The 143,202-nt window shown below is 37.8% G+C and overlaps 5 protein-coding genes and 30 non-coding genes across 35 annotated transcripts; 25 read left to right on the top strand and 10 right to left on the bottom strand.

Moving 5' to 3' along the window:
- Positions 1-1,102: 1,102 nt before the first annotated feature.
- LOC149673132 (uncharacterized) lies at positions 1,103-3,640 on the bottom strand. The gene is made up of 7 exons (XM_089840208.1): positions 3,541-3,640; positions 2,881-2,987; positions 2,683-2,788; positions 1,769-1,850; positions 1,564-1,696; positions 1,204-1,477; positions 1,103-1,138 (listed from the first exon to the last, which is right to left on the bottom strand). Exons 1-7 carry the CDS (start codon positions 3,586-3,588, stop codon positions 1,103-1,105), a joined length of 786 nt encoding a protein of 261 aa, XP_089696334.1. The 5' UTR covers positions 3,589-3,640.
- Positions 3,641-8,778: 5,138 nt separating this feature from the next.
- On the bottom strand, positions 8,779-9,795 carry LOC149673131 (uncharacterized). The gene is made up of 2 exons (XM_089840284.1): positions 9,412-9,795; positions 8,779-9,307 (listed from the first exon to the last, which is right to left on the bottom strand). The coding sequence occupies exons 1-2, from the start codon at positions 9,566-9,568 to the stop codon at positions 9,150-9,152; spliced, it is 315 nt and encodes a 104-aa protein (XP_089696410.1). The 5' UTR covers positions 9,569-9,795; the 3' UTR covers positions 8,779-9,149.
- Positions 9,796-41,837: 32,042 nt separating this feature from the next.
- Positions 41,838-41,909, bottom strand: TRNAE-CUC (transfer RNA glutamic acid (anticodon CUC)). The gene has a single exon. It is a non-coding gene; the product is annotated as a tRNA-Glu (tRNA).
- Positions 41,910-42,887: 978 nt separating this feature from the next.
- Positions 42,888-42,959, bottom strand: TRNAE-CUC (transfer RNA glutamic acid (anticodon CUC)). The gene has a single exon. It is a non-coding gene; the product is annotated as a tRNA-Glu (tRNA).
- Positions 42,960-44,238: 1,279 nt separating this feature from the next.
- On the bottom strand, positions 44,239-44,310 carry TRNAE-UUC (transfer RNA glutamic acid (anticodon UUC)). Its single transcript has one exon. It is a non-coding gene; the product is annotated as a tRNA-Glu (tRNA).
- Positions 44,311-44,539: 229 nt separating this feature from the next.
- Positions 44,540-44,611, bottom strand: TRNAE-CUC (transfer RNA glutamic acid (anticodon CUC)). Its single transcript has one exon. It is a non-coding gene; the product is annotated as a tRNA-Glu (tRNA).
- Positions 44,612-44,836: 225 nt separating this feature from the next.
- Positions 44,837-44,908, bottom strand: TRNAE-CUC (transfer RNA glutamic acid (anticodon CUC)). Its single transcript has one exon. It is a non-coding gene; the product is annotated as a tRNA-Glu (tRNA).
- A 946-nt stretch (positions 44,909-45,854) lies between these two features.
- TRNAE-UUC (transfer RNA glutamic acid (anticodon UUC)) lies at positions 45,855-45,926 on the top strand. Its single transcript has one exon. It is a non-coding gene; the product is annotated as a tRNA-Glu (tRNA).
- A 79-nt stretch (positions 45,927-46,005) lies between these two features.
- Positions 46,006-46,077, top strand: TRNAE-UUC (transfer RNA glutamic acid (anticodon UUC)). Its single transcript has one exon. It is a non-coding gene; the product is annotated as a tRNA-Glu (tRNA).
- A 530-nt stretch (positions 46,078-46,607) lies between these two features.
- On the top strand, positions 46,608-46,679 carry TRNAE-UUC (transfer RNA glutamic acid (anticodon UUC)). Its single transcript has one exon. It is a non-coding gene; the product is annotated as a tRNA-Glu (tRNA).
- Positions 46,680-47,210: 531 nt separating this feature from the next.
- Positions 47,211-47,282, top strand: TRNAE-UUC (transfer RNA glutamic acid (anticodon UUC)). The gene has a single exon. It is a non-coding gene; the product is annotated as a tRNA-Glu (tRNA).
- A 5,046-nt stretch (positions 47,283-52,328) lies between these two features.
- TRNAE-CUC (transfer RNA glutamic acid (anticodon CUC)) lies at positions 52,329-52,400 on the top strand. The gene has a single exon. It is a non-coding gene; the product is annotated as a tRNA-Glu (tRNA).
- Positions 52,401-52,931: 531 nt separating this feature from the next.
- Positions 52,932-53,003, top strand: TRNAE-UUC (transfer RNA glutamic acid (anticodon UUC)). The gene has a single exon. It is a non-coding gene; the product is annotated as a tRNA-Glu (tRNA).
- A 531-nt stretch (positions 53,004-53,534) lies between these two features.
- Positions 53,535-53,606, top strand: TRNAE-UUC (transfer RNA glutamic acid (anticodon UUC)). Its single transcript has one exon. It is a non-coding gene; the product is annotated as a tRNA-Glu (tRNA).
- A 531-nt stretch (positions 53,607-54,137) lies between these two features.
- Positions 54,138-54,209, top strand: TRNAE-UUC (transfer RNA glutamic acid (anticodon UUC)). Its single transcript has one exon. It is a non-coding gene; the product is annotated as a tRNA-Glu (tRNA).
- A 375-nt stretch (positions 54,210-54,584) lies between these two features.
- On the top strand, positions 54,585-54,656 carry TRNAE-CUC (transfer RNA glutamic acid (anticodon CUC)). Its single transcript has one exon. It is a non-coding gene; the product is annotated as a tRNA-Glu (tRNA).
- A 530-nt stretch (positions 54,657-55,186) lies between these two features.
- Positions 55,187-55,258, top strand: TRNAE-UUC (transfer RNA glutamic acid (anticodon UUC)). Its single transcript has one exon. It is a non-coding gene; the product is annotated as a tRNA-Glu (tRNA).
- A 76-nt stretch (positions 55,259-55,334) lies between these two features.
- Positions 55,335-55,406, top strand: TRNAE-CUC (transfer RNA glutamic acid (anticodon CUC)). Its single transcript has one exon. It is a non-coding gene; the product is annotated as a tRNA-Glu (tRNA).
- A 381-nt stretch (positions 55,407-55,787) lies between these two features.
- TRNAE-CUC (transfer RNA glutamic acid (anticodon CUC)) lies at positions 55,788-55,859 on the top strand. Its single transcript has one exon. It is a non-coding gene; the product is annotated as a tRNA-Glu (tRNA).
- A 375-nt stretch (positions 55,860-56,234) lies between these two features.
- On the top strand, positions 56,235-56,306 carry TRNAE-CUC (transfer RNA glutamic acid (anticodon CUC)). The gene has a single exon. It is a non-coding gene; the product is annotated as a tRNA-Glu (tRNA).
- Positions 56,307-56,836: 530 nt separating this feature from the next.
- TRNAE-UUC (transfer RNA glutamic acid (anticodon UUC)) lies at positions 56,837-56,908 on the top strand. The gene has a single exon. It is a non-coding gene; the product is annotated as a tRNA-Glu (tRNA).
- A 76-nt stretch (positions 56,909-56,984) lies between these two features.
- TRNAE-CUC (transfer RNA glutamic acid (anticodon CUC)) lies at positions 56,985-57,056 on the top strand. The gene has a single exon. It is a non-coding gene; the product is annotated as a tRNA-Glu (tRNA).
- A 381-nt stretch (positions 57,057-57,437) lies between these two features.
- Positions 57,438-57,509, top strand: TRNAE-UUC (transfer RNA glutamic acid (anticodon UUC)). The gene has a single exon. It is a non-coding gene; the product is annotated as a tRNA-Glu (tRNA).
- Positions 57,510-58,485: 976 nt separating this feature from the next.
- On the top strand, positions 58,486-58,557 carry TRNAE-CUC (transfer RNA glutamic acid (anticodon CUC)). Its single transcript has one exon. It is a non-coding gene; the product is annotated as a tRNA-Glu (tRNA).
- Positions 58,558-58,938: 381 nt separating this feature from the next.
- TRNAE-UUC (transfer RNA glutamic acid (anticodon UUC)) lies at positions 58,939-59,010 on the top strand. Its single transcript has one exon. It is a non-coding gene; the product is annotated as a tRNA-Glu (tRNA).
- A 78-nt stretch (positions 59,011-59,088) lies between these two features.
- On the top strand, positions 59,089-59,160 carry TRNAE-CUC (transfer RNA glutamic acid (anticodon CUC)). The gene has a single exon. It is a non-coding gene; the product is annotated as a tRNA-Glu (tRNA).
- A 680-nt stretch (positions 59,161-59,840) lies between these two features.
- Positions 59,841-59,912, top strand: TRNAE-UUC (transfer RNA glutamic acid (anticodon UUC)). Its single transcript has one exon. It is a non-coding gene; the product is annotated as a tRNA-Glu (tRNA).
- A 229-nt stretch (positions 59,913-60,141) lies between these two features.
- Positions 60,142-60,213, top strand: TRNAE-CUC (transfer RNA glutamic acid (anticodon CUC)). Its single transcript has one exon. It is a non-coding gene; the product is annotated as a tRNA-Glu (tRNA).
- A 380-nt stretch (positions 60,214-60,593) lies between these two features.
- On the top strand, positions 60,594-60,665 carry TRNAE-UUC (transfer RNA glutamic acid (anticodon UUC)). The gene has a single exon. It is a non-coding gene; the product is annotated as a tRNA-Glu (tRNA).
- A 380-nt stretch (positions 60,666-61,045) lies between these two features.
- TRNAE-CUC (transfer RNA glutamic acid (anticodon CUC)) lies at positions 61,046-61,117 on the top strand. The gene has a single exon. It is a non-coding gene; the product is annotated as a tRNA-Glu (tRNA).
- A 529-nt stretch (positions 61,118-61,646) lies between these two features.
- TRNAE-UUC (transfer RNA glutamic acid (anticodon UUC)) lies at positions 61,647-61,718 on the top strand. Its single transcript has one exon. It is a non-coding gene; the product is annotated as a tRNA-Glu (tRNA).
- A 216-nt stretch (positions 61,719-61,934) lies between these two features.
- Positions 61,935-62,006, top strand: TRNAE-UUC (transfer RNA glutamic acid (anticodon UUC)). Its single transcript has one exon. It is a non-coding gene; the product is annotated as a tRNA-Glu (tRNA).
- A 26,690-nt stretch (positions 62,007-88,696) lies between these two features.
- On the bottom strand, positions 88,697-94,478 carry LOC149673100 (uncharacterized). Its single transcript, XM_089840207.1, has 3 exons — positions 93,962-94,478; positions 89,296-93,413; positions 88,697-89,233 (listed from the first exon to the last, which is right to left on the bottom strand). Exons 1-3 carry the CDS (start codon positions 94,476-94,478, stop codon positions 89,231-89,233), a joined length of 4,638 nt encoding a protein of 1,545 aa, XP_089696333.1. The 3' UTR covers positions 88,697-89,230.
- Positions 94,479-97,493: 3,015 nt separating this feature from the next.
- LOC149673099 (uncharacterized) lies at positions 97,494-100,024 on the bottom strand. Its single transcript, XM_089840283.1, has 3 exons — positions 99,407-100,024; positions 98,965-99,338; positions 97,494-98,903 (listed from the first exon to the last, which is right to left on the bottom strand). Exons 2-3 carry the CDS (start codon positions 99,324-99,326, stop codon positions 98,309-98,311), a joined length of 957 nt encoding a protein of 318 aa, XP_089696409.1. The 5' UTR covers positions 99,327-99,338; positions 99,407-100,024; the 3' UTR covers positions 97,494-98,308.
- Positions 100,025-107,852: 7,828 nt separating this feature from the next.
- On the bottom strand, positions 107,853-113,213 carry LOC149673098 (uncharacterized). The gene has a single exon (XM_089840206.1). The coding sequence runs from the start codon at positions 113,211-113,213 to the stop codon at positions 107,853-107,855; it is 5,361 nt and encodes a 1,786-aa protein (XP_089696332.1).
- Between the last annotated feature and the right edge of the window lie 29,989 nt (positions 113,214-143,202).

Here is a 143,202-nt window from a genome sequence, read left to right as displayed (position 1 = left end):
ATATCCTAAAGTGCATTTTCCCACTCTCATCTTTGGTTTTTTAATTTTGAAATTCTGGGCTCTTTATTGATTGTGTAATATTATGTGAAACGACAATACGTTTGCACGTAAGGAAGAAAACGCTTATATGTTATATTTTGACAACATCATGTACATTATATTTACAAATAGTTGATATTTTCAAGTATGTCTCGAGGGACGCGTTTGTTTATGAAATAATGATAATATCTTTGTTCGTAAGATTCTTTTCCAATGTAAATTTTGCTTCTTGATTTCACCAAGTTGGTTTGAACTTGATATATTAACTCTGTCAGAAAATATTTCTTATCTTGAAAAAGCGCAGATGTGCCACGGAGAAAAATGTCTTTAAGTATATAAGGCGAAATTGTAAAATTGTAAATAAAACCATTTTGATCAATCTTTTTCTGAAGTTTGGCGCTAAAAGACGAGTTTCTCTGAAATGTTGAAAAATAATATTATAGTTTTTAGTTTAGATGGTTGAAGGATGAAAGTCGTTTCGTACTACTCGCTAGTATGAGGGGAAAAGGGGCGGGTGACTTACTAACTCGTCACAGCGCTTGCAATCATGTACATATACAGTGTGGAAAAGATCAGAACACCTTCCTTTGTGGACAACCCCCAATACTGCCAACGGATGACGTCATTTTATAAAATTATACAGGGTGTAACTAAATCATTGGAATTCATGTTTTATTTTATGCAAATGGCAAGGTACAACCGGAATATTAGAGAATACGCCTGAATGCAAAAAATTGATATAAAGCTCAGTCCTACGGTTAGTCCTAGAACTTAGGTCTCAAATTACAATCTCTAATCTGTTTCGTAAACACATCAACGTAAATGTAATGTGTCTACCATTGCGGTACAAGCATAAACTCAAGACGTAGGAAGTACGAGTAAATGTCTTCATTCATTTTCTCATCGAGAAGAACGGTCCGATAACTCTGTTTCTAAGAATGTCCACCCAAAATTTCACCTTCCATTGCAATTGATGGTATTGATGTCGTAACCAGACATACTAATACTTTCCACTAATACTTCACCACCGCTTATTTTTGAGTTATTGACTTATAGACTCTCCTCAAATAACCACTTTCCCAAGTGTGGTCCTGTGAGGCTGAAAACGCACACCCATAGCTCCACCGAAAGTATTACGATGAATATGAAAATGGAGGGCGTTACCTTCATCGACAAGTGAACAGGCAAATTTTCCAGTATCATTAAAGTAATGTCTTTCTGCTCGGAAATATCGTCAATGGTATTTATGTATTTTGTGTTTGTTAAGAGCAGTTCTGATTTCAAAGCACCCGAAAAGCATCTGATCAACACCGTACACCCGAGCAACCATCCGCACAGCAAGAGCCTAGGTGATTTCGAATTGAAGTACTCGAAACTGTTTTCTAGGAAATCCGATAAATATTGCCAAACATACTGATTGAAATTAGTCGTATCCATCCTAGAAAAAGTGCATTCAATGTGAAATAACTTTATTTGAGAAACCTAAAAATAGCTGACTCTTTAATTAAAAAGTCAACTGTTCACGTTTCGTCTTTTAAGCACGCGTATATACCTCTTTCAGTTCTGTAACCTTTTGCTAATGATAAGGATGTAGCCAATGATGATACCATAGACATGAAGAGCAATGCCGTTACGATCAGGCACCACGTGGGCGTATCTAAACCATTCACGGATAAACGTGTGTCGTGTTGATTCACTGTTTTGAGGCACGTTGCAATGCGATTATCACCCATTAAGATGCTTGGAGAAACGTGATAAAGAAAAACGGCTTCCGGTGCTCCTGAATAACTTAAGACACCCATATCAATAACCTGTAAACATTAATACAAACGTAAAAAAATGGAAGAGCTAGAAAACCGGGCTGTGCAATTCGCCGTTTTTGAAAGGGTGTTAAAATGGGTTCACGGGTAGTTGAGCGGTTTTCAAAAGAGCGTTTTGGAATAAAGCGGTTCCCAAAACAGCGGTTTGCAAAACCGCGTACAAGCAAAACCGCGGTTTCTGTTTCCGCGTTTCTCAATACAGCGCTATTTCCCAAAACAGCGGTTGCTGTTTCCGCCCAAACTGTGATTGATAGGGAGGGAAATCTCTATTATATTATGTATATAGGACAAAGAACAATATTATGCAAAAAGGAGTAATGTTATATCGGAAGTAAATATAAAATATAATTTTTTGGAAAAGGCATATTATTTTGGGAAGTTAATGAAGATAAACAACAATATTTTGGAAAAGGCGTAATTTCGTACGCTCAAGATATAAACGCTGTAATCAAAATGCGCTAAAACGAGAAATGGCTATAATGGCAAACGCGTTTATGAAAAAGCCGTTTTGGACAATGCTGCTTTGATAACACGCCCAATCGATAACATACCGTTAAAATGTGCTATATTATGTGTGACGTAGTTTATGGACGGTCCGTTACGTAAAAAAAATATGCGTGTCTCAAATTCGCCTTTATTGAAAATTATTTATAGGTAAGGGATGGTTGAATCAATGTATGGTGATGGTATGATTATATTTTGTAACCTTAAACGGAATGAACACATTGCCTTTAATCGTCATGCATGAGTTCACTCGAGGCGTTATATTACGATGTGAATGAATAAATGATCAAAAATGTTATAAATATTTTGATGAACTAGCCTTTTCCTTTATTGCGGTGGCAAACATGTGAGCAAACACATTACTGTGATAACCGTGGAACTTCAAAAGAGTTTCCGAGATGTTAAATCCTGGTATGTATTTTAATCTAATAAAAAAAGCAGAAATGTTCAATTCGTAAATTGTTTTTGATTATATCAGCTACACCAAACCATATAATTTCACTATTAAAATACTTACGATACGTTTTGAATGTTGTTAAGAATATAAGCCGGCAGAAAATTCGCAAACGGGTGCCTGTGATTAATAACTCCTTTTATTATATCTCGTCCAAAATCATCGGATTCCTGTACGTATTTAAGTCATGAACATTGTAGGGATTATTCACATTAGTGAAGATATCTCGAGGGGTCGGACGTTTTCGAAAAATTCTAGTCCAATTTGATTTCTTCGGATTTTGTTTCATTTCGTTGAATTTCATCGGATTTTTTTTTTTTGATTTCGTCGGATTTTGTTTGATTTCTGATTTCGATAAAATCCAAAGGATTTCGTCGAATTTTGTTTGATTTCAGAACTCTATAAAATCCAATAGATTTCCTCGGATTTTGAGATTTTCCCGTGATTTCGTCGGATTTTGTGATTTCTTTGGATTTTGGATTTCGTGAATTTTGTAATTTATTTCACGATTTCTTTACTGATTTTGTGATTTCTATGTTGATTTCGTGATTTCTTTCTTGATTTTTTGACTTCGTTGCTGATTTCGGATTTTTTATTTGATTTCGAAATAAGCATTGATTTTGGATTTCTTAAGTTGGATTTCACGGGTAACGTACGGGATTTCATGAACGACCGACCCCTCGAGATATCTTTAATCAAGAACGGGGTATTTTTCATACTTACGTATGATGTTCCAAACTTAAATTCTCGTGTGTGATTTCCTTCAGACATCTTGCCTTTATGCAACAATGCTCTAAGCACCAACTGAATTTCAGAGTGATATAAGTTAAACTACTAAATTTCTAAAAATTTAAGATATGGTCTTAATATTGTAACGAAATTTTTGTCCGGACTCCATCAAAATCTTTTTTCGAATGTAAAGACCTGTGTTAATTTTGAGATATATTACAGTTTTCGTACAAATATCATTCGGAATAATTTACCGCAATACATACATCCATTTAAATGAGTATTTTTGAAAAGGACAAATTGCGGCCGCGTTCACACTCGACACTTAAAAACAGTTTTAGAAAGGTGTAAATTGTAACCTTAAAGTGTTAACCATGTAGATCTTTCAAGAGAAAATGTTCATTCTTATTTGTAGTTGTTTTTTTAAATAAATGGAATGAACATTTTCAAGCGTAGGTTCTATATGGCTAACAGTTAAAGGTTACATTTCGACCTTCCTAAAGTTGCTCAAAACGGTTTCAAAATTTCTAGTGTAAACGTGACTGAAGTGTGTTATTTGAAAAGTTTATTATCATAAACTCATCAGTATTCTGTTTGCTTTGGCCTCAGAAATAAAAGAGTTTTGTCGCACGTTTTCCCCGATATTGGTGTATACCATCACCTTATTTGCCTAAAATAATTGATATTGTAGAACATCCAGTTTTCTATTATCCTATGTTCTGAGACTTTAGCTCTATGAACCTTTTTCTGAAATATCCATATAATAATGAGCGCTGGAAATGCTCTCTTGTCATGCTCTCTTCGTGCTTAGTCTATGACAACACCGTGAATCGATACAACACGCACTTAAGCATTATCAACTCGAAGAGACTTTAAACTCATTGCGACGTTAAAAATCTCCGTATCGTTCTATTAAAGGACTTTGATACAGTTTGTGCAAAATATGTCTAGCATTTTTGAAGCATATATTGCGTTTGCAAGGCAGACAGAGCGCTACTAAAAGGCTTATATATGTGTAAGTTTACTGGAAATATGATTTTCATATTAAAAATATTTAAAAAATTCTAGAGGGCCGGTAGGCCCTTCTAGATAAGAACCCATACCCTCCCGTAATGTTAAAGAAATAATTCACAGATTTTAGGCTTAGCGTCCCATAGAAAAAGCATGGGATTTTTGGTGGTCCACTCCATCGAATAACTCAGAAAGTACTGCGAAGTTAAGGTTCGTAACACTTTTGAATTATCAAGCAACTATTGATTGTTGAACTTCTGAAGTTTTATTAAGAACAATTAAGTCTAAGTATTCTATTTTAATTACTTCATAAATCATGGTAAAACCGTTACATATATTACACTGTTTGCATAGCATTATGTTCAGCCTCCATCGGGTTTGTGGCGCATAGGATAACGCGTCTGCCTATGGAGCAGAAGATTGCAGGTTCGAGTCCTGGCAAGCTCGGTGTTTATTTTTACAGATACTTTATTCAACATAAATGAAATAATCCTATAAATACAATGTTTGGATAATTTTTTGTTACGAAGTACGGGCTTGTGGCGTAATGGATAACGCGTTTACATTCGAGGCAAAACTTTGCAGGTTCGAGTCTTGGAAAGCTCGTTGACTATTTTTGATGAAGAATCTTAGTATATATTCTTAAATAACAAACTTTCAATGAAATGTGCGCGTGCTGGCGCGTGGTTTAGAAATAACTTTTTTTTTAAATCTATACAAAAAGGTCAACTAAACTTAATTGAGTCACCAACCGCCTTTTCACATGAAATGAGTTACCACCCCCCTATCTATGGTGAATTAATTTACCAGCCGCCTACCAATTGTGAATTAATTTACCACGCCCCTACCAAATTATTTAAACTTTCCCATAAAATAATGAGAGACACTTGGAGTGAGCCAATATGCTCACGAACATCTTACTTGAACATCGAGTTGATGACGTTTGACAAGCATATTATTATTTTTATATTAGATTAATACTAATTAGGGCTGAAGGAACAGATATTATATAAAAAAGACTTGGTTTGCCCAAGCCTTAAAAACAAAACGATAAGAGTTTTTCCAGTTGTCTGAAGCGCGGATATTATTTTTTTCTATTGAATTTTAAAGACAATCCGTATTTTACTACTCTTTAGAATTTAATTCAATCACCTGATTTTACTGCTAATGGATTAGTTTCCTATAACTTAATTGAAATAAAAAATTACTTATCTCAGATTTTTCAAAAACAATTCCATTTTCCTGAAACATTTTATCATGCATTTATTATTTTGAGAGATATCGTGTAAATTTAATCAAATTTACTCTTTCTTTTTTTAATTTCCGAGAATTTTCCTTTCAAAAGGTTTTAAACACATCAAGTTTTCTTAATGTTGTCAACTAAATAGCAATTCAACCAACACTTCTAAAATCTTCCCCACAAGTACTGATATACACAGTTCAATAATTGTGACTGTTCTTAAAGAAGAAACAAACCCCTTTATCAAATATAAGAAAGGTGATAACAGCCCCCTTTTGTATTCGAAAAGACCGCATATAATACATTATTAATGAGAGTATTATTTGAAAATTAATGTACGTTCTTCATTGAAAAGAAAAAATTTTATGATAAAATGTTTCAGGAAAATGGAATTGTTCTTGAAAAATCTGAGATAAGTAATTTTTTATTTCAATTAATTTAAAGGAAACTAATCCATTAGCAGTAAAATCAGGTGATTGAATTAAATTCTAAAGAGTAGTAAAATACGGATTGTCTTTAAAATTCAATAGAAAAAAATAATATCCGCGCTTCAGACAACTGGAAAAACTCTTATCGTTTTGTTTTTAAGGCTTGGGCAAACCAAGTCTTTTTTATATAATATATTAAAGATATTAAATTAATATTGATTAATAAATTGATTTTACCTGACTAAATCGAGTCTAAAATGCTAAATATTCCTCACGAAATTTTTCCATCGAAACCTGAGAAAATGGTCCAATATCAGGTGTAGAAATCTTCGCTGTCATTTAGACAGTGATATGCATGACTAATTTTAAAGAAAAGATGTCCTTTTGTATGTGTTAGTCCTTGGTTAGAGTTAAAATTGGGAATATTGTGTTTTCTCTGTTAATAAACATGAAAGTGATGTTAACAGAGAGAAGTGGAGGATCCTATTGCCTTGGTTGTCACGCTTCGTCTAATCAACATTTTAATGAGTTTCCAACGGATTGGGCTGTCGTATTTTCCCTGGGACTCCGCTCATTCGAGAACATCGGCACCACAAGACAACTTGGGTGTACTATTCTGAGAGATCTTGGCAGTGCTGGGGGTAACGTTGCCTATTTGCACTCATGTTGTTTTTCTCATTTTATTATATCAAAATAATAAACCTATAACCCTACTTCAAGGTTAAATGTTATGGGAGACCATATCTCTGTATAACTAGATATTGTAGGCTTTTCGTCGAGGGGTCGGAAGTTTTTGAAAAGTGTACGGGACTTTGAAATCCAATTTGATTTCTTCGGATTTCGTTTGATTTCAAAGTTCGATAAAATCTGATGAATTTCGTCTGATTTTGAGATTTTTCTCGTGAAATCGTCGAATATTTTTATTTTTTATTTTTGTATTCGTGAAATTTGGTATGGATTTCGTGATTTTTTTTCACTGATTTTTGTGATTTCTTAACTGATTTTGTGATTTCCTTACTGATTTTGGATTTTTATGGGATATCGAAATCAGCAAAAATACGTTTGGTATCTGTTCAGATTTCGGATTTCTTTTCGGATAGCGTACGGGATTTCGTGAATGACCGACCCCTCGTCATAAACACATATAAAAAAACTATTTAAAGACCGTGGCCCTTCCTTTTTTTATTTCTATTTTTTTACTAAGCAAACAATCTACCTTTTATAGATCCAGCGTTCATGGGCTGAAGAAGTCACGACCCGCTCACGTCAAGAAAGACTTCCTAGAGAGGAGCTCGAGATTTCTAACAGTGTTAGGAAAGGGGGAAAAATTTAACCCCTTATTCATGAAGTTAGGAGTTCTTACCCAGCAGAGACGTACGCTATACCAGCTATTGTAGTTGTTTACTTCCTAAGCTAATTTAATGGACTTCTGATTAGATTCAAGAAACTATCACATCGAAAAAGATACTTCAAAATTCAAAGCATCATTAAGGATAGCTTTATATAATTAACTTTTTAAAACTTTACATCTAAAATGTTACAAAATAATATAAATATTTAATCCTGAATTTAAGCGCCCTTGCTTTCAGACAGAAGTGTCCCGCTTACGACGACACCATTAGTCGATATAACGCACACATAAACACTATTAAGGTGAAATATTCAAAAACTCACTATGCCGTTGAAATTGTGCAAAAGCTTCTATAAAAGAAGATCAATAGGCGTGCTTTTTTGTCCTGGCGTTCTTTGACCAGTCTCCAAAAACATAAGTGTTCTCAATAAAACATTGAAAGAACAATATTTGACTTAATAAATGTGAAGCATGCAGACATCTGAAATAACTTATTATTATTGAGTTTCTTTCTCAGTTAAGTAGTATAAAGACACGAATCGAAATACATCCATTTTAATGTTGTTTTAAAGTGATCGTAACTTCCGAAATAATCATTTTCGAGCGTTCAATAATTGTTTCTATAAAAACAAATCTTTATTGTGTCAATAGGCCTATCTCGTTCCTCAAAAGAGCAAAACTCTTAAGATTTAAATAACTGTCTGGACTCGGCTCAGCAATCAGAATGGTTCTCAAATAAGAAGTGGCTTTCCTTAAAGGTTGTCAAATTGTGTAAATAATGCCCCTGTTTAACTATTTTGCTTTGATCTCGTAATTAAATTAACAAAAAAAATCAATCTTTCTTTTCCAATAATTGAAAGGACTAATACTATAAGACTTTCCTTTAGTCATTGAAACCCACACAAAACATCTCAGAACTTGTAAGACATCTATTCATATAAGAACAATAAAATTTGCGGTACTTACAAGTAGTTGATGTTTTCAAGTATGTCACGAGGCACTTGTTTGTTTATGAGAAAATAATAGTAATTTCGTTCGTACGATTCTTTTCCTATGTAAATCTTTCTATTTGATTTGATCAATTCATATTGAACAATTACGGGTAAGCTGACATAATGTATTCCTTGTCTACAAAAAGTGCAGAGATAAAGCGAAGAAAAACGATTTTAACTACGTGAGACATAGTAGCACTCAAAACCATTCCATTTTGCTTCATCCTTTTTTCAAGTTTGGCGCTAAATGACAAGTTTTTCTGTATAAAGACCATAAAATTTACATACATATAGTAACACGTTTGATAATGTTCAATAAAGGAAGATCAATGTTAATGCCCAGATGCCACATTAGGGCTGTTTATACTGAGTGTAACTCTGATGATATTAATCTTCATGCAGCTACAATTTTAAAATTGATTTCAAAAGGAGAATTTTTACCTGCATAGACAAATGCATAACAGCATTTCCCGCAATCATTAAGGTAATGTTTTTCTGCTGACAAATATCGTCAATTGTGTTTACATATTTTTCATTTGATATGAGAAAATCTGATTTCAAAGCACCCGAAAAGCATCTGCTCAACACAGTACACCAAAAAGTCTGCACCAGAGGCGACTCCAGGCGAGCTTACGCAAGAGCTTCGGCGATTTCAAATTCTCGAAACTATTTGCTAAGAAATCCGATAAATATTGCAAAATATATTGATTGAAGTTGGTCGTTAAAGCCGCAATCCATCCTGAAAATTATTGTATTTAACATAAACTGAGTTCATTTGTAACAATCTCTAACGTTTCAATGAAATTGAAGTTCAATTGTGTCGATTTAGCAAATTTTTTGTACTTTTTTCATTTCTGTAACTTCCCGCTAATGAATTCGATCGGAAAAAAGTATTCAACGATGACACCATAGACAGAAGAACCATAGCCGATGCGATGAGACACCACGTGTACGCATCCAAACCATTGATAGATAAACGGGTGTCGACTGTCGAGTTCATTTTTTGGGTTGACGCATGTTGCAATGCGGTTATCACCCATCATCATAGTTGGAGAAACGTGATAACGAAAAACATCTTCAGGTTGTAATGAAAAACTTTCTAAGGACATGTCAATAACCTGTAAAAAGCGAGGTAGATTAAGATTCAACTGCAGAAAATGTTCTTAGGGGTTCGAAAATGACCATCTCTGAAATAGATAATTTGTTTGGTTGTTTAATCAAGATAAAGTTATTCTAAATTTAATTTTTTGTTAAGTAAACCATGGTTGACTTTAATGTTTAAAGTCTTTTTACTATGTTAGTGAATAAATGTTTCAGCACAATGAGTTCAACTGGAATCATCTTAAAATTTCGTATACTGAACCTTCAGCTCCGTTGCGATTGCAAGGGTGTGATACACAATTTTAAATTGAAAACCGTAGTCCTTCAAAAGTGTTTCCGTGATTTTTACAAACGGTATAAATTTTAATCTAGTGTAAATGGTAACACAATTATTGAGTTAGTAAATAGTAACATATGCAATGTGTTTTAACTGATATTGCATTACTCACGTTACATTTCGAATATTACACTTACACAGGATATAAGCTGTGTGAAAAATCCTAAAATAATCGTTATATGTAATAAGGTCATTTACAATGAGTGGTCCCAAATGCTGGAGATCCTGTAAAGTGTTTGGTGTTGTATTTTTTAAACTTACATGCATTTGTAATATAAAGGTTTTGTTTCATCTGTATCTAAGGAAGAATAAGACAAAACATTCTTACTTACATTTATTGTTCCAAACTTAAATTCTAGTGAATTATTTCCTTCAAGCATCTTGCGTTTATGTAAGAACTGAACTTCAGAGTGAGACACGCGAATAAAAGGAAATTGCTAAAAGGTACTTCAGACGTTTTTGATAATTGATTAAATATTGTAATTTATTATGAATTTTTTTTCGGGTATATAAAAGGTGCGGCTTTACACTTGTAAAATCTTTACCGAATGTAGAGAGCACCTTCAGATAATTTACAGTTTTTATTCTAACATCTTACCGTTTTTTTACTTCGGCCCCTACCTTTGTGTACTCTTGTGTAAAATGGCTCTGTAATGATTGTAACTATTTGACTTTTTAAAATGAGAAAATTAAGATTAGAGTTCTACAGTGGCCCGCACAGAGGGAGGGTGAAAATCGGCTCCGTTTATTGGCAGGCCCAACTGTGACGTTTCCCCCTTCAACTGATATAGCTCTATGTAGGCACATTTTAATTCACACTCATTCAATGAAACCTTCTAACGTTAAATTATTATTTAATGCAAATAAAGATACAAAAATGATACATTTTAAACGTCATCTGGTTCTTCATCCAAATCAGTCTGATAATCAATATATCCCAGGTAGCAAATTCACGTTGACACAACGTTTAAACGTAGCATTGAATAAACGTGTGCATTAACGTTTTTAAAACGGTGATCATGTCACCTTGAAACACGGTGTTTACACACGTGTTTATTTTGTCGCAAATACATGAGAAATCTCGTTTATTTCTCGTTTTAAAAACGTGTATTATAAAGTAGGCTAACGTGGATAAATCGTGCGTTAAACGGTTTTAATTTGGTTTATTTTTAGGGATATTTGAACGTCTGTAATAAGTTTATCTAACGTGTCTCAAAAGTTAATTGAACGAGTGTAACAACTTGATCGAACGTGCACAAAAATTAGTTTAATGTGTTTTATAAGTTAGTTGAACCTGTGTATAACGTTGGTATAACGTGTTTAATAAGTAAATTACACGTGTTTCATAAGTAAATTACACGTGTTTCATAAGTAAATTACACGTGTTTAATAAGAAAATTACACGTGTTTAATAAGAAAATTACACGTGTTTAATAAGTAAATTACACGTGTTTAATAAGAAAATTACACGTGTTTAATAAGTAAATTACACGTGTTTAATATGTAAATTACACGTGTTTAATAAGTTAATTGAACCTGTGTTTTAAATAAATTGAATGCGTTTAATATGCCATTTCAAGTGTGAAATTCGTTAACTGAAGGCGTCTAATAAGATATTTTAGCGTGCGAAATAGTTTAATTCAAAATGTTAAAGACCATAATTGAACATGTGAAATAAGTTAATTGAACGTGTAAATTTGTTTAATTAAACGTTTATAATAAGTTAATTGAACGTGTTAATTTATTTAATTGGACGTTTTGTAATAAGTAAATTGAACGTGTGCAATAAGTTAGTTGAACGTGGGTAATTAGTTAATAGCACGTGTGTAATTATTTAACTCGTGTTCTCAAAGTGGAACCAAAACATTGCCAGTATTAGCTTCGGCATTTTCATTTATAGATGAAATCCGAACCAATATCACAGCAATGACAGGACTAATACAAATCCTAGTTTTCAGTTGTTATGTATAAATGTAGTATAGCTAAATCAAAAGATAACAAGGCTTTTGTAATATTAAAATTAAACGATTTTCTTGGAGTTTTGAAACGAAACATAGCTTTATAGCTCTTCAACTACTAAAAGAATCGTAATGCCGAAACATATTTACCATATTTTCATTTTATATTTAGCAAAAACGAAAAAATACAATTTTTTAAGAGTTCCATTCACGCCAATACAAGGGAAAAAGCAATAAGGGAGTATTAACCGAGGAGTAGAAACTGAAAACTTCTTATAATTATAAAATTTTATAGCTCAGGCCTATGCATTACATGTCAACAGTTTTTTAAATAAGCTCTAATTCCTACTAGGGCTTTCGTTGTTGATTATGAAAAAACCAACCGTCTCTATCCTAAATCGACTTCTCAACAATGTCATAAGTCCCTTACTAACTTTGAATAGAGTTCCCATGATTAGTATTTCAATGGGAAAACGTCTTAATTACTCGCTTCATATTAACTATGAAATGCGTAGAGTTCCAACTTCATTACTCGTTCTATATATATTTGACGGATGTCTTTCCGATGAAAGAGGTTTTCCTTAAATAATTAGGGTTATATGAATGATATAAATTATTTTAATCGTCACTATTTTACCTTAATTATACTTAAGTCGATTTAAGCAACTTTATTCCTTAAATCATTTTAAACATAGCTATTTTTAATGTTTGACTTCTAGTGAACACCTTTTCAAGATTTTTTGTAAATTTAGGGTATATAAGGAGATTGATTCCTAGATAGGCGGATAAGAAAATATGCAATTGCGTGAACCTTTGGTGAAAGCCCTGCCATCGGGGGCTAGACGTTTCGCGTAACCATAGACGCTCGCCTCGTACATTTTAACCCTAACGACAAGCTAATGTTGCAGATTGGTGTCTATGCGGTATAGACGAAAGACCAGCTCAAGGTGGTGTTTGAAGCCAATAAGAACTGATTGGTGTGTATGTGGTATTTTTAACCTGCGAACGCGAGGACAGAGACACGTCCAGTAAAATACCTCCGTGACGTCATCGAAACTCGGAGAGGTGATAACGATTGATTATTGCTTTTTATGACGCAAGACATGTACGAAATATCAACGTTTCCGAAACGTACAGTAATAATGCAAAATTAAGGGTCATTTAAAACCATTTTCACGCGTGTTGTGAACGAACTACTTATAAAGAAAATAAAGCTTTTGTATAAATGTATTTACAACTTTCTCGAAACTTAAATCAAAAACGCAAAACTAACATTCCACTTAACACCATTTCGAAACGTGATTTTAACCTAAAATAAACGTATTAGTTATCACTTTGTATAATCGTTTTAACAACGTTGCCCAAATATACAGTAATAACGCTAAACTAACGGTCAATTGAACACTATTCTCAAACGTGTTACGAACGTAACATATAGTCCTGAAATAAACGCTCTTGTATAAACGTTTTAACACCGTTGCCAAAACATACAGTAACAACGCTAAACTAACGGCCAATAGAACACCATTCCAAAACGTGTTGCAAACGAAACGTGTAGACTTGAAATAAACGCTTTAGTTATCACTTTCTATAAACGTGATAACAACGTTGCCGAAGCATACAGTAATAACGCTAAAGTAACGGCCAATTGAACACCATTCCCAAACGTGTTGCAAACGTAACATGTGGACCTGAAATAAACGCTTTAGTCATCACTTTCTATAAACGTGATAACAACGTTGCCGAAACAATTATCACTTTGTAAAAACGTGTTATTGACGTTAAGAAAATCCTAAACATCTTGAGGTAACTTATGTACCAAAATTAAACGTTATTCTTACGTGTGAAGTACACGTGAAACGTTTTCAAAACATTGGCACCAAAAATCTACTTTAAATCAACGTTAATTTGCTACCTGGGATACGGTTTCATCGTCATAGTCACCCTCCCTCCGTGTGGGCCACTGTAAACCTCTATGCTAAATTTCGCGCACAATAAGGCACCTAGGCGGGGTCTGACGAAACCCCGACTCAAAAACTCTCCTTACCCCCGAATTGAAATAGCTCTATTATTAAATGATGCCAATTTAAGTTCATCTCATTTATCACAGTCAAAAATATTTCACCACCTTACCTAAATAGAAACAGAGGCAACTCGCTCAAACAAGTTAAGTTTAATGTACTTGACATCAGTGGGGCTGGTTTTACAATATATCACCTGCTACATTTAAGCTAGACTCGCACTCGACGGAAATCACGACGGAGACCCGGCAGAAAGGGGTTCGACCGAAAAACCTTTTGTACTCGCCTTCAATCGAGTACTCGCACAGGCCTAATATGTACTAAATTGTTCTTTTATTACAGTTGTGAAGGAGGTCTTCATTAAATTGTCGTTGATATTTTAGGGGTCAATTATAAAAAAATTTATGGAAGAGAAAGTTTTCACTCTTAAATTAACGTAATTATTTTAGGGGCTATTTATTTTTTATTGAATCTTTTGGTAGACAACAAAATTCATTATGAGATTTTAACATCGTTGTTTTTTTAGTAAAACAAAACTTTATGAAGTCGCTAAGGTGTCCCCCCATATCACCCAATCTCATTTGTCCCAATCAGAAGAATTTAACCCAAATCATATATTCCCGATTCACCCAAATGTATTTCTCACAATTCCCGTTTGCCACAAAAGGCGATAAAACAGGAATTTGGCACAAATAACATACCCGTTTTATTAATTCGTATTTTCCATTAAAAAAGCAATATTTTAAAATTATTATATAAGAGACTGTTGATCAGTGTGATTTATTAAATATGGAAGTCGAATGGCTGAAAACTTCGAAAGGAAAATATGCCCCCGTAATTCTGAGTTAGGGTTATGTAGGTTAGGTTTGGTAAGGTTAGATTAGTAATATTTTATAAATCATTTAACTATGGTACGCCTTTTCCAAAATATTGATGTTTAGCTTCATTGACTTCTCAAATAATATGCCTTTTCCAAAACATCACTGTTATGTTAGGTTAGGGTTGGTTAAGTTAGGTTAGAAATATTTTATAAATCATTTAACTAGGGTACGCCTTTTCAAAAATATTGATGTTTAGCTTCATTGACTTCTCAAATAATATGCCTTTTCCAAAACATTACCGTTATGTTATGTTAGGTTAGGTTTGGTTTGGTTTCGACGACGTCTCTTCCTCTTTGGAGCGGTTATACACTTCAAGTAAGTGTATCCCTTATGGAATGAAACAATAAATAAATAAAACCATCAAATTCTACTCTATTTGAGTCTTTTTGGGTATGCAATATTGGGTTAATTGGAATAGGAGAACTGGGAATTGGGTTAAATGAGGTTTGGGTAAATGGGAATGGGTGTTTTAAATTAGGTGAAATGGGGGGTAACCGTTCCTAATTCACAGTTTTATTATACCATAAGAGGATTTTTTTACTCCTTCGTAACCTTTCATTTTTTAACCTAAGCTTTTTATCCTTTACTTCTTTGGCATGATTGTTTAATAAAGGTCGTCGGAAATTTTCTAAAACGTTTTTTTACTATCCGCGACCTATTCGTTGCCCTAATATTGTAGCAGTCAACGGGGTCATGAGGCTGAACTTATTTTTATTTTACGATGCTTAAAGCGCCCCCAAGTGATAAAACTAGGCGAACTAAATTAGTTAAAAAATTATTCTCGCTTCGCGATAGACACGGGCCTTGATATCTCGGAGGCTCCGCACCAACGCATTGGGAGGGTAAATATCTGTGTGTGCAGTGGTGCGTCTGCCAAATAAAGCACTCCGTACACTCGCCAAAAGCCCTCCAAACACTCTCTTTTCGTAGCAACCTATGCTTTTTTAAAGCGCCGGTATCTTCATTTTGGTTAGAGGTAAAAGTCTGAAATTTCATAAACTGATTGTACTTACTGTTCCTACCTCTATATACTTTAAAAATACCTTAAGTCAAATTTTCATTATATCTTTCAATGATCGATCATGAAAAGTCTGAGGCAATTCGAGGAGAGGTAGAAACCTAAAATTTGGGATTATTTTAGTATTTAATATAAGAATTAAGGAAAAATTTAAAAATACTGCAATTTCGTCAAATGGTTTTTATTTCTCACTTTAAAATCTACCCATAATAAGAAGTGCGATCCTAACAAAACACCGACGTGCAAAAAAATGCAAAGGCTCGTTTTGAAACTGCTTCACCGTGTAAGTTCTGACATCCTATGGACAGCCAAGTTTCATTTAAATATTTTTAATTTATACACTTAATATAAAACATATTGTTACACAGCCAAATTGTACATAAAACTTGGCTGTAAATGGGATCTTAGAACATCTTACAAAGCGAAGCTGGTCATATTTTTACATGTTATTGTTTTAGTACGGATAATTAGTTCAGTAGAACTTATTTTTATGATACTCTTTAGGCTTCCCTAATTTTACTCACAAAATATCAAGTTACAACTAAGCAACCCATTTACGAGGAACTGCAAGACGCTGTCTGTAATACTTGTTGTGTTGTTAAATTATTAGACTACTTTGCTTAAACCCATAACCATCAACTTTGAAATTAGAAAGCTTTGGTATATGTCTTGCTGGCTTATGATCTATTTAAGAAAATTTATGCCTACCCGATTATCCACAGCAAGGAAAGAGTTGTAAAAAAGTTGAAGCTTTTCCGTAGCCTATATAGGGTGATTCCAGTGAGAAATAAAACTTTTACCTTAGTTTATAATTTACTTTCAGTGATTCATACTTAGTAAGAAAAGGGGAGAATTAAGGACTGAGAGCATTTTAAGAGAAAGCTCAAGTTATGAATCTACCACTCTTCTCTCTCTTTTTTTGTCATTTGCTATTTAGGCTCTAGTTGAAGATAACATTTAAGTATTATATTTAAATTTTCACAACCATTATCCACTAGAATTAGCAAAGATCGAGGACCGGCCGGGCCCCCCGAAAGGGACGGGCCCCGGGAAAATGGACCGAATTGCCCCCCTCTCTCGACGGCCCTGAGTCAGTGATATATGAAACAATGCGTGGAGGGGGCGAAAAATCGTCGAAGAGCAGTACTTTAGCAGGCGGTTAGGTATAGCATCCGGGCCAGAAGAGGATTTAATGTCCAATTTTTGTAGGATAGTTCGTATATCTTTGAAGGAAGGGGTGTAATCATCCATAGGTATCTGGTTCAGATCAGGTAGGGTAGACCCGCCAGTAACACAACGGTTGAAATTACTGACGAATACTTCAATGATCTAATTCGCCATACGGAGATCAGAATCTGTTAGATTATTAAAATCAACCACTATATTGAGGCGCGATTTCGGTACTCTGATTTCTTTCCGTACAAAACGGTAAAAAGCTCGTGGACAGATCTTGATGACCGAAAACTTCTTGCGAGTTAGGAGAGAACGAGCTTGGAAAATAAGCTTTTTCACATTATTCACTTGATCTTTGTACGCCTTAAGCGCTGAGACATGAGCATCATATTGTTTTGTTGCATCCAATTTACATAATTTCCGCCAGAGCTTGATATTTAAGTTAACTTCACGCCTGATGGGGCGGGGAAGTTTTATGCGTTTAGATGCGGATCGGCCAACAAACAAGGGAATACAGCGTTCTATGAAGGCGAAAACTCGTCCCTTAAAGTATAACCAAGCCTCCTCCATAGGGAGGGTAGGTAATATTGAGCAGTCTTCTTTGGCGATCAGAGAGTTCAGTGCGGTGTAATCGCCCTTGGAATAATCATAATCATGAGGAAATGCTTGGTCAGAGATCCCAGCGGATGAGTAAAGATTGATGGTCACTTCCGCCTACGGTCAAGAATAAAGTGACGTCAGGTACGTGGAGGGTGGAGTTATGACCAGGTCCAAAACGCTAGGGGCGGATCTACGAGTACGAGCTTGACTGTGACGGGTTGGACGATTCACGTGTTGGCGTAGTAAATTTTTGAGCAAACAATCCAAGAGAAGGACGTGCTCTCTGGGGGCTAGCTTCTTAAGTTTCATACTTGTCCATTAGATATTAGGTAGATTGAAGTCGCAAACTAGTAGAAGCTCTGGCGACCGACCACACACGGAGGAGATGTTTTAGAAGAGACGTGTAGTGGCATCTAGGGAAGTGGTAGGCGCACGATAGACACATCCTAGGTTAACCCATGTAGTATAATCTGGGGGTTTTATCGTCAACCAAATCGATTCCTCAAATTGTAGGTGTAAATTTAGTTCATAAACTATGAAGTGTGAACGAACGTAGACCATGACTCCCCCACCGGCTTTGCCAAGCCTGTCCTTACGGGAAAGGGTATAGCCTTCGATACAGTTGTCACCCTGCGTTTTTGTGAGATAGCAGCTGCACAAATAGAGGTAGATAAGTCCTTGCGAAGCCTATGTACTTCCTTTGGAGTAACAGGTAGACTAGAATGGAAGTTTGGGAGTGTTGGGCTATGTTGTTCCGGAAAGCTGGTGTCCGAAAGGGCAAGGGAGTTCTCAAGCAGAGAAGACATGCCCTACACAGGGACGATAAAAATAACAGGATGGACGATGAAAAGGAATTTTGACAAAAAAAAACCGAAAAGAACGAAGTAAGTCTTGGCCTTTAAAGCTTAAATTTGAAATCGGTAAAAACGTTTTGAAAAGAGCGCTAGAAAATACCAATAAAACCGGTGCTGCTAATTTGTGCCATCCGCAACATCATCGTCGACAAACAAGGCACCCTCTAATGTTGCGGCGAAAAATCTTCGGCCCCCTGTGCCATCCGCAACGTCATCATCGACAAACAAGGCACCCTCTAATGTTGCGGCGAAAAAATTTCGTCCGCCTGTGCCATCCGCAACATCATCGTCGACAAACAAAGCACAATCTAATGTTGCGGCGAAAAAAGTTCGGCCCCCTGTGCCATCCGCAACATCATCATCGACAAACAAAGCACCTTCTAATGTTGCGGCGAAAAAACTTCGATTGGAACATTTACCCAAAGAGCAGCTGCTAACCCTAAGCCATCCACAACATCATCGACAAACAAAGCACCCTCTAATGTTGCGGCGAAAAAACTTCGATTGGAACATTTACCCAAAGAGCCGGAGAGGCAAAATTCAAGAATAGCCCCTGTTCTTCCAAACTTAATAAATCATATACCAAAAGAAAGCTTCCGCCTTCCTCTATTCATTGCACACCATTATAATGAGCGCAAACAATAATTAATAATTAACATTGAAAAACTATATATATATATATGATGATTCACGCAGCGGCGCATGCGCACGCGTCCGTTACAAAAATATATAAATACAAATATAGCTTCAAACATTCGAAGTTTCAGTGATCAAAGAATCGCATTTTTAAAAATACAAACCGCAGTACCACACCTAACCAAACCAAAACCTAACCTAAAATAACATGTAAAAATAAAATAATTTACACGGAATGAATTTTGTTAAAATTACCTTAAATCATACATTTTGGGTTAGGTTAGGTACGGTTTGTGTTTTCAAAAAGAGAGTGTCTATTCTCATCCCTGGGTGGAAATAGCCTACGCGCTATTCTCACCCCCCCCCGGTTGAAAATAGCTTATACGGCATTATCACACCCCCACCCGGGTGAAAATAGCTCGTACGCTATTCTCATCTCCCTCCCGGATGAAAATAGTCTGACTACTATTCCTACCCTGACACGTGACCGCACTCCCGCGTGACGCCATGCGGCCGAGAATATTTTGGTCATTTCTTTGGTTAAGTCGTCATGAGTTGTGCTCTGTTTTATTAAAAATTTATAGATTTATAAATCATTTCTCTTTATTTAACTACTGTGGGCATAGATTATTTCTTTATTATTGTTATAATTATTCGCCAGGAATAAATAAAATAAGACAAAAGTAATCTTCAATATTAAATGGTAATAATCTGTACTCGTAAACGTGAATTCTTTTATGAACGGCTAAATGTTCGCCTGTTTTTGTTAATATCAGGGATAGATAGACCTTTTTAAGACGGAATGGGTAACAGGGTTATTCGGGTGCGCGTCCTAGTCCACGACTCCCTTACCCGTGACGGAGGGGTATGAAAGAAGAGGCGGGTCTTATTTTCGTAATGGCGTTGTATGTATATCCGGGTCAAATAAACGTCGTCTGTCCGTCGTCTGCCCATTCGTCTGCCAAGTTGGAATGGCTCGGATTGAAATTTTTGAAATAACATTGTTTAAAAATGGAAGTTACACAAGACATAGGGCTTGCAACTGAAAAAAGACGGGGAAGACCCAAGAAAATTAAAAGTGAGTTAGAATTGAGTAAAAGTCTTCATAGATATTACAGCAAGAACAGGTTTTAACCAAACACTAAGCTCACAAAACTCCTGACCATTCACTAAGCCTTGGTTAACTTTATCAAATTCGTTTACAAAATCATGAGGATAGTATAAATGATTGGCTTAAGAAAGAATTAGCGAACACTTTTCACCTTTACAGATGTACTCCAAATCCAAAACACCGGCACCAAATTCACTAACAACCTTCTTAATTGCTATTAAAAACAATTCCCGAATAATTACCTGGACCCTCGCATTTAGACGGCTCCATTTTGAACCCCTGTGAAGACGCTTATCTGTACAACCATAGCCCACTCGATCCGCGCTCTATAGCTATAGCGCGAGCAGCTTGCGTCGTGTCGCGCGTGATCGAGTGGGCTATGGTACAACGCAAGAGGGGTCGTAGTCATAGCGACAGAGTTAAACAGGAATTACGTATTTTTGGCCCTCCCCGTCAGCAACGTCACCAATACGTAGTTTTTGTGAGCCAATAAGATAATTTAATTTTTTGGTTACGTGTTGAAGGAAGGGACTATATACTCGTCTATGAGTCGGACTGAAGTAAAGGCCAAACATTGTTTATTCCGTCTTAAGAAAGTCTATCTATCCCTGTTAATATCAACTGAGTAAATTTCCCCCTTTTCCAAAATATTACTAAATTGGGTATGCTTTAACAGCTAAATACAGCTGCTTTTCCAAATTATTGCTAATTTGTTCATTTATTGTAACCCAATATTGTTATATTATTTTTTTTATTATTTTCTACCCTAAGGAAGAGGTATCCTATTTTTTTCGGGTAATCTTATTAAAATACGGTAAAATGTTTGTTTGTTTATGTTAGGTTAGGTTTTAATGGAAGGATTACTACTACTTTCAAAACGTAAAACGAAATACAGGAAAATGTAATACATTTATTTGTTCATCAATGTTTAAATTTTTATTACATCTATGTAATAATGCAATGTCAGTCTTTATAAAGGAGAGTGTATTGATAGATGTAAGCATTATAAAAGGGGTTTCATTGTTAAAAAAAATTAAATTAAAGTTGCATTTTTTAATTCCGTTTGTAAAAACTGCAGGATATTTATCGTTAAATTACATGAAGATTTCATGATTATAAAATCGCACATTTTGGCTATATTCTGTCAAAGGGGAATCGGTCAAATGTGACATTCGGTCCAATGGGCCACCAGCAACGTTTGCACCGACAGATTTTCAAAGCTTTTTGGAGCCACACCTTAGAATATTTTGCATGGTAAAAATGGATGCCATTGTTTCCAACAGATTGTTCCCCAGGGAAGATTGCCGTATGATTGCAAAAAACATTTCAATACAATCGCTAGTTAGTTTGCATGTAAGGATGAAATGAAAACTCATATCTAATAGGTACTTTATACATGCAGAAGTGGACTTTGTTAAAACTAGGCATTCCATCCATCCAAAGTCTCGTGGGCCAAGATATTTGACTGGTTGCCATATTGTGTAAAAATGTTTATTTATTTATATATTTATTTCGAACTGAGATATCGGGTCCCTAAGCCAAGTCGGCTTGTGCGCAACCACCCAAAAGCATAAGGTACATTAAATAAAACAAACAACAATTAGAATAAAAATAAGAATTTAGGAACTCTTACGAATCCAATCCGTAATACTTCGACGGAAATGCACTGAACATTCTAAAGATAATATTTATTCTGGCAGCGAGTTCCAATCGTTGATTACCCTTGAGGTAAAATGACTAGCCTTAGAAAATGACTTAGCCACAGGTTTAACCAGTTTAGCATGATGTCCTCTTGTGCGTAAATTCGTTGAATGGACGATTAGGTCAGACATGTCAATTTGAACATTGCCTCTGTAAATGTCGAAAACGTAAACCAGGTCGTTGACACGTTGTGTAAGAGACGGGGAAAGCAGGCGGAGGTGTTCATCCCGCGTAGCAGAAGACTGATGGCTCAATTCCATCGTGACATTTGTGAACCTGTTGTGAGCCTTTAAAAGCTGTGATTGCTGCGAAATTCGTGCATTGATGATACACGCACAACCGCCGACTCCCTATATGGTAGTGGTCTACACACTTGGATAAACTTGAAAAAAAGAATATATATATAGATATAAATATATCAATATCACGTTTCATTCCTTTCACAAATTACTTACAAGTTATGGTGGAAGGATGTAACGACCCTTCTCCCTCAGGGCTTCTATTCTCGCTGTCAGTTTTTAAAACGTGTTTGTCACTGACAATTCTAATCATCTCCGCGGTGGTCAGCTCGCGGTTGAACAAATACTCGCGGTAATGCGCGTGCCGGACGCGTTTCTTTACAACGCGCTTGCAAACCCCCTTGCGTGTCTTCTTTCCACCTTTGGCCGATAAAATACTGTACATCTTTGAGTCCGCAGAACTACTGGATCGGGGTACCGTCTATCTCGTCTTTAAATTACCCAAGACGTTTTTGTTGACGTCACTGTGAAGAGCGTGATCCCGAGGGTAACCCGTGAAGTCGTACATATCCGCTTTAGCGGCAAAGTCAACGTAAAGATCCTTCGTCTCAATTTGGTAGGTGAGGCTGTCTGTAATTATACATAAGGTTATTATTGGTAAATGTTACATAATCTCTTCAAACATATCGGTATCCGTCAAAAGGAGTTTTGCCTTGTCACCATACTCCTTTCTAATTACATCGTAGTGGAATTGATACATAAGGAGTTTTGATAGATCTAGGATGGCAAACCAGGTGTTTATCGGTCGGTTTAACACCAATTTTTTCTTGGTGGAGTGGATATCAACCAGTTCATTATGAAAATTTGTAGATTTTTCAAACGCGGGTGAAGTGGCTTTTTTAACCGCCTTTGCTGGGGTGGTCACCAATTTGAAATCTTGACGATTTCGAAGCTTTTCCACGGTTTTCCCTGAAAGAGTGGGGAAGAAGATATATTGAGCCTACTATAAAATAAATAATTTTACTACGCACCGAATACAGAGTTACTCATTAGTTTAGAAAATTCCTTTTCAAAATCATCGGTCGCCTTCGTTCTCTTCTCCGTGTTGAAGTTAATGTATGCCTTTAACCAAGCCCCTTGTTCAAATTTCAATATGCGGTGAATATGGGTGATTTTCAACCCCTTTTATGTGAAATATTTAAGGTAACGATAGTGTACCTCTCCTTTTTAAAGAAGTTGGGGACCAGTTTGGGTAATGATTCCTTGATTGGAATGTTAAGTTCAGTCATCTGCCCTTTAGAGTATTCGGAGAGGAATTCCGGTTTTATCCTCATCGAATCCGGAGCTAGTGGATAGCAGTTGTGACTAGCATGAAAGGCTCTCTGGGTACTCTAAATCAGCTTCGACTATAGAACCCTCCTGTGCGGTGTCAGGGCAGTCTAAAATGTCGCGCTCGGAGTTCTTGGTAGGTTCAACCCATCGAAACTGTTTCATTGGCAGGGGGTCACGCATAAAAGTTCCGTAGAGGTTGTTGCAATCTATTTTTAATATTCGTTAGTTTAACATTGTACGAAATTATGTTTTCCTGAAATTCATACCTAGAAAACATATATAGCTATCCGATTTCGAGTTGTCGTATGCTTTTTAATATTTGTTGTTAGCTTCTGCAAAGCGGTGACTGATCATTGACACTCCACCTCGAATTCCTTTTTCTATAAAAAGGTGCATTTCCTCATCCAGGAATAGGTCGAAGCACAGCTTGGTCATACACAAGTCTGCATTCAGGGCAAAACCAGGAAGTGTATAGGCATGGACCGGGTCCAGACGATAATACGTCATACAAATTCGACGAAAATTTTGAAACACATCGGCTAGGAGGAGTGTGTCTGACAACACGTACAGGTCGTGATACCCACCTATAAGAGCAAATAAGTAATTTGGATTTGTATATTCAAATATTACTTTCGATTTGTACATTCAAATATTACTTTCGATTTGTTTATTCAAATATTACTTTCGATTTGTATATTTAAATATTTCTTTCGATTTGTATATTCAAATATTACTTTCATTGTATTATTAATATTTACCAAAATTTTTAACGTTAAATGAACCCCACACGTTCTCGGCGTGCTTATAATCGCTACAGCTCAGCGGCTCATCTGTTAAGTCGTTATGGAAGCAGTTGATTGGTGGTAACTGTGCCTCCCTAAAATGATCCTCGGAATCCATGTACGAATATGGATATACACCCTTCTGTAGAAGTAATTTTACTTCTTCTGGTTAAAAACCGAGCTCAATAAATGGAATTTTAGAGGTCCCCCTTTAGCTAAATTTGAAACTAGGGTTTCTAGCGATGCAGGTAGAAAACGGATGCTATCTATGAAGCGAGAATGAAATATACGTTTCGCTATTAGACGCTACTCAGTCTATCTTTGTGTTTTTATGGTGGCAATGTGTTGAATGATGAGATGAGCATCATATCTGTAAAATATAAATGTTAGTTAAGCTTCTCTCTAAAAACTGATTATTAGTAATTATCTACATAACCTGCTTAAATTGTGCATCACGACTGGGATGAATTTTGGCGCTTTTAACTTCAAGTTACAACTCTGACACGCCCTCCCCTTTACGCTCCGGTATAGTGATCATGGTCACGTGTTTTCACCGATGTTTCCAAGAACGATTCTTCAATGAGGCCTCTTCTGCCGTTAGCTCCATTGGAATATTTTCCTTCAATTTTTCAGTTATAATTTTTGATTCATCCAGGAGCATTTTTAAAAATTTTATGCCTCCGTCACACCCCCTATACGTCTTGTGTTTAAAAAGTTTCCCTGGAAATAGTATATTGTTAGGTGAGTAAATTACTGATACACTGGATTGAAACTACCAATAATTGTGTGTGAGAACCCACAAGCTATATGTAGCGCCAAAGTGGTGGTTGAAGATAGCGATGTTTCTGGCAGGCAAGTTGCCACCTTTGTCAAAACGATTCGAAATCCGCGACTATGATGTATTTAACCTATAAACAAACGCGATACTATTATAGAACTCTACTAAACTGTCATATTGTTAATAAATTACCATTTGATTCCACCCAAAATTTTTACCTTTCATGATCTGTTCTTTGTGCGGCATTAACACTCGCAGCAGGAGGATCCCGGGTTCGATCCCTGATTGTGACACCGGGTGAAAATCTTGGAACAAATCCTTCTGCGTCGAGTTTGCAAGTTCTCTTCCCACTTGTTAAAAGGAGTTTTCCTCCGCGGTCTAACCCGGTTTCCCCTTTCCATCTAGCAGAGGTTAACGGTAATAGTTAGTATAGGGCGCTGTGGGTTAGCTGTGGCAAAGGGGCTAGCCACCACTCTCCTACGCATTGTAAAAGGACCCACCTGTAAATAAGCCACAGGCTTAGTGTGGAAATCCCTTCATAGACAAAAGCTTAGATTATTATTATATAAATGTAGTAAAGCTGAATTAAAAAGTAAACACCAAATTTGTAACATTAATATCAAAAGATGGTCCAGGAATATTGAGATGAGACTCCACACGACAGAAAGAAACCGAGTCACTCCATTGCACTTCAAACCTTGAAACAAGGTTAAAATTTAAAACTGACGAAGAGTTTGATTTTAAAGGTTTTACACGTTCCCAGTAACGCCGTTCTAGTCAGGTCAGAAAGGTCCCTCACAGGCTGGATCTCTAGTTCAACATCGAAATAACTTTTGATTTTTGTTCTGTTTAGGTTTTATTATCATTATAGTTTTTTATTAATCAGTAGCTTTAACCACCTTCAGTGTGTCCATGACTTGTTCAAAAAACAAAAACAAAGGAAAAATGTAACATTATTATATAGTATTTCGCGGTCACTCCTAAAGGACCATAAGTTAAAAATACGGCGCTGACATCTCTATGAATGTAAACAAGAGATTGTACAAGAGGATGCAACGGAGTAGCGATGCGTAGTTACCACGTCTTGGTTCTCTCAATAAACTAGTTAGTTACTTATGTTGAAACTAATTATTTAGTATGACTAATTAAGCATACTATAATCGTAATAAGATAACGATACACAGTAGACATTGCAACAAAAACACGGGAGGAAGTTCCGATTTCACTTTTCCGTATTTAGAGCTCAGTTTCCCTGCCATGTAAACTAGCAGAGTCAGACCACAGAGAACCACAACTATCTACATTAATCAAAGATCAAGTACGATATTCGACACCACCAATTTCACGGTAAAAGAAACTTCAATCTTCGGCAGTTCGTGCCGTTATCAGCGTTTACAACTTCAATTTTATTTAGAAATTAGTAATGCAAATTTACCCATTTGTCAGTAACAGAATAAATATCATTTCCGTTTGACTGATTTGTTCCGAGTAATATTTGCGTCCTCACAATCAAAAACGGGTGTAAAGTAGGAAATGAATTGAAACGATTCTTGGACAATGGGTTTAAAGTAAAATCTCCTTCCTGTGTTTAATTTTAGGAAAGCGATCATTGCATCACTTTAGGAAAAAGCTGATGGAGTATTTCTTATTACACAACGACTGACATTTCTTTGGAGCATACCAAGAACTTTATTCCACACATTACCAACTTTTGCTCCCCATGCATTTTCCGTACTCGGATTAATAGTAACGCTGTTAAAATATGTTGAGGAATGTGCGTATTGGATTGCAAAAACAACATGAAAACTGACTCCAAATTTTATTACCTGATATTGTTAAAACCCTTTAGAATATGGAGGAATTCAATCAAATAGCCACATATCTCTCCTTGGCACTTCACTATAACATGAGGCGAACACTGGTAACAAAGACAGCGTATCAAGTTCATGTTCAATCGATGAGCATTCGCTGTTTAGTTAAGATGGCGTCTAACCAAAATCAACTAAATTATTGTTATGATCATAGCATACTGTAATTGGGTTTGGCATAAGCGAAAATTGGTATTATTTAGGGAGTGGCTAGAATTTTAATATTAATTGCTTGAAACTCACGTCAAGAGAGTTTGCTGTGTAGTTATTTGCGATGTCCATTAAATAATACTCCTGCCGAACTGCATTCAATCAATCAATGCTATCTTATTAGCATATTTAGGAGTGAAATCTAGTGTTACATAATCGCAGCTAATTGGGTTCGTTCTCAAGTTGAGGCGTACTAACGATTTGGTAACGGCGCAATGTTTATTTCACATTAGTTGAATTCGTTTTGAACGGATCTACCCTCGCAACCGAATAAGGAACGCAAACAGATCTATCAGAGATAAAGCTATACACATAGTTTAGTTTAATTTTCGAGCTTTCCCAATAGGAGCGATCGTTTTTTATTTTGTGGCATGAATGATTATTGTGGCGTGTCACAAACTGTTTTTCCAAAAATGGGAGCAATTTTTTTCTAACATTTTTCCTGATTAAAAAATAAAAAAGAGTAATACTCTAAATCCGAGCGCGTTTCAAAATAAACCAATAGTTACGTCAACCGTGAATCCACCCTAGTATGTGCAGAATTTTAAATTGTGGTTATGATTTGAAATGATAAAAGTTGCAGAGCAAAACTCCTCTTAACAAGCTAGGAGATCTTGCAAACTCTACGCAGAAGGATTTGTTCCCAGATTTTTCACCCGGTGTCACAGTCCGGGATCCTCTTGCTGCAAGGCGAAAGCGCTAACCGCTACGCCACCCCACATTACTGTTTAAGAAGTCATAATTGAGGTGACTAGTAAGGTTCCTCCTATGTTATCTACTAAAAACCCTTAACTCTTTTCTTTTGCTTACATTAAATATTTCTATTTATTGATCTGATACCTTACCGCCATCTATTTCGAAAAAATTTAATTTTAAGAAATTATGATTTAATATTAATTATATAACAGATATTGTAGACCCACTTTTTTTAGGAACACCAATAATGTTCATAGAGAAGCTGCTTAATTTATACTAGTCTCTGTCGTTATAGTTTAACAACCGTGTTTCTTTGTCAGTCATTATACCAAAAAACAGTTGTCATTAAATATTAGAAAATTTTCGCCAACACGAAGCCCGGTTTGCGCTTAAACGTTAATGAGAGAATTAATCAAACCTCAAATAGTCAACGTGAGATAGGCCAAATATATTGTATGTGTGAACGTTTCACCTGAGTTTTCTGTCTATGATGAATACAATGAGAATCCTGTATTTTACAAAACTGTCTAGTGGATTTTAGATGTAATGGTATTTGCCCCTAAGTTTGAAATTAATTTTAAGTCTGTAATTAAACTTGTTGAATATTACTAAAAAAATTAGGTATTATGGCTCCGAAGATTTTTGATTAAGAAGTTACTCAAATCAATTGTGTATACAGAAATAATAATTTATTGAATCAGCATATCTTTATATTTTATTTTCAATATTTTCATTCAAAAAAACTATTTTACTTCTGCAAAATGCCAAAAACAGGTTTGCAAACTTTGTGAATTCACTGCAGTACACTTAAACCATTCTCGACTTCTTCCTCGTTCGTATTTAAATGTGATATTGGAGCCAATTCACTGTATTTTTCAAGTTATCGCATACAATAACTCGTATTTATCGTAAGTTCGACAAGTTATCAACAAATCGGTATTCTACAACTTTTGCATTCAAAATTATCGTAGAACTATTTTGATAAGCGTGTGATAAATAAACAACAGGGTAAATCTTGTTGTTAAAATTTTATCGAAGGGACTTTCTGCCATATAAAAGGTCGACATGAAAGGGGACTTTTTTTAGTTTGTTTTCTGTTGTTTAATTTTGTACGAAAAAAACTTATTAGCTTTGCAATATTTTACGACTTTGAAATTTCGCTTAAAAACATTTTTTGGCCGAAAGGTGGAAACACTATCGTTTTTTAAAGAGCTAGTTTCATGGTCAACGTGGCTGCGAATGTTTTTATGTACCTCGAAATTTTGCGTCGCAAAAACTAGAAAATCAAAGAGCATTGAGAAGAGACAGAGTTTTAAGAGATCCTGAGAAAGCTTTTGAACTACCAACTTTTCAATTTATTATACTTTTTCGATTATATCGGTGCTTGGTTAATAAAATTTGCGAACGATTGGAACCAAGGCTTAGTAGAGATGCGATGAAAAAATTAAAATGAAGCTTCAAATCAATCAAGCAGTGTCTGGCTTATTCATCTCAATCCCTTAAAATTTTTGTTTAACCTTGTTCACAAAAAAGTGTAAATCAGTCTTTTAGATCTTGATTGCATTAGGCTTTTACGCGACTGGATCATATCAAACTGGCATTGATCAAGAGCTTTTCCTGGCAGTTAGCCAAGAAACTTTCAGTAGAGTTGTTCGAGATCAGAGGTGGGCAAATTCGCAAAATATACATTTAACAATATTTGCTTTTCGAAAAAAACATAATTTCAAATATGAGCAAAACAAACATTTCAGAGTGTCTTACTTTTATAAAGGCAAAACTATTATTATCTTCAGAAGGATAAATAAATATGTACCCCCTTTTGGGAAAGTAGTTTCTTAGTTGAAGATAGAAAATTTGGAAAGATAATAACATTTATCTAAAGAACTTTTTTAGTTTTTATGAAATTTGCTGTTGAACTTCAACGAAACATAGAAAACGTTATGTACTTCATGTTTAGAGTGTGAATGGGATAAAGTTTTTCGGTACATATGTTTACATTACTGAATCTCATCTGCACTCGCGGCGCGTTTGCTTCGAAGCAAGCGCGAAGCATTGTTCCTTTCCTCTAAAATGCTTCGTGTATTTTATGAGAATGTTCAATAACGCAGATATCATATTCTTTTAGAAAAGGAAAAGGAAAACATTTCCACGGATTTTGCGGTTAAGAGATAACAATTTTAATATTATTGACATTTTACAGAGATATTCAATATTTCACCGTAATATTACCTTAAGTTCGTCAAATAAAAACAGAACTAAGGCAATTCGACTTAATAGTATTTTACTTTAGTACGATATTAATTTAGTTAGACAAAATGTGTAAAATGACCGATTAATTTTAATACGTTAGGATGCTTCTATACTAAACCAACAATTGTCATTGAAATTATTGAAATGTTCATATTTGCAAGTCTGTCATGCATTTTATTTGGTCCGTTAAATAAAAATATGATCCAGTCGGGGGAAGCCCAGACGGGAGAGGTCCCACGTGGTCCCTCTCCCGGTGCCCAATAAATTCTCCTAATAAGAAGCGTGTCGCGTTTCCCTTGAGGATTGAATCAGTTCGAAAGGGTTCAGTTTACAAAAGGGTTACCATTCCCGTTACTTTTGAACACGCGACAGTTCACGCTAAATTAGATAGTGGGGCCGATGCCTCTTTTGTTAGTCTTGACCAGTGGCAAAAAATCTGTAAACATAGAAATTCTTCAGAATTACCTGAAGATGAAGAATTAGATTGTGTAGTTTGGGGCGACGGCCGTTATACGTTCACAAAAGGTTCTCACGAGTTAGAATTTACTCTTAAGTCAATTGAAAGTGAGAAACAGTTTAAATTTAAATTTTACATAGTTCCTTCCCTAAATAGTGACTTTATATTGGGTCAAGATTTTCTTGAGGAAAATAGGGTCAAGTTAGATTTTGAGTCAGCTCAATGTTTAGTGGGTAACTTAAGGATCCCTTTTTCATTACCATCAGAAAAGGATCCCATAGATAAGGAGATTGTAAATAGTATTAGGGACGCAGTTTCTGCAGCCCTATCACTGATGAGCAACGCCATCAACTAGAAGCCCTTTTATTGAAATTTCCTGAGTTGTTTTCTGATAAGGTAGGAAGAACAGGGTTAGTCTTCCATGAGATTCATACGGGAAATAACCCGCCCATAAAATCTCAGCCTTATCGTGTGAATGACCAGAAAAGGAAAATTATTGAACAACATGTAAGGGAAATGTTAGATGACGGGATAATCAGACCTTCAGTTTCTCCTTGGGCTTCGCCCGTAGTTTTAGTTGATCAAACAAAACGGGGTAAACCCTATCGGTTTTGCATTGATTACAGAAAACTTAATCAGGTTACCATTAAGGACCCTTATCCTTTACCTAATATAGAGGACATGTTAGCTAGGGTTGGAAGACCTAAATATATAACAACACTTGACCTTAAATCAGGGTACTGGCAAGTGGAAATGCACCCTAAGAGCAGAGAAAAAACTGCCTTCGTGACTCACATGGGAAAGTACGAGTTCAATGTACTCCCTTTTGGGCTATGTAACGCCCCTAGCTCCTTTCAGCGTCTAATTGACGAAATTTTTAGGGATGCAGATTACTTCCAATTAATAGACTATTTAGATGATTTAATATCGCTTAGCGAAGACTGGGATCAACACTTAACGTGTTTAGAGTATATCTTAAATAGGCTAAAGGAAGCGGGTCTCACCCTACAGTTAAAGAAATGTCGTTTCGCTCAGAAAGAAGCTACCATATTTGGTCACATTGTAAATGAAAAAGGGGTGCATATAGATCCTTCTAAGATAGAAGCCATTCAAAAATTTCCTCCTTCTAAAAATATTAAGGAAGTTCAAAGATTTTTAGGGATGGCAGGTTGGCATAATAGGTTTATTAGCCACTACTACCAAATAGTAGCTCCTATTAATAAGCTTAAAAGGAAGGATCAGAAATTTGTTTGGGGATTCGAACAGCAACAGGCGTTCGAAAAAATTAAGGAAGCCATTTGTAAGGCTCACCCCTTAGCTTCCTTTAGAAGGGATTCCCCGTGCATCTTAACTACCGATGCTAGTGATGCAGGGTTAGGTGCCCTTCTTTCCCAATTACAGGATAATATAGAAGTCCCTATAGCTTATGCTAGTACAGGGCTAAAAGATGCTGAAACAAGGTACTCCACTAGCGAGAAGGAGTGTTTAGCCATATGTTGGGCTGTCAAAAAGTTTAGGCCCTTTCTAGAAGGTCGTAAATTCACTGTCCTCACTGACCATCAGGCTTTACAGTGGTTGTTTAACATTAGGGAACCCAATTCTCGTCTAGTCAAATGGGCAATGTACCTTCAGACTTTTGATTTTACCATAAACCATAAAAAAGGAGTAGAAAACGTAGTAGCTGACGCCTTGTCGAGGGCCCCGATTAACGTTTTGAGCATAAACTTCAGTTCTTCTACTTCTAATTCTACTTCTAATTTAGATCAAACTAGTAGTAGTACTAGTCAAAATTCTACCGGTAGTAGTAGTAAATCAACTTCCTCTAGTGAGTCTGTTGAAGGTCGAATACGTTCTCCAGGTCCTAGATCCTTATACTCAGTTTTTACGATAGAAGATGTGAGAACATCTCAAAGGGAAGACCCATTTGCGTCCCCTATTATTAATTCCTTGCAAGGACCTAACCCAGTTAGGAATAAAATGTTTGAAATAAAGAATGATCTTCTTTATAGAAGACCGTACAGGAATCATCCTGAAAAGATTTATTTACCTCCTCGGTTAAGGCTAGAAGCTATGAGGTTGTTACACGACCACCCTTTATCAGCTCACAGGGGCAAAGATAAGACCCTTAGTAAAGTAACTTATAGATATTGGTGGCCCACTGTAATTAGTGATGTTCAGGATTATGTTAGAGGGTGTTCACTATGCCAACAATTCAAGGCTAGAAATAGGAAAAAGCCAGGGCTAATGCAACCCTCAGAAATAACCAGTCCTTGGGACCAAATTAGTGTCGACATAATGGGACCTTTCCCTTCAAGTAGACACCATTATAAATATTAAATAGTTTTCGTTGATTATATGACCAAATTCGTGGAAATGATACCACTAAAAGCTATTACTGCTAAGACCTGTGTTCAGGCATTTAAATCTATTATCACTAGGTGGGGAGCTCCTAAAGCTATCCTTAGTGATAGAGGGGTACAATTTACCTCGAAACTTTGGCTGCAGACGTGCAGAGCTTTTAAAATAAACCCAAAGTTTACCACCCCCTATACTCCTAAGGGAAATCCCACTGAGAGAGTAAATAGAGTAATAGGCGAATTAATATCATTCTATGTAGGGAATCACCATGATAGATGGGATGAATCCCTTGACCATCTTCAATTCGCAATAAATTCCGCACCCCATGAAACTACGGGAAGATCTTCCTTTTTTCTGAATTTAGGGCGGGAGCCACGTCTCCCTTGGGATTTAGATATTGAAGAACCCATTCAGGACCCAGATGACCCTAGTCGTAGTAAGGCTTTGAAGGTTCTTAAGGAACAATTAGCATTCAGTAATGAATTGTCTAAGTTAGCTAAAGCTCACCAAAAGAAGTATTATGACCTTCGTCATGACCCTTTAGAGTTTGAGGTAGGAACTTTAGTATGGATGGAAACACATCCTTTATCAAGTACGACAGGGCAACTTATGAAAAAGCTTAGTCCTAAATGGGCAGGTCCCTTTAAGATAGTAGCAAAACATTCTCCCGTAGTCTACGAGTTAGAAGACGCTAACTCAGGGCAGAACATAGGGAAAGTTAACTTAGAGCATCTCAAACTCTACTGGACGAATGTCGCCGTCTTCGAAAACGCCGGAATTGCCCCAGTTTCTCAATCAGAAATAGCCGATGACCTTCAACCTGGTCCTTCTACGGATGGTGATAGAGCGCTCCACCACCCTGAAGAGACTTCCTCAACCACGTCATCTGAAACATCATCATCTTCTACGTCACCGTCACCCCAGGACGGTCAGGAAACCAATCAACCGATTATTCCTGTTATTCCAGATGTCCATCGAACCTCGACATCACGTACCGTAGAAGATCAAACGGAGGATCAATTGATCCCTCCTGCAGTTCACGATGATTCACATCAACCTACAGACACTGATAGTGAACCGGGCATGGCCCTTTTGAAGACCCTCCTCTCCTCCTTCGTACTAACCACGATATGAGGGCTTTTCAGCTCGATCATCCTACTAACGATAGTCCGCCTTCTGCGGCAGGGGAGGCTTCCCCTTCTGATCAAGAATCAGTCGAGGAACCAGGGCTACATAAGTCAACGTCCAGTTTTTCGGAAGAAATTCTAACGCCGGAGGATAAATCAACGTCTTCTGATCATACAGTACCGGAACCAGCGTTAGACCATTCTCCTTCTTCTGGTTTTTCGGAAGAACTAGCACCACATGAACAGATATCTCCTCTCTCAGAAGAAGTATCAACCCCTGAACCTATTCCTCAATCCCTATCCCAATCACTGAGTGCGTCTGACAGTTCATCGACCACGTTGTCAGAAGCAATGAGAATTCCCCGTCTAAATAGGGCTACACTACCCGACATTTATTTAGAACCTTTTAAATTGGGGTGGCGCCGAGAGGTATGTAAGAGGGCGACGGTTCAGCCCGGAGGTAATGAAGTAGATATCTACTATCGACCTCCTGATGATTAAAGGTTAAGGTCACCTTATGAAGTTCAGGTTTACCTTGATAATAATAAGATAAAGAACCTACAAAGGGAATATTTTTGTTTCTCCCGAGAGCCAATCTCCTTTTTTCCCATGGGAATTCATTTCCCAAGCCTCTAAGAGACGCTATTAACATTATATAATTACAGATGGCTTCTAACTGGGAATTCGCCCTTCCAAAGGAATTCAAAATGAAAAAAAGAAACCAACCTAAACCAATGAGCAAAACAGAGCAATCCCTAGAAATTTTGGAAAACTATTGCCCAAGCGATACAAAAAACCTCATCCAATGCCGCAATTGCGAGGAATTCGGCCATGAGGCCACCGACTGCTATATGCCGAATAAATACATCAACTCAACCGATTCGTGCTCATCTTGTTATACAAAGGGCCATGTAGCAGATTCCTGCCCGTTTAAGGAAGAGGATGAGGATGTCCTTATATTAGCAGAATCCAGAGAAGAAATGGAGCAGATTTCTGACCCTATTTCCATCCCGGATCAGTCCCCTGGGTTTTACCCTTCCGCCTCTCCTCCTCAGGGAGAAGAAGACCCTTGGTCTTTAACACGATTCCTTCGCCATCCTCCTCAGCATATCCAACCGGAACCGAAAGTAGCATCTTCACCATGCCAAGGGATTCCCGCTCATTCTGCTGATGACGAAGACAGCGAGGACGACCGAAATTGGGAACGATTCGGGACGATGGGGTGGACCCCTAAAGTTCCTCCAAGGATACTACTCCCTTCGAGGGTACCGGGTGCCAAACACCCTTTCATATGGTCTACATCGATTTGTTATCGATGCCGAAAAATGGGACAACACGCCGTCTCAGACTGCCCGGGTAGACGAAGTAAAGCGTCTTTAGAACGGAGGGAAGCGCGCAGACAATCCCGTCTAGAAACCAAAATGAAAGAGGCTGAGCAGAAATCCAAGAACATAACACCTGAATAAACGAAAACAATATCAACCCCAGGGAGAATGCCCTTTTTCTTTTTTTTTGATACCTTGATTCTAAGGATTATTATTATTGCGATAACTTGTGATAAACCCCTGCCAAAATGTTCCGGGTTCCTCGGGGTAACCCTTTTTCTTTTTCTAATGACTTAAATTTTTGATAGTATAAAAGAGTTCCCAAAGAGGGGGGATGTAGCATGGCTGCCAGATTCCTGGAGTTCTACTCCTTGGATCTGGCAGGGTGTTATACCTCCATGCTACATGCTCCTCCTCCTAGCAAAATCACTGTGATTTTTCTCAGTATTAAATTCATTCCGAAGTCAGCTCTCGAACGGAGCACTAGTTTTGTAATTAACTATCAAGAGTATAGTTCCGTCGGGTTTATCCTTTTTTTGTATATTCAATATTACCATTAAAGTATTAGAAGATTATTCTTCTAATTTGGATATATAAAGTAAGTTGTCTTTATTCTTTTTTTGGCTCTCGGGAGCTTTCTCCCTTAGTTAAATTATCATACAGAGGGTTACAATATGAAATGTGCAATGTGTTCAGCGAAATTAAAAAGATATGAAATCTGCATTTTTTAGGATAGCTACCATCAAATGGTGCTAGCTTTTGCCTTGGATCTAGCAACGTGCTTGTCACAAAGTCCACGTCCAAAACAGTATTTCGTCAAAGTGAATTGCTCGGCATTCGTAGACCTTGTCGAAGGCCTGAAGTAGTTCCCCGATTATTTCAGGTGCTAATATACCGTTAGATTGCAGTCGATCTGTTGTGTCCTTTAAAGGTTTAAGTAAATGCAGTATTTTTTTAACCTCTTCAAACATGCCAGTGTGAAGAGTGGAAAAATCAATCGAAAGGTCCTTTTCTTCCTTTGCCTTGATGATAACGGCTTTGACAGCAGCAATCATGTTTGGCTAATTAATTAAACGAGACTTTCATGTTGCAACATCATACGTTCAATATATTATCATTAAGCAGCTTGGAAAAACACAATGTGCCATAGTTGCTGAGTTTGTGAGGCTATTCTGTTTTACGAAGCTACTCAAAACAAAAGAAGATAACGTCCTTTTAAGAATATAACGATCCTATTAAGATATACCTCAGATATACGCTAAATGGCGTAAAAGAGAACATTCCATCTAGTTCCAACAAGGGGAATTAAGTCCCTACCGTCAGTTCGTTTCTTTAATTCTTCTGTCCAAATAAGTGATTTACGAAAAAAGCCAATAATATCATTAATGATTTTAATAAAAGCAGTGGCATCAGCGTCCTTTTTAATAATGGCGTTGATTACTAGTTGTAGCGAATGAGCCATACAGCCTTTACGCTTCCAAAAAGGATCAGGTACAACATTTAACTCCTCTAACGTGTCGTCATCTGAAAATTCGGAATCCACTATATGCCCAACAGGCTCTAAAATTAATATGGTATTCATAGAGCTCCAAAACTCTGTAAAAGAGGCACAATTATGAACAATGTTATGAATAAGGCATATACAGGGTGTTTCTAAAAGGTCTGGAAGAAATCAAGGAGGTTGTTCGTTGGGTCAAACTGAGTGAAAAATGTCTTTGGACCATTAGTCTAACGTGCTTCGTTGCTACGTTATGGGCCCTTGAAAATAGGCCTTAGAACAACGTAAATCGTCCGCATAGTGGAGGTAGAATTGTACAAATGACCAAATTGTTGTCCAATTTATTCATAAGCTAATGACCGAGATATAAGATAAATAATAAGGTTGTTAACTACTAGCAATGGTGCATAAACGTGTGCAACGGTCTTAAACTATGACCAGCTAAATGCAGAGCTTTTCATTGAGAAGTGGTACGTAAACATTTCAAGTAAGACACTAAACTTTGGCCAGAACTTCTTGACCTCAAAGTATGGCTTTACTACGTTTTCGTTTTAGATGTTCACAGAGAAGATTAAATGTGACAAGAAACCATCAAGTACCATAATGTTAATTTCATTATTAAACGGAATCAGGAAGTAATTCCTAAAAGTGTTTGAATTGCTTTCCGTCGGCGTTGATACAGACTTGGGCACGTCGAATTAACGACTGTCTAACCCGTTCAAAAATCCCTGGAGTGTAGCGTATGGCTTCGCACTTCACGTTCATAAACTAAGTCCTTAAGGTAGCCCCAAAGAAAGAAATCGCAAGGGTTTAGGTCTGGAGATATGGCAGGCCACGCAACCGTTCCACCACGGCCTATCCACCTCAAAGGGAAAGTTTATTTAAGATGGGCCCTAACTAGGAGCGAAAAATGCGGTGGTGCACCGTTGTGCCTAAACCACATGTCTCGTCGCTTAGCCAATGGTACGTCGTCTAGAAGCTGGAACAAATTGCCTTGCAGAAATCGCAATTATGCCTCTCCGTTAAGCCTTGGTTGCAAGAAGAACGGTCCAATTAGATGATCACCCACAATTCCGCACCAGACGTTCAAGCTGAATTGAACTTGGTGAGCCCTAACACTAGTAGCGTGCGGATTTTGTTCCGCCCATTGATGCTTGCTGTGCATGTTCAATATTCCGTCAAGGGAGAAGCTTGCCTCATCAGTAACTAAAAGGTTAGATAGTAAGGTAATATCATGACATGGAGCCCTAAACCATTGACAAAAGTCTAGTCATCTCGGATAATCCGTTTCGTTAAGTGCTTGGACCTTTTGTAGATGGTAAGGATGAAATTTATCTCCTCGGAGAATTCGCTAGACAAGTACGTGAGTTACCCCCAATTGGCGCCCAACTTTCCTGGTGCTTGTTGCGGGACCATCCTCGAATATGGTGAGTACTTGTTCCACCACAACTTCAGGAACGTCTTGAGCTCTAGCCCCACGTTCCCGCAGGTTGGATCTTTCCTTCCTCTCTCAATCGTCTGTCGACAGCTTGGATAGTTTGTTGATTGGACAACTGTCTTTGAAGGAAGCGGTCCTGGTACAAACGTTGAGCTTCCAATACAAATGCAGAGTATGCGGATATGCATCTGATGTATGGTCTCGCAGAGGGTAACAAACACCAGGAAAGTTGGGCGGCAATCGGGGGTAACTCACGCACTTGTCTGGCGAATTCTACGAGAAAATTAATTTCATCCTTACCATCTACAAAAGGTCCAAGCACTTAACGAAACGGATTATCCGAGACGACTAGACTTTTGTCAATGGTTTATGGCTCGACGTCAAGATATTAACTTACCACCTAACCTTTAAGTTACTGGTGAGGCAAGTTTCTCCCGTGACGGCATATTGAACATGTACTACAAGCATCAGTGGGCGCAACAAAAACCGCACGCTACTAGTGTTAGGGCTCACCAAGTTCAATTCAGCTTGAATGTCTGGTGCGGAATTGTGGGTGATCATCTAATTGGACCGTTCTTTTTGGAACCAAGGCTTAACAGAGAGGCATAATTGCGATTTCTGCAAGAACATTTTTCCAGTTACTAGACGACGTACCATTGGTTTTGCGACGAGACATGTAGTTTGGGCACGACGGTGCTCCGCCGCATTTTAACGTTATACTTCTAGGGAACACCTATATCAGAACTTTTGTAAATTAAAAGGTGATTGATTCACACTAAGAGGTAAGAAAATGCGCAATTGCGTGAATCTTTGGGGGAAGCTCTGCCATTGGGAGGCTAGACGTTTCTCGTAACCCTAGCCGCTCGCTGCGTGTGGCGTATGTGGTGTACACGAAAGACTATTGCATTGTGTTGTTGTTAGAAGCTATTAAATACCGGTTGGCATTGTTTGAAACATTTGGTGGTTAGACAGTAGATGAAACAATTGGTGGTTAGACAGTAGATGAAGGTGTAACGGATAGTTAATGATAGACCTTAAATAAGTTGGATATAGCAACGAAGTAACATTTTTCAAATTTCTGTATACTGCGAATGCGGTCCGGAAATTGCGAACACGTTTGCATCGACTTGCCAACTGCGAACACGGTAACAGACAGACACACAGATACGTTCAGTGCAATACCTCTCCGTGACGTCATCGTCACTCGGAGAGGTAAAATTCTACTTCATTACGCAATCTCCAATCTTGTTTTTCTAACGGTATATACGACATACACGTTTAGCTGTACTTATTGACTTCTGACAACACCATCATATAGTCTTCTGTGTATACCACATACACGCCAATCTGAAACATTGGCTTCTACTCCATTATCATCGTTGAGATTAAGATGTACGCGCGATCGGCTAAGTTACGAGAAACGACTATAGCCTCCCAATGGCTGGGCTTCGACCAAAGGGTCACGCAATAGCGCTTATTCCTACCATTAGTCAATCAATCGCCTTATATACCCTAAATTTCCAAAATTTGTGAAAACGGTTTACGCTAGAAGTCAAACGTCAACAATAGCTATATTTAAAATCATTTTAAGAATAACGTTTCTTTAAACCACTTAACTAGAATTAAGGTAAAATACTGACGATTAAAAAAATTAATATCATTTATATTTATTTAATTATTAAAGATAATCTTCTTTCTTCGAAACGATTATCTTTCTTCGAAACGACTCAAGTGAAAGTTTATATAGAACGAGTAATGAAGCTTGCATCTGAATCGAAACACTATGCGCATATCAAAGTTAATATAAAGCGAGTAAAATAAAATTATCTCTTACAAAACCATAACATTTTCTTATTGTAGAATATTAAATGAAAATATTTTAAATATATTTCGGCATTACGATTCTTTTTGTAGTTTTGTAGCTGAAAAGCTCTGTTTCATTTCAATATTCCAAGAACATCTTTTATATTAATATTTCAAATTTGGTGTTTACTTTTCAATTCAGCTTTACTACATTTATATACAGTGTAAACGTGAAATAAAACTTCCCTAGTTACACTGAATGCTACTTTTAAAGAATTTGGTTAGCGTTGTTCGGTTTGGTTCCATGAATTCGTGTGTCTTTGAGGAGGTCTTGACGGTTCACAGTGAGCCGAAAATTAAATACACCTTTGAATGATATAAATCAGGTCCTTAAATATAACTATTGAGGATATACAGTAAAGGTTAAACGTAACCTTCGCACGCGTATCAATTCTTGCACGGTTGAATAAGGCTTACAGCAGAAGAAACGTTTACCCTTAATCAAATGGATTTGAGCAGCTATTTTGAAAGACTAACTCATTTGTTTTGAAAAACAATCATTTCAAAAAACACCTTTTACAGAGTCTATAGACACCTTTCTGGTATAATTTTAAACCTCGATTAAGGGTGATGTTTTAAATCTAACAGGAATTAAAAAGCACCAACGTCAATGGAATTTAAAAACACCAAATTAGTCTCAAAAAGACCTTTTTTTAAAGGGTTTATAAACACTTTTTCTGGTATTAATATACACCTCTATTCAAAGTGATTAAAACACCTAACAGGATATAAAAAGCACCTTCAGAGAAGGTATTATTTCGCACCGTTTTCAAAGGTGCGTATTGACATCCTCTCGAATGTTGCTTTTAACACCAATAGGGGTGCTGCTGGGTATGTATTAGGAAGCCCCTCTAAAGGTGTCAAACAGTTCCATTTTTTAACAGTGTACTAATTAATTAGAATTACTTCTCAACTAGCACTAAGGTAATTAAAATTCAACTACCATTTTCAATTAGTAAATGTTGGTAATTAATTAGAATTACTTCTCAATTAGCACTAAGGTAATTAAAATTCAATTACCGTTTTCAATTAGTAAATGTTGCTAATTAATTAGAAATTCAATTAGCTAACTAATTAATTAGCACAGCTCTGAATTAAACCACACCGATAGTTGACTGCCTTCATTCTCTGATTTCCGTATAGTGCTTGTATCGACAACTTTCAAACAAGAACTGTTCTGGAATTTCACCCTTTGTAAGAGATTATTTAATTGACTTTCAAATACAATATATTCTTGCTCTTTATAAAGATATCCTAGCCACTAGACCATATCGGACTGGTTTGAGCAACCCTAGATATTATTCCTATAAATGTGTCTTTAAATTTATTCTTTAAAAGCGGTACAAAAAATCTGTCTCCGATACCGGGAATCGAACCCGGGCCTTCTGGGTGAAAGCCAGATATTCTAGCCACTAGACCATATAGGACTTGCATGATCAAGTCTTAATTCTATTCATAAACCTATATCCTTAAGTCTATTCTTGAAATGCAGTACAAAAGCACTCGCTTCGATACCGGGAATCGAACCCGGGCCTTCTGGGTGAAAGTCAGGTATCCTAGCCACTAGACCATATCGAACTGTTTTGAACAACCCTAGATATTATTCCTATAAATGTGTCTTTAAGTTTATTCTTTAAAAGCGGTACAAAAGAACTCGCTCCGATACCGGGAATCGAACCCGGGCCTTCTGGGTGAGAGCCAGATATCCTAGCCACTAGACCATATCGGACTGGTTGGAACAACCCTAAATATTATTCCTATAAATGTGTCTTTAAATTTATTCTTTATAAGCGGTACAAAAGAACTCGCTCCGATATCGGGAATCGAACCCGGGCCTTCTGGGTGAAAGCCAGATATCCTAGCCACTAGACCATATCGTACTTGCTTAGCCAAGTCTTAATTCTTTTCATAAACCTATATCCTAAAGTCTATTCTTGAAATGCGGTTCAAAAGCACTCGCTCTGATACCGGGAAACGAACCCGGGCCTTCTGGGTAAAAGGCAGGTATCCTAGCCACTAGACCATATCGGACTTCTTCAACCAAGTCTTAATTCTATTCATAAACCTATATCCTTAAGTCTATTCTTGAAAAGCGGTACAAAAGCACTCGCTCCGATACCGCGAAACGAACCCGGGCCTTCTGGGTGAGAGCCAGATATCCTAGCAACAAGACCATATCGGACTGGTTGGAACAATCCTAAATATTATTCCACTAAATCTGTCTTTAAGTTTATTCTTCAAAAGCGGTACAAAAGCACTCGCTCCGATACCGAGAATCGAACCCGGGCCTTCTGGGTGAGACCCAAATATCCTAGCCACTAGACCATATCGCACTGCTTTGAGCAATTCTAGATATTATTCCTATAATTTTGTCTTTAAATTTATTCTTTAAAAGCGGTACAAAGCACAGTCTCCGATACCGGGAATCGAACCCGGGCCTTCTGGGTGAAAGCCAGGTACCACTAGACCATATCGGACTGGTTGGCACAAACCAAAATATTATTCCTATAAATGTGTCTTTAAGTTTATTCTTCAAAAGCTGTACAAAAGAACTCGCTCCGATACCGGGAATCAAACCCGGGCCTTCCGGGTGAAAGCCAGATATCCTAGCCTATAGACCATATCGGACTTGCTCAACCAAGTCTTAATTCTATTCATAAACCTCTATCCTTAAGTCTGTTCTTGAAAAGCGGTACAAAAGCACTAGCTCCGATACCGGGAATCGAACCCGGGCCTTCTGGGTGAGAGCCAGATATCCTAGCCACTAGACCATATCGGACTGGTTGGAACAACCCTAAATATTATTCCTATAAATGTGTCTTTAAATTTATTCTTTATAAGCGGTACAAAAGAACTCGCTCCGATATCGGGAATCGAACCCGGGCCTTCTGGGTTAAAGCCAGATATCCTAGCCACTAGACCATATCGGACTTGCTTAGCCAAGTCTTAATTCTTTTCATAAACCTATATCCTAAAGTCTATTCTTGAAATGCGGTTCAAAAGCACTCGCTCTGATACCGGGAAACGAACCCGGGCCTTCTGGGTAAAAGGCAGGTATCCTAGCCACTAGACCATATCGGACTTCTTCAACCAAGTCTTAATTCTATTCATAAACCTATATCCTTAAGTCTATTCTTGAAAAGCGGTACAAAAGCACTCGCTCCGATACCGCGAAACGAACCCGGGCCTTCTGGGTGAGAGCCAGATATCCTAGCAACAAGACCATATCGGACTGGTTGGAACAATCCTTAATATTATTCCACTAAATCTGTCTTTAAGTTTATTCTTCAAAAGCGGTACAAAAGCACTCGCTCCGATACCGAGAATCGAACCCGGGCCTTCTGGGTGAGACCCAAATATCCTAGCCACTAGACCATATCGCACTGCTTTGAGTAATCCTAGATATTATTCCTATAATTGTGTCTTTAAATTTATTCTTTAAAAGCGGTACAAAGCACAGTCTCCGATACCGGGAATCGAACCCGGGCCTTCTGGGTGAAAGCCAGGTACCACTAGACCATATCGGACTGGTTGGCACAAACCAAAATATTATTCCTATAAATGTGTCTTTAAGTTTATTCTTCAAAAGCTGTACAAAAGAACTCGCTCCGATACCGGGAATCAAACCCGGGCCTTCCGGGTGAAAGCCAGATATCCTAGCCTATAGACCATATCGGACTTGCTCAACCAAGTCTTAATTCTATTCATAAACCTCTATCCTTAAGTCTGTTCTTGAAAAGCGGTACAAAAGCACTAGCTCCGATACCGGGAATCGAACCCGGGCCTTCTGGGTGAGAGAAAGATATCCTAGACACTAGACCATATCGGACTGGTTTGAGCAACCCTAGACATTATTCCTATAAATGTGTCTTTAAATTTATTCTTTAAAAGCGGTACAAAGCACAGTCTCCGATACCGGGAATCGGACCCGGGCCTTCTGGGTGAAAGCCAGATATCATAGCCACTAGACCTTATCGGAAAAGCTCAACCAAGTCTTAATTCTTTTCATAAACCTATATCCTAAATTATATTCTTGAAATGCGGTACAAAAGAACTCGCTCCGATACCGGGAATCGAACCCGGGCCTTCTGGGTGAAAGCCAGGTATCCTACCCACTAGACCATATCAGAGTGGTTGGAACAACCTTAAATATTATTCCTATAAATGTGTCTTTAAATTTATTCTCTAAAAGCTGTACAAATCACAGTCTCCGATACCGGGATTAGAACCCGGGCCTTCTGGGTGAAAGCCAGGTATCCTAACCAATAAACCATATCGGACTTGCTCAACAAAGTCTTAATTCTATTCATAAACCTATATACTTAGGTCTATTCTTGAAAAGCGGTACAAAAGCACTAGCTCCGATACCGGGAATCGAACCCGGGCCTTCTGGGTGAGAGCCAGGTATCCTAGCCACTGAACCATATCGGACTAGTTTGAGCAACTCTAGTTATCATTCCAATAAATGTGTCTTTAAATTTATTCTTTAAAAGCGGTACAAAGCACAGTCTCCGATACCGGGAATCGAACCCGGGCCTTTTGGGTGAAAGCCAGGTACCACTAGACCATATCGGACTGGTTGGCACAACCCTAAATATTATTCCTATAAATGTGTCTTTAAGTTTTTTTTCTTCAAAAGCGGTACAAAAGCACTCGCTCCGATACCGGGAATCGAACCCGGGCCTTCTGGGTGAGAGCCAGAAATCCTAGCCTCTAGACCATATCGGACTTACTCAATCAAGTCTTAATTCTATTCATAAACATATATCCTTAAGTCTGTTCTTCAAAAGCGGTACAAAAGCACTCGCTCCGATACCGGGAATCGAGCCCGGGCCTTCTGGGCAAAAGCCAGATATCATAGCCACTAGAACATATCGGCGTTGCTTAACCAAGTCTTAATTCTATTCATAAACCTATATCCTTAATATGGGCTAGTGGCTAGGATATCTGGCTTTCACCCAGAAGGCCCGGGTTCGATTCCCGGTGTCGGAGCGAGTGCTATTGTACCGCTTTTGAAGAATAAACTTAAAGACACATTTATAGAAATAATATTTAGAATTGTTCCAACCAGTCCGATATGGTCTACTTGCTAGGATATCTGGCTCTCAACCAGAAGGCTCAAGTTCGATTTCCGGTATCGGAAGAAGTGCTTTTGTACCGCTTTTCAAGAATGGACTTAAGGATATAGGTTTATGAACAGAATTAAGACTTGGGTGAGCAAATACGATATGGTCTAGTGGATAGGATACCTGACTTTCACCCAGAAAGCCCGGGTTCGATTCCCGGTATCGGAGTTGGTGCTTTTGTACCGCGTTTTAAGAATAGACTTAAGGATATAGGTTTATGAATAGAATTAAGACTTGGTTGAGCAAGTCAGATATGGTCTAGTTGCTAGGATATCTGGCCTTCATCCAGAAGGGTCAAGTTCGATTTCCATTATCGGAGCGAGTGCTTCCGTATCGCTTTTCAAGAATAGACTTAAGGATATAGGTTTATGAATAGAATTAAGACTTGGCTGAGCAAATACGATATGGTCTAGGGGCTAGGATACCTGACTTTCACCCAGAACACCCGGGTTCGATTCCCGGTATCGGAGACTGTTCTTTGTACAGCTTTTAAAGAATAAATTTAAAGACACATTTATAGGAATAATATCTAGGGTTGCTGAAACCAGTCCGATATGGTCTAGTGGCTAGGATATCTGGCTTTCACCCAGAAGGCCCGGGTTCGATTCCCGGTATCGGAGCGACTGCTTATGTACCGCATTTGAAGAATAAACTTAAAGACACATTTATAGGAATAATATCTAGGGTTGCTGAAACCAGTCCGATATGGTCTAGTGGCTAGGATATCTGGCTTTCACCCAGAAGGCCCGGGTTTGATTCCCGGTATCGGAGCGACTGCTTATGTACCGCATTTGAAGAATAAACTTAAAGACACATTTATAGGAATAATATTTAGGGTTGTGCCAACCAGTCCGATATCGTTTAGTGGGTAGGATACATGGCTTTCACCCAGAAGGCCCGGGTTCGATTCCCGGCATCGGAGACTGTTCTTTGTACGGCTTTTCAAGAATAAATTTAAAGACACATTTATAGGAATAATATCTAGGGTTGCTCAAACCAGTCCGATATGGTCTACTTGCTAGGATATCTGGCTCTCAACCAGAAGGCTCAAGTTCGATTTCCGGTATCGGAAGAAGTGCTTTTGTATCGCTTTTCAAGAATAGACTTAAGGATATAGGTTTACGAACAGAATTAAGACTTGGGTGAGCAAATACGATATGGTCTAGTGGCTAGGATACCTGACTTTCACCCAGAAGGCCCGGGTTCGATTTCCGGTATCGGAGCGAGTGCTTTGTACCGCATTTCAAGAATATTCTTAAGGATATAGGTTTATGAATAGAATTAAGACTTGGTTAAGCAAGTCCGATATGGTCTAGTGGCTAGGATATCTGACTTTCACCCAGAAGGCCCGGGTTCGATTCCCGGTATCGGAGCGAGTTCTTTTGTACCGCTTTTGAAAAATAGACTTAAGGATATAGGTTTATGAACAGAATTAAGACTTGGGTGAGAAAATACGATATGGTCTAGTGGCTAGGATACCTGACTTTCACCCAGAAGGCCCGGGTTCGATTCCCGGTATCGGAGTTGGTGCTTTTGTACCGCCTTTTAAGTATAGACTTAAGGATATAGGTTTATGAATAGAATTAAGACTTGGTTGAGCAAGTCAGATATGGTCTAGTTGCTAGGACATCTGGCCGTCATCCAGAAGGCTCAAGTTCGATTTCCATTATCGGAGCGAGTGCTTTTGTATCGCTTTTCAAGAATAGACTTAAGGATATTGGTTTATGAATAGAATTAAGACTTGGATGAGCAAGTCAGATATGGTCTAGTGGGTAGGATACCTGGCTTTCATCCAGAAGGCCCGGGTTCGATTCCCGGTATCGGAGACTGTGCTTTGTACAGCTTTTAAAGAATAAATTGAAAGACACATTTATAGGAATAATATCTAGGGTTGCTGAAACCAGTCCGATATGGTCTAGTGGCTAGGATATCTGGCTTTCACCCAGAAGGCCCGGGTTCGATTCCCGGCATCGGAGCGACTGTGCTTTGTACCGCTTTTAAAGAATAAATTTAAAGACACATTTACAGGAATGATATTTAGGGTTGTGCCAACCAGTCCGATATGGTCTAGTGGGTAGGATACCTTGCTTTCACCCAGAAGGCCCGGTTTCGATTTCCGGTATCGGAGACTGTTCTTTGTACAGCTTTTAAAGAATAAATTTAAAGACACATTTATAGGAATAATATCTAGGGTTGCTTAAACCAGTCCGATATGGTCTAGTGGCTAGGATATCTGGCTTTCACCCAGAAGGCACGGATTCGGTTCCCGGTATCGGAGTTATAATAATAATAATAATAATAATAAAAAGCTTTATTGGGATATGCTCATCAGTAATAAATTACTGGTTTGCGTGAGCGTCCTAAATTAATTTAAAATACAGATTGAAATCAAGGTACAAATAAAATATGTGATTGATTTAAAATTCATCAAAATTAGGATTGAGTTAAAAGATTTGAGAATGAATTAATTTAAAACTCAATTGAAATTGGAATTAAGTTGAAAACATAAGAATATGTATTGATTACAATGCGTTATAAAGTATAGACGTTAAAATAGTTATTCATTTATCATTTCCTTTTTTATGTGCTCTGAAATTCTATCTTTAAAAATACTTAATGAAGTTAAAGTTTTTAAGTCCGTTGGAATTGCGTTCCAGAGTTTAGTTCCAATGGATTTGATGGATTTACTGGTCCATTTATTTTCCGGTTCTCTTACGAAGTTGACAAAGCTACCTCTTGTTGGGTACTTATGGTTATGATTTCGGGCTGATTGAAATAGGTCTAGAATGTATTCAGGTGCTTTACCATTATATATTTTAAATATTAGGGTTAGTAAATGTATTTTTGCCATTTGTTCTAGGTTGAGCCATCCTAGTTGGTTTCTAGATTCAGTAGCCGATGACCTCCTAGGTTTATGATTTATAGCCCTAGCGGCGTTATTTTGTAGTATTTGTAATTTTTTCAGCTGACTCTTACGTGCGTTGTTATAGAAAATGTCTGCGAAATTAAAAATGGACTGAATGAGTGCATTGTATAATATCCGCAGAGTGTGCTGGTCGAGATACGAGTAGAATGGTCTTATAAGCCAACTACGTTTGTTTACTTTCTTGTATGTGTAATCAATATGGGCTTTAAATGTGAATTGTTCATCAAAGTATAACCCTAGGTGTTTGAAGGATTTGACTCTTTCAATTTTGAGTAGACCTAGAGAGTGTAAGTGACTTATGTTCTGTCTTTTTTTGTCTGTAGGTGAGAAGATCATAAAAACCGTTTTTTTCACATTGAATATCAGACCCTTCGATTCTAGTTTTAATATTAAGGCATTAACGTCACGTTCTAGCTTAGTGATTAGGTTCATAATATCATAATCAGAGTCCACTAGGGCATTATCGTCGGCGTATTCAATGGATGTGGCGGAGGTAAGACAATCATGGTTATCTCTGATATAGAGGTTGAATAGCAGGGGTCCTAGGATACTACCCTGCGGTACTCCTAATGTTATGTATCCTATTTTTGAGTAGACATTATTTACAAAGACCCTTTGGTTACGATTTTCTAAATATGATCGAAACCATTCCACTGCCTCAGGACCAATACCTGCTTCCAACAGGATTTGTAATAATAGTTTGTGATTCACGCAGTCAAACGCCTTTGAGAGATCGATAAAGACAACTCCCACATATTTCTTATTTCCTAGTCCATCAAGTATTCGTTCATGCAGGTTAAGGGTGCAGTATTCTGTGGAGTGGCCCCGAATGAAGCCAGACTGCATTTTGTATAAAATATTATTATTTATGGAATACGTAATCAATTGGTCGTGCACACAGCGTTCAAGTATCTTGGATAATGTTTGCAGAATTGAAATACCGCGATAATTACTTGGATCTTGAGCGTTTCCAGTTTTGTATAAGGGAATCACTTTTGCTTCCTTCCATGCCATGGGGACTACCTGACTGGTTATTGATAAGTTGATTATCTTTGTTAGTATTGGTGCTATAATTATTGCGATGCCTTTGATGAATGCCACGGACAGTCCATCTGTGCCACAGGATTTGCTACTACGTAGATTTTTTAAGTAATTAAAAACAGTTTCCACACTAACGTTCTGAATAGTGAATGTCTTTCGTAGTTTGGGTTGGTCATTATATGGAATTTTAAGAGAAGTCTGTGCATGGGCGTTTATAAAATAGTCATTCATGGAATTAGCAATACTAGATTTGTCATGTACAATATCATTTCCAATTTTGAGAGATTGGATTCCACTATTTTTGCTAGTTTTGAGGTGTGGTTTTAGGGCACGCCAAATATCCGCCGACTTCGCTGCGTTATTTATCCTTTGGCGGAAATAATTTGCTTTGGCTGATTTAACCATGTTTGTAACCTGATTTCTGAGAATACGATAGTTTTCAACCCATAGGGGTGACACTTTGCATTTATTTTTTGCGCTATCACGTAAGTGCATTATATGTTTGATAGTATTGTTAAGCCAGGGTGGGGGATTTGTGAATTTACGTTTACTAATCAAGGGTGCGAACTTGTTTAGGTGGTTAGTTATTGTTGTGTTTAATATGTTGACACCTTCATTGACTTCGTTAAATGTTCGATTCTGAAGACTAGTTGAGAGGCTTAATATGAAGTTGTCAACATCCATGTTTTTAATGTCTCTAACTATCGATATAGTTCTGTTGACACGAGGGCAAGTCTTTTTCCTTATGCAGAATACAATATCGTGGTCCGATGCCCCACACTGAATTATACCACTCTGTGTGATTCTCGTGGGATGAGACACATAAATATGATCAATAAGCGTGGCTGTGGTTAATGTGATTCGTGTGGGATGTTTAATTAATTGCTCGTATTCAGTAAATATTTGTTTAAGTGACCTCGTTTTCACAGACAGAGGGCTTTGTAATAAATCACAATTGAAATCGCCAAGCATTATGCATTCGTGTGATATATCCCCATGTACATGTGACACTAATGTTTTCAGGTTGGTCCCTATGTTGGTTTCCGGTGGGACATAAATTACGCAGATATGAAGGGGTTTAGAGTTTGGTTGTTGTAAGGTGCACCATGTCACTTCAGGCGGAGAGTCACTGAGTGAATTGTCAAAAAGATTTTTGTCTATTTCATTTAAGTATAGTGTTAAATAATCCTTGAAATATATACAGGTTCCCCCACCACGCCTATTTCTACGGTCATTTCTATAACAATTATATCCATTAATATTAATTAGTGAGTCGGGTACATTGTCCGTAAGCCATGTCTCTGTTATCCCCAAGATGTCGATGTCGTTAGATCGTAGGATGTTATCAATGTCGTGGATGTGTGATTTAAGGCTACGTATATTTATGTGTGCTACGTGTAGTCCATTTGGTCGTGCTGATGAGGTGTTATTGTTATTAATGGGTCACACCTCATCAATTTTATCAACTGTGTTGTTTTTTGGAGCACGATATCTTCTAATTTTTATTGGATTTGGCCAATTGGTTGCGTCTAGGATTGACTTTTCATACTGCTTGTCACATTCTATTAAGAAAGATTTCGTCCATCCCAGTGCTTGCTCATTCTGAGAGACTCGGTTAGTTTTAATACCTAAGTCGTGCATGTGGTCAAGTATAATTTCAATTGTCGTGGTCTTAGGGCAATTTAACACGCAGTATTTATTTGAGGGGCAATAAACTAACAGTTCAGTCGCTTCATCTTTATTAGTTCCTGTTATTTTAGTGGATTCCTGTCGGTTTCCTGTTAGTATTCTGCAGGTTATGCCCTCAGGCCATGTGTCTGCAGATAGGAAACTGGACTTGTCGGAAGAGGATTGGACAACAAAGCATCTGTATTGTGGGGTTGATTTAGCTGTTACTCTTAGTGCTTTAACAGTAAGCCCTTTGCGCGTTAAGAATGATTCCATTTGAATTACAGATACAGAGGGAGCGCAGTTTCCAATAAAAAAGTCGTTAGTATTGGTATTATCAGTTAAAGTCAATTTACATTTCACGGCCTTATCAGTAGGCATTTGTCCATATACTGTGTTGTTTTTAATTACACGACTATTTTGTGGCGGTTTGGGGTTTTTTAGTCCGTTTCCGAGGACATCATTTTCGACTTTGTCCACGTTATTAATGTTAAGGGTTTCAAATACTCCACTTGGGTAGTGCGCAACGCATCCGGATTTTGGATTTGTTAACATCGCGGACATTTGTGCGTTGAGAGGGGCAGTAATTGGTAGGGGATTAAAGGATCTAGGGCCTTTGTTTTTTAAAGCATTTGTATTAGCTAATATTTTCGTTTCCATTATTGATAAGCTTTCATGAGTCACTTGCTTTAAATCACTTATCTGTTTTTCCATGGTTTTCGTCTTCAGTTTGTATTCAGCTATTTCCTTTTGTTGATTAATCAGTCTAGATGAGAAGTGCATCTTCATATTTTCGACTTCGTCTTGTATATTTTTTAATTCATTGAGGAAACCGTTTCTAATTTCTTCAATTTCAGATGACCAAGGGTTAACACCGTTTTTTAGGGTGTTGCGATCCATTGCATGTAATAGATTCTAGGAGCTTAAAAAACTTTCAACGTTTATTCTAGTAATCGCGGAGCAAAATATTCATGCGACTGTCTCGCGCGAGAATCTAATCAAATCCAGTTAAGTTGGTGCTTTTGTACCGCTTTTTAAGAATAGACTTAAGGATATAGGTTTATGAATAGAATTAAGACTTGGTTGAGCAAGTCAGATATGGTCTAGTGGGTAGGATACCTGGCTTTCATCCAGAAGGCCCGGGTTCGATTCCCGGCATCGGAGCGACTGCTTATGTACCGCATACGAAGAATAAACTTAAAGACACATTTATAGGAATAATATTTAGGGTTGTGCCAGCCAGTCCGATATGGTCTAGTGGTACCTGGCTTTCACCCAGAAGGCCCGGGTTCGATTCCCGGTATCGGAGACTGTGCTTTGTACCGCTTTTAAAGAATAAATTTAAAGACACATTTATTGGAATGATAACTAGGGTTGCTCAAACTAGTCCGATATGGTTCAGTGGCTAGGATACCTGGCTCTCACCCAGAAGGCCCGGGTTCGATTCCCGGTATCGGAGCTAGTGCTTTTGTACCGCTTTTCAAGAATAGACCTAAGTATATAGGTTTATGAATAGAATTAAGACTTGGCTGAGCAAGTCAGATATGGTCTAGTTGCTAGGATATCTGGCCTTCATCCAGAAGGCTCAAGTTCGATTTCCATTATCGGAGCGAGTGCTTTTGTATCGCTTTTCAAGAATAGACTTAAGGATATAGGTTTATGAATAGAATTAAGACTTGGTTGAGCAAGTCAGATATGGTCTAGTGGGTAGGATACCTGGCTTTCATCCAGAAGGCCCGGGTTCGATTCCCGGCATCGGAGCGAGTGCTTTTGTACCGCTTTTGAAGAATAAACTTAAAGACATATTTATAGGAATAATATTTAGGGTTGTGCCAACCATTCCGATATGGTCTAGTGGGTAAGATACCTTGCTTTCACCCAGAAGGCCCAGGTTCGATTCCCGGTATCGGAGACTGTGCTTCGTACCGCTTTTAAAGAATAAATTTAAAAACACATTTATAGGAATAATATCTAGGGTTGCTTAAACCAGTCCGATATGGTCTAGTGGCTAAGGTATCTGGCTTTCACCCAGAAGGCCCGGGTTCGATTCCCGGTATCGGAGCGAGTTCTTTTGTACCGCTTTTGAAAAATAGACTTAAGGATATAGGTTTATGAACAGAATTAAGACTTGGGTGAGCAAATACGATATGGTCTAGTGGCTAGGATACCTGACTTTCACCCAGAAGGCCCGGGTTCGATTCCCGGTATCGGAGTTGGTGCTTTTGTACCGCCTTTTAAGTATAGACTTAAGAATATAGGTTTATGAATAGAATTAAGACTTGGTTGAGCAAGTCAGATATGGTCTAGTTGCTAGGACATCTGGCCTTCATCCAGAAGGCTCAAGTTCGATTTCCATTATCGGAGCGAGTGCTTTTGTATCGCTTTTCAAGAATAGACTTAAGGATATTGGTTTATGAATAGAATTAAGACTTGGTTGAGCAAGTCAGATATGGTCTAGTGGGTAGGATACCTGGCTTTCATCCAGAAGGCCCGGGTTCGATTCCCGGTATCGGAGACTGTGCTTTGTACAGCTTTTAAAGAAATTATTGAAAGACACATTTATAGGAATAATATCTAGGGTTGCTGAAACCAGTCCGATATGGTCTAGTGGCTAGGATATCTGGCTTTCACCCAGAAGGCCCGGGTTCGATTCCCGGCATCGGAGCGACTGTGCTTTGTACCGCTTTTAAAGAATAAATTTAAAGACACATTTACAGGAATGATATTTAGGGTTGTGCCAACCAGTCCGATATGGTCTAGTGGGTAGGATACCTTGCTTTCACCCAGAAGGCCCGGTTTCGATTTCCGGTATCGGAGACTGTTCTTTGTACAGCTTTTAAAGAATAAATTTAAAGACACATTTATAGGAATAATATCTAGGGTTGCTTAAACCAGTCCGATATGGTCTAGTGGCTAGGATATCTGGCTTTCACCCAGAAGGCACGGATTCGGTTCCCGGTATCGGAGTTGGTGCTTTTGTACCGCTTTTTAAGAATAGACTTAAGGATATAGGTTTATGAATAGAATTAAGACTTGGCTGAGCAAATACGATATGGTCTAGGGGCTAGGATACCTGACTTTCACCTAGAACGCCCGGGTTCGATTCCCGGTATCGGAGACTGTTCTTTGTACAGCTTTTAAAGAATAAATTTAAAGACACATTTATAGGAATAATATCTAGGGTTGCTTAAACCAGTCCGATATGGTCTAGTGGCTAAGATATCTGGCTTTCACCCAGAAGGCCCGGGTTCGATTCCCGGTACCGGAGCGAGTGCTTTTGTACCGCTTTTGAAAAATAGACTTGAGGATATAGGTTTATGAATATAATTAAGACTTGGTTGAGCAAGTCAGATATGGTCTAGTGGGTAGGATACCTGGCTTTCATCCAGAAGGCCCGGGTTCGATTCCCGGCATCGGAGCGACTGCTTATGTACCGCATACGAAGAATAAACTTAAAGACACATTTATAGGAATCATATTTAGGGTTGTGCCAGCCAGTCCGATATGGTCTAGTGGTACCTGGCTTTCACCCAGAAGGTCCGGTTTCGATTCCCGGTATCGGAGCGACTGCTTTTGTACCGCATTTGAAGAATAAACTTAAAGACACATTTATAGGAATAATATTTAGCGTTGTTCCAACCAGTCCGGTATGGTCTAGTGGCTAGGATATCTGGCTCTCACCCAGAAGGCCCGGGTTCGATTCCCGGTATCGGAGCGAGTTCTTTTGTACCGCATTTCAAGAATAGACTTTAGGATATAGGTGTATGAAAAGATTTGGACTTGGTTAAGCAAGGCCGATATGTTCTAGTGGCTAGGGTATCTGGCTTACACCCAGAAGGCCCGGTTTCGTTTCGCGGTATCGGAGCGAGTGCTTTTGTACCGAATTTCAAGAATAGACTTAAGGATATATGTTTATGAATAAAATTAAGACTTGATTGAGTAAGTCCGATATGGTCTAGAGGCTAGGATATCTGGCTTTCACCCAGAAGGCCCGGGTTCGATTCTCGCTATCTGAGCTAGTGCTTTTGTACCGCTTTTCAAGAATAGACCTAAGGATATATGTTTATGAATAGAATTAAGACTTTGTTGAGCAAGTCCGATATGGTCTATTGGTTAGGATACCTGGCTTTCACCCAGAAGGCCCGGGTTCTAATCCCGGTATCGGAGACTGTGCTCTGTACAGCTTTCAAAGAATAAATTTAAAGACACATTTATAGGAATAATATTTAAGGTTGTTCCAACCACTCTGATATGGTCTAGTGGGTAGGATACCTGGCTTTCACCCAGGAGGCCCGGGTTTGATTCCCGGTATCGGAGACTGCTTTGTACCGCTTTTAAAGAATACATTTAAAGACACATTTATAGGAATAATGTCTAGGGTTGCTCAAACCAGTCCGATATGGTCTAGTGGCTAGGATATCTGGCTCTCACCCAGAAGGCCCGGGTTCGATTCCCGGTATCGGAGCGAGTTCTTTTGTACCGCATTTCAAGAATATAATTTAGGATATAGGTTTATGAAAAGAATTAAGACTTGGTTAAGCAACGCCGATATGTTCTAGTGGCTATGATATCTGGCTTTCGCCCAGAAGGCCCAGGTTCGATTCCCGGTATCGGAGCGAGTGCTTTTGTACCGCATTTCAAGAATAGACTTAAGGATATAGGTTTATGAATAGAATTAAGACTTGGTTAAGCAACGCCGATATGTTCTAGTGGCTATGATATCTGGCTTTTGCCCAGAAGGCCCGGGCTCGATTCCAGGTATCGGAGCGAGTGCTTTTGTACCGCTTTTGAAGAATAGACTTAAGGATATATGTTTATGAATAGAATTAAGACTTGATTGAGTAAGTCCGATATGGTCTAGAGGCTAGGATTTCTGGCTCTCACCCAGAAGGCCCGGGTTCGATTCCCGGTATCGGAGCGAGTGCTTTTGTACCGCTTTTGAAAAATAGACTTAAGGATATAGGTTTATGAATATAATTAAGACTTGGTTGAGCAAGTCAGATATGGTCTAGTGGGTAGGATACCTGGCTTTCATCCAGAAGGCCCGGGTTCGATTCCCGGCATCGGAGCGACTGCTTATGTACCGCATACGAAGAATAAACTTAAAGACACATTTATAGGAATAATATTTAGGGTTGTGCCAGCCAGTCCGATATGGTCTAGTGGTACCTGGCTTTCACCCAGAAGGTCCGGTTTCGATTCCCGGTATCGGAGCGACTGCTTTTGTACCGCATTTGAAGAATAAACTTAAAGACACATTTATAGGAATAATATTTAGCGTTGTTCCAACCAGTCCGGTATGGTCTAGTGGCTAGGATATCTGGCTCTCACCCAGAAGGCCCGGGTTCGATTCCCGGTATCGGAGCGAGTTCTTTTGTACCGCATTTCAAGAATAGACTTTAGGATATAGGTGTATGAAAAGATTTGGACTTGGTTAAGCAAGGCCGATATGTTCTAGTGGCTAGGGTATCTGGCTTACACCCAGAAGGCCCGGGTTCGTTTCGCGGTATCGGAGCGAGTGCTTTTGTACCGAATTTCAAGAATAGACTTAAGGATATATGTTTATGAATAGAATTAAGACTTGATTGAGTAAGTCCGATATGGTCTAGAGGCTAGGATATCTGGCTTTCACCCAGAAGGCCCGGGTTCGATTCTCGCTATCTGAGCTAGTGCTTTTGTACCGCTTTTCAAGAATAGACCTAAGGATATATGTTTATGAATAGAATTAAGACTTTGTTGAGCAAGTCCGATATGGTCTATTGGTTAGGATACCTGGCTTTCACCCAGAAGGCCCGGGTTCTAATCCCGGTATCGGAGACTGTGCTCTGTACAGCTTTCAAAGAATAAATTTAAAGACACATTTATAGGAATAATATTTAAGGTTGTTCCAACCACTCTGATATGGTCTAGTGGGTAGGATACCTGGCTTTCACCCAGGAGGCCCGGGTTTGATTCCCGGTATCGGAGACTGCTTTGTACCGCTTTTAAAGAATACATTTAAAGACACATTTATAGGAATAATGTCTAGGGTTGCTCAAACCAGTCCGATATGGTCTAGTGGCTAGGATATCTGGCTCTCACCCAGAAGGCCCGGGTTCGATTCCCGGTATCGGAGTTAGTACCTTTGTACCGCTTTTGAAGAATAAACTTAAGGATATAGGTTTATTAATAGAATTAAGACTTAGTTAAGCAAGTCCGATATGGTGTAGTGGCTAGGACATCTGGCTTCCACCCAGGCGGCCCGGGTTCCATTCCGGGTATCGGAGCGAGTTCTTTTGTACCGCATTTCAAGAATATAATTTAGGATATAGGTTTATGAAAAGAATTAAGACTTGGTTAAGCAACGCCGATATGTTCTAGTGGCTATGATACCTGGCTTTCACCCAGAAGGCCCGGGTTCGATTCCCGGTATCGGAGCGAGTTCTTTTGTACCGCATTTCAAGAATATAATTTAGGATATAGGTTTATGAAAAGAATTAAGACTTGGTTGAGCTTTTCCGATAAGGTCTAGTGGCTATGATATCTGGCTTTCACCCAGAAGGCCCGGGTTCGATTCCCGGTATCGGAGACTGTGCTTTGTACCGCTTTTAAAGAATAAATTTAAAGACACATTTATAGGAATAATGTCTAGGGTTGCTCAAACCAGTCCGATATGGTCTAGTGTCTAGGATATCTTTCTCTCACCCAGAAGGCCCGGGTTCGATTCCCGGTATCGGAGCTAGTGCTTTTGTACCGCTTTTCAAGAACAGACTTAAGGATAGAGGTTTATGAATAGAATTAAGACTTGGTTGAGCAAGTCCGATATGGTCTATAGGCTAGGATATCTGGCTTTCACCCGGAAGGCCCGGGTTTGATTCCCGGTATCGGAGCGAGTTCTTTTGTACAGCTTTTGAAGAATAAACTTAAAGACACATTTATAGGAATAATATTTTGGTTTGTGCCAACCAGTCCGATATGGTCTAGTGGTACCTGGCTTTCACCCAGAAGGCCCGGGTTCGATTCCCGGTATCGGAGACTGTGCTTTGTACCGCTTTTAAAGAATAAATTTAAAGACACAACTATAGGAATAATATCTAGGATTGCTCAAAGCAGTGCGATATGGTCTAGTGGCTAGGATATTTGGGTCTCACCCAGAAGGCCCGGGTTCGATTCTCGGTATCGGAGCGAGTGCTTTTGTACCGCTTTTGAAGAAAAACTTAAAGACAGATTTAGTGGAATAATATTTAGGATTGTTCCAACCAGTCCGATATGGTCTTGTTGCTAGGATATCTGGCTCTCACCCAGAAGGCCCGGGTTCGTTTCGCGGTATCGGAGCGAGTGCTTTTGTACCGCTTTTCAAGAATAGACTTAAGGATATAGGTTTATGAATAGAATTAAGACTTGGTTGAAGAAGTCCGATATGGTCTAGTGGCTAGGATACCTGCCTTTTACCCAGAAGGCCCGGGTTCGTTTCCCGGTATCAGAGCGAGTGCTTTTGAACCGCATTTCAAGAATAGACTTTAGGATATAGGTTTATGAAAAGAATTAAGACTTGGCTAAGCAAGTCCGATATGGTCTAGTGGCTAGGATATCTGGCTCTCACCCAGAAGGCCCGGGTTCGATTCCCGGTATCGGAGCGAGTTCTTTTGTACCGCTTTTAAAGAATAAACTTAAAGACACATTTATAGGAATAATATCTAGGGTTGTTCAAGACAGTTCGATATGGTCTAGTGGCTAGGATACCTGACTTTCACCCAGAAGGCCCGGGTTCGATTCCCGGTATCGAAGCGAGTGCTTTTGTACTGCATTTCAAGAATAGACTTAAGGATATAGGTTTATGAATAGAATTAAGACTTGATCATGCAAGTCCTATATGGTCTAGTGGCTAGAATATCTGGCTTTCACCCAGAAGGCCCGGGTTCGATTCCCGGTATCGGAGACAGATTTTTTGTACCGCTTTTAAAGAATAAATTTAAAGACACATTTATAGGAATAATATCTAGGGTTGCTCAAACCAGTCCGATATGGTCTAGTGGCTAAGATATCTGGCTTTCACCCAGAAGGCCCGGGTTCGATTCCCGGTATCGGAGCGAGTGCTTTGTACCGCATTTCAAGAATATTCTTAAGGATATAGGTTTATGAATAGAATTAAGACTTGGTTAAGCAAGTCCGATATGGTCTAGTGGCTAGGATATCTGGCTCTCACCCAGAAGGCCCGGGTTCGATTTCCGGTATCGGAGTTGGTGCTTTTGTACCGCTTTTTAAGAATAGACTTAAGGATATCGGTTTATGAATAGAATTAAGACTTGGTTGAGCAAGTCAGATATGGTCTAGTGGGTAGGATACCTGGCTTTCATCCAGAAGGCCCGGGTTCGATTCCCGGTATCGGAGACTGTGCTTTGTACCGCTTTTAAAGAATAAATTTAAAGACACATTTATAGGAATAATATCTAGGGTTTCTCAAACCAGTTCGATATGGTCTACTGGCTAGGATATCAGGCTTTCACCCAGAAGGCCCGGGTTCGATTCCCGGTATCGGAGCGAGCGCTTTTGTACCGCTTTTCAAGAATAGACTTAAGAATATAGGTTTAGGAATAGAATTCAGACTTGGTTGAGCAAGTCCGATATGGTCTAGTGGCTAGGATATCTGGCTTTCACCCGGAAGGCTCGGGTTCGATTCCCGGTATCTTAGCGAGTGCTTTTGTACAGCTTTTGAAGAATACACTTAAGGATATAGGTTTATGAATAGAACTAAGACTTGGTTGAGCAAGTCAGATATGATTAGTGGGTAGGATACCTGGCTTTCACCCAGAAGGCCATGGTTCGATTCCCGGTATCGGAGACTGTACTTTGTACAGCTTTTCAAGAATAAATTTAAAGACACATTTATAGGAATAATATCTAGGGTTGCTTAAACCAGTCCGATATGGTCTAGTGGCTAAGATATCTGGCTTTCACCCAGAAGGCCCGGGTTCGATTCCCGGTATCGGAGCGAGTGCTTTTGTACCGCTTTTGAGGAATAGAATTAAGGATATAGGTTTATGAATAGAATTAAGACTTGGCTGAGCAAATACGATATGGTCTAGGGGCTAGGATACCTGACTTTCACCCAGAAGGCCCGGGTTCGATTCCCTGTATCGGAGCGAGTGCTTTGTACCGCATTTCAAGAATATTCTTAAGGATATAGGTTTATGAATAGAGATAAGACTTGGTAAAGCAAGTCCGATATGGTCTAGTGGCTAGGATATCTGGCTCTCACCCAGAAGGCCCGGGTTCGATTTCCGGTATCGGAGTTGGTGCTTTTGTACCGCTTTTTAAGAATAGACTTAAGGATATCGGTTTGTGAATAGAATTAAGACTTGGTTGAGCAAGTCAGATATGGTCTAGTTGCTAGGATATCTGGCCTTCATCCAGAAGGCTCAAGTTCGATTTCCATTATCGGGGCGAGTGCTTTTGTATCGCTTTTCAAGAATAGACTTAAGGATATAGGTTTATGAATAGAATTAAGACTAGGTTGAGCAAGTGAGATATGGTCTAGTGTGTAGGATACCTGGCTTTCATCCAGAAGGCCCGGGTTCGATTCCCGGTATCGGAGACTGTGCTTTGTACAGCTTTTAAAGAATAAATTGAAAGACATATTTATAGGAATAATATCTAGGGTTGCTGAAACCAGTCCGATATGGTCTATTGGCTAGGATATCTGGCTTTCACCCAGAAGGCCCGGGTTCGATTCCCGGTATCGGAGCGACTGCTTATGTACCGCATTTGAAGAATAAACTTAAAGACACATTTATAGGAATAATATTTAGGGTTGTGCCAACCAGTCCGATATGGTCTAGTGGGTAGGATACCTTGCTTTCACCCAGAAGGCCCGGGTTCGATTCCCGGTATCGGAGACTGTGCTTTGTACCGCTTTTAAAGAATAAAGTTAAAGACACATTTATAGGAATAATATCTAGGGTTGCTCAAACCAGTTCGATATGGTCTACTGGCTAGGATATCAGGCTTTCACCCAGAAGGCCCGGGTTCGATTCCCGGTATCGGAGCGAGCGCTTTTGTACCGCTTTTCAAGAATAGACTTAAGAATATAGGTTTATGAATAGAATTCAGACTTGGTTGAGCAAGTCCGATATGGTCTAGTGGCTAGGATATCTGGCTCTCACCCAGAAGGCCCGGGTTCGATTCCCGGCATCGGAGCGACTGCTTATGTACCGCATTTGAAGAATAAACTTAAAGACACATTTATAGGAATAATATTTAGCGTTGTGCCAACCAGTCCGATATGGTCTAGTGGGTAGGATACCTTGCTTTCACCCAGAAGGCCCGGGTTCAATTCCCGGTATCGGAGACTGTGCTTTGTACCGCTTTTAAAGAATAAATTTAAAGACACATTTATAGGAATAATATCTAGGGTTGCTCAAACCAGTTCGATATGGTCTACTGGCTAGGATATCAGGCTTTCACCCAGAAGGCCCGGGTTCGATTCCCGGTATCGGAGCGAGCGCTTTTGTACCGCTTTTCAAGAATAGACTTAAGGATATAGGTTTATTAATAGAATTAAGACTTGGTTGAGCAAGTCAGATATGGTCTAGTGGGTAGGATACCTGGCTTTCATCCAGAAGGCCCGGGTTCGATTCCCGGTATCGGAGACTGTGCTTTGTAAGCTTTTGAAGAATAAATTGAAAGACACATTTATAGGAATAATATCTAGGGTTTCTGAAACCAGTCCGATATGGTCTAGTGGCTAGGATATCTGGCTTTCACCCAGAAGGCCCGGGTTCGATTCCCGGTATCGGAGCGAGTGCGTTTGTACCGCTTTTGAAGAATAAACTTAAAGACATATTTATAGGAATAATATTTAGGGTTGTGCCAACCATTCCGTTATGGTCTAGTGGGTAAGATACCTTGCTTTCACCCAGAAGGCCCGGTATCGGAGACTGTGCTTTGTACCGCTTTTAAAGAATAAATTTAAAGACACATTTATAGGAATAATATCTAGGGTTACTCAAACCAGTCCGATATGGTCTAGTGGCTAGGATATCAGGCTTTCACCCAGAAGGCCCGGGTTCGATTCCCGGTATCGGAGCGAGCGCTTTTGTACCGCTTTTCAAGAATAGACTTAAGGATATAGGTTTATGAATAGAACTAAGACTTGGTTGAGCAAGTCAGATATGATCTAGTGGGTAGGATACCTGGCTTTCACCCAGAAGGCCCTGGTTCGATTCCCGGTATCGGAGACTGTACTTTGTACAGCTTTTCAAGAATAAAGTTAAAGACACATTTATAGGAATTCTGAGAGAGCGGTAGCTCTCTTAGATAAGACTTCATACTGCCCTTAATGTATTAGGGTGGTTTTTTGATTGGATGTAACTTTTTTTGTATTAAGTTTACTGTTTTGAAAAAAATCCACAGAACTACAGTTCGGGCCCTAAATATGTGGTTAAAATTTCAAAACGATCCATTTATTAGTTTTTCTTATAAAAAATAAAGTTGCTAAGGGTGGTTTTCATTTCCATAAAATTCATCACACCTTTTTATGAAAAACAGGAATTTTTCCCATAGAAATAACATGGGAAATTTTTGAAAAAGAACCGTCCGGTTAATCCGATGTTAGAAAATCTATTCGTTTGTTAGTTTTGGGAACGGTCTTAAATGAAAGGTACAACATTTCTCATTCCGCTAAGCGATTTTCATGGAAAATAATTAAGTTTAAGTATTAATTTTGATAACATTTAGAACATAACTCGATTTGCGATTTTATATCATGGATACGCTAATTTACTAGAAAATATCAGCGCGACCAAAATTGGCGTATTTTAACGTTTAGTTGCCTCATAATAGTTTGAGAGTTTCTTCATAATGCTTTTTGGATGAAATGGCCTATAGAGAGCGGGATAACACGGCTTTAATAATGCCGCGCAGCCGCCGTGACGTTGAAACGGCGATAGCTTAAGTCGGCGACGCCATCAAAGACTCGAGTCTAAATCGTCGCCTTAAATAGCGTTTATAATCTTTGTGAAGCTTTAGGAAAGTAATTTGGTCTAATTTTAGTATTTTTGGTTGCTAAAACTTAATATTATTTAAATATTAAACGCTTAAGGTAAGAATTATCATTAAATTTGAAAATTATTGTAAATTAATCTATTTCATTTCACTAAGCCTTGGTCAAAACAATTTCCGTAGCACCGTGCTAGGAGCCTAGGATATCCTCTGTTCCTAACTTCGAAGTCGTAATTTATGCTATGATTTTATGCTTTGTTTATTTCGTCAACATAGGTAACAGTAGCGCTAGTTAATTCAGGATACCGTTATCTAATTTGCTCAAATCAGGGTAGAAAAAACCATGTAGTCGTGTTCTTTAGTACACATCTGCTTTTATCCGTTACGGCTATTTTCATATCTCCATTGTATTAATTAAAAAATGGCATTTCTACCCAAATAATTGAAATATTTAATTAGATTTTGCTTTTTGAAAGACCACGCTTACTACAGAACAACCAACGTAACATCTTTGTTTACATGGTAAACTATTAAACACAAGAAATAGCACTGCCGTTAACGGTGATTTTCCAATGAAATAAGTAATGACTGCACACCTAACTTTGTTAACTAATATTCCTCATTTATTATAATTTTAGCTCAAAGTGCTTTAATTGACACAATTTTAACAAGATTTATTAATTTTGATTGTATGAATGTAACGCTTGATTGATGAAGTTCAGTTTGGTACGACGCCACTTAACGCGAGCCAACCAACGAACAATGGTTTCTAACCAAATAGACTATTGTGAGTAAATAAAAAATAGTAAATAATTTCCTAGAATGCTGCTAGTATTTTTCTTTTATTTCAACAAAATACTTACATCAGTTTGGTGGAGAAAATTCTGCGTTAGCGTTAACATATTTTTCTGAACAACGAATAATGGAATGTTGAAATCAGTATTTAATGCCCAACATTTGTTATTAGGTAAAAATTTAATTATAAATAAATTGTTTGCGTGTCCAGTCACTGCCCATAACTCAGTTTAAAAAAACCAATGTTTCTTATGTTGTAAAATTATTGATTTGCAGAAAAACAGTTTATTTTGCTACGGTTAGCGGAGCATCTAGTGCCGTCGGGTTAAATTAACCCTAACAGAAATTTTTTTTATTTGAGATGTGTGGAAATTTGTTATATGGACAAAATTGTTAATGATAATTTATAAATAAATTGACAATTTTTAATAGATATTATTAATATTAGACAACAGTAGCTAAATGACTCCATTCATTCATTCATTCATTCATGACATGATTCATTTATGTCAGTATACATGTTTGTTCATTATTTTCAGTATAAATGATTCATTTATGTCAGTGTAAATAATCGTTTATGTCAGTGTCAATAATTTATTTATTGAATGTGTTGTTCACAAAGTCAACAATATGACGTATGTGTGATCATCGGAATTCAATACATTAGGCAATTTGCGGAAAGACAATAAAGGAGTAGAGTAATACGAGAACAAAAATGGATAATGTAATATAAAAAAAATAATAACAATAAAAACAATGTCAGTTAATTAGGAATTCCCTGCACATTAATGTAATCATTTAGGTTGAAGGGTGAAAGAAGTATAATGCTTACAATTTAATAATATACCCGCGAGTTTTTTACCTCGAGTGCACGGACCTCTAGGCCTTAGTCTCAAATGCGTGTTAATTTACCTACAGCCTACTACACGTATTCGAAACTAAAAGGCCTAGAGGTCCGTGCACTCGAGACAAAAAACCAGACTTAGAAATAAGGAAATTTTTTAAACTAGTCCTTGGGACCAGTGACCCCCCTAGTGTCCTAAATAATAAACTGGTCTCCGGAGTGGTCCCAGCCTTTGTTCTCCTATAGATTTGCAATTAATAAACTGGTCCCGAGGACCAGTTAACCCCCACTTTTTGAATTAAAAAACTAGTCCAAGCAATTAATAAACTGGTTTTGGACCAGTGGACGTGTGCTATTTCTAAGTCTGCAAAAAACTCCCGGATATTTTAAATCCTGAAGATCAGACGTTTTTCGCCTCTTGACAGCACGTACAAATCTAAGTCTCTATGTAATCTAGCTTTGCGAGTGCTGACAACCGATGCTGTAACAGAGTATATACAGATTAAGCTCTCGTTCGAGACAGGGCCGGAAATAAGCACAGGACACTGGACATTGTCCAATAAAATTTTAAAATGACCCATAATTTTTTGGAAAAATAAGGGGGTCACTGGACAGTTTGACCAATAAATTTTCAGAAGTTTTGATAGCTTGACTATGGAGATTCGACGCTATTTTTCACACTCCAGTGGGCATTGTCCGATAAATTTTCAAGTCAAACAGGGGGGTCACTGGACGCATGTCCTATAACAATTTTTTCTTATTTCCAGCCCTGGTTCGAGATAGGGAGTTGCCGATCCTATAGGCGAAAACCAACCGCGAAATACCAGCCAGCGTGGGAAATGAGGCGTTGGCACAGGGCAAATGACCAGGGCCAGAAATAAGAAAAAATTCTTATAGGACATGTGTCCAGTGATCCCCCCTTTTGACTGGAAAATTTATAGGACATTGTCCACTGGAGTGTGCAAAAACAGTGTCCCATCATCATAGTCAAGCTATCAAAACTTCGGAAAATTTATTGGTCAAAACGTCCAGTGCCCCCGTAGTTTTTGAAAAAATTATAGGACATTTTAAAATTTTATTGGACAATGTCCAGTGTCCTGTGCTTATTTCAGGCCCTGCAAATGACCAGTTTAAAAATTGCGTGGATCAGTTTAAAAATTAAATCGCAGGGGGTCAGTGGTCCACAGGACCACTAAGAAAATTCAAAGGTTTCCAGAGTCCAGACATTAGCTAATATATTGTAATTATCCACTTCTTCAATTTAGCAGACGACGCGCCCTGGTCAGTGGTCATGCAAATAGAGCTTTGCGATTTTAAGGACCTTGGGCTAGAGCGATCGCTGGCCCAATGTCCAGTTTAAAAAAATCCTTATTTCCCACCCTGATACCAGCAATCTTGTTTTCCCAGTTACGACGTCATAAAGGGGACTTAAATTCCTTTTTTGATTGGTTGTTTGGTAATAGGAGAATAGGGAGCTAACAGTTCTGACCCTGAAACGTCACAACCTTCTATCTCTTAGTGTAGTTTCATCCCCCCTAACGGTTGGAAACAGTATTCTACGCGCAAAAATGCCAACCAGAAGGGGGCTGCGTGACGTCAGACTATCTCTTCCCCCTTGCCAGCTGTTAGCTCCAGACTTAGAAATAAGGATAATTTTTAAACTAGTCCTTGGGACCAGTGACCCCCTAGTGTCCTAAATAATAAACTGGTCTCCGGAGTGGTCCCAGTCTTTGTTCTCCTATAGATTTGCAATTAATAAACTGGTCACGAGGACCAGTAACCCCCACTTTTTGAATTAAAAAACTAGTCCAAGCAATTAATAAACTGGTTTTGGACCAGTGGACGTGTGCTATTTCTAAGTCCCTATTTAGGGAACTCTCGACCAGTCTGGGAAGTAAGGATAATTTTTAAACTAGTCCTTGGGACCAGTGTCTCCCCTAGTGTCCTAAATAATAAACTGGTCCCCCCACTTTTTGAATTAAAAAACTAGTCAAAGCAATTAATAAACTGGTTTTGGACCAGAGAAAGTGTGCTATTTCCCAGATTGCTCTCGACGACTGTCTGTATAGTAGTTTTTCACTCGTACTGGGAAGCAGAGCATATGTGAGAACACTTTTGTAAACAAAATTATGATTTTTCGTGTTTATTATTCATTGTTCTCTTAACTCTTGGTTTCGTTGTAGAATAAGGATGATAGAGATTTGTCCAATTTGTTACCTTACACTTATGGGTCTTGATTCTGGTTTTTAAGAGAATCCCATTCTCAGGCTTTTTATTTTATAACGCTGTTTAAGGAATTTCGCTAAGCCTCGGTCAAAATAGCGTTATGATAATGATAATCATGTTGATGTTGTTGTTATACGATAGGCAACATCAACTTCACTTATTTGGGATAAAAGCCAGTCATTAAGATTACTGTAGGTAGGTTAAAATAAATTATAATCAAATTAATTATTAATCTTACTGGTAGATGAATCAATTACTACATTGTTTTCTGTGACAGCTACGACACATTAATATAAGCTGTAGAGGTTACACCTCCGCTGCCGAAACTTTGGCGATAACTTTTCAAGGGAAATTATGACAACAGAACTGTATAGATTATTTCATTTAATAACATTTTACATTTGCATTATTTACATTAAAATTCTTCATTCAAGGTAAAAATTATTGCGGTTTATTGAGTTCCCAGTTAGTTTTATACTCAGTGCCACCACACGGAATAAAATCAAGTAAATAAATTTTTATTTTAAATGCAATTTTAAGTTTTTAACGGTAGTAAAAAGCACATTATAGCTTGGAAATTACGCATGACGTTCATGATGGATTTCCTATAAGCTTAACGATAAAAACAAATATAACATTTCTACTCAAATTTTGGTGTTGAATATCAAAGATATTGTAGTTTTCTAATTAATCATTAGAAACACATTATATTTAAGAACATGTTTTATTAAATATTACAATGATTAACAAATGTTGAATTAATATATAAAAATGGATTAAATCATTATAAAACTGCACACCATTCCCCCCCCCCGCGTATGAATTAAGAAATTGGAATAATAGACCAAATTTAAATGATTAATAGAAAACGGATTTAGTAATTTTTCTAATTTTAATACAATGTAATTTTTTTACAACAATGTAATTTTAATAATTTAAAAAAAAAAATGTAATTTTTATAATTTTAAAACAATGTAATTTTAATAATTTTAAAAAAATGTAATTTTAATAATTTTAAAACAATGTAATTTTAATAATTTTAAAACAATGTAATTTTAATAATTTTTACAAAATAAAATTAAAAAAAAACCGGTGAATAATGATCCTATATAAAACAAGAAGAAAAATTATAGTCTAAGAAGAATTTTATTGGAACACAGGAAATTAAATTAACCATATAATACTGGTAGAAAAGCCGGTAACAACTAATTATAAGGCTAGTTTGAAGTTTAAATTTTCGCGCGTATTAGCAACAGGTCCCTTCATTGTCACCCACAACGTCCTGGCTAATCCATAACTATGAGACTTTACTCATAATAGCAAAAGCGCATAGATAACCAGAAAGTGAAGAACGAGAAGCCTAAACCGCAACGTGAAAAAATGAGTTCCCCCATAGTCGATTCAAGATTTCCGTCCCCCTTACAGAGCGACGGGAAGAGTTGGTCTTATGCCGCGGCGGAGAGTTACTTTCGCGTAGTTTTACACAAGGTACATCCGTAAGTTGGCTCGAAAATATAGTTCACTTATTTCTTTATTTTCACGTCGTCTGCTATAGTTTAATTCCAAGGCTTAATATAATCTCGTCATTTAGTGAGTCGGGAATCGGCATGCACATTTGTCAAAATGTCAGATTTGAATTTAGCAAACATTTTACAAAGCTACGAAAAGGATGACTTTTTCCTGATTGATAAAGACGGAAAACTTAAAGGTGCAATAGAATGCATGAAAAGCAATATCAAAATTCAACTTAACGAAACTTGAAAATTCCACGACGATTGAACCGAAAGAGCGCTAAAGAACAACCGTTAAGCCTAGTTTAGCAGCCGATTTCTCAATAGTATTCCCCACTATCCCCAGGAGCCGCTACCATCGCGAACTACTTTCCACTTGTCACGTGACATTAACGATGACCTAATATATCTCTGATTCGATTGGTAGTTGAAAACGAGGCTCACCAACCACCCATTTGTGTCCCCCCTTGCTTCTCAGTTTACACGAATACCGTTGCTAAATTCTGGAAAGGTTTAATGTTCTTCACTTTCTGTCTATGCGCTTTTGATAATAGTACATTTTAGCCCTAACCAAAGTTTTGCCTATTCTGGAGAAATATGCTCAGAGTTTTAGGGCTTAAGAAGCTATATTTCGTCATTCATTATATTTGTACCTAAATGTTTTAATATGTTATATGATATTCATGTCTAACACATTAAAAACTGTTAACATTTTTTCCAGTGCCCCAGTTTAATATAATTCTTTACATTATTTCTAAGAACTTTAATTATTTATTTTACTTACAAAAAAAAAATTAAACTGTCTGTTTGGCGACAGCCTCCTCCTCCATTTGGATGACGACATCCTGGGGGGCGTTCTTTGACGCCCCCTCTCCTTTCTCCTTGCCCTCCTCCTTTTTTTCTTTTCCAATAATATAAATAGGCTATTAACTATCTTTATTGAATTGAGACTATCTGTTTGTTTACTAAGTCATTCATTTGGTCTAACAATTATTAAACACAAGGAGGATTCATACCATTTACACCTGAAGGCCAGGAGGCGCCTGGAGGAAAAAATGTAAAAGGGGTTTTTGTCTTCCAGGTAGCCTGCCCTCCTGGCGTAAATGGTATGAATCCCCCATATGTGAAAACTAAATATAGTTTAGGAACTAGAATTTGGATAAAAAAGGCCCAGTGTTTACAATTAACTAGTCATGAGAGATAGTGTTGTGCTGCCAGTCTTGCAACCACGGAGTTGTATCATTTCTTAAAATACATGCTGGTAGTATCAAGAGCAGGGTGGGAAATAAGGACTTTTTTGAAACTGGACATGGAGCCAGCGACCCCCCTGGCCTGGAATAAATAAACTGGTCCATGACCATTGACCAGGACGCGTCGTCTGCTAAAATAACTAAGTGGATAATTCAAGCAGTTGAGATAATATCTGGACTCTGGTTACCCTTGAATTTTATTAGTGCTCAAGTGGACCACTGACCCCCTCCGATTTAATTTCTAAACTGGTCCAGGTAATTTTTAAACTGGTCATTTGCCCTGTGCCACCGCCTTATTTCCCACGCTGATCAAGAGTGAATTGATCTTATTGATTAATTGGCTCTAACTTGTTATAATATTTAAATGACACATATAGGGCAAATAATTAACTATACGTCTCGGACGACAGCTTATTCTGTATTATACTCTGTTACAGCAACGGTTATCAGCACGCTCAAAACTAGGTCTCTATGTAACGTAGCTTTGTACGTAATGTTAAGAGACGAAAAATTTCAGTAACTTCACGTTTAAAATATGCGCGAGACGCGAGTTCCTTACTTCCAGTGCACGCCGTCGCCTGCACGGACCTTTAGGCCTTGGTTTCAAATACGTGTGAAATTGCCTAAGGCCTAGAGGTCCATGCACTCGAGCTAAAAAAATTCGCGGATATTTTAAATCCTGAAGATTCTTATTTTCCTCGTCTTTTGTCAACGCGTAAAAAGCTACGTTACATATTGAGACTTAGCTTTTCGCGTTCTGACAACCGTTGTTGTAACAGAGTGTATACAGAATTAGCTGTCGTTCGAGATAGGGAGTTGCCTATCCTATAGCGTGAAAACAAATTCCCTCACGCGCATTCTTTATCCATGGTCAAACTAACAGCTTCTAAAAAAAGGATCCCTACCTTTGAGGGCAGGGCAATTTCTAATAATATGCCCTGCTTCTTTGCATAAGTAGCATATTCGCGGACGCCCCCCACGTTTACCGCGACCGCCTCGACCACCGCGACCGCCTCGACCACCACGACCGCCTCGACCACCGCGACCGCCTCGACCACCACGACCGCCGTCATTATTTGTAACGTAAACGTTGCCGGTTATATGCCAACTGTCCATTTTATAAGCCTTGGCCGATTAACAAGGAATTAAAAAAAAAATCACAATTAACGTTAGAAAGTGCTTACTATCTATTTTCAAACTAATTCATATAAATAAACCTTCAAGTTGTTAAATATATGACTTAGCTTAAAAACAAATAAAAGAAAATTAATTCTTAAATAAATTTCGGCATAGAACTCACTTTCGTTCCTTAAAATTTGAAAGTTGAGACACTGACTATAGCCCACTCGATCACGCACTCCTCCGTCGTGGAGCGCGTGATCGAGTGGGCTATGCACTGACAGTGTAAAATAAAAGAGGAGTAATAATAATGATTAAAAATTTAAATATTTGTGTGAATGCCGAGCTCCATAAAGGAGCCGCCCTGTGTTTTTAAAACTATTTAGGGACATTTTAAAATTTTATTGCACAATGTCCAGTGTCCTGTGCTTATTTCCGGCCCAGCCTATAAATGTTCTTGTGCTTATTTTCGGTCCTGTACACAACTGTGACTTTTTAACTAAGCCTTTTTTATGTTCCAGTGCGCCACGTTTTCGGGTGCCTTTCGGTGTTTTGGACTTTTGGTACGTATTCTCCAACACATTTTCCTCTGCTACTACTAAGACTTACAATTAATTTCATTTCTAATTAATCTTTTAAGGGTTAATAACTGCTTTTATTAGTTCCATTACTTTACAACGTCTGTATTAAATTATTTACATTTTTTCTCTTGTTTAATTTTTATTCTTTTTTCCCTTCACGTTAAGCCTAATACTTTTTATTACATTTCACTGTATGTTGTTTTTATTTAAGAGTGTATATAATTGTACTTCTTTGTGGTTCCAAAGTGTTCTTTGTGCAACGCTTTATTGGATAGCTTTGTGGTTCCAAAACGTTCTTTGTGCAACGCTTTATTGGATAGTTTTGTGGTTCCAAAACGTTCTTTGTGCAACGCTTTATTGGATAGCTTTGTGGTTCCAAAGCGTTCTTTGTGCAACGCTTTATTGTATTTCTTTCCGGATCAAAGGTGTTCTTTGTGCAAGAGCTAATTCAGGTTCTTTGCAAACACAAGTTGAAAATTGATGTGTGGAATTAAGAACTGTTTCAAAAATACAGAACTGTGTTATATTTCTTTACGAATATTCGAAATGGTTTCTCGAAAACAACAAAAGAAAATATATATGCGCTTAGTAATGCAAAAAAGAAGAGCGGAAGCCAAGTTAAAATCGCAAGTTCAGAGTAAATCATTGAAAGATGATAAAACTAACAAACTTAAGTGTAAACGGTACTATCTTAAAAACAAGGCGTTGTTTAAGAGAAACTATGTGGAGCGTAAATCTCTACTTGAGACAGGGAAAAAACCAAAGAGAACTATGCCGCCAGGTGGAGACGCTAATTTGCGCTCAAAAAATAGAAAACCAAATAAACGGGATAAATTTGTCTTTGTGAAAAGACTCCTTAATGCGGGGATTTTCAAGACGAAAAACAAGAAATTTATAGCCGAAAGTTACAAACGGTTTCTAGTCACACGTTTAACTGAAAAGCTGGCAGTATTGAAGTCTTTTGACGGTGAGACTAGTAAAAGATGCACCAAATTTGTCTCTTACAAGCTAAAATGCCAATTGTTAGCTGGTAAAATATTGCATTTGAAAAGGCAAATGTATTCGGCATACCACGCCCAACTATCAGGGATGGTTAGCGAATTTAAGGATTTTGTCAAAAAAATCAAAGAAATTGGGTCAGTCACTTGTGACAATTTGACGGAAGTTGTGGGTGGGAAAAGGCTTCACAGTAGCCTAAAAGAAGCCTATTTTCAATGAATTACCTATTATGCAATTGGGAATAATGGCAGAATACTGAAAAATGACGAAGAGTCACGCTATACCAAAATTTTTCAATTGAATTCTGATGGTAGTGTACGAAAGGTTCTGAGAGACCGTGCTTCCAATTCGACTAAAGAACTGTTTGTTGATGAAATGGGAAATTTCGTTGAAATAAGAAACAATGACAAAACTCATGTCATTGAACGAGTCTTACAAATTAATGAGTCGGGGGTTGTTACGAATCTTTTCAACGTTGTTGAGAATGAGGAGAAGAACCCCAAAGCAAATTTAGTGATCAACGAAGATGGGTTCATTGAAACCCAAACCAAAACAGTTTATTGGGAATGCAGTCATATTTGCAAAGTTAGAAGTCAAGCCATTTCGAAAGTACTAGCTTTCGTAAACACAGTTGCGACTGCCAATGAAAAATCTTTGACTAAAATTTTTGAGTCAGATTTGGACCTTTGCGAATTAAGAAAACCATTTTGCGCAAAATCAAACGTGTCTATACCACCAGATGGGGACGAAATAGTCGTGAAAATAGTTCCGTTTCTATAACACACTGCTTACTGCGCTGATACCGAAGAGTGCCAAAGTCATTTGCGTTCTTTCGCTGAACTCGCTCCTCATTATTCGGGAATTAGAAGTATTCTGAATAATATTTATCGCGTCAAAGCGTTGCTCAACGCTTTAACTAAAATTTCAACTGAAATTGAACATGGTGATTACGAGTCTCTGACAAAAGTCATGGCGGAATTGAGAAAAATCCTTGTCACACGTGGAAAAAATTTGAATAAGGAACAAAACGATGCTCCTACAGGAAGCGTTAACGCTCCTCGGCCGAGTCTCGATGAAAATGAAATCTTGAGTCTTTACGAGAATCAATTCGCTCGGGCAATGCTACATACCAACGAATTTCACGATACACCCTGCGACTGCTGTTTAAGATTACTGAAAAAATCTGATTTAAGAGCGGTAGAAAAACTGGTAAACAGTGCCGTTTTTGATAACGAGGCCTATTTGATTTTAAAGGCTGGTTGGATAATGAATAATTCCGACACGAGAGAAGCAGACATGCTTCTATGTCGTTACTGCGCCACGGATTTGGGAAAGGGTAAAGTTCCCATTAGATGTTTTCTGAACAACTTGGCCGTTGACAATCCTCCGCCAGATGTCCCCTCTTTAAACATGTTTGAGAAAGTTTTAATTCAGCTTGTGAAGCCGTTCCACACTGTGGTGTGGTTAGGCACCAAAACCAATTCCAACATGCAGTTTGGTACGGTTAAAGCTTTAAAAAGAAGAGTAATTTATCTTCCAATACCAGTGGAGAAAAATTTTAAGATGATTCCCAAGACATTGCCCAAAAATCACGAACTGCATATCTTGGTAAATGGCGTTCCCACTGCGGACAAAAAGGTTTGGCAGCAGGTTGTTTGCCTCGAAAAAGTGTGGAAAGCATTCAGTGTGCTAAAAAAAATTAATCCATTTTACAAAGACATTGATATTTCGGCAATGAATCTGGATTATATTTGTGGGACGCAAAATCTTGATGGCGGAGAAAATTCATTGACTCCCGATGAATTACTGAGCGTGACAGATCCACTAGCGCTGATCAACGATGGCTGTGATGCGGTGCCACGTGCTCCCGCTGCGCTTCCAATGGAAGCGGTGAATAGCGGTCACGACATGCAAGCTGGCCAAAACGCTTCAAATATGGGCGTGCAGGGTGAAAATCACTTGAACCTTGCAGCAGACGACGCCTACGCAATTTTAACGCAGCCCGATGCTTTGTTGCGAAAACTTTCCGAATACGAAGCCAATGATCTGTACGATCACTACTCTATTCATCCGGTGAACGTCCAACCACCGAACGATTTATTGGGTACTTACCAAATGAAGCGCGTCGAAGCCGAGCCGGTTAGCACTTGGGACAAAAAACTGGAATACATGAGCTTCGTTCATTTGTTCCCTCAGGGTCGCTACGGCAAGCACGATGATAGACCATTTGGGAAATTAACTGAAACAGAGTATCGTTTATCTCGTCTTTTGAACAAAAGTCCCATTTTTAGACGAGATTACGCCTATATGTTTCATTCTTATCAAGAATGCGAAATGAAGGCGATCTCTAGCAGTTTGAACTACGTTCTTCGTGTTAAAAAACCCATGGAAATTGGTGTTGAAAACTTGCTCAGTCGCGTTGAATCTGGCGATAAAGAACTTGAGAGTAATTTAACCGCTTTCTTTGGCCATATTCGAGGAACTAAGGACTACTGGTACAAGGTCCTTAGGTGCGTTTTGGCGATGATACGGGAATTTGGTCCTCCCACGTGGCTCTTGACTTTTAATCCGGCCGAATACGATGATTTGGAACTGCACGATTACTTGAGAAAAATTAATTCAGACGTTCCAGCAGTAGAATCGAAGACGGTGGCTGAATTGTTGAATTTCGACCCACATAGCGTTAATTTGCACTTTCACAACAAAGTTCGTACGCTCCTAAACAACTTTGTTTTGTGTAAGCAAAATCCAGTTCTTGGCATGATAGAACATCATTTTTGGCGGGTTGAATACCAATCACGAGGTTTACCTCACTACCACATGCTATTGTGGGCCAAAGACGCTCCAAAGATCGGAACTTCTTCGACCGAGACTATTTTGGATTACGTGCAAAAACACGTCACGTGTTCGATGCCAAGCGCATCGGTAAGTCCGGAACTGCACCGGCTGGTAAAAAAATTTCAAACACACAAATGCACCTCCAGTTGTTATAAGAAGGTGAAAAATTCTAAAAAAGGATTGAAAGTGTGTCGTTACGGTTTCCCTCGAAACGTAACAAACGTTGCCACTATGAATTCCGTTAGATCAGTTACTCGTCACCGTAAAATGAAAAAGGTGCAGAAACGACTGTACGACTTGCCGAGAAAACAGCACGAAGTTTTAATCAATGATTACAATCCCGCGCTACTTTTGGCTTCCAAAGCCAACATGGATTTGCAATTTGTCGCTGACAAATCGGAAATAGTGGCAAACTATGTTACGGCGTACGTGACAAAGGGAGACCGGGCTGACATGGACCAAACTTTTGCCGAGTTAGGGCACGAAAGTTTGTCCAAAAGATTATTTGCCTATAGATTGAAATCACTGACTTCTATGTCAGTAGGTATATACGAAGCTATGGATCTTATGTTGGGCCAAGACCTTTACAATAAATCCGAGAGCACTAAATTTATAAACACAAACTTGAAAGAAAACCGATCGAGAGCTTTGAAAGGTTACAAGGAACTCGCACGTTTGAGGGAAACTGACCCCGAAAGCAAGGACACTTGCCAAAAAGGGTTCGTCGACGACAAGTATCCGAATCGTCCAGACAGCTTGGAAAATCTTAGTTTGCGGGAATTTGGTCAGTTTTACGATTATGCGAAGCACTCTGAAGGTGTCTAGAAAAATGCGAGTGTAATCGTGTTGAAAAACAATCTGGGTTTCATGAGAAAGAGAATTAAGCCCTACATAGTAGAGCACTTCATTCACGACCCGATAGAGGAGAAAGAAAAGTATTGTCACGCTCTACTGATCCTCTTCAAACCGTGGCGCGACGAAAATGAGCTATTGGGCGAGTTTGAAACCTTCGCGGATGCTTTCGAAAACTCGCATTCAGTGTTAAAAGATATGAGAGAATATCACGAGAAACTCTCGGTGTCCAAAGAAGTTGAAAAGAAACGGAAGGCTTCCAAAAAGGAGAGAAAAAGCCAGAAACCATAATTTCGGAGGCTGAAAGTGACGACGATGAAAATGCACTGCAAGGGAAGGAAATCGTTATCGAAACCGAACATGCGATGGCTGATGTGGAAGCTGCCATGGAAATGAATTTCGAGACTGTTGTTGACAATGTGGCGTTACTAAACTCGGATCAAAGGAGAATTTATGATCACATCATGGATCACTTCTCCCAAGAGGGAGAAAAATCTGGAAACAAGTGCCTTTTTGTGTCGGGACCTGGTGGCACTGGCAAATCGTTTCTTATAGACACTCTCGCCACCGCCGTAAGGCGACGCTTTCAAAATCCTGCTAGCGTGGCAATTGCCGCGCCATAGGGTTTGGCAGCATTGAATGTTAATGGCGTACCATTACACAGATTACTAATGTTGCCAGTAGATCATGGGCGTATCGCCGAATACCATTCCCTGAGTTCTGACAACAAGAGCATTATGAAAGCAACTTTGGGAAATTTAAAACTGTTAATTATTGATGAAATTTCTATGGTCTCGTCGGTGTTACTGACTCACGTTCACTTGAGGCTGAACGAATTTTGGGAAATGAACCAACCATTTGGTGGAGTTGTATTTATCCTTGTTTTGGGAGACTTTTTCCAATTGCCTCCGGTTCAAGGAAATCCCGCGTTTATCAAAATCACTTCCGAAGAAACCAGACTTAGATTCAATTTCATCGGAGGAAGTGATCTTTGGAAGTTTTTTAAATACGATGAACTAACTCAAAATGTTAGACAAGCCAACGACCAAAGTTACGGCGACATTCTAAGCAGAGTTAGAATTGGAAATATTTCCGAAGCTGATGAAGCAACCTTAGAAACTAGATTGGTTGAGGGAGGAATAAACATCGAGGTGGCTATGGAGCTTTTCATTAAGCTGTCCAATGAAGGGTTTCAACCAACTTGTTTGATGCCTAAATTAGCCATGTGCGAAAAATTCAACTTTGAAATGCTGCGAAAAAGCGGCGAGAAAGTTGAAAGCATTCCTTGTCAGAATAGAATGGCAGACTGTGACAAAAAAAAAATGAATAAAAACATTCTCGGGAGGCTGCAAAAGCTACAAAACGAACCGTCCAAAACGGGCGGTTTGGAGAGCAAGTTACTTCTTTGCGTTGGCTGCCGAATAATGTTCAGAAGGAATATCAGTTTTGAAAAAGGCGTTGTTAATGGTACGATGGGTTTCGTTACTGGATTCAAGAAGGACAAACAAGGAAACGTTACTGGTATTTTTCTCAGAGTAGATCGCGAACCGAATAACGACGACGATATCCCCGATTTTTTAGTTGAGAAAATTAGCGTTAAATTTTTGCTCATGGCAAAAATTTACATTAAGCGGTCCCAGTTTCCCGTCATCCTGGCGTACGCTATTACGATACACAAAAGCCAAGGCATGAGTTTAAAATGCGCCATTATGGATTTAGGTCCGAATTTATTCGGAACCGGCATGGCGTACGTTGCTTTATCAAGAGTGACGTCTTTAGCCGGAATCCATCTATTACAGTTCGATCCGACTAAAATTAAGGCGGATGGACGAGCCATTATGGAATATAACAGGCTTCGCAAAAAATATAGGCCAGATCTGCCTCTATTGAAAATAACGGAGTCAAAACAAAGCCGAGGTAGAAAAAGAAGTGCACCTACTCTATCTAAAAGCCTTTTAGAAGGCGAGGAAGAGAGATGTGACGAGACGGCGCAGGAAATGCCAAAGAAGAAAAGGAAGGACCAACAGAGTTTGGATAGTTTTCCCGTGAAAGGTTTAAATAACGATGATCAAGTAACATGCTATTCAAATAGCGTTTTGCAACTACTGTTATTAGTGCCCGAATTAAGAGAATTGGTCAAATCTTACAACGGATCATTCGTAGAAAAACCAGTTTTACGCTGCCTCAGTAACGCAATAAACGACATCGAGAGTTCTCAAGGTAGTTTTAGCCGTAAAGGGTTGGAACTGAGAATAGCTGTTGGTAATCACTTTTCGCTAAATGAGCAACAAGACGCCAGTGAATTTTTGATGGTGCTCTTGACGACACTAAGCCAAGAAATGGAAGCCGATTACTCTAAGGCTCTAAAAGATCTTTTTTGGTCAAAGTCTCGAAACGTTACCAAATGCCCCAAATGTCAAGTTGAACAAAATTCGGAAAACATTGTTCAAAGCAACATTTTCAATCTTCCACTAGAAAACCGAGATAAAATTGATTGGAAATCTTTAGAAAAAAGGATGAGATTAACAGAAATGCGATGCGTATTTTGTGATAATCCTACAATACAAGAGCGTGATGTATTGATATCCAGCGGAAAGTACGTATTTCTGTGTCTTCTACGTGGCGATTACAAAGATGGTCGACCAATTAAGATTTCGACCAAAATATCGAGTTTCGAAAATCAAAAAGTCACAATGAACAAGATGCTTTTTAAAACTAAAGGGGTGATTATTCTTAAAGGTGAATCGTTAGCCGAGGGACATTATGTGAACTTTGTGAAAAAAGACAACGGCTGGTACGAGGTCAGCGATACTATGATTAGAAAAAGAGAGAGACTCGTCAGTAACTTGACTGACGTCACTGTTCTGCTTTTGGAAAGAGTATAGACATTTTAAAGGGAATGTTAAGCGCCCAGATTCCTAAAAAAATGAACCCGTAGTAAACCCTAAAATTAATGTTACGAATCAGATGGTTTCACGTCCTGACAGAGATATATGAATAGAGTAATATGAATAGTTTCATATTACCTTAAGATTAATTCATGACTAGGTAAAATTATCGGCCCTCGAGAAAGTTTAAGGTTTACGTTGGTTCAAGGTTCATTTCGGAGTTGTCTTGGCAATAGCTGTTAAAAGGGAGCGGATTGAGGGTTGTAGGGCCTAGCTATTGCTACGAGAGAAAAAAAACCACGAATCTTGCTTTAATTATAGAATTTCCAAGAGGTAAAAAAACTAAAAGCGTAACCCCTGTTAGTAAAGCGTTGCAATGAAATTTAATTTCTAAGTAAGCTCGTAAAAAGGCTACTTAAAACTGAACAGACTTGTTGAACTGAAATTTAGACACTAGTATCCAAATTTTAAACCAATATCAATTCCAATTTATTTTTTCAAAGGGTTCACTAAATATCAGTTTCACAACTTCATTGCCAACGCTCTTCATTTTTTAACGTTAAGACACTCTTTAAATTTATACATTACTCATTTTAAAAAGTTAAAAAATCTAAACTAATTTTAAGTAATTACAACCAGAACACCCAAATAGCTTAAATTTTATATTTAAATAATATATTTTATTAAATCCTTTTCCTTGTATAGTTTTTGTATAATATACCAGTAATAGTATTTTGGCTAAGAAATATATAAACTAATTTAATTGTCTGATTAACTAACACTACACTTTGTGTAGAAATTGATTTTAAAGTGTAATAGAACTTTTCACTATTGTCGTCACCAAAAAAATATAGACATTGCCCCCATAAATAAAAAATAAGTAAACTATTCTTTTCAATCAAAATATTCCAGGAAGTTTTGCATATTCTCTTAGTGTTTCTAAACAGCTACGGTTATCTATCTGCGTGACAGGTGACGTTTCCTATAAATCAACAGGGGTAGAATTTGCAAAAATTTTCTGGAAAATTTTTAAAATACATTTAAAGTTTAATAACCATTTCATTGTCTTTTTGGTAACCCATGCACAAAATAATGATTATAAAACAGCAGTGTTCTTTAAGTTTAAGCTAACAGTTGCGTGACAAAATTTTAAAAACATAGCCTAAAATTTTATATTTAAATGAACATATAATAGCCAGTAAATGGTAAAGTTTTACTTCAACCCGCCCCCCCCCCGCCATTTACACAACTAATATAACCAAGTACAACATTCTTTCGACAAATCAGTAATTTCCTATCGTATCAACATGCACCAACAGAAAGATATTTCATCATAGCCAACACGAGTAATATAAAATACTTAAAATGTACAGTTGAAAAATACGATGACCAATAGAACTTCCCGAACTATCATTTTGGAAAAAAAAACCCAGCAAGACATACGACAGAGACGACATATCAAGAAATATCCATATTCAATTTCTCTACTGATATTCAGACGCTTTGGATTGGCACGTTCAAAGAGTGAAAGTGACTTTGGATTAAGAACAACAAAGATGTACAAAGAAACAACCTTTGTGTTGGCTTCAACTATACCAATTCCAAAAAATATATCCCAATGCTTCAACTTCGCTACATAACTCCTGTACGACTTGGCAATTGGTCCACAAACAAAATAGAAGCTCGTAAAAGGATTCGCAAAATAACTTCATCAAACAAAAGTTGCCTAATAACGGCTGTATATGTACTGTCGGAAGTTTAGCTCACTCCTGTAAGCCTAGCTTCTGGGCGACAAAGTTTTGAGGGAATAAGGGACTTGTCAGAGTGCCTACCCTACAGGAACTGACTACCCCGTGTCCGAGGGTGGTGAAACACCCCAAATCCCCCCTCCTTCACCACCCGATTAAACCTCAATTACTTCACTCGTTAATCTTTCATCACCGTGGACTATCAATTCAATTTGCATTGAAACTTCGTAATTCAAACCATCGCAATTCAATTTGCATTGAAACTTCGTAATTAAAACCATCGCAATTCAATTTGCATTGAAACTTCGTAATTAAAACCATCGCAATTCAATTTGCATTGAAACTTCGTAATTCAAACCATCAAAATTCAATTTGCATTGAAACTTCATAATTAAAACCATCGCAATTCAATTTGCATTGAAGCTTCGCCATTAAAATCTTCGCAATTCAATTTGCATTGAAACTTCATAGTTAAAACCATCGCAATGAAGGTTTGACAAACAAAAGAACCTCGATGAAATCGGTAATTAAAGATGCCAATTAATGACACTCACTCATTAACCACTAACGCTATCATGCAATAATAATGAATAAGAAAAATGTTTGTGAAATGAATTAGAATTATCACTAACAATTAAAGGGCATCTGACAGGGTTGGCAAAAATCCGGATAATTTGAATAAAATCCAGACCAGTGGTTTTTATTGGATTTATCCGGATTTTATTGGATTTATCCGGATTTTTTAAAAACACGAGTTATTTTAGGTTTTTTGAAGGCAAAGTACTTCTGTTGAGCTCTTATTTTAGTTTTGGGGCACTCCCCGACCCCTAGTCCCGATTCCAATATAAAATAGTCTGCTAGTTTAACTGATAAAATGTTTTCATGAAATCAATTTCTTTCCTGAGTGCACGAGCCTAACACTAGCGCGGCTCCAGTGGATCCCTTACAAGGGGACTTTCCTTATAAACTCCGGGTTTGGCTTGGCAAAGGCTAGTGGGCGGGATTTATACATGCACGTATAAATTCCGCCCACAAATGTTTCTAGCTTTCCCAAGCCAAAACTGGAGTTCGTAAGGAAAGTCAACTTGTCCACTGAAACCAACGCTATGCTTTAAGTTCGAGTAATACTGGAAAAATATTGTAAGCTGTAACTGGACAGTAACCGGTAACATAACTATTAGTTTTATCATTCATAATAAATAATCTTTAGTTGTCGCTTCATATATTTTTGCCTTGTTTCTGGTTGTATTTTAATTATTTTTATGGCACAAAATTGATTTTTCCCCATTCATAATTAAGCCGGATATTTTAGGTGGATTTTTTTAAGTGGATTAATCCGGATTAAACCAGGTGGTTTAAACCGGACTGGATAGGTAGTTGCCAACCCTGGCATCTGAACAATTCATATTTTACATCAACATATCAGTACGCTTTTAAAAAGCATCTTTAAAAATGTTAAAGGTGATTGAACAAAGACACCCCTCCCCCCATTATAGGAGACAAAAAAATTACTGTTTTCCTGACAACTAGACTATTATAAATTCAAAATTTATGAGTCCTAGGATTAAATGTAAATAAACACTTTTTAAAAATAGAATATTTCACTTGAGAGATTATCAAAATTATTATAGGCATTCAACATTAATGTTGGACTTTTAAGTCCATCCTTCACGTATGATTGTCTTTGAAAATTTCATTAATCTCTTCAATGATTCCATAGTGAAACTTACATTTACCACTGAATTGAAAATTTTACGAGAACAAATCACTAATTATTTTAAAAACCACTCTGGAGACAAAAATTAAATTTTCCTTCGGAAGCTACGAATAAAACCTTATAAAATACGCAACTATTAGCTTAAACATGGAAAACAAAAACTATTACTAGAAAAAAAATTTATAATATAATTTATAATAACAAATCAACCATGGTAATTTAAGCCTAAATTAAAGGCTGTAAATAAATGCAGCTATACCAAACCAAAAGTGTACATAAAATAAATCTTTTGTGCATTAACAGAACATCATCATACGTGTTTAAAGCTTTAAAAATGCTCAAAAAAAACTAAATATTCATAATGTTATTTAATTCTTTAATGATTCACGAGGAATTATAAAACAAAAGGTAACTTCAAAATTCCAGATAATGTTATAATTATTCATTAAAGAACTCTTTTCTTGAATAAAATTATTGACCATAATTTTTATAGTTATTAAATTACTGTACTCAAGACCTAAATAGCTGACAACACGTAATTTCACGATTCATTTCATAAGTATAAATAAATAGTTATTTCCAATGCTTAATGCTAAAGCTAAACAGTTCCATTGTCTGCCCTAACACGGTGCCTAATATTCTACCCAGCAATTTTTCAATACCAAAGTCAGAAACCAACTAGAAGTCAACACGAGGGCGGACCTTTAAGCAGCTTATGCCAGCTTTTGCAAAAATACACAGAGGAGAAAATCTCTAACAGTACCAAAGGAGCGATGTTGCACTAAATTTGCGCCGGTTATTGCTTTCAAATTATTATCAAATTGCCCCATTGAGAACGATAATACTAAATTGGATGTTTTTCTACCAAAATATTGCTACCTTTCCCAAATTATTGGTAGTTAGTTTATTTATAGTCACGTTTACCACAATTTGCCTATTTCACCAACTGCCAGAATAAGACAGTCATATATGTTGAACGTGAAAGTTAAGAGCAATATCCGTATTTAAATGTTGTTGGAACAATGGCATTAAAACAGTCTTTAAGAATGATCTGCGAGGGATTCTATTAGACCAAGAGCCAGTGGCCTGGATCTTACCTCATAAAGTACAAAAGGTCTGACCATTGGAATGAGTTCAGTTTTGATGCTCATTAATAGATTTGGCCGTCTTACGCGTCACAGCTGGGGCATTTGAGGGGGGCGGGGTCATGTTTGACCCTAATGAGGTATGATTTCTTACCTCATGAGGTACATGAATAAAAAAGGTGGCAAATAATAGAACTGGAAATGGCGATTCCAAATATATGAAATCTGACGTCATCAAAGGGGGCCATCAATAAATCAGACGGGGGTTAAAAAGGTCGGATGAGGTATGAATTCTTACCTCATGAGGTACATGTATGAATCCGGTGTTGTTTGATAGATCTGGTCGTGCTAAATAACAGAATATAAAATCTGACTGGAAAATACGCGGCTTAGGATTAATCTGACGACCTGATTCTTGCGTCAGACTATGACAACTTCGTGCCTCATAAAGCTAGATTCCCACTCCACCGAAAAAAACTGGCGCAAATCACGCAGCATACGGTAGAAATTTTACCTTACGCTGTAGACTGTTCACACTACGACTGAATCTGAAGTTTGGCGGTAGATATTTTTGGGTCACGTGACAGATTAGAGTGGTTTCCATAACATTTATTTCGCACTCTGAATTGGTATCTCTGTCCAATTGTCGCTTAGATCGTACAAGAAAGTATATTTTCTAACCTCCTCAATAAAGACTTCCTTATTAGCATCTTACCTCTATATACTTCCATTAGATACATTTTTCTTTCTTCGTGGCATGTTTCCGACCAAAAAAAAATACATGGTGGCTATCAATCTATCTAGCGTATGCGTGCACTCTTGATATTTATGACGTAGTCAGTGGGATAATTTCATTGGCTGAGACACCGGCGTAACGCCGAACACGACCGAAAAATAGAACACAACTTGCGCCCGGTCGAGCGGAAATTCCGTCGGGCTCGGCGTAAAGATTTTTCGGTCTAACCCATTTCTGCCGGGTCTCCGTCGTGATTTCCGTCGAGTGCGAGTCTAGCTTAAATGTAGCAGGTTATATATTGTAAAATCAGCCCCACTGATGTCAAGTACATTAAACTTAACTTGTTTGAGCGAGTTGCCTCTGTTTCTATCGAGGTAATGTGGTGAAATATTTTTGACTGTGATAATTGAGATGAATTTAAATTGGCATCATTTAATAATAGAGCTATTTCAATTCAGGGGTAAGGAGAGTTTTTGAGTCGGGGTTTCGTCAGAACCCGCCTAGGTGCCTTATTGTGCGCGAAATTTAGCAAAGAGTTTTACAGTGGCCCACACGGAGGAAGGGTGACTATGACGATGAAACCGTATATATTGATTATCAGACTGATTCGGATGATGAACCAGATGACGTTTAAAATGTAACATTTTTGTATCTTTATTTGCATTAAATAATAATTTAACGTTAGAAGGTTTCACTGAATGAGTGTGAAATAAAATGTGCCTGCATAGAGCTATATCAGTTGAAGGGGGAAACGTCGCAGTTGGGCCTGCCAATAAACGGAGCCGATTTTCACCCTCCCTCCGTGCTGTAGAACTCTAATCTAAATTTCGCGCACAATAAGGCACCTAGGCAGAGACTGGCGAAACCCTGCCTCAAAAACTCTCCTTACCCCCGAATTGAAATAGCTCTATTATTAAATGATGCCAATTTAAATTCATTTCATTTATCACAGTCAAAAGTTTTTCACCACATTACCTCGAAAACTCGCTCAAACAAGTTAAGTTTAATGTACCTGACATCGGTGGAGCTGATTTTACAATATATCACCTGCTACATTTAAGCTAGACTCGCACTCGACGGAAATCACGACGGAGACCCGGCAGAAAGGGGTTCGACCGAAAAATCTTTACGCCGAGCCCGACGGAATTTCCGCCCGGCCGGGCGCAAGTTGTGTTCTATTTTTCGGTCGTATTCGGCGTTACGCCGGTGTCTCAGCCAATGAAATTATCCCACTGACTACGTCATAAATATCAAGAGTGCACGCATACGCTAGATAGATTGATAGCCACCATGTATTTTTTTTTGGGTCGGAAACATGCCACGAAGAAAGAAAAATGTATCTAATGGAAGTATATAGAGGTAAGATGCTATTAAGGAAGTCTTTATTGAGGAGGCTAGAAAATATACTTTCTTGTACGATCTAAGCGACAATTGGACAGAGATACCAATTCAGAGTGCGAAATAAATGTTATGGAAACCACTCTAATTTGTCACGTGACCCAAAAATATCTACCGCCAAACTTCAGATTCAGTCGTAGTGTGAACAGTCTACAGCGTAAGGTAAAATTTCTACCGTATGCTGCGTGATTTGCGCCGGTTTTTTTTCGGTCGAGTGGGAATCTAGCTTTATGAGGAACGAAGTTGTCATAGTCTGACGCAAGAATCAGGCCGTCAGAATAAACCTAAGCCGCGTATTTTAAAGTCAGATTTTATATTCTGTTATTTAGCACGACCAGGTCTATCAAACAACACCGGATTCATACATGTACCTCATGAGGTAAGAATTCATACCTCATGAGGTAAGAATTCATACCTCATTCGACCATTTTAACCCCCGTCTGATTTATTGATGGCCCCCTTTGATGACGTCAGATTTCATATATTTGGAATCGCCATTTCCAGTTCTAATATTTGCCACCTTTTTTATTCATGTACCTCATGAGTTAAGAAATCATAGCTCATTAGGGTCAAACATGACCCCACCCCCCTCAAATGCCCCAGCTGTGACGCGTTAGACGGCCAAATCTATTAATGAGCATCAAAACTGAACTCATTCCAACGGTCAGACCTTTTGTACTTTATGAGGTAAGATCCAGGCCACTGGCTCTGGGTCTATATGGTATGACGGAATCGGAAATTTAATTATACTGCCGATTCTATGGTATGAGGGAATACGCGATGAAATAATGGCTAAAATCAACCCCGGTTTCAACATTAAAATAAATTAATAAACAATTAAGACTGAAGTTGCAGATATTAGTCAAAAATGTCTTGATTAGAATCAAGACTTAAAAAAGTATCGATAAGACTGAGGTTATCACTTGACTTAAGGTTCAGATATTAATTTTTCTTTTTAATTGAAACTTAAAGGCATGCTTAAGAAAACAAGATGGCCCCGGCCAGATTACACTTTTTACCGCCCTCTAGTGACTAGAATTAGTATTACTATATTCATCATAAAATGACCCCGGCTAATTTATAATTTTCGGTTATCTTTTCACTGTTTATAAAATAGCATTCCTATTAGAATGAAACAAACTGTGCAAAATCTCGCAAATACAACACCTGTATCATTATTTTGCACATTAAACTTATTTATTTATTTAAAATCAATCTAGTAAGAATTTGCTTTACAGTTTAATTAAATAAGTAACTAACAAATTTCTGTCCTATGAGTGAAGTGGAACCTAATATTTGTAGGATAATATATATGACTGGGAGCCAAAATTATTCAATGATTGCACGCTTATTCCAATATACAACCATAGCGTAGAATTAGCCCCCAGTCATGTTGTCTTGAAATAGGGTACCATCCTAATAGAAAAACCTGTCTAATGATTAAGAAGTATGCATCAGCAGATTTCTTTAACAAAATTGTTAGATTAACTGCTTACTAATTCAAATTAAACTGGAATATCAGTAGTTTTCTTGTTTCGAAATGCTTCCCTCGTTGGGGGGCCTTGACTCCTCTATTTGTGCATGAACGCTTTAGAAATCCAGCGTTCATGATTTGTGAAAAAATCATTTGCAGTGTTGGCTATCTTACAACCTACTGTTGATCAGGTTGTTTAAACTTACTGTTTATGTTGTAGTTTAATCCGGAACGTTGTTATCTAGTAGTTCGATCAAGCGTTGATGTAGAAGCATATTAGCAGATCTCTTTTTCTAGGACCTGATGAAGCTTAAATGGTAGTCTTTCTCAAGGTTCCCAAGCCTTATATATGGGTGTCTTTCTCAAGGATCCCAAGCCTTATTTGGGTGTCTTTCTCAAGGATCCCAAGCCTTATTTGGGTGTCTTTCTCAAGGATCCCAAGCCTTATTTGGGTGTCTTTCTCAAGGATCCCAAGCCTTATTTGGGTGTCTTTCTCAAAAATCCCAAGCCTTATATGGGTGTTTTTCTCAAGGATCCCAAGCCTTATATGGGTGTCTTTCTCAAGGATCCCAAGCCTTATATTGGTGTCTTTCTCAAGGATCCCAAGCCTTATATGGGTGTCTTTCTCAAGGATCCCAAGCCTTATATTGGTGTCTTTCTCAAAGATCCCAAGCCATATATATGGGGGTTTTTCTCAAAGATCCCAAGCCATATATATGGGTGTCTTTCTCAAGGATCTGAAGCCATATATATGGGCGTCTTTCTCAAAGATTTTAAGCCACATATATATGGGCGTCTTTCTCATAGATCTTAAGCCACATATATATGGGCGTCTTTCTCATAGATACCAAGCCATATATATGGGTGTCTTTCTCAAGGATCCCAAGTTAACCATTTAACTTGTCGTTGCAGTTTCATCTGCATACGGCAGATCAAGTTGTTCAAACTTAACTACGGTTGATTTATTAGCATGTATGTGGACTTCTTTTAAAGAATCCCAAATCTATTATGGGTGTCTTTCTCAAGAATCCCAAGCCTTATATGGGTGTCATTGTCAAGGATCCCAAGCCTTATATGGGTGTCTTTCTCAAGGATACCAAGCCTTATATGGGTGTCTTTCTCAAGGATCCCAAGCCCACCATTGACTTTGTAGTTGTGAATTCATTTGGATAGCATAGATCTTGAAGTTTCTTCTAAAAAATGTGTTGGACTGTTAATCTTGTAGTTTGACCCATATCACTGATGATCATGTAGTTTCATCAAGATGACTATTGACCTTGTAGTTTCATCAAGATCACTGTTGACCTTATAGTTTCAACATGATCAGTGTTGACTTTGTAGTTTCATCAAGATTACTGTTGAACTTGTAGTTTCATCAAGATTACTGTTGACCTTGTAGTTTCATCAGATCATAATCTTTCATGTCATAGCTTCTGGGTTATTTCAAATGTAAACATATTCCTTTATGATAAGAATAGTAACATTCTCGATAACTAGCGCTGAAAAGGGTGGAAAATTTTTCATCAGCAAATGCCAAATCAAGTTGAGTACCACCATCAGTTGATTGCTTCAAGCTGAGACCTTGTAAAAGTTGAAACCCATTATCAGAGAAGAAATCAACTAGTTTCAGAGATTCAAGAGACGATGTCTCAAGAAGGTTAATGTTGAAGTCGCCAACAATGACGCTGGGAATATCTTCATCATAATAGTCCGCCACACATTTTCCAATACCATATATTATGTCTCGAATGTTGCAATGTGGTGAACAGTAAAGTGCTAGGACAGAAAGGCATAAATCGCCTAACATTCCAGAAAACCACAAGCATTCAATATGACAGGTTCTTGACGGTTCGGCAGTGTACCGACGGATCCTGGTGTGAGTTACATTTTCTTTGATGTAAGCTGATACTCCATATGGTTTTCGTCGAGACTCAAGAGGAAGTCGAATACCATTTAGCTCAGAAAATCCAGGGATTTTAAAATTGTCAGCCTCTTTGGCCCAGGTTTCCACTAGAAATACCATATCTGATTCCATTATTTTGAGATCTGAGATGACATCCGGTAAATGGCAATTTAAAGACTGTACGTTATGTACATAAATAGATATTCTTTTATCCAAAATAGATAGAATCAATGGACAATCTTTTCGAAGTCGCTCCATCTCTAAGGCAACAGCGTCTTTACTTTTAACCACTGGTTTAGGCGCTGTGAACTTTCCCACGATGAACAAACCGTTTGAAGTTTTGGCTCTACTACAGGCAACGTATAATTGAGACCTTTTAATACTTCTCTTTTGACCGAGATGAACAACTACTTCGGAGTATGTGTCTCCTTGACTCTTGTGTACCGTAATAGCTTCGGCAATTACTAGAGGATACTGCTTTCTTGATACGTAGATGTTTTTCTGTCCTGATCGTCTGGTGAAACTTCTAACGATCTTCTCAATAGGCGTCCATAATTCGTTAATGTTATTGGCTGCCATTAATCCTTGAAACTGCGCTCTAGTCTCTTTTCCAGTCTTTTCATCATTAAATTCGATCCAAACTCGAACAGGGACCTGTTCACCTTTTCGATTTTGACTATACTGTATTTTTCGTAATCTTCCAGTTGCACCATTTACTAGGCCATCGGCAGTGTTCAAATTGTTGGTGATCATGTACCTGATACCAACCATTAGACTTAATTCTCTTGGTAAACCGCTGGTTTCTTGGGTTTTCAAGGTTTTTACTGCTTCAAGAATTCTTGTTTTGATTTCATTGCTAGCGTCACCCGTAGCCGAGTCAAATGCAACTGAGCATACCTTTTCAGCATTCTGTGAACATAGCTTTAATTCATTAAACGCATTTACTTCATCATTTGTTGCAAACAAATGAAGGGATTCCAGAGGCAGAGGTCTTGAAATAGATGTTTCCAGGCTTCGAAACAAATCGATGTCGGCGGGTGTCATCTCTCCCATGGACATTCGATTTAAAGCCATAGCGAATATTTTGTCATCTTTTTGTCTCATAATTTCGTCAAGCTCATACAGCTTAAATTCTTCCCACAGTGGACTTCCAATTAGCGCCGCATAGGGGTTATTCTTCTCCTTTAAGGGCATGAATGTGTAATTATCCCCAACAGGTGGTAATTGGTTGTAGTCTCCCACGAGAATAACTGAAATACCACCAAAATGCTTTGAAGATCCGAAGATTTGTTGGGCTCTTACATTAATATAATTGAAGATTTTGGCTCCACACATAGATATTTCATCTATTATCAGAAGTTTCAGGCCTAAAAGAGAACACCTTTTTCTGTTCAAAGTGTCATTGTCCAAAGGGTTCATCTTGCCGGAAAATTGATTAGTTGGCAAGTTAAAGGCAGAGTGAAGAGTGACACCATCAATATTAAAAGCCGCTTTACCGGTGAACGCTGTTCTTAAAACGGATAATCGTGATGGATCAGCACCAGGCCTGTTCTTTTCATGTCTGGATACGGCCTCAAAAATGGCTTGAATCAAGAGACTTTTTCCAACACCAGCACCCCCTGTAATGAGAATCCTCAAAGGTTCTTCTTGAGATGTTTTGAAATGATTAAGCACGTAGTAAAAAATCTCTCGCTGCTTCAAGTTAAGTTTTCGAAGCATGCTGTAATATTCTTCATGGTTCACCAGAGTAATTGTTGGAGTGAAATCGGCAGTGCTTGTCTGTTGAATATCAGAAGTTATGTCACAAACAGCTTCTTGAAGAGAGTTGACATAATATTGTGGATCATCCAAAGTGAAACTTCTGTCACGTTCGTTTTGATGTTCAATCATAGGTTGAATATTTTGAACTTCATTTGTATGTTGGTTTTCTCTTACTTCTTGAATCATTTGGTCCAGATCCAAATCATCAATTTCACTTATAAATTCCCTTCTAGCTTGAGATATTTCCAGCTTATGGGCTTCATAGATTTCTTCAACGTTAGCTTCTAGTAATTCGGTTTCCTCACAACGCCAAGGTAAAAATAACATCAGTTCCACTCGACAGTAATTTTTGAGATCTTTTACCATACTGTACTTTTTGAATCTGATTACTTTGGCCTGCATCCTTTTCCTGACGTATCCTGAAGAATCTTTCAGCTCAAGAGACGTTTCCACAGAAGTCGTTTCAATTTCTTGGTCTTCATCTTCGTTCAAATTTTGGGTTCTTCTATTGCGTTTGGTTCGGGAAAACTCATACCATGAGGCGAAAGCGGCTAGACTGAGATTTTCCAGTTCATCCGGTCTCGCAACGTAGTGCTCGATGATGCCATCAGAAAAAACGTCAGTACTATCATCGGGCAATAATTCCAATTCAGATGGCCTTTTCAGAATGTGCACCCTCTCTTCTGGTGGTGAAGTGTTTATGAAAACGTGAGCACGACTGCTCCGACAAATTGGTATGGAAAGAAGTATGTAGCAGCATTCTTGGGCGCTAATTTCTTCACAATGAATGAATTTATTAGCAATAACCTTTAATCTCTCTTTTATACCACTGCCTTTATTTTTTGCGTCTTTGAAAGCTTCTCTGAGAAGCATTGACATACCCTTTTGGGCTTTACCAATGTAGGAAACGATATACATGAGACAGGCGTACGGGTCTAAGACGTATTGGAGATCCATATTAGCGTTCCATAACTCCAAAATCTTCTTGTTGTATGGATTGATTCTAATTTCTTTTGGTGATCTTTTAAGAAGTACAGTGCACCTTCTAATTGGATAAGTTACAGCTGCAATATATTCCTCTTCCGTCACGCTCAGAGTTTCCAAAAATTCTTCAAATGTTTCCGGTGCAGTTTCAACACACAATTTCTCGATAGCATTTCGCACCAATTTGCTTAAGGCTTCAACCTCTTCAACGTTTTCGATTTCATCACGTTTAGAAGGGTCGTAAATAATGGTTCTTCCCATTGGAGGAAAAGGTATTCCAAAACGACACGATGACTGTCCACTATCATTCTTCTTACGACAGGTTTTGGAATGCTTGTGGGTTTGCAGCTTGACCAAGTTGTTCCATTTTTCACTTCCATCCCCCTTCGAGCAAGTAATGTTGGAATCAATGAATATGATAACCTCTTCCAGATTGGAGTTATCGGTTCTCAATTGTGGAGCGTTTTTATTCCAGAGGAGAATATGAGCGTGTGGTGATCCCCTCATTTGGAACTCAATTCTAATATAGTAATCATCAATGGTACCAATCGGTGACTCCTTGCTTCGTAGAAACTTGAAAAATTCTCTCAGACGATAATCAAAATATCTGCTGCAGGTGACAGGGTCCTCGTTGATAAGCTTAGCTCTCTCCATAAATCCCAAGGTTTTGACATATTCTTTCGCAGTGTCTCGCGGGTGTCCGGCAATGATGCACAAGGACTCCAAAAGCTCTTCCCATTTCGACTCAGCCGCACTCAAAGTGAGGAACCACGTAGGATTACCAAGTTGACGAACCATAGCCAAAAGATCTTTCTCACGTTGTTGTAAATAGCCAGGGGAAGATCTGACGCTTTCTAAAACTTTGTAACCATCATCGTGTTTCACCAAGGAATCCAAACTTCCAGGTGCTGTTAATGCTCCCGCTGTGTATGGTTGGCCGGCTTTGGACTTTGTTTTTCTCATGCAAATATTAGTAGCGCTTCGTAGTTTTGACGATACTAATTTAACATAGGAATAACATATTTTCGGAATATTCGAAGCACAACGCCTGTCGCTGCATCTGAACTCCCATTTTATTTGTTGTGTGTATGTTGCCTTCGGTGGTAGCATCAAGGTTTGGCCAGCGTAAATTTGCGGGAAAGAAAGGTATTCAGAGTCTTCATCATAAAGAATAGATTGTGGTCTCTGCCCTTCTCCAGGCGCATAAGCAATACTTTCAATCTGAGGTGTAATTAGATCTTCAGAAGAAAGCAAAAGGGTATCTCTGTTGCCATTATTTAATGGAGTTTCTTCATCAATTTCGTCCCATTCCTCGTCGCTGTCAAGTACTTGTTGAGGTTCTGCTACAGCATTCTCTCGTAGATCTCTACCAATAGAGGGTGTGTTGCTTGCTACAATTGGCATGTCTTCTTCATTTGATACGAAATCTATGCTATTTGATTGGCTGAATTCCAAAGCCACGTCATCTGGAACTGTAACTTCATGTTTTAAATATAGCGGAGTTGTTATTAGGAACTTTAAGGCATCCATAATTTTTCTGGGACGAACGGTTTCAAACATATAGTGGTGTTGATATTCCTTCTTCCTCATGAGTTTAATTTGAACAACTTGAGTGTCACTGGGACTTCTGGGTAGAATTGAAACTGAAGAGTCGATTGAAACGGGTACATTTACGACATTACCGCGAATGCCTCTTTGCTGATCAACTCCTAGTTTTCTTATCTGCATAAATGGTAATCGAGGAGATATCATTCTATACTCCAGTTCCGTTAGATTTTTCAACTCTGAAGGTAATTCGGGAAAAATGTAGCCATTTTCTTTAGAGAGTGGTGGTACTTTCTTTCGAGAAATACAGCTGTGGCAAGAACTACACAACAAAATATGCGACGGTAGCACGTTTTGACGTATTCCTTCAACTGCTAAGTATTTAGCTTAGTCTATTCTTTTAACAGAAGTAAGGAAAACTAGTCCAGAACAGCATTCGCATACATGATCTGGACCACCCAATATATTTTGGAGATAGGTATTTTCATAATATTGTGGATCTTGTTTTCCAAAGGTTCTTCTTTCATGATCTCTTATAAGCTCCCTCTGGACAGAACCTTCACGTCTAATTTGCCTTCTAGAGTTGTCTCTCTGTAATTCAGATTCAGCGTAGAACGGATCTTGACGCCTAATTTGTCTTGTACGATAGTCTCTCTGGATTTCACTTTGTATATAATTGGAATCTAGACGTCTATTCTGTCTCGACAAATTATCTCTTTGATTTTCAGCTTGAGCATAGGCTTCATTTCCCCTTCTTAATTTTTTAGACCTTCTATCTCTCTCCAACTTAGACGGAATAGTACTATTTGTGGGGCCATGGCTAGTTGAAGGGCCATAAAAAATTGGGGGACCTTGGCTAGTTGAAGGGCCATAAAAAATTGGGGGCCCTTGGTTTGTTGAAGGGCCATGAAAAATTGGGGGCCCTTGGTTTGTTGAAGGGCCATGAAAAATTGGGGGCCCTTGGCTTGTTGAAGGGCCATAAAAAATTGGGGGCCCTTGACTTGTTGAAGGGCCATAAAAAATTGGGGGCCCTTGACTTGTTGAAGGGCCATAAAAAATTGGGGGCCCTTGACTTGTTGAAGGGCCATAAAAAATTGGGGGCCCTTGACTTGTTGAAGGGCCATAAAAAATTGGGGGCCCTTGACTTGTTGAAGGGCCATAAAAAATTGGGGGCCCTTGACTTGTTGAAGGGCCATCAAATATTGGGGGACCTTGGCTTGTTGAAGGGCCATCAAATATTGGGGGACCTTGGCTTGTTGCAGAGCCATCAAAAATTGGCGGACCTTGGCTTGTTGCAGAGCCATCAATTATTGGGGGACCTTGGCTAGTTGAAGAGCCATCAATTATTGGGGGACCTTGGCTAGTTGAAGAGCCATCAATTATTGGGGGACCTTGGCTAGTTGAAGAGCCATCAAATATTGGGGGACCTTGGAATGTTGAGCAGTCCTGGTGCTTTGAAAGGTTTGTTAAAGGACTATCGAATGTAGAGTTGTTATTTTTTTTCTTTTTTTCAGCATACATTTGTCGGCGACGTGCATTTTCTTTTTCTTTATATTCTGAATTCTGGCGTAATCTCCTCATTCTTTCTTTCGGTGATTCTTTGTCATTTGAAGCCATTTTATAACTCTGTTTAGTTCAACTTATCAAAATACACTATAATGTTTGAGGAATAACTTATTTCGTTAGTGTTATTATTATAAATGTACAGAAATAGATAGGATAGTTTAAAATAAAAATTTAGAAGATAGTGATCTTGCTTGGATCAAAAAATTATTTAAAGTGAATAGGCTTAACAATGTTGAATTGCGATAGTTTATAATAATTTACAACCTAGTAAAATAAAGTAAAGGGAAACTTAAAATTTAGAGAATGAAAAATTAAAAACGTTATAGTTTAGCAAGTGCTGCAAGCAGTTAGCAACTTTAACGCTGTACAGTACAAGGCTTAATAATATGAGAAGTTTGAGAACAACTGGGAACTGGCCCCGAGTTGTTTTACACTACAAGAGAATAATTAGATTAAAGATATAGCTAAAAAAACTACAATAAATGTGATCTTGCTTAGATCACCAAATAATACTTAGCTGCAATAATTATTATTTAAGTCTTCAAAGTAAATCATTCGGCGATATATGTTATGAAGTCAAGAAAGACTCAAGAGTCGATAACGTCACGTGACGTTCGCAGGTAAAAACCGCAGGCTGGGCAGAGAGAATTTAAAAGGGGAGTGGAAGGGGTGGTTTGGAATGTAGCGCAACGTCGTCTGCTAAACGTTATCTAGGCAGGTCGATTTCCGGTATGATGCGTTTGTAATAGATAGATTTTAGAACACGTGACCGGAAACTCGCCTACCCCAAAAAGCTCAACGCGACATCTTGTTTGGGCGTCATCACGTTTAATAGAGTCAAAGGGGGCCTTCCACTCCCCTTCTAAATTCTCTCTGGGCTGGGCCGGAAATAAGCACATTTTATTGGACCATGTCCAATGTCCTACTGGACATTGTCCAATAAAATTTTAAAATGCTCCATAATTTTATTAAAAACTTCCCGAAGTTTTGATAGATTAACTATGAAAATGTGACACTATTTTTGCTCAATCCAGTGGACATAAAATTTATGTCATAAATTTTGAAGTCAAAGGGGACGTCACTGGATACATGTACCATAAATTTTTTTTCTTATTTCCGGCCCTGACCGCAGGTGCAGTGCACGAGTTTGAATTTCGGAAAAGCTAGACACTTATCTCACGAATCTTAGATCCTCCCCCAACAGAAAGCTCCCTATTTTGTAGATGGATACTGGTTCCAATTTCAAATATTTATTATTTTATTTTAAAATCAAAACATTTGTGGAAGGTTTCTTGATGTCGGATGTGTGGCGCACTCCTGTAAGCCAAGCTACTGGGCGACAAAGTTTGGGGGAATAAGGGACTTGTCGGCGATGCTCTCCTAAAGGTGACGACTACCCCGTGTCCGCAGGCGGTGACTTACCCCATTTCCATCATCCGTCACCACCTGTACAAACCATAACTCCTTCCCTGTTTAATCACATACGACCGCTTCACTCACGGCCCTTCAGAGTGGGCCGCGTTGGGTCTCCCGCTCTAAAATGCTCTAGTAGGCAGTGTGAAAAAAAGAAAAAAATATTTCTTGATGACGTAGTTTTAGTTCAAATGTTTTGAAAATTGATAACGAAAACGCATGGTCTTTGCCAAGTAGAGCAAACTCCAATTGATGCTAATAAAGATTTAAATCTCAATATTGAACAAATGATCATATAGGCGCATGTCAGTCAATTTACAACCATGTCCAGCTTTTATTTAAAAACAAAAATCATTCAGCTTGAATTGAGTCAACATGTACCAAATCTTAAAGTCATTTACATTTTAATAAAAACATGAATTAAGCATATTGAAAAATTGGGGGGATTTCATAACTATACAGAAAAATTGGGGGGGGGATTTCATAACTATACAGAAAAAATAGGGGGATTTTCATAACTATATTGAAATATTGGGGGGTTTTCATAACTATATTGAAAAATTGGGAGATTTCTATTTTCATAACTATATGGAAAAATTGGGGATTTTCATAACTATATGGAAAAATTGGGGGAATTTTCATAACATTGGAAAATTGGGGGGATTTTCATAACATTGGAAAATTGGGGGGATTTTCATAACTATATTGAAAAATTGGGGGGATTTTCATAACTATATTGAAATATTGAAAAATTGGGGGGATTTTCATAACTATATTGAAAAATTGGGGGGATTTTCATAACTATATTGAAAAATTGGGGGGATTTTCATAACTATATTGAAAAATTGGGGGGATTTTCATAACTATATTGAAAAATTGGGGGGATTTTCATAACTATATGGAAAAATTGGGGGGATTTTCATAACTATATGGAAAAATTGGGGGGATTTTCATAACTATATGGAAAAATTGGGGGGATTTTCATAACTATATTGAAAAATTGGGGGGATTTTCATAACTATATTGAAAAATTGGGGGGATTTTCATAACTATATTGAAAAATTGGGAGATTTCTATTTTCATAACTATACAGACAAATTGGGGGGATTTTCATAACTATATGGAAAAATTGGGGGATTTTCATAACTATATGGAAAAATTGGGGGGATTTTCATAACTATATTGAAATATTGAAAAATTGGGGGGATTTTCATAACTATATTGAAAAATTGGGGGGATTTTCATAATTATACAGAAAAATTGGGGGGATTTTCATAATTATACAGAAAAATTGGGGGATTTTCATAATTATACAGAAAAATTGGGAGATTTCTATTTTCATAACTATATGGAAAAATTGGGGGGATTTTCATAACTATATGGAAAAATTGGGGGGATTTTCATAACTATATTGAAAAATTGGGGGGATTTTCATAATTATACAGAAAAATTGGGGGATTTTCATAACTAAACAGAAAAATTGGGGGGTTTTCATAACATTGAAATATATGGGGGGTTTTCATAACTATATTGAAATATTGGGGGGGTTTTCATAACTATATTGAAAAATTGGGAGATTTTCATAACTATTTTGGAAAATGGGGAAAAATATCACTATTGGTAAATTTCCTAGAGATGGAAGAAATATTTGTTTAGATAAAATATTTTTCATTAAAATTGTGGGACGTCGCATTTCAGACTTAAAGTTCAGATAAAGTACGTCTATATCACTTAAAAAGACTAGGTATTTTCGGCGCATTTCAGATATAAAGTTCAAATAAAGTACCTCTATATCACTTAAAAAGATGAAGTATTTTTGGCGCATTTCAGATTTACAGTTCACATAAAAGAACCTCTATATCACTTAAAAAGACTAGGTATTTTCAAAACAAGGCTTAAAGTAAACCACTCTAATCACCTGGCAAAAAATTGATACACGTTTCACTAATTCTTTGTTCTCAATAGTCTCTTATCACAACGTCTGTAGATATTTTTAGTTCACAGCTTAAAATAGTTGATGTTAACTAATTTAAGGAAGTCTTAAACTGTCAAAATTTGTTTAAAAGTTCTTAAGCATTGAGCGTTGGATTATTGTTTAAGCCTATGAATTCTTTTTTATCTGTGGCATTAGGAATTTCAACCTCATTTCATTTGTTTACTCTAGATTCACACACTCAGATTTTGAAGGTGATACATTAATGGTTTCAGGTGTCATTTTCGTAGTTTTCTCGACTTCCACAGACTTTAATTCTAGAGCTGATTTTTTTGATTGAGCATCAAAAACTATATCACACGTTTCACTACTATTCTTTAAATTCGCTCCACAACTTTCAGGAACAATTTCCAGGCTTGAAGTAGTTGGAGAAACCAGTGGTTTAGGTACTTCAGAAATGGACTTTTCAGGAACAATTTCCAGGCTCGAATTAGTTGGAGAAACCAGTGATTTAGGTACTTCAGAAATGAACTTTTCAGGAACAATTTCCAGACTCGAAGTAGTTGGAGAAAGTGATGTTTCAGGTACTTGAGAAATGATTAAATCAATTTCATCTTCAGAGTAGCAAGGAAGAATTTTGGAGCACACTCGTTTCGGTGTTGTTGAAGATGTCATAGATTGACACTCTGAATGCTGACATTTTACTGGTGAAGCACAAACAGGACTTTGATTGCTTGGCTGGCGCCACAATGAATTATTTGGAGATCTTGTTGGTGACAAATATATTGGTCTAGGCGCAGGTCCATACCCTTTACGACTATAAATTATTATATAAAATAAACTGTTCTGCCATATAATATGTCAGATTGTTGACTAACTCTTCTAAGTTTAAATTAAGGTAACAGCCCCTTTTGATATTGTAAGCAGTATAAATCCGTCTGAGGTCCTTGCTCATGTTCCAAGAAAAATATATCGCGTGAATGGCAGACTTGTAATCAGCATATGCTGTGTTACCTCCAGTAGCGGCAATTACTCTCTCCAATACATACGGGTTCAACGAATTAATATACGCGAAAGCGCATATTTTCAAAATTTGGTCAGGAGACTCTGAATGTTTTAACATAATCCATCTCCTTATGTCTTCTGGCCACAAACTCTTTTTCCCTATAACAGCCTCCATTTCTAATAGTGGGTTTTTAAATATTTTTGGGCTAGTTGAAGTTGAGTCAGATGACGCCATTGATACCAATAACTGATATAAAACCAAATATAATTCTCACGTTAACTATAATCATTCATTTGAAGTTGAATTTAACGTACCTTTTGGAAGACCAAGAATCAAACAATATGACTATCTGAGGTTAAATGACATCAAATTCCCTTCTAACAAACTCAATTTCAACATGGATAATTAATATACCCATGGATTAAATAACTCGACATTCAATAGTTTACAATTACGTTTCGGCTTAGATTCAATTTCTCGAGTTACCATTAATTCAGTTCTTTTTAAAATTAATTTCAATATCAAAATTAGTTAAATCCTCACGTTAGTCCTTATTACCGTTAATTTTTAGTTCTATTTAACATTAGTTTGACTATAAATATTAATTCTAACATACCGAGGCAACATTCATGATTAATCACAATTAAGTATCTCAAACCAATAACCACTTTGTCAACGTGACCAACCAAGGCTTAACTACGCCAATTTTTTTCAACAAGCCTGATAACCGAGGCTTAGGTACACTTGTATTTTAAGTAAACAGCACACTCACTAAACATTGCAGATCATTCGTAACTAATAATTACGTGGCCCCTTACATACCCTTTCAATTTCAGAAATTTATGTTTAACCCACTTTTTAAAAGAAACGAAACCTTGGGCACTGCCATTCCAAGTAACTGCCAACTAACACTTTTTGCGACTCTAGTTCCAGCAACAATGAAAAGGTTATTTTTAATAAGGGTGAAGCGCCACCTAATAGAGATATGTTACTGATCTTTAAAAATTCACATATCATTAAACATATTTTCCAAAAATAATAACAATTAACATTATTTGTTAATTAGTTTCCGTTCTGAAAAAAATAACCAGCAGTTCAAAGGTTTGAAACTTGTTAATATTACTTATATTTTAAAATGAAATGTGAAAATTTTCAAATATAAGAATCGTCTGACACCTAGAACGTTCATGCTTCAAGTTGATATATAATTAGTATACTTTCGAACTTTTAAACTTTATCATTAGTTTTGGCTAAAATATACCCGTGTCTTTGACTTTGTGCTCCGCTTTTAGAAATATTCTTAGTAGTCTTTGTATCACAAGGTTGCTTTTAGAAATATTCTTAAAAGTCTTTGTATCATAAGGTTTTTAAATATTTTTAGGTTAATAGTTTCAAATATTTATTCTAGGAGAGCGATAGCTCTCTTAGATAAGACCTCATACCGACTTTAATAACTACACTAGTCTTAAATGGGTTAATTTTGTTTAAAAGTTCTTTCTTTAAGGGAGACTAAATTTGTCAGCCATTTTTTATCGATTTATATTGATAAAATAACCTCAAATCATTAACTTAACAAAACGTTTGCGTTAATTATATATATATATAGATGTTCAAAGTTTCAAAAGTTGAAATGCTGAGTTTAACTCTCATTTTTGGAAATAACTTTCTTCTACATTCTAGCTGCCTAAAATATTATTTCAACTTATGACCCATGGAGGGCAATGTTTCACTTGTTGCTATTCATTGATCTGAGCTGTTACGTGAAAATTCACTACTGCTTGCGGTTTTGCAAGTCACTCCAGTCATTATATTTATTTCTTCAGACCTATCACTATCAATTATAGTCACTGCTTCAATTTCTGCCGTTTCCACAATATTCTGAGAGTTTGAGCCTATATTGCAAGTTTCAGAAACATAGCCTGTATCAGAAGCACCAGACGCATTCAAAGGGTCTGAATCTTCAAAAAATTAATAAAAACTATTAGTCTTTTTTATGTAAAATACCAAGTAGAGAGGCATTCATCTACCTTGGACTATCGTTTTCGAAGGGTAAAATATTTTGGGTATTTCAAAAATGTGGGATTCCTCTTCACTATTACTAGACAAGGCTATTTTTTGGGGAAAAGATAAATAAATATATATATATAAAATTAATTTTTAGTAATGTTTTGTTATCAGTCTGCCTAAGCACACCTTCATAGGAGTTTTGTTGCAACGATTCGAAACACTGAATGGTGTTGGGATATATAGCAGCGTCCACCGTCTTAGGATGTGTAGTTGAGGCATTTTCCATAGTGTCAATCATCTTCAGAAACGTAACGGAGGCATTTTCCATTGTGTCAATAGTCTTAGGATATGTAGCGGACCCGTTTTCCATTGTGCCAATTGTTTCAGAATATGTAGTAGAGCTGCTTCCTATATTGCCAATTGTCTTATTTATATCTTCAGAGGTTGAAGTTGTTGGCCTATGTGTTGTGAAAGTAAATGTCCTTGCAATATCAAGGCCCTCACGCGAAAATGGTAATGGACTGTGTCTATAATATGGGCGAGGCGTCATATCAGGTGCTTGGTTATCCCTTGAAAAATTCAATTCCATTCCCCCAAAACATTTTATCATAACATTAATTACTTTTGAGAGAGTACGTGTATGACTTTGAGTTTAAAAAGGTTCCCCCATTTGTGCCTGGCATGCTTCGCAGTGGAACAGTTGAAAACAATGGCGGAAAATTAAGTAGGGACAGTTAGATTTTTACTCGTGGTTATGCAAAATGATGTAATGTCTAGTGTACTTCAGTCAACAGTCATATAGACCGTGGGCCGAGCGTCCATTTCGTTAAGTTTATCTTATAGGTGTCGCATACAATTGTTTTTGAGTTTCGCCATGCAGGATAGGTAGTTCTGTTTGGGAAACCGCGTTTTCTGCCTTTCCACGGGTGGACATAAAGTGTGGGGGGGCAAAGTAGGGGGGAAATTGTGCCTTTAGTTATCTTTTTTTTACGCTTGATCTACTGAACCGATTTTAGTCATCTTTGCGCCAAATGATAGACAATAAATGGGGCTTTTTCTGTATTATACATTTATTACCCATAAACTAATTAAAAGTATTAATTTTCTTGTTTTAACGAAAATCTCCAAAAAATTAATTTAAATATCTTTGAAAATAAATATTATAACTTAATTTTAAAAAAGATTTGATCTTTTTGTATAAAACCATTGGCTCTCACCTAAAGCTGAAACCAAAATATGTTCAAATTGCTTGAATAGAGAGCGAGATATTAATTTTTGTCTTCACCCCCTGGTGCCGATCTAATACCGAAAACCTTAAAAAACTCCTTTATTAACTATGTATTTGTCTTGATGCATGTTATAAAACTTAAAGGTTATTGAATACCCCCAGTTTATATAATTAAAACCGCTTAGTGTATGGTGCATTTCAAGGAGTTTAAAGTTGGTGTTATTTTGGAAACCAAAATTTCGCATTGTTGCCTACATTTCTTTGAGAATATATATATATATTTATATATATAACATGTAAGCCAATGCAATAGAAAATACACCGTAAATAATAAAAAAATAGTTAGGAGATATAAAATTTTCAAGTGAACGAAGCCAATGACTTTTGTAAACATTTTATTGAAAAGTTTATTTGATAAGAGCATAAGATTTATGAATTATGATTATGAGACGCTTAGTCTTCGTCTGATAAATCAGACATGTTTTCGTCATTTTCAGGCAGTTTTGCGTTTTTACATTTGGTGCATTTGCACATGTTCGTGCACATAAGACTGTTTTTTGACACTTGCAAGATCTCGAAGTACAACTACTTTTAATACACCCACATGACACGGGGTTCAAAAGTTCTTTTGGAGCTGCTTCCTTTCTGCTCCACAAGGGTAACAGTTTCTTGTCACAAATACGCCATCCGTGATCTAACGGGTCTGGAGCTTCAATAAACTGTTTCAAACACTTTCGATGAATAGCACATTGATAATTAGCTCGTTGTATGTGAAGGAGTAGCGAATCTCTAGTTGGTGGTAGATTATTGTCAATTTTTGAGGAAAATAACAGATATCGGCCTTCATCAATATCATCGGTAGTTTTGCATCCATATAGTTCCAAAGTAAAGTTTTCGAGTGTCTTTTCTAACTCTCCGCTTGTGGTCCATTCTTTGCCTAAATTCATAAATGCGGTAATATAGTTCTGTCTCCCCAAAGTCAGCTCAAGTGGTTTTATTTTTCCCTTTCCACGGAAAGAGCTTATGGTGTCACATCCACTGAAGACGTGCATACCGATAAGAGCCGTTTGTTCAAAAGGCGAAAAATGCTCGATTGCTTTCTTAATATTAAACGTTTTTGGTGTCTTTTTCGTTCCAGCCTGTATGTACAAATCGCTGGATAAGTCTTGTTGCGTTGCCATTGCCAAAATTATTACATCAGTGTCTTGTGATACAATTACGATGTTACTAAAGCCTTGTTTTTCAGCATGATGAGCGTGTAAGAACATCCTTGTATCAGCTTCTTCATGGTCTGAGCTCAGTTCTGTAATATCTTCAGATACAACTATTCCTTCCTTAACTTTGTAGCACCTGCATTTATTGTCGTAAGCGTAAAAAAATCAACATCATAAGTAATCGATGGATCGCACTTCGACCATTGAGTGGCAAAAAAATCTAAAAGATCTTTCTTATTTCGTGGCTCTCTCAAATATTCGTGAAAACGTTTTGGCAGTTTTTGATCTGGACGAACAATTTGAAAAACAGGGATGTCTTTGTTACCCATCCTCCGGCTACGTTCTCCCCCTTTTATGCTTAGTTCTGGGTAGGTATCCGTAACAAAGTCCACTCTCTTACATCCAGATTGTTCAACTCGTGCTAAGACCAATTTCAATATCAGTGTTGCCAGCTCCGCGAATGTATTTGGAAAATTTGTAAGTTGTTGAATAACAGCTAAACTGTCAAAAATCCAAGCACTATTTTCAGGAACCGTCTGCGCCGTTTGAATTTTACGACTTTCAACCAAATAGTTTAGCAAAGCAAATTTTGGACTATGATAAATAGATCCATCTGGATTTGCTAACGATTGCGGCCAACTTCCCAGATTATATTTCAGTGTTTTTTTGAGAGTTAATTTTCGGTCGTTTCCCAGCACCAAAAGTCTGGAAAGTATGTTAACGCTTTGTTTCTCAACTGCGTCTTTTGAGTTACGCTTCTCCTTTTTAGTGGTGAAAGTTGCAAGATTATTTTTTCCGATACTGGCGTAGAAATCTCTTTCCTTGGAATATACGCAAGACTTAAGAAATCCTTGAAGTTGCGTTTCACCCTTCTGTCTGGCTTCTAAAAGATCCAACGTAGTCTCTTTTGAAGCTACCCTTCCGCTTGCAATGTGAATTAAATCCTCCTGACAGCCAATAAATGGATTTTTAAATGCCGAAACGGTTTCTTTAACTGTTTCCACGGTTTCAAAGTCTTTGAGCGACCTTGCCCGATCCATGTCCTTCTTCTCTCTGGCAGTTTTTACACTGTTAGCCATTTCATCGCAAGCTCTTGAAATATCCGCTCTTAAGTGTTGTGATAAAATCCAACGGTGAACTGCGTTTTTATTTTGGGTAATCCCAGTTAGTCCAGCTTTAGTCTCCGTATCTCGGTTGAATGTCTGCTCAATAGTTTGATCGCACGCAAGTTGCGAAAAAGCGTTGTTTGTCCTTTGAACAACAAATTCCCCGTCCAAAAACCTTTGGTACACCCATGGATGGGTTTTTTCCAAATTCTTCATTTCCACCCAATAAATGCACGAAAAACGAGAATAGTTCGGCCGGTCGTACGCAAAATACCAGGGCATCATCAATCTAAGCGATGATAAATGTAAAGTCCAGTCACCTTGTCTTGTGGCTCTTATGAATTGCAGCATGGCTTCCATCATTTCCAAGTACGAAAACCAGAAGGCGAACAGCTTACTTTCCCGTTTACGTTGACCAACGAACTTTGAAAGCCATCCATTACATTTTGAAGTTGAGAATCGTTCTCAACGAGATTCAGTGTGTCCAAAGGAAACGATTTTCTAATGATTTCCGCAACATCTTGCACTATTTGTACTTCGTCACTTGGAATTGACTCTAGAAAGGCTTCCCAAGAAATACAAAAGAGTGCTTCGTAAATAATTTTATGAGCTCGAACGCTACGATTATAATGGTGTCCTCCTAAAACCCCATTTATAGAGCCCTATGCAACGACTTCAGAGTCTATTAAGATTTCTCTGAGGCCAGCATCTTGAAAGCGCTTTCCGATGACTGCAAGGAAAGCCATGACAGTGTGAAACTCTCCAAGTCTTACCACGAGACGATTCTCTAGGTTAGGATCATTCCATCGCATTTGCTGAACTTTGCAGTATAGCCTGATCAAAAACCACCACAACGTTATTTAGATTTAGGGTATCGGCAATGGCAAGTGTCTTATCAACTATCGCTGAAATTGTTGGCCACTTGGTTGGCGAAGCGTCTATTATTGGTAAGTAGCCTATATGGCTCATAAGAGGAACTGAGCCGGAGAAGATCTTTGTGTTGAACGCGGTCCAGTTGTTCAGGGATGATGTGTCATCATCTCCAATTTTGGACAAAATGTAAGCCATATCAAGTTGAAAACCCTGTTTTAGTTTTAATGCCTCGGTTTCGCTTTCCACAGCAATGCTTAAGGACTTGGGACCTGTTTTAGGTGGAGCTGCTGAAGACTTAAATTCTTTTTGAATGACATTCACGGTTCTCACTCGTTGTTTCGGCAAGGATTGGCGGTATTCGCTTTGACGTTCTAGTAAAATTTAACTTTCAAAATCGCATGTTTTCGAAAATTCCTATAAGAAATATTACCTTCAGCAATTGAAACTCGTTGTATCAAAATTCCACTTGTATTGTGGGTAGTTCCTTTTCCACTTAGAGTCTCCTCATTGAAATCATTATTATCCCACACGAGTGTACTAAACTTTCCTGTTTCAAATCCAAACGGTATGGTCATATCGTGTTGGAGTCGAAGGTGGGCCAAGCTGGTGTCATATTCTAAACACTGAGTATGGCCTATGCAATGGCCGAAACTATTCAGCAACTTCAATAGATGTGCAGATGCGGTTAAATGGCGAACTGTCAAAAGTATAAAATTAATATGGTTGCATGAATATGGGGCATATTTTGTATTTACATAAATTATTTTAACTTACCTGCTAAAGATAATGCCAAATGCTTAGGGGTTGTTTTTCTTCCATTTGAAGCAAGGTAAATTAAGTCCTGTGAAATTGATAGGAGCTTAGTATGTTTCTCTTCTGTTACTTTCGCATAGGATGAAAAACAAGGTTCGTCAGAACATCCAGTTGCCAAAGCCAAGAAATTGAAAACACCTTCCCGAACCATACTCTGAGCGGCTACGTTAGTTAAATGTTCGGCTGTTGGAGGCCAAGGTGCTTGCAACGAAGGTGCACTTTTCAGTAGTTTCCGAAGTTCCATTGCTGCATAAAAGGCTTCTCTTCTTTTGGTAGGAGATTGCACATTCACAACTTGGCTTGTGTCTGATAAATCTTCAGAGGAATCATTTGAATCAGTGGAACTATCTCTAAGTTCAAAATGTCGCATCCTTTCACTTTGTAATGATACTAGTTCTGATTTTCGAAAACGTTTAGTGAAGACGAGGTTAGGATAAGATGACTGGATTCTTTCTTTTAGCTGGTACTTGTAAATGGAAGGTGATTCAATTCCCTCTGTTTCAATTGCACTCTGAATAAACCTCTTGCACCTCATTGCAGACGATTTCTTTACCGTCAACTAGCTTGGGCTCGATAACAACTTTCTTGAAATGATCGAAACCTTTCTCGTACAAATCTTCGTCACGAGGGGCTAAATTTGAAGGAAGGTGCATGTATTTTCTGAAACAAGATCGATGATAATGTGCTTCTCTTGCCACTAGATCATCCGTTCCAATCACTGAAAGCATTTTTTCATCCATTCGACGTTGAGCCATTTCAACAATTTTATAACTAGCTTGTAAGGTTTCGCATCTTGTCAAACATTCACTTTGTCTCTTTCCCTTTTGGTCTCTAATTTTTTTTCTCAGAGTGACAAAATAGGCAATCTTTCGGTAATATATTACTGGCCTTTCCACTTGTGAAGTGAGATGTTGATGGCATAGAAGCTGATCTAAGTAGTTTTTTGGGTACTTCTTCGCTTCCATTATTGCCATGAGTTTTACGTTTTCCCTTCCGACTAGACACTCTTTCAAACTTTCTTTTATCGACGAATCGTGCGTAGCAACGTCTATGAAAGCCTTTATCTGAAGGAATTTCCGTAAATCGGTGGGCGCAGAAGGCTTTTGCTATTTCGCCCTCTGTTTTACAATATCTAGCACTAGAATATCAGACTGTGGCTCTCAAACCCAAAAGAAAAATGTCACGCTGGGAAAACCTGTTATTGTTGATTCGTAGCAAATATGAGGGGTATAATAATCTTAAAGTCGTGGTTTAAATTAAAAGAGTTTGCTTTATTAGCGCGTCAAACAAATGTTACATTCGAGGTTGTTACTAGAGTGTGGTTAACTTATTGCATTTACAGTTTCTTTATATATCGTTAAAAGGGAAGCATAAAAAACTAATGTCGATATCATATACAAAAAAATCATATTCATTTTTTGGCCAACTAAAATTATAACTTAACATAAAATTATTCTACACTGCCCGCCGATGAGTGAAGCTCATCCATATTCTAACTATTTTTGTTATTTACATATGACTAATTTATCTCCAAGGGATAGAGTAGTTGAAGAGGGCGACGCAGGCGTTGACCACCATTCACTCTAACCATACATGATCGAATGTTGTTGTCTCTCCCCTTGAATGTTTCTTCGATTACTCCCATTTTCCAGGATAGTCTTGGGGTTTTGTCCTCATGTACGAGGACTACGTCTCCGATCTTTAGGATAGTTTCCCTCTTTGGCTGGTTCACATGGTGCGCTGAGCGAAGTTCGAACAAATACTCCGATTTCCATCTTGCCCAATAGCGGTCGAGGAGATTTTGGCGATAACGCAGTCTTTTCATCAAGTGTTGTCCAGTAGTAGGAATCGGCTCTGAGATCGGGAACGTTCTGGAGGGTAAGGCCATGAGTCTCTGTCCAATGAGAAAGTGTCCAGGGGTCAAGGGAGATGGTTCACCAGGCTCGTTATATACGAAGGAAATAGGCCTGGAATTGACGATCGCCTCTACTTCCATGAGTGTTGTCTCCAGCTCTTCGTATCCCAAAGTGGCTCGCCCCAGGATTCTTTTCAAGCAGCCTTTCGTTGTGCGTACTAAACGTTCCCAGAAGCCTCCGTGCCATGCCGCTCTTTCTGTTATGTATTTCCAAGTAATACCCTTGTTGCCAATGAACTCCTTCACTTCCGGGCTTCTTAGTTTTTGCCATAATTCCTGGACATCTCGGTCAGCTCGCTTGAAAGTACGTGCATTATCGGAGTACATAATTTTGGGTATACCGCGTCTTGCTATGAATCTACTGAACGCAAGTAGAAACTTCTCCGTGGAAAGGTTGGTGACCAGCTCTAGATGTAGGGCCCTCGTAACAGCACAGGTGAAAAGGGTGATGTATGTCTTCTCCAGTTTCTTTCCGTTTCGAACGTATAAAGGTCCGGCGAAATCAACGCCAGAGGTTTCAAATGGTGGAGTCTCGGTTATCCTGTCGGCTGGAAGTGGTGCTGCTTGCATTTGGCCTGCCTGGACGTTGAATTGTTTACAGATAACACATCTCTTAATTATTGATTTGACTTCCTGGCGTCCACGAGGTATCCAAAATCGTTCTCTGATGTCCGAGATAGTTAAACTGAGTCCCGCGTGTCCGTTCCGTTCATGATAATGCATCTCTAATAACTTCGTTAAGTGATTATCCTTTGACAACACCCAGGGATGTTTTTCTCGATACGTGAATGCCCCTTTGTCCAACCTTCCTCCTACGCATATAAGTCCATTTTCGTCTAGTAGTGGATTGAGGTCACGTATTTTAGAGTTCTCTTGTAGTGATTGTCCATTCTTCAGCAGCTGAATTTCCTTGCCGAAGTCTTCGCTTTGGGCTTGTTGTACCCAGGTCATCTCCGCTTTGTTGAGTTCCTCGGCCGAGAGAGCTCCTTGAATTCTGTCAGTTTTCGCCTTTCGACAGTTTGTAACGAATCTCCAGACCCATGCTGATATCCTTAAAATCCTTCGGTAGGAGCTACACGTTTTTAGATCTAGTAGGGTTTCTCTTGGCGATACGATACAGGATCCTTGTGCTACGTCCTGGTATTTCGTTCGTTTTTCTGTCTTGATTGTGATGTTGCAAGGAGTTTCAACAGTCGGCTTCGGCCATAATTTTTCTTCTTGTCTGAGCCAATCCGGTCCATGCCACCAAATACTGCTGCTTGCCAAGGTATCAATATTCGCTCCTCGTGTTGGAAGGTCAGCGGGATTTTCTCTTCCTCTAACGTGGCCCCACATTCTTGGTTCCGTAAGCGATTGCACTTCCGTCACTCTATTTGAGATGAATGGTTTCCACTGCACGGCAGAACCCTTGATCCAGTGCAACGCAATAGAAGAGTCTGTCCATAATCTGATGTCATTGAGTTTCTTTAGGAAATTCGGTTTGAGGTAAGTGACCAATCGTGCCGCCAGGATTGCACCCATCAATTCCAGTCGTGGAAGTGTTAGTCGTTTTAGGGGTGCGACCTTTGATTTGGAAGCCACCAGAGATACTCCAATTTTCCCTTCTGTGGTGGTATAACGGACATATGCTACGGTGGCATAGGCCTTCTCGCTAGCGTCGCAGAAGATGTGCAGATCTACTTTATCCAATTCAGTCTCTGGGTGACCTCCGAAATAATGACGTGAAATTGAAATCAGATTCAGGCTTGGTAACTCGTCTCGCCATTGTTCGAATTGATTGGCCAAGGCTTCGGGTAAGGCATCATCCCAGTTTAATCCAAGCTCCCATATTCGTTGAAAGAGCATTTTTACGGTAATTATGAAAGGCGTTAGAAATCCAATGGGATCGAATATCCGTGCGACAGCTTGAAGTACACTCCGTTTGGTCGTTGTGCAGTTCGCAAGGTATGGCAAGAGGCTTGTCAAGTCGAAGACCCAGCTGTCAGTTTCAGAGTTCCAGATCAGGCCAAGAACCTTTTCATGAGAAATGGTGTCTTTGCATTGGATTCGTTTGCTATCGTCATGAATGTCTTGCTCGTGATTCCATCGAGTTTGGAGCTCCATGTCGTTAGTCCTCCATTTTCTTAGCTTCATTCCGGCTGACTTGAGTATTGCATTTGAATCATGGTAGATGGTCTCCACCTGAGCTCTTCCGTCGCCTCCAGACACAAAATCATCAACGTAGATATCTCTTCGTAGACGTGCGCAGATATCTTCATGCTCCTCCTTATGCTGATCAAGGTGATATCCAATTGTGGCCGATAGCAGGAAAGGACTGGACTTAACCCCAAAGGGTACTCTTGTGATTCTGTAGGTCTTCAGTTTTTCAGTCGGATTGGGATCGTTGCACCAAAGAAAGCGTACGCAGTCTCGATCGGCAGGCTTTAGTGATATCTGTAGAAACGCCTTCTCGATGTCTGATGTAAAGGCAATCGTATGTGTCCGGAAGCGAATTAGGACATCCAAGACTTCAGGGTTTAAGTTCGGACCTTGTCTTAAACAATCGTTCAATGACGGTACTCCATTTTCGTGACTTGAGGCATCGTTGACAATTCGGAGTTTTGTTGTTGTGGCTTGCGATCGGAAGACTCCATGGTAAGGTAAGTAGTACTTAGGGTTTCCATAATCTTCTTCTAACTCTGGAACTTCTTCTATAATCCCAAGTCTCTCTTGCTCTTGAATGACCTCTCGGAACTGGGCAAACAAAAAAGGATCCTTGCAAAACCTCTTTCTTAGGTTTTCAGTGCGACATCTTGCCAAGTTGTAATTTGATCCGAGTGCGTGTTTATCTTCTGTCCATGGCAGCGCTACTTCGTAACGGTTATCCTTGTAGGTGATTGACTTCCGGAATTCTTCAAGCGTTTCTTGATCTGTCGCCGACCTTGCTTGGTTCTCCGTAATCCCCATAGAATCAAGACTCCAGAATGCCTTTATCGTCTCCGCTATTTCCTTCTCCATGTCTGGATTTGTGTTTGTGGCAATCATGTTTACTCCAATGGATAGTGAAGATACGTTAGTTGGTCCTTGTAGAGCCCAGCCGAATTTGGTTTCTAGTGCAACGAGAGAAGCTCCCAATCTCACGGTTTTCCCAATCACCACCGTCCAATAGTAGTCAGAACCAAGAAGGATTCCTGGAGGCCCCTTTACAGCTTCCGGGTCTTGTTGATCGTCTGCTATTTGCAATCCTCTCTGGCGTAACGTTTTAGTAACTTCCTCTCCAGGAACCGATATCATGGCACTACAGATGCTCTTAGTTTCTAGGGCTTCTATTTCTATCTTCTTACCAAGTACCATGGGATTTTCCAAAATAACCTTCACTCTTCGTTGTCGTACTCTCTCCGGGTTTGCATTATTGAAGGCGAAGATATCCAGATTTTCGTATCCAATTTCATGTAGTTCAAGTTCTCTCGAAAGATCTTCACATATGAACGTTCGATGGGATCCGCTATCCATTATGCAACGGACTCGTTTGGTGCTACTTCCGCCATTAGAAACGTGTACTTGTGCCGTTTGTAGTAATATAGTCTTCCCACTAGGACTTGGCGTGATGGCTGTAGCTGTTAATATTGCTGAAGTTCCTTGATCCTTTTTGGTATGTTCCTTGTCTTCCATAGTCTTCCCTTGTACCAGTGTCTTCGACTCTGATTCGCATAAGGCTGAATGGTGTTTCCTCCCGCAGTGCTTACATGAAAGTTTATTTCGACTTCTACAGACTCGAGCGTTATGGTAAGGCTTTGTGCAGAGGAAACATCGTCCTTCTCTGTGGATGACATCCCGTTTTTCCTTGACTGATAGAGATTGGCAACCTTCTGACTCGTGATCTGCGGTCTTGCAGAATACGCAAGTGACTGGTTCTGCTCCGATCCCCAATGCTGAGGCTGATACCGGTCTTTTCCGTGACGTATTACCGTAGTTCTTTGCTCCGTTGTAATGTTGCCTTGTAATTTCTCGATCCTCCGATGTCCGACTTCCACTTGCGCTAGACGGTGAATTTATGGCAGACATACGTTCTCGACTTCGGACTTCTTGACAAAGAAACTGCAATAATTCTGAGACCTTCCAATCTTCTTGTTTAGTTGTGCGTGTGAACTCCAATGATAATTCATGAGGCAGTCTTCCAAGAATTACTGGACAGAGGAATTTGCTGTAGTCGTCTGTATCAAGGTTCAACGCCTTGAGGCTCCGTACTTCTACTTCGCATGCATCGTGGAGTTCCCGTAGACCTGTTGTATCCGTAGACCGTTTGACTTCAGGTATGCTCATCAACTTCCTGATGTGCGTGTGTGTGATTGCCTCCGTATTCCCAAATCTTTTCACCAAAATATCGATGGCTTCATCGTAATTTTCGTCCGTGACCGCCAATCCTGCGATCGCTTGTGCTGCTAAACCTTCCAGATATGATTTTAGGTAGGTAAACTTGGCTACCTTTGGCATGTCAGGGTTATCGTGTACTGCATTGCTGTACTGGCTCCAAAATGTCCTCCAAAGAGTAATGTCTCCCTTGAAATTCTTGATTACGTATTTGGGTAATTTCACTGTTGCTTGACCTTGATTTATATTTCCTCCCAGATTTAACGAGTTTACTGACCCCGTTGGCGTATTGCTTGCTGCTGTCTGACCTCCGGCTCCCATTTGAGATATACGATAAGTAGCCTTCTCTGCCCATTCGGTTAGTGCATCGTGATAATCTCCCGTTAATTGATCCTCCTTGTCTAATTCTTTAACATCAGTAATTTCGTTGAATACTTCGTCGTTGAGCTTCAGCAGGATTTCTTCCTTTTTGCTCAGCTGTCGGATAAGTACTGACAAATGCTCGGTGTCAGTAACTGTAGCCATCAACTCCGACTCTATTGCCTTCATGACTTGCGTCGCTTGCGCTTTCACGTTACCGCGTTTTCTCCGTAACTTTTCTAATTTGTCCGCCATCCCGAATACTTTTCGCGTAATTTAAACTCTAAATCGTGTATTTAAACTTTTAACTTCGTCTCCGATACTCTCAAATTATCTCCCGGGTTTCGGCACCATATAATAATCTTAAAGTCGTGGTTTAAATTAAAAGAGTTTGCTTTATTAGCGCGTCAAACAAATGTTACATTCGAGGTTGTTACTAGAGTGTGGTTAACTTATTGCATTTACAGTTTCTTTATATATCGTTAAAAGGGAAGCATAAAAAACTAATGTCGATATCATATACAAAAAAATCATATTCATTTTTTGGCCAACTAAAATTATAACTTAACATAAAATTATTCTACAAGGGGACTATCACATCACAAACAAATGTATGCTAAGAATTTCATTTCGTACACTATTTTTCATTAGTATTGCACCCCTTGGAAAATTCCCAAAATATAGACCACAATAAAATCGTGAGTCACAACCATTCGCAAATGTTGCAATATGCCCTTTAACGCTATGGCTTAGAGAGAAGACATAAATTTTAAAACCCCAAGCAAAAATATATATAATAAAACAACGTATCGCTACACAAACGTTTCCGGACGTTTGTCAAGGGGGTGAAAAAAAAATTAATATCTCGATCTCTATTCAAGCAATTTGAACATATTTTGGTTTCAGCTTTAGGTGAGAGCCAATGGTTTTATACAAAAAGATCAAATCTTTTTTAAAATTAAATTATAATATTTATTTTCAAAGATATTTAAATTAATTTTTTCGAGATTTTCGTTAAAACAAGAAAATTCATACTTTTAATTGGTTTATGGGTAATAAATGTATAATACAAAGACAGCCCCATTTTTTGTCTATCATTTGGCGTAAAGATGACTAAAATCGGTTCAGTAGATCAAGCGTAAAAAAAAGATAACTAAAGGCACAATTTCCCCCCTACTTTGCCCCCCCCCCACACTTTATGTCCACCCGTGGAAAGGCGGAAAACGCGGTTTCCCAAACAGAACTACCTATCCTGCATGGCGAAACTGAAAAACAATTGTATGCGACACCTATAAGATAAACTTAAAAATAAACGCTTTTTTGAGGCTCGGCTCACGGTCTATATTAATTAGCTGCAACCTTTTCCAAAATATTCTCCTTTTAATTAAATTCTCCACCCTTTTTAATTTTTCTTTTTTAAATTGTGGCTTTAATATACATTTGCGGACAAAAATTCTTGCGTCATATTTTTTCTTACACGTTATTCTTTCAAAAAAAAAGAAAAAAAATCAAATTGGCCGCCTGGACCTATTCTTAAAAATTCCCGAAATCTTTTTATAACGTTTTTTTTTCAAAATATAGAACTTAAGCCTTGGTTAATCAGAGCTGCTTTCCTTGATTCTTTCAAGGCTGCAGCTAAAGCTTAAAGGAAGTAAAAAGAGGGCCGGTTGGCTGGTGGGGAAAATTATTAAAAGTACGGTACAGGCCCGTAATTAAGATAAACAGGGTTTCAAGAAACTAAGTTCAATTAATTCAAGAAATTAATGTTTCAAGATAATTCCAATGCACCCCTTTTCTTCAGCCTGTTTTTCAGTCCCTTACAGGACCGCCATTTAGACTTGATTATTTGAATTGTTTTTTATTTTAAATATAACTTTTATGCATTTTTTTCAATGATAAATTTCTTTTTTTTTTGCAAACATTATAAAAACCTTTTTTCAAGTATTAATTTTGTTAGTATAAATTAGTTCTCCGAGATAAATATAATCATTACAATGAAATGAACTGAACTGAACTGAACCAAACCAGCCGTGATCAGATTAGAATTGAATCAAACCGAACTGTAATGAGGAGGATCTATGTTTAGTCAGTTAGTTAGTCTGCTCTGGTTTGCCGCCGCGTGTAATTAGTAACGATATGTTTAAATCACGGAACTTAGTATTATGTTTAATTGTTCGTTTAACCAGTTTATTTAATTTATATTAATAAAAGTTTATTAACGTTTAATTGCCGCTCCATCATTTCCTTAATATTCCAACAAATTTGTTTTGAAATAAAAAAATCTTTTTATTATCAGTATGTGTCAGACTTTTTCATTCTCCCTTTACTTGAAACGTGTATCTATTTTACATCATGACTTAAAAGGAAACACACAAACTTTCAACATCACATCTACAAGAAGTCTGGGAATGTCATGCACAGGGCCGGAGATAAGCACAGGACACTGGACATTGTCCAATAAAATTTTAAAATATTCCATAATTTTTTTAAAAACTGAGGGGGGTCACTGGACATTTTGACTAATAAATTATCGGACGTTTTTACAGCTAGACTATGAAGATGCGATACTATTTACGCACACGCCAGTTTACAATGTCCAATAAATTTTCCAGTCAAATAGGGGGGGGGGATCACTGGACACATGTCCTATAAGAAATTTTTCTTATTTCTGGCCCTGGTCATGCAGCGGCTTCGCCCAGAAACCGTTGCAGACGACGGAGGGTCAGACATATTTCTCGAAATATGTCAGGTCTTCCGCCGTCTACGTCACCTCCGTCTTCTTTCCTTCTTCTCTCCTCCTCCCTTTCTTTTATGATTTTTAAATATAAGGGAGAACCGTGACAGAATCACGGCACCCTGGATTAATAATAGTTACACTTGGATATATCAGTCGACAAATTTTATGACCACAATTTTTGGCTTACGCGACCTTCGCGCCGCGTAGTGTGAAAATCTTGAAACTCCCGTAACAAACAAGAAACACGTGACGGTGACTTTCCATTAAAAAACGGATTCGTGTTTCTGTGCCTTCCTTTTTAGCCTAGGCCTAGGGCTATTTAAACATCAATTTTACTGGTTTCTTTTATTATAGAAGGTAATTATATTTAAGGTATAAATTATTTTATGAAATTAATCTGCTTTATTGTTTTATAGCTATAATGTGGGAGGACTCCTACAGTTTGATATTTAATGCTAGCTCAAAATCATTTCCGCTCAAGCCTAAACTTGAATATTGTTCAAGTGAGGGAAGCTGTTCAGATTCTTCAGATTATCAGAAATTCCATTTAGATGAAGAAAATTTAGGGTGTACTTCTGATTCAGGTGAAACACCTTGTAGTCATTACAGACATTATGATGGTGAATTAATAACATATTTCTTGATAGATGAAAATGTAGAAAACGTAGCTAAGAAGAGAGACATTGATGAAAACTTAAAGACTTACTCAATTCCGGTAAAACAATTTTCATAATACTTCCATAAAATTGCAAATATAGCTTTGATTGCTGTCTTACTTTAGATGACATTCTATCTGATGATGAAATAGAAGATATCTTAAATACAATACACTCTAAACCACAGAAAAATGCACTCTCTGCAAAAACGGATTTATGGGATATCCCATAAATCCGTTTTTGACTTTCTGTTATTACCAAGTATGCCTTTTATAATTTGATTATTCCTTGTATGATTGTTTCATTTAGTATTAAATTTAAATGTCATTTAGTATATGTAGTATTTGCAAATCGAAGCAACCCGAGGAAGAGGTTCCCAAGAAAAAAAAGGAACAGAAAAGTGACAAGGGTTGCGTTCAGCAGAGCTCAGCACTGAGTCCGCTGAGTCATCGCTGTTAGCGGTGTCGACTGAACGGTATTTTTTTTTTCATTGTGACGTCACGCTGCTTAGCGGTGAGGCAGCGCGGCCAGCAGGAAATTTGTCGGGTTTTTGGTATCACGTGATGTAGATCACGTGGCTACGTCACAGAAAATGCGTAGCGTGGTTACGGTTACTTAAGATCGGAGTTCTGCAACATCTTCTGCAGAGCGCAGACTGCAGTTCAAACTCGCAGTTTGGCGTAAGGAAAGAAAATGGACGAGTTACTACAAATACCCCTCACAGATTACGATGGCACTACATATGTAATCGCAGTAAAACCATTGGATCATGCTAGAATTTTAAGAGGTTAGTTAGTCTTTCTAATTTTAATTATTTAAGTTCTTAGTTATCTCTAAGAATATGCATTCATTAAATTTTTGTTAAGCCTTGGTACCTGGCATTGTAGTAATTCGCTATTTTTCATTCATGTTTCAAAATGTTTGTATTACAGATCAATTTTTTTGCACAGATTTGCTTGCATCAAGCCAAAGCAATTGGCATTACACCACAACCTTTGCCGTCTGAACGAAGGGATTCATACCCACAACACAACCAGCAAGAACCAAACAACCAACAAGAACCGAAGTTACCGAACGACCAACAAGAACCGAAATTACCGAAAGACCAACAAGAACCGAAATTACCGAAAGACCAACAAGAACCGAACCACCTGAAAGAGCCACACCACCCGAAAGAGCCACACCACCCGAAAGAGCCACACCACCCGAAAGAGCCACACCACCCGAAAGAGCCACACCACCCGAAAGAGCCACACCACCCGAAAGAGCCACACCACCCGAAAGAGCCACACCACCCGAAAGAGCCACACCACCCGAAAGAGCCACACCACCCGAAAGAGCCACATCACCCGAAAGAGCCACATCACCCGAAAGAGCCACATCACCCGAAAGAGCCACATCACCCGAAAGAGCCACATCATCCGAAAGAGCCACATCACCCGAAAGAGCCACATAATGATGTGGGCCAAAAGGAGAACAGTGGCGGCGCTACATTAAGGCTAAGAAGGCTATAGCCTACCTCACAATTTGACAGGGGCCCCAAAATTGAGGAGAAGGGGGCCAAAAAACCTCAGAAAAATTAGCAATGAAGAGGGAAAAATTCGGTATTAAAAATATCTTCAAGGTTAAGCTGAAATGTAGACTAGTAAACATTTATAAAATTCCGTTTCTAGAGGCGAATCACCGCCTCCCTCTCCCACACTGTAAAGTCAGCTGACAGCTTTTACCCACAGTCAGTCTACGAGTCATTTTTAGACTGGAAATTTTTATTAGCATTGGCTAGCCATAGGGTGAATGTCCAAGTTGTAAATAAGAGTAGAATTTTATCGCACATAAATCTGAACAAGCATAGTCTCTTACGCTTTGTAACGGAAGGGTCTCACAATTTAAAACGCTTGAATATGAGTAGCAAACAAGCTGGTCCAGCAACCAGGACATTTTTGCACACCCAATCAATGTTTAGGACATTGGTCCAGTCAGGCAGTGACCCCTATAAGTGTCTCAAAGTTACCTTATTTCCGTTCCTGCTAAAAAGAAAACCGACAATATAGGCAGGGTTCATAAAACTTTGGAAAACAAATTTCCCTGAGATTTCAGGTTTTTCCCCATATACTTCCCTGAGTTTCCCAGATTTTTCCCGTATATGGAGCATCCTATGGAGCAAATGTTAACAAAGGAGGAAGGGTGAATAGGACAATTACATAATTAAAGGGCATCCCCGTATCTCTAATATAATCAGAGTTATGAGCCTCCAAAGTATACTGTAATGTTAATCCTATGGAGAGAATATTCACCAACATTTTGCTTAATTACTCGGCCCCTGTTTGACGAAATCCCTAGTTTTTAGTATCGTTGGATGGGGGCAAATAAGATTATAACATACTCGAAGGACATCCCCTTATCTCTAGTAGAACCAGAGCTATGAGCCTCCAAAGATTAGTGAAATATTATTCCAATTGAGGGTATGTTCATATCATGAACATTTTGCTTAATTACTCGGCCTCTGTTTGACGCAAAGTTCCCTGATTTCCCTGAATTTTACTAAAAATTCTAAATTTCCCTGAGGTTTTTGTCAACTATTTATTTCCCTGATTTTTCCAGGTTTGTATGAACCCTGATAACTCACAGCAAGACTAGGTTGAAAAGGGGCAAAAATAAGTGAAATACTTTCAGCCTCGAGGAAATTCGCGAGAGCGGAAATAAGAAAAACACTTCAAAAGTATCCAGGGACACTATTCTCCAAAAATTTAAATGATTAGAAACCCAAATCTAAATCTAATCAATAGGGTTGGGTCCATATGGAGTGGGTACTTAAAACCGCGTATTCTCTTATTTTTCTAATCCAAATCCAAATCCAAATCGACATTTGAATCTCCCGCCAAACATTTACCCATCCCATATGTACGTCACTTCCTCTTTAATGCGGTATTTTTATTTCAGCATAAATTATACTAAGGTAATAAATTAATTATGTACGATAAATTAATTATCTACGATAATTATCTACGGCAAATTGATTATTTACGATAAATAAATTTAAAATTAGAATTTTACTCATTATAAAACTAAGCTTATCCTAAAGGTTTTGAACCGTTTAATTATTAAATATTAAATATTATTAATATTTTAAATATTAAAGATTATATTGTTATTTTAGATTCATTGAGTTAAAATATTGGTTAAGCTTTGATATTAACATCCGTTAATTTACAATATCGGCTCGGCTAATGATGCTAATCTGTTTATAAAATTATATCGGAACTTCAAGTAGTAAATAAACAACACTTGAGCTATTAGTAAAAGAATATATTACGAACAAAAATGGTCTCACTTAGATCACAAAAATTATACTTAGCTTAAAAAATTAATATTTAAATCAAAGTAGAAAATTCAGTTAAGCAAAGGCTTAGAGCTGCCGACTGAAAATATTAGCTTCCCGCGTACATTACTATAGACTCCCGTCTGTCTCCCGATAAAGCTGAGGCGCCCCTAACAGCGCGCGGTAGCCGCGGTTCTTCACAGCTGCAATCTCCACTCAGTATCATCTTAAGCTTAAAATACGAGGTTTCCTACGTACATAATATCGAATCGCTGTGATAGCGAGGCGCCTAGGCGAACCTCGCGAGCCCCGAACATCGCTCGAAAGAGTCGAAAAGCGAACAACCTCGTCCGAGGGATCAGCCACTGGCGTATTCCCCCGGTATTACCTCTTTGGAAGTTTTAATGCCGTAAATTCGGGCGATATGTCTTTAATCCGTTCTAATATTGAAATAAAAACTGTAAAAAGTAATTCCGAGTGTATTTCCGCGTTAAACGGCGTAATACCCTTCCCATCTTACACCCTCAGAAAGACTTTATTGCCGAGTGGCTTTCCCCTCGTCAATTGTCCCGTATAGAGACTAAAATTTTTGCAAACGCCATCTGGCGTGTGCAAAAATAAAAACAATTATCTGGTGCGCAAAAGCGCAAGCAAAAAGACACAAGACAATCTGACATTGAGAAGCAAAACTGAATTGGGGACACTCGGTGAAAGCAGCAGTTCGTCCAGGACCCTTACTTGTGCAAGTGGGTCAAGTTCTCAACATGAAATTGAGAATAAATCTGATCTTCTGCTTGACCCGATAAATGCAACGCAGGATAACCCGAACAGTTCTACTGGTGAAAGTTGTAAAATTTGTGCCTTGACAACCGAAACTATAACTTTACTAAAGCCTCCGCCTCCAGAGCAACACCAATCGTATTTCGCACCAGACATTAGTCTTGATAGGGATTCTCAGCCAGTTAAACCCATTTTGAAATCTTATCCAAAGACGTACCGAGGTTCTCAAAATCGAAGTTTCAGTTCTGCATGGTTACTTAAGTATCCCATGTTAGAATATTCAGTGCAAAGAGATAAGGCCTATTGTTTTTGCTGTATCGAAAGCAAATTATTTCGTGGAAGGTTTTTTCGACTGGAAAAATGCAGCAGCAAAATTTAAAGATCATTTTGAAAAGGAAGGATCATCTCACCACACATGTTATCAAAAGTACATGAATTACCTGCAAACAAAAAAGAACGGAGCCAGCTCAATAATTTGTAAAATAAACAACCAGTAAAAAGAAAATATAATTAGAAATAGGGAAGTCTTGTCATACCACGTCGATGTAGTTTTACTTTGTGTTCAGCTCTCCGGGGTCATGATGAAAATGAAATGTGCGAAAACCGGGGTAACTTTATCGAGATCTTAGAATTTTTAAAAAAAAACATTGCCCTGATTTATATTTCAAATCCTTAAGTATGTCTAACAATGGAAAATACTCTCACGGCACTATACAAAACGAAATTATAAACATCTGCGGTAATCTAATTCAAAAAATGATAGTAGATGAGATTAATAATTCTGGCGGGTACTTTTCAATAATAGGTGACGAGTCAAGAGATAAGGGTGGGACGGAGCAGTTAAGCTTGTGTCTTTGGTACCTTTGCAAAGAAGATGTTAAGGAAAGATTTTTCAGTTTCTCCGACTTGCACGTTTTTAATGCAGAGTCAATTAGTTCGGAGATTTTAAAAATAATATCGGAAAACGGATTAGATATAAGAAAATGCGTTTCTCAAAGCAACGACGGCGCTAGTGTTATGTCTGGGGGAAAAACGGTGTACAAAAATGCATTCAATCCGCAATTGAGGGACCTTGTCCATACGCACATTGTTACGCTCATAGATTAAATTTAGTTTTAGCAGATTCTTGTATGTCTATCGCTCGAGTAAGAGAACTACTTGGCCTTTTACAGGCCATATAAAACTTTCAGTGCAATTCCGTGCTCAGAAACGAATGTTTTGTAAATGCTCAGAAAGAACTAGGGCCATAAAGAGATTTTAAAAATACCGAAAAGTTTTGACATAAGGTGGTCCAGCAAAAAAAGGAATACACTATTTTAGATCCAAATTAGACTCAACCATTTTCGCCTTGCAAAACATTACAGAGATGGGAAAACCTGATGAAGCCGCTGAATGTCGGGGCTACATTTCACAACTGCTGAATTTCGATAATTTGGTAATGATTGTAATTCTAGACAAAGTACTTTAGACCACCAATTCTTTATCACAATACCTACAAATCTCTAATTTATTGTATACACAGGCAGTAGCGCTCAGTAAAGCTACAATTGCTACACTGGAGGGGATGAGAGAACCCTCTAAATTTTACTTAATGTGGGACGAAGCAGCAGAGCTAGCTACTAAAATTTTCTTATCAGTCCTCGATCCAAAGAGCGCATCCAATCCCAAAACCAGTCTTCTAGGGATAGCCGCCAGATCAAAGCGAAAAGTTACTCAAATCAAAAGGCTTAAGGACAGTGTGGTTTATCAAACCACAGGTTCAAGAGAAAGCGATGTTGTTTCAATCAAACAAAAACTAAGGATGGAATTTTTTGAGGTACTCGATAGATTTATTTCGGAAACGAAGAAAAGGTTGATTGAAACTTCGGATTTGTTAAAAGAACTCTCAGCTTCGGATCCCAAAGACTCTAATTTCTTAAACCCAGATGACATAATTTCGTTTTGCAAAATCCGCGATAGATTTGAATTTAACTTCGGGTCTTTAAAATGCCAAATTGAGGTTGCCAAAAACGTACTAAACTCCGAGACTTTCGAAAATGCACTAGATTGCTATAAGTAGAGTTTGCAAGTTCTCTCCCCGCTTGTTAATAGGAGTTTTCCTCCGCGGTCTAACCCGGTTTCTCCTTTCCATCAAAACTTGCAGAGGTTAACGGTAATAGTTAGTATAGGGCGCTGTCGGTTAGCTGTGGCATAGGAGCTAGCCACCACCCCTCTATGCATTGTAAAGGCGTTAGATAAGGGGCAATAAGTCGCAAGATGACTTGGTCCAATTAGCTAGCTAGCTGAGTTCAATGTATCTCCTGAACGTGAAAAGCGGTTTTGAAGATTTGATAAAATACTTTAGTATAGTTCTGTCTATTCCAGTATCCAGTGCTACGAGTGAGCGGAGTTTCAGTGCTCTAAACCGAATAAAAACATTTTTAAGAACAACGATGGCAGAAAATAGGCTATGTAATCTTGCTCTCGTTTCGATAAATCGGGATTTAAGCAATAAACTTAGAAACAACACAATGTTAGTAGTAGACGAATTTGCTAAAAGTAAAAGGAGGGTGAATTTTAGTTTATAATAAAAACCTTTCGACTTGTTATTTTCACTCTTTTCTGAAACAGAACTATACAATATAATTTCTTTTCTATAAACTTTTTCTTTGAATAAAATTACGATATTTAATAAGAAGGGGATGGAAAGTTGGAAAAAACTACTAAGGGCCCTAAAATTACCTTCAGCCTACACTGAAAAAAATTCTGGCGCCGCCACTGAAGGAGAAAGCTTCACTTGGTAATATTAATTAAGTTTGAACTAATAAAGATTTTTTTCTTGCAGATTGTTCAATGCGATGGGTACCCAATTCCATAAAGCTGCTAATAAGTTTAGCTTCAAAATACAAAGATGAGCTCGATAGCTCAAGGAAGAAGAAAGACGTGTGGCGGAAAATAGCTGTGAAAATGAGAGATAAAGGCTGTTCTTGGACAGCGGATGATTGTGACACTAAATTTAGAAATTTAATAGGAACGTAAGTTAAATGGAGTGATTTTAATATCATAGTGATTTCATGGATGATCAATACTGTGATATTTCTATTAGTTATAAGAAAGTTAAGGATAAATCGAATAAGACTGGTCAAGGAAAACAAACATGGGACTATTATGAGGAGATGGATTTGATATTTGCCACTGACCATGCTATTGCGCCTATTAATCTATTAAATTCAATAGGTGAATCTTCTGCAGGTATTAATATATCTATCACTAATTTTATAATAGCATTTGAGTGGATTAATAAGTCGATATATTTAGAATCGTCAGTGCTCCAGTCACAAGAACAAGTTCACCAGTCCAGTCTACATCATCTGAATCAAACTGTTCATTAACTTCCCTAAGCTCGTCCCCTACATCAATAGCTGATATAAATGACCATACCATTCCTGTACCAGAGAAGAAAAAGAGAAAAACTAAGACAACTCAAGAAGAAGTTCCAGGATGGTTCGTTGAATGGTCACAGAAAAACGAAACGTTAGAGAAACAAGCAATGGAACAAACTAAGCAATTTCAAACTGAACTCTTGAAAAGGTTAGATACCAAAAATGAAGCACTAACTAAAATGGTTGATGCTTTAATGAATATGTAGTGAATCAAAATACATTTAATGTTGTCAATTTTTCCAATGCAAAACATTTTTTTGTCAAATATTGAATAAAGTTATTGTCGATCTCGTAATCTGTCCTGCCTTAATCTATCAGCTATAGCTCTTCGCTTATTTTTCGCAGCATCTGCTACTGCGTTTACATTTTGAGCTTCATTGGCAATATCAGCAGTTGGTGGAGCAATATTAATATCACCTATGTAATCTTCTATCCCATTGTTACCATCATGAATTAAGATGAAATTGTGTAATATGCATGCGGACATAATAACCTCGGGGACCTCGGCTATTAATGACATATCCAAGTATTTTAATCGACGAAATCTGCCTTTCAAAAGAGCAAAAGCACGCTCTATCATCTGTCGAGCGGAACTATGCGTTTTGTTGTAATTTCTTTCCTTGGCAGTTAAATGGCCATTTTCCTTGTAAGGCGTAATGGTAAACTAATCTAGCGGATATGCACTATCACCTAGAAGATGGCCGCCATTAACTGTCCGCAATCCTATTTTCAAACAGTCATATATATAACTGGACCTCCACATACGCGCATCATGAACAGACCCTGGCCAGCCAGCACATACATCCATGAATATCAACTGTTCATTACATATCCCTATAGGATAATGCAATAATTAATTAACGAATAGGAAATATATTTGTTAATTTACCCTGCAATAATATGGATGTTGTTTTTTTGCGATTGTAATACGCATTTTTATTTTCTTCCGGTTCTTTTATTTCGATATGGCATCCATCTACTGCCCCTACAACTCCTGGAAAACCGTAATATTGTTCACAAAATGTTTTGGTGTTTTCCATTGTTTCTTCTGTTGGCCAAGCAATAAAGTTTTTTCTTTCTCTTGACATTAGTCTAATAAATTCCATAAATATGTAATGTGTATTTCCTTTTGATAAATTAAATCGATCCCCAATGCTTCGAAATGACTCCGGAGTGGCTAAAGGCCAAAGGGATGTTAAAACCCTCTTCTCCATCGGAACTGATATGACATTTTTTTCAGCCAATACTGCACCTCCGTAAATCAAAATTAGTTTCTGAAACAAATTATTTAAGGTATAGAGAGACAAGCCTATTTATTTAAAGTTGTCAAACCTACTTCGACTGTTGTACGGCTCATACGAAAATGGCATTTAAAATCATAATCATTGTAAGAAAGCGCTACTCTCTCGACATAATCTTGAATTCGCGACGGGGTGGACCGAGGCTTAAGTTTCTTCCCTAATATTGTGGCTATTACTGCTTCCTGCATAATTTTCGTCGAAAAGGTTCGAGTGCCACTTAAGTTCAAAGTATTTTCTTCGACCATTTCATCACTGACAAGCTCATTGACGACTAAATAAAAACATATTCGTTTTTTTTTGTTTTGCAGTCCAGATAAAAAATTCGCCGCCATTTTTAAAGCACACCGATGAGTCGATTGACTAGGGAAAAAGCGTATCGAAGAAATTTTTAAACAATCCGCTGTATGCTTGGTGAGCTCTGCTGAACGCAGCCAAGAAAGAGTATCTCTCTTGTAAGATATAATTCTACGTATAGCCTTCATTTTAGGTTAATGCGTGATTTTAAAATATAATTTTTAAGCGAAGTGTCATCTCCAAATGTATCTATTTTCAGCTGTTGAATTCGAAATGACATTTATTGCCTTATTAACCGAAGTGCAAGCCCAAATGCAAGAAAAGAACTTAGTGACACTAAATGCTACTGCTGAAAGGTTACACCCCATTTCACCCAATTTAAAACACCCAATTCCCATTTACCCAAACCTCATTCAACCCAATTCCCAGTTCTCCTATTCCAATTAACCCAATATTGCATACCCAAAAAGTCTCAAATAGAGTTGAATTTGATGGTTTTATTTATTTATTTTTTCATTCCATAAGGGATACACTTACATGAAGTGTATAACCGCTCCAAAGAGGAAGAGACGTCCTCCTAACCAAACCAAACCTAACATAACATAACATAACAGTAATGTTTTGGAAAAGGCATATTATTTGAGAAGTCAATGAAGCTAAACATTAATATTTTGGAAAAGGCGTACCCTAGTTAAATGATTTATAAAATATTATTAACCTAACTTAACCAAACCAAACCTAACCTAACCTAACATAACATAGCAGTAATGTTTTGGAAAAGGCATATTATTTGAGAAGTCAATGAAGCTAAACATTAATATTTTTGAAAAGGCGTACCATAGTTAAATGATTTATAAAATATTACTAACCTAACTTAACCAAACCTAACCTACCTAACCCTAACTCACAAAAAGGAATTACGGGCGGAACAGGAAAATTTGGTCTCGCCGAATTGGTCTCGCTCTTTTGGTCTCGCCGATTTGGTCTCGGTACTATTTGGTCTCGTGATTTTTTGGTCTCGGGACTATTTGGTATCGTGATTATTTGGTCTCGGGACTATTTGGTCTCGGGACTATTTGGTATCGTGATTATTTGGTCTCGGGACTATTTGGTATCGTGATTATTTGGTCTCGGGACTATTTATTATCGTGATTATTTGTTCTCGGGACTATTTGGTATCGTGATTATTTGGTCTTGGGACTTTTTGGTATCGTGATTATTTGGTCTCGGGACGGTTTGGTATCGTGATTATTTGGTCTCGGGACTTTTTGGTATCGTGATTATTTGGTCTCGGGACGGTTTGGTCTCGTGATTGTTTGGTTACCTAATTTGTTGCCACATTTTCCAAAATATTCTCCTATTAATTAATTGCCACCTTTTCCTAAATATTCTCCTATTTATTAGCTGCCACCTTTTCCAAAACATTCTCCTACTAGTTAGCTGCCACCTTTTCCAAAACATTCTCCTACTAGTTAGCTGCCACCTTTTCCAAAACATTCTCCTACTAATTAGCTGCCACCTTTTCCAAAACATTCTTATACTAATTAGCTGCCACCTTTTCCAAAACATTCTCCTACTAATTAGGTGCCACCTTTTCCAAAACATTCTCCTACTAATTAGGTGCCACCTTTTCCAAAACATTCTCCAACTAATTAGCTTCCACCATTTACAAAGCAATCGTCCCAATAATTCGTTGCCACCTTTTCCAAAATATTCTCCTATTAATTAGCTGCCACCTTTTCCTAAATATTCTCCTATTAATTAGCTGCCACCTTTTCCTAAATATTCTCCTATTAATTAGCTGCCACCTTTTCCAAAATATTCCGCTATTAATTACTAGCTGCCAAGTTTTCCAAAATATTCCGCTATTAATTACTAGCTGCCAAGTTTTCCAAAATATTCTCCTATTAATTAGCTGCCACCTTTTCCAAAACATTCTCCTACTAATTAGCTGCCACATTTTTAAAAACATTATTATACTAATAAGCTGCCACCTTTTCCAAAACATTCTCCAACTAATTAGCTGCCACCTTTTCCAAAACATTCTCCAACTAATTTGCTGCCACCTTTTCCAAAATATTCTCCAATTAATTAGCTGCCACCTTTTCCAAAGCCATCGTCCCAATAATTCGTCGCCACCTTTTCCAAAGCCATCGTCCCAATAATTCGTCGCCACCTTTTCCAAAGCCATAGTCCCAATAATTCGTCGGCACCTTTTCCAAAGTATTCACCTATTAATTAGTTGCCACCTTTCCTAAATATTCTCCTATTGATTAGCTGCCACCTTTTTCAAAATATTCTGCTATTAATTAGCTGCCGCCTTTTCCAAAATATTCTCCTATTAATTAGCTGCCACCTTTTCCAAAATATTCTCCTATTAATTAGCTGACACCTTTTCCATACCATTCTCCTACTTATTAGCTGCACCTTTTCCAAAACATTCTCCTACTAATTAGCTGCCACCTTTTTCAAAACATTCTCTTACTAATTAGCTGCCACCTTTTCCAAAATATTATCCAATTAATTAGCTGCCACCTTTTCCAAAATATTCTCCTATTAAATATCTGACATATTTTCCAAAATATTTCTATTATTGCTAATAAATTGTTCGTGGTAAGAGGTGGGCTTTAAATACTCATATAAATAATCTTCTTATCTCCAAACAATGTTGGGTTGGGTTAGGTCCAGAGACACATTTGTCCCGAGACCCAATTGTCTCGAGACCCATTTGTCTCGAGACCCATTTGTCCCGAGAACAAATTGTCCCGAGACCCATTTGTCCCGAGATCCAATTGTCCCGAGACACATTTGTCCCGAGACCCATTTGTTCCGTGACCCATTTGTCCCGAGACCAAATCGGCGAGACCAAAACGGCGAGACCAAATCGGCGACACCATAACGGCGAGACCAAATTGTCGCGTACCGATTACGGGGCATATTTTTCTTTCGAAGTTTTCAGCCATTTGACTTCCATATTTAATAAATTACACTGATCAACAGTCTCTTATACAGGGTGATTCTAAAATGGTGGTATAACCGAACTACTGCGGGTTCTATGAGCGATTTTAAGTCGAAAATGTTCTATGGCATTTTGTCATCCAGGCCACCGTTTAAAAGTTATGATAAGAATCATTTACGGATGACCCCTTAAAATTAATTAAATTCGAAAACAAAAGCGCGCCAACATTTAAAAATTTTGTAATGGCACGTGCAGCCTTTTACTGTGCTAAAGTCTCGTGACTACGATCTTCCCAACAATTCTTAAGCCTAATTTCAAATTAGATTTTGAACAGCGCAGACAGTGAACGAAACCAACCCGCTTTTTTAAAAACCAATTTTTAGTTAAACGCTTTTTGAGCATAGAACGACTGATGGATAAGAATCCGCGAGAGGTATGCTCGACCACTTCGCCCTCGCCTAGGAAATGCTTTGGTTCATTCCTAGCTTCCTGCATTACTTCTGATTGCCGCGGTTACATTACTGGAACCATATGAGACTGCTGTATTGCGCCCGATGGACTGAGAGTAAAAAGCGATTCGAGGGCGCTGGTATGGCCCTCCACTAATTACAACGCTTAAGCAAAAACTAAACTGATAATGGCCACTTGTCGGCAAGGTCGTTGCGATGCTACTTTTACTCTTGGATTCACCACAGAAAAACATTGGCGGGTTATTACGTCCACTCTTCATAAACTTTCCAAATTCATAAACATTTCCAATTACCGCCAAAGATGAAAGTAAACCACTACAATTTGAACTCTTGCGCGTTTTGCAGCTTTAATACCCTTCCAAATTCCAACTGACTTTACAGTTAGTTGCAATCCGGCCAAGAAAGCAAACAAAAGCCAGCGATTCATCAAGTTTTGAGAATCGAATGTGAGAACATCTAGTCAGACTCTCATTCCATGAGGCAAAACACGCTACACCGCCAAAAACTGACATTTAGCTGATTTCTTAATTTGGCTTCTGACTTTACAATGTTTACGTTACATTGCAGTAGAGCCCATGTGTTCCGTAACTTCTTACTCCATTGACGATCAAATTGTTAAAATTAAGTTTTGATCCGCTTTAAACAAAAATACGTGTAATTTTGCTTGAAAAGCTTCACTTCTTTTTGCGATTCTCAGAACCTTTGTTGATTGTTTGTTAAGTTTTTCTCAATCCGGCAAGAATCTTCCCATTTGGTCCTTTTTTATTAAATTTTCAATGCATTTCCCCATTGGGTTAGGTTTTTCTCAATTCGGCATGAATCTTCCCATTTGAACCCATTTTCAAGCTTACATTGGTGGAGGACTTCTTTATGGAGTTCACGGGGAAGTAAATCGCGCGCGCGATTACTAAACACGTGAGTCCCCTTAAAAAATGTATTCAACCCGCTGGGCTTTTGATTAATTTAATTAATTTCAAGGGGTCATCCGTAAATGATTCTTATCATAACTTTTAAACGGTGGCCTGGATGACAAAATGCCATAGATCATTTTCAACTTAAAATCGCTCACAGAACCCGCAGTAGTTCGGTTATACCACCATTTTAGAATCACCCTGTATTTGAGGAGAATTCTTAACAAACACTTCGATTTTGAATTTGTGTCAAACCCTATACGATTGTTTTAGGTATTTCAACCGACAAGTGGGGTCTATTAAACACATTTTTTCTAATTTCATGTATATTATAATTTCATAGTTAAAATATTGATTATTATAATGAAATTTTAGTATTTGACCTATTTCTAGCTTAACACATAAGTTTTGAGCTAATTTCAGGTTTACAAATGGGGACCTAAATCGTCTTCCTACCTTATATCTGGGGACATTTGTGTATAAACTATTAGATTTTGAATTAGTGTCAAAGCCTATATGGTTCCATCAAGTATTTCAATTTCATTTATCACACTCGATAAATTTACAAGTGGGGACCTTCACTGTCATTTCAACTGACAAGTGGGGTCTTTTAAACACACATTTTCAAATTTCATGTATATCATAATTTTATAGTTAAAATATTGATTATCAGAATGAAATTTAAGTAATCAATCCTATTTCTAGCTTAACACTTAAGTTTTGAGCTAATTTCAGGTTAACAAGTGAGGACCTAAACCGTCTTCCTACCTTATATCTGGGGACATTTGTGTATAAATTTTTAGATTTTAAATTAGTGTCGAAGCCTATATGGTTCCATCAAGTATTTCAATTTCATTTTTCACACTCGATAAATTTACAAGTGGGGACCTTCGCTGTCATTTCAACAGACAAGTGGGGTCTTTTATACACACATTTTCTAATTACATGTATAATATACTTTTGTAATTAAAATATTGATTATTATGATGAAATCTACGAAATAGGATCTTTATGTTTCCTTCAAGTATTTGAAGATATTTTTTAAAACTCGAAAATTTTACAAGTGGGGACCTTCGCTGTCATTTCAACGGACAAGTGGGGTCGTTAAAATATATGTTTTCAAAATTCATTTTAATTCACTTTTTTTAATTAAAATATTGATAATTATGATGAAATTTACATTATAAATAACGTTAGTCCTATTTTCAAATGTGGGGAACTTGACCGTTTTTTTAATGTACATCTGGGGACATACAGTTTTTTTAATCGAGTTAATGTTTTAAACGAAGTTAATTTAATGACGCCTAAAGAATTAGGAAAAGTAGTTTTCGTCTGTCAAGTGTAATTAAATTATGAAAAAAATCACCGTTCGGTCTGTGAGATAAAAGATTTTATATTGTTATCGCTGAATAATGTATATTATGTATTTCTAAAGTAGCGACATCTATCTGTGCTTATTGTAATGAAAACCCATTTTTGAGCCCCCACATGTACGCCGAAGAGACCATATGGTCCTCATTTCGTACAACTGGGTACCCGGGTGTGTGAAAACCTCTGGCGACATCTCTCGGATATGTGTTAATTTCCATGGTCCCCACTTGTAATGTGAAAAACCCAAGTACCTTACAAGTGGGGACTTTTTCAAAAAAATTAATTGGGGCTCTAATTAGTCTAATTATCGGGTCCCCACTATGTGGGTGAAAAGATTGTCAGAATCCCCATTTGTCAATCGTATGCAGACGCACACACCCCCGACACACCCAAACGAGCACACGATTGACACTTGGGGACTAATAAGGAGTGATTGACATCTGAGGACCCAATTAACTATAGTTCATTAAAAAGAGGATTTCATAATTAGTTGAGCGCCGTAAAGCATATAATTAAACACTCGCTGTGAAAAAAGAACCCAAGACATTTATATGTAGGGAACTGAAAACACACGATATTTTCACCGCATAAATGGGGACCTTAATTGCAGATTACTTTCAAATTTCAGATATAGATGTCGCTAGGTGAAAGTCCCCACTTGTCAATGATGTCACTGCGTGGATCTTGAAAGTGTATAATCACAAAATGTCCCCAGATATAAGGTAGGAAGACGGTTCAGGTCCCCACTTGTAAACCAGAAATTAGCTCAGAACTCAAGTGTTAAGCTATAAATAGGACTGATTACCTGAATATCGTTCTGATAATCAATATTTTAACTATAAAATTATAATATACGTGAAATTTGAAAATGTGTGTTTAAAAGACCCCACTTGTCTGTTGAAATGACAGTGAAGGTTCCCACTTGCAAATTTATCGAGTGTGAAAAATGAAATTGAAATTCTTGATGGAACCATATAGGCTTTGAAACTAATTCAAAATCTAATAATTTATACACAAATGTCCCCAGATATAAGGTAGGAAGACGGTTTAGGTCCCCACTTGTAAACCTGAAATTAGCTCAAAACTTAAGTGTTAAGCTACACACTGAGAAACTAATGTCAAAGAAACAATAGTTTTCACCATGTTTTTGATTGTTTAATGCTGTTATCCAGAAAAACCTCTAACAAGCCTTAATATATACAGGTAGTCGCTGTTTTTGAAATTACATTACCTTAATTTTAAATATACAGCAAAACATTGTTCTTTTTTATCATAACGACTGTGGAAAAAACAGCTAGTTTTTATTTCTCAAACGGAAGTGCAGGATATGTTATTATTAATAGAACGTTGCTGTTTTCCGGGAAAAAGTATTCTGCCGTGAAGAATACAGTAGTGTAAAATTGAAAACACAGATAGTTACACTATTAAGTATAAATTTAACGTATATTTTACTGTATAATCCACCGTAAATTAAAGTTTTGCATACTATAATTTGAACATTAAGTACTTTACTTTAAACCTTGAAGCACTTTATTTTAAACCTTGAAGCACTTTATTTTAAACCTTGAAGCGCTTTAATTTAAACCTTGAAGCAATATAACCTAATCTTACCTAACCATGCTAAGCCTTTTGGAAAAGGTCCGCGTTTATTATGAAAGGACCCATATGAAAATAAAAATATTTTGGAAAGTCAGTGAATCGCTAATTTTAAAACCAATTTTTTAACTTTGCAATTTCTCTTCTTCATTGTAATTTCAACCTACTTATTTCTAAAATTGACCGAAAATGTGTAAAACGTGTTAGGCGACACTCTGAAACGTGTTAGGCGACATTCTTAAAAGCGTTTTGCGACACTCTTAAAAGCGTTATGCGACACTCTTGGAGTGGCGTCGCTAGGCCTTTTATGGGGGCTATAGCGCCCCCATGTTCAAAGTTAGAACCCTCAAATTAATCCGAACACTATCTTCTAAATCGTCGACTTTAGTTACAGTTTGAGAAATTTCCGCTTCAAAAACTTCGTTAGTGTCAAACTGTTCCAAGTTCTCGCACTTCCATGGATTTTCTTTTTTAAATATAGTAGAGTAGATTAGGTCAAACGCGTTCCTGGTGCTCGAAAAACTCTTCGTGAAAGAGATATTTAAATTTGACGAATACGTCTTTATCTACTGCTGGGATATTAGGGCCTCCAAAGCCAATTTAATACCCGATGAATTTATACTAATTTATAACTTTCTGCCTTTTTCGGAAGTTATTAAGTCGGTGAAAATGACCAACTTACCATGCAGTTTCACGCTGGATTTTAAGTCGATCAAGTGACCAACTTTTATGTAGTTTGACATTGATGCGAGAACTACCCTTGCTTGTTAGAACTGTCCTCGTATGTCCTCTCAAGGTTGAACCTTGCTAATCACATAGTGCTATTTGCTGATAAATCAGCCACTCAGGAAGGTGTCATACGACACTCTGAAAGCGTTATTTAAACTCATAAAGGTGTTATGCTGCACCCTTTAAGGAATTGCGCAACACTCATATGGGAGTAAAAATTAACTTTTAGTTCGATATAAGAGTTAAAAAGGTGTTAAACTGAACCTCTGTTGCACCATTTTATTCTTATCTTTGACACTAATTGCTCAAATAAGTGTTATTAAACCCTTTCTGGGATGTAAATGAACACCTGTAATGGTGTCAAATTTGGACCCATATAAACAACTTTTAAAGGTGTTAAAGCACACCGCTATTTCTTAGAGTGTATAACAGCAACCAGTATAAATCTACCCTAATGGACAGTCTGTTAAAAACAACTAGTCGTATTATGTAAGTGACAAGTTGCATCTTAACCAACAGAGCTTAATATTTTTAATAAAGGTTTGAATGCTTTTAGTTTAACAGCAAAGAGCGTCTTTATCAAAATAAGCTCCGGGATTTAAAACTGTTCTAAGAGCTGTTATTTTTACAGCAACCCTATTTTTTTAGTGTACTATAAGCGGTTTGAAACAGCATGATGTGTATTTATTTTCACAGCACACCAAGTTTTAATCCACAGTGCTTAGTGAGTTTAAAACCACATATTTTGCTGTTAGTTTTACAGCAGCAGACATTTTATGTAACTGTGATTTATTGGTAGTAAAACAGCATATAGTGCTGGTTTTTTCATTGACCCCTAAAATATAATCAACGGTTAAGACTGTCTTTAAAACAACCTCTGAAGCGGTTATTTTAAAAGCTACGAACGCCCCTGAATACACGAACAATTAATACTTTAAAACTGTTAGTTCCACTGTTTAGAAAAACAGTATTGTTGACGGTATTAAAAGCAGGGAGGATGTGCAATTAAATTAACATCATCTTGATGGCATACGCTATTGCCATTAACATAGTGTTTATTTTACAGCATTTTTATTCTGTGTGCAGGGGAAAATTATAAAGGAATCAATCTGTGTCGTAAAAGTCGCTGATACTATACTAAGAAGAGTCTATAAGTACAAATATCTAGGGATGTATTTTGACAATAGACTAAGTTGGGATGATCATGTTAAACATATCTGTAAAATGTTAGCCAATTCATGTTATATGATAAGTCTCTGTAGAAATATTTTCCCTCAACACCCTCATTGAGTTATACTACAGTTTCTTCTACCCATTTCTAATATATGGGGCAATGGCATGGGGAAACACGACACAACATAATCTAAACAACAATAATGTGCTTCAAAAAAGAGTATTAAGGTTTCCCAACAAAACCGCTGTTTCCAAAATAATCTTTTATGAATATCTACCAAGTGATAGACTACTCTTACTTGTTATTCATTTATAAAACTATAACCTCAGAAACAAACGTATTATTTAATCATAACGTACTAACCCAAAGAACTAGACATTTTAACTATTTAACAGTGCTAAAATGTAATACCTCAAAAAAACAAACCACTGTATTTTACAACTGCATTAAAAAGTACAACACGGTCTATCTAGAGATTCAGTACTACAAAAATGTTGCTACAACCAAACGATATCTTAAAAACGTAATTTTAGAAAATAATTTATAGAATGCTGTTAAGGTGGATCGTTTAAATTAATTTTTCTTGTTTACTTTTAAAGGGAGGCAAGGGAAGATTAATGTAAACAATGTTAATTTTTTATTTATTTATTTTTCTTATTATTTTGTTTGTTTGATTTAATTGATAACATATCATACCAGTGAGGGCTATAAGTCGCAGTCGACTTTGCCCTCTTTCCACAGCCCTATGTAAAAATATTATCTAAATAAACACAATTGAATTCAATTGAAGTGCTGCCGCCGTATTCTGCAGGCTTAGCCTTCCGCGCCCACTTGGATTCTCCTCGCTCATTGGTCAGGAGCGAAATTGGATTCTCTCTTCTGAGTGGCGGAAACGCTTTCGTCACTATTTTGGATTCTGTGACGTGCTAGGTCGAAAAAACAGGCAGATGCTGGGCGGGAATTTTAAACAATTCTACACTGAAAGAGCTGTCGTTCAACCTTAAAACCCGGTTAACCAGTTTGGGATTTCGGTTACATTTCATTGCTGAACGCACCGAAAGCAGACGACAGCATTTATTCTCTTTCCTACAATGGCCGCGATCGGTGGTGTTCTGCTAGCTGATATTGCTTTGGAAGAAGAGGAACGGTTAATTTATCGAAGAATTAGAGGAGATGGATTTAAGTTACCCGACGCTGAATTTTTGCGCCAATATCGAATGTCGAAGGTGAAAGTAGAGAAGCTGTGCGAGATGTTAAAGCCCGAACTCGAGAAAGAGCGCACCGGAGGCTTATACGTTCTTACTGTTAAAGACGAAGTGTTGGTGACATTGCCTTTTTATGGCTCTGGCTCTTTCCAACACAGCCTTGCCAGTAACTATGAACATGGAATGAGCCAACCATCAGTTAGTAGATCCATTGGTCGAGTTACTGATGCCATCAATGAAGTAATGCGGCACTACATTCGCTTTCCCACTGGAAATGCTGAAGTGGAAGCTATCAAGGTTCTTATTTATTTTGAGACGACAGATTGCGTTTCACAGTTCTAAAATTTAATACTTCTTTTTCAGGCGTCATTCAGAGCCAGGTGCGTCTTTCCTGATGTTCTTGGAGCTATAGATTGTACCCATATCCAAATTAAAGCACCAGCTGTGGAACCCAATGCCCATCTTGATAGGCATGGGAATTATTCCATTAATGTGCAATTGGTAAATGATATACTATCTAACTATAGGCAAACTGACAACTAACAGTTCTTTATCATGCTATAGATATGTGACAATGAAACCCGTATAAGGGATCTTGTGGCTCAATGGGGTGGTGGCACTCATGATGCCTTTATTTGGCGTTTCTGTGGCGTGCTGGAAGATTTTAAGGCTCATAAAATGCCTGAAGGTTATCTTCTTGGAGACAGTGGCTATCCTCTTCAGCCATTTTTAATGACCCCCCTTCGTCAAGCCAGAACGCCGAATGAACAAAGATACAACCAACGTCACATGTCAGGTAATTGATGTTTATTAATCTACGCATTGTTACGTAAATAATATAGGGCTGTAATATAACGCTTCAATATTGTGCCAATTTGTTGTTGAGTTTCTTTGTTAAAAGCAGGAGCTACAGAGCAAGGCTTTGCAAAGGCACACACATTGACGTAAACATTTTTGTTCATTAGGTCGCAACGTTATAGAAAGGGTCAATGGCATTTTGAAAATGCGATTTCGATGTTTGGATTCGTCCGGAGGAGTCTTGTGCTACAAGCCTGAGAAAGTGAATGATATCATAAGTGCTTGCTGTCTCCTTCACAACTTCTTGTTGGGCGAAGCAATGCCTGCAGAAGACGGTAAATTACGTTTAATTATCGCGTTCATTTTAGTTGTCGTGTCCTCAACTGAATGCCTGTGTTTCGTTTTAGTATAGTTTTGTATGAGAGAAACCATGTGATCTACCTTTTCTCTTAGTTCACGTTTATTTCCTTTGTCATGTGTCAGTGTTTGTTTTAGTCTTCAATTTTCCAATTAATTCACTATGAATCTCCTTTATACTCCTAAGTTTTAAACACTTAAGGTGCGTTTTCAAAGGAGCGTGTTGAGGGTAACAATCGAGCGGGAGCGAAAAAAAACTAAAAATTCTCGCACCCGCTCCGCGAGCAACCGTTTTCATTAACGCGATATTTTTTGCGGGTGCGAGTAAAAGCCGCGAGCGGGGAACAAAATCGCTACCCGCTCCGATCAGATTCAATTAGATATTCTCGCTAAGCGTTTTTCTTTCTCGCTTAATGTTTTTCGTAGCCAATAGGAGCGTCGAAAACTTTGGCGCGTGTTTTAAGTGCAGCGCGAGACTTAAAAGTCTACGTTTTAAGCCTAATTATTCAGAGTTTTAAAAGTGAATATAAAAATGGGTAAACAATAGGTAAATATATAAAGTAGGAGGAGCTAATTGAAAAATATAACAAATCGTCACGAGTGACGTTTCTAGTCTAGAGAAATGACGCTCGCGCTCAAATTAGTAAGATCATGGAAAGAATGCGCGTGAGGAAATTTGTTTTAGTCTGAAAATAAAAATTTCCTCACGAGCATTCTACATCCAGACTCACGCCACGTGCAAAATCGCGCGCAACTGTGATGACGATTTCTTATTTTTTGACAAGTTCAGCAAGACCAAATACTTTATATAATCACCTAATACTAATTTGAGCTGAGAATAAAAGGGTTTCAGATGAAAAGAAAGAAAAATTTATAGATTTAGTTAGAAAAAGAGACATTATATGGAGCTTATCGCCACACAGATTTAAAGAGAATAAATCGATGGAAGTAGCGACGAAAGTGGAGATGAATAGTACGTATTTTAGTGATATAGGTGTTTTTCTTCAGCTAAAATGTTTATCATTTTGAAAACGAATGTAAAACATTTACTGTAAAATTAGGCTTAACGATCTCTCTATGTAGGGTTATCGAGCACATGAAAACGGTTGGCAAAAAGGTATCGCTAGCGCAAGCGATAGCGACAAAAGGAAAATTTCTTGGCGAGAAACCAAATATCGCTCGTTCCGCTTCTCGCTAAAAAATACCCTCAACACGCGCCTTTGAAAACGCACCTTTAGTCCTTTAATTTCCTACAACTTAATTGTACATGCCCTATTGTTTGATAATAATTCAAAATAGTCACAATGGTCATCATGCAGGAAAATCCCCTCAATAGACACATTTTTAATTAGTTTTATATATATGGAACATGAGTGTTAAAGAAAACTATTCCATTGCAGCTGTACCAAATCCAAACGTGGTAAGAAACCTTGATGATGAGGAGGACAACGATGAAGCCAGTGATGGTGATGATGATAATGAGCTGCTAAATGAAGGCAGGAGAATAAGACAAGCCTTGATTGATCTGGAATGTAAAGTATTTTATTTATTTTTCATAAGTATCGTCATGGATAAAGAATGCGCGCGAGGAAATTTGTGTGCACGCTACAGGATAGGCAACTCCCTCTCTGGAGCGATCTCTTTTTCTGTATATACTCTGTTAGAGTATCGGTTGTCAGCACGCGCAAAGCAAGGTCTCTATGTAACCTAGCCTTGTACGTGCTGTCAAGAGACAAAAACGTTAAGGATCTTCAGGATTTCAAATATCCGCGAGTTTTCCGTCTCTTGCCAGCATGTACAAAGCTAGCGTACGTACGCAGAGACTTAGCTTTACGCGTGCTGACAACCGATGTTGTAACAGAGTATATACAGAATAAGCTGTCGCTCGAGATAGGGAGTTGCCTATCCTATAGCGTGAAAACTAATTTCCTCACGCGCATTCTTTATCCATGGTATCGTGTTATATCAACCGCGTGTTAATTCTGCAAGACGTGTTACCAACCATAGCTACACGTGTATGCCTTTGAATGGGAACAACCCATCTACATCAGTCATGTAGGGGTTATCGAAACGGTCAGGATGCCCCGATCCGAGTGAAATTATTTTTGTTAAATGTAACATACCACAGGATAGGATTACGAATCGCGTGTGGGATAAGCCTTTCACAAGTCATATTGAATAGTTTGTAATATATAAATGATACCTGGAACTATTCGTTGCCTGGATTTACTAAATCACATTCATCATTTCGTATGTTGTATTCCAAACTATACGTTTGCCTACGTCGACCATGGCCCCTGAGCTGTAGTATGCCGGCTATTAGTTACGTGCCGGTGTCAGACAGTTCGCGGCCAGGCATAATGCGCCAAGGCTCGGGCCTCCTCGCCACGACAAGGCCTCTGACACCATCCCCTGGGGCCCACAGGGGGAGGGGGATATATGGAAATAACTGTATTCCAGCGTTTACTTCATCTTGCAACAATATAACTAGCTCGAACTGAATACCGATGTTAGTAACAAAAAGTGCATCAATCAATATTACTAGGTGCCTTAAAAACCCGACGACATAGACAATTAATGGTTCCAGGTACACTTTTAGTGGTCTAAAACTTTACACCCTCGTTTGTCGTAATCCCATCCAATAGCATGTTACAACTAACGAAACTCCTTTGACTCCGGTGGTGAATTTCCTATTTCAAACGTGTCCCTAAAGGTCGGTAAATAACAACATGGAACCAATAGATGATTGGAACGGTAATGATAAATGTGGTAAATACAAAGTAATGATATATGAGGTTTCTCTTGATGATATTACGACCTATTGTAGCAGAGTACCATGCAGATGTGACACATGTACGTGATATTGGGATGTAAATGAACTGTAACTTTATGCTTTTTGTGTAGGATTGACGAAGGAGACAAGGCTGTGCAGACAAGAGACTGAGCCATGGAACAGCTAGGTCATTAGACCTTCGTCCTTAACAATCCCAGCGTATAAGCGTCGGTCGAGCTCTTTCGCGAGTTAGAACCTTAACACGTCACACAACTAGTGCTCATCTAGAATGCGCCTCATCTAATTCGAGAGTACATTTCACTCATGCCTGTTGGGTCCCTATAGAACTACGTGATTCGAAGACGACGGACGTTCGGAACCAACTACTAGATGATCCATTGCATCCTTCAACCCATTAACCAGATTAGAGTAGATCTCCATGTCAGAATCAATCTGCCCAGGCACAGTGTCCATGGCTTACAGTCTTGTCCCTCTGGTCCAGAAACATGCATACATCTGTTGCGTTCAAAATTTGGTCCTACATAAGAAGTAAGAAAGCATGCACACGGAACTCCCCTACCGTGTGGGAAGTGCCCGTTGCGATGCAGTTGACGTGCAATGTGTTACACCTACATTCCACAATGGGTACCCAGTGTTTCCTTGATATGAATCTGGCATTGCGATCATAGTTGTAGTGTAATTAATGAACATTTCGTAACAGTCTTTTACATATCTATACGGGTGACGACAAAGATACTTAGGCAAGGATTGATGAGTTTGTACTGATTGGACAGCAGTGGAAGCAGCTCGCCTGTAAATGCAACGCATAGATATTAAATTATTAATAGCTTCCTCCATGTATTGGATAATAATATCTATCAATAAATTAACAGTTAGTGATGTGTAAACGGTGATGAGCGTGAACACAGTGCATGCAATATATTATCTGTCGCCGGGTTCTTAATGGTAAAGGTACTGCATTTAGTGCATGCAGTAAAGTAAATAACAATCAGCGTTGAACGCAATGGAAATAGTGAATGCACGCCAAAAAATATAAAGAAAGCTTTGCGAACACCCCAAGAATTAAAGCACATAAACAGTATATAGCCGTACACATTGAGTGGGAACAAAGACCTCAAATAGCAGAAAGGACAATAGCTCAATAAATTAAATAATAATAAACGTTAAATGCCACGCATGTAATGCACGACATAAATAAAATAAGAATACTTGATAAATGCATACCAAATAGAGCAATTAATATATAAAAGTTTAATTGAATAAGGAATTAAACGCCACTAGGGCAAACGATGAAACAATGTCAAAAGCCTGGATAATTATTTTGCAATAAATAATGTATATTCTAAAGAAGCCAACCAGTAGCATGTTAGGTGGTTAAATCAAAGAAAAGAAACCAATTGACCAAACCTAACTTAGCATGCAGTAAATAAAGCAAATAATTCAATAAAACATTAAGTACAATTTCAAGGTCAAATTGCATGTCTAATTTAGCATGCAATAAATAAAGCTATTAATTCAATAGAAACATTAAAGTACAATGTCAATACCAAAAAGCGTGAGGAACTTAGCATGCAGTAAACAAAGCAAATAATTCAATAGAAACATTAAAGTACAATGTCAATACCAAAAAGCGTGAGGAACTTAGCATGCACTAAATAAAGCAAATATTAATTAAACAATTTAAAGGCCAAAGTGCACGGGAATTTAGCATGCACTAAATAAAGCAAATATTAATTAAACAATTTAAAGGCCAAAGTGCACGGAATTTAGCATGCACTAAATAAAGCAAATATTAATTAAACAATTTAAAGGCCAAAGTGCACGGGAATTTAGCATGCACTAAATAAAGCAAATATTAATTAAACAATTTAAAGGCCAAAGTGCACGGGAATTTAGCATGCACTAAATAAAGCAAATATTAATTAAACAATTTAAAGGCCAAAGTGCACGGGAATTTAGCATGCAGTAAATAAAGCAAATATTAATTAAACAATTTAAAGGCCAAAGTGCACGGGAATTTAGCATGCACTAAATAAAGCAAATATTAATTAAACAATTTAAAGGCCAAAGTGCACGGGAATTTAGCATGCAGTAAATAAAGCAAATATTAATTAAACAATTTAAAGGCCAAAGTGCACGGGAATTTAGCATGCACTAAATAAAGCAAATATTAATTAAACAATTTAAAGGCCAAAGTGCACGGGAATTTAGCATGCAGTAAATAAAGCAAATATTAATTAAACAATTTAAAGGCCAAAGTGCACGGGAATTTAGCATGCACTAAATAAAGCAAATATTAATTAAACAATTTAAAGGCCAAAGTGCACGGGATTTTAGCATGCAGTAAATAAAGCAAATATTAATTAAACAATTTAAAGGCCAAAGTGCACGGGAATTTAGCATGCACTAAATAAAGCAAATATTAATTAAACAATTTAAAGGCCAAAGTGCACGGGAATTTAGCATGCACTAAATAAAGCAAATATTAATTAAACAATTTAAAGGCCAAAGTGCACGGGAATTTAGCATGCAGTAAATAAAGCAAATATTAATTAAACAATTTAAAGGCCAAAGTGCACGGGAATTTAGCATGCACTAAATAAAGCAAATATTAATTAAACAATTTAAAGGCCAAAGTGCACGGGAATTTAGCATGCAGTAAATAAAGCAAATATTAATTAAACAATTTAAAGGCCAAAGTGCACGGGAATTTAGCATGCACTAAATAAAGCAAATATTAATTAAACAATTTAAAGGCCAAAGTGCACGGGAATTTAGCATGCAGTAAATAAAGCAAATATTAATTAAACAATTTAAAGGCCAAAGTGCACGGGAATTTAGCATGCAGTAAATAAAGCAAATATTAATTAAACAATTTAAAGGCCAAAGTGCACGGGAATTTAGCATGCACTAAATAAAGCAAATATTAATTAAACAATTTAAAGGCCAAAGTGCACGGGAATTTACCATGCAGGAAAAAAAGAAATTAATTAAATAAACACAATTTAAATGAAGCGAAGAAAGGCAGTGGAATAAGTATTTACAGGAAAATAATAATGTACGCATGTGTCTTTAACATACAAATTATAAAGAAATTAGAAAGTTCACTTAGGAAATGACTATGATTAGTTATTAGGATCAGATTGATTAGACTGTCGGCTCAATAATATCCTAATTTTTTCGGCTTCTATAAGCCTGGCCTGAGCATTCATTCTGTCTGTTTCACGCCTAAAGGCTAAATTTTCATTAATACCTTCTAGTACGTGAAGAATTTGACGCTGAATATCTGTTGAAGCTTCCAGCGCAATCCTCTGACGTTTGGCCTCTTCCTTCGTTTCCTCCGCTGCCAACCTCTGACCTTTGGCCGCCTC

The sequence above is a fragment of the Phalangium opilio genome, unplaced genomic scaffold (genome assembly GCF_054372755.1).
Source record: "Phalangium opilio isolate 3A_F unplaced genomic scaffold, DU_Popi_V2 ptg000053l_1, whole genome shotgun sequence".
NCBI lineage: Eukaryota > Metazoa > Arthropoda > Arachnida > Opiliones > Phalangiidae > Phalangium > Phalangium opilio.
This window is presented reverse-complemented; position numbering and strand designations above follow the sequence as displayed.

Bases quoted from the DNA above. Each gene is read 5' to 3' on its own strand.
- LOC149673099 (XM_089840283.1), bottom strand. From the start codon at position 99,326: ATGGCGTCATCTGACTCAACTTCAACTAGCCCAAAAATATTTAAAAAC. The intron at 98,904-98,964 runs GTTAGTCAACAA...AATAATTTATAG, and splicing joins CTTAATTTAAACTTAGAAGA to TCGTAAAGGGTATGGACCTG.
- LOC149673100 (XM_089840207.1), bottom strand. From the start codon at position 94,478: ATGGCTCTGCAACAAGCCAAGGTCCGCCAATTTTTGATGGCTCTGCAA. The intron at 93,414-93,961 runs GTTGGAGAGAGA...AATTACCTTCAG, and splicing joins AATAGTACTATTCCGTCTAA to AGTTGAAAAATCTAACGGAA.
- LOC149673098 (XM_089840206.1), bottom strand. From the start codon at position 113,213: ATGGCGGACAAATTAGAAAAGTTACGGAGAAAACGCGGTAACGTGAAA.
- LOC149673132 (XM_089840208.1), bottom strand. From the start codon at position 3,588: ATGTCTGAAGGAAATCACACACGAGAATTTAAGTTTGGAACATCATAC. The intron at 2,789-2,880 runs GTAAGTATTTTA...TTTTTTTATTAG, and splicing joins AACAACATTCAAAACGTATC to ATTAAAATACATACCAGGAT. The intron at 1,139-1,203 runs GTAACGCCCTCC...GTGCGTTTTCAG, and splicing joins CTGTTCACTTGTCGATGAAG to CCTCACAGGACCACACTTGG.
- LOC149673131 (XM_089840284.1), bottom strand. From the start codon at position 9,568: ATGAACTCGACAGTCGACACCCGTTTATCTATCAATGGTTTGGATGCG. The intron at 9,308-9,411 runs GTACAAAAAATT...AATAATTTTCAG, and splicing joins AAGTTACAGAAATGAAAAAA to GATGGATTGCGGCTTTAACG.